At 39.9% G+C, this 109,004-nt stretch overlaps 1 protein-coding gene across 1 annotated transcript; it reads left to right on the top strand.

The window, feature by feature from the left end:
- Window positions 1-18,977: 18,977 nt before the first annotated feature.
- On the top strand, window positions 18,978-100,300 carry LOC144531850 (matrix metalloproteinase-17-like). Its single transcript, XM_078272178.1, has 10 exons — window positions 18,978-19,424; window positions 60,597-60,729; window positions 61,806-61,941; window positions 76,351-76,637; window positions 86,312-86,488; window positions 86,889-86,991; window positions 88,296-88,378; window positions 89,096-89,248; window positions 89,964-90,221; window positions 98,284-100,300. The coding sequence occupies exons 1-10, from the start codon at window positions 19,290-19,292 to the stop codon at window positions 98,607-98,609; spliced, it is 1,791 nt and encodes a 596-aa protein (XP_078128304.1). The 5' UTR covers window positions 18,978-19,289; the 3' UTR covers window positions 98,610-100,300.
- Window positions 100,301-109,004: the final 8,704 nt, after the last annotated feature.

Raw genomic sequence — 109,004 nt, forward strand, 5'->3', positions numbered from 1 at the left:
AGGTCTGGAGAACTTCCGTTGTGTAATCTGGATGCTGCGTTTTTTTGTTGCATTTGTTTTCTGGGTTTGTGTGCTTTTCATTTTGCATCGTTTCATATTTGCAGCGCGTTTATGTATTTGGTTGTGTTGTGTGTATTTGCAGTGCGTTTATGTATTTGGTTGTGTTGTGTGTATTTGCAGCGCGTTTGCTGAATGCTGCGCATGTGTTGTCAAATTAATGAAGTTGTTTTTCTTTTTGCATCGCTTCTTTTTTTCGGGGTTTGCGTGCTTTTCTTTTTGCATCGTTTTTTATTTGCAGCGCGTTTATGTATTTGGTTGTGTTGTGTGTATTTGCAGCGCGTTTGCTGAATGCTGCACATGTGTTGTCAAATTAATGAAGTTGTTTTCTTAATTTGCTTGTGTTTTGTCTATTTGCGTGTGTTTTCTTAAGTTGCAGGGCGTTTGCCCCTGTCGGCCACCGTACACGCTCCACTCATTTGTGCCTCAAAGAAAGCACAGAGGACATTTTATAGATTTTTGAGAGAGAACAACTTCTTTGAGAAGCTGCCTAAAGATTGCCAGTGTATTATGCTTTAATAAATCTAAGAACTGACATTATGAAAGTCTGACCCTTCTGAAGGGTACATTTATTCTTCCCAAAGCATCACATGCTATTGTGGAGCCACTGTGCTCTCTATCTCCAGTCAGGTACAATAATGGAAGGCTCTTGAAAATCAAGCTTTTCTAAATGCTGTCTTTTAAAGTCTTTTCGACAACGAATTGGCCATTCAATTTGATTGCTGTTTATTTATATAGTCACCTCAGAGACTGCTTCTAGACATATCAAATTGAGGAAAAGGTAGAGTCTGAATATTATCTATTTACCATATAGACATAAGAGTGGTATAAATCTGCTCGTTTAACTCTTGGCAAGAAAGGGAAAATGTAAATGTAGCTAACACACTTAGTCAAAAAAGCCTTACTTGCCATCAATCTGCACATAATATCCATCACAAAAAGCTATATAAGTTAATTAAATTTGATTTAGAAAGGCAGAATGTAGCTAAATAAAGTCACAGTTCACAATGCATTTCAGAGCTAAAACATGCCTTGCAGTGCATGGAATTCTTTGTAGACCTCTGACTTGAGGCAGAGATCATCACAAACAAAGGAACTAAAGACTAACAAGCTAAAGTGTAAAAGGTTGTCAGGAGCAGTGTGGACTTCATTATTGTAATGATGAAGTGTTTAAAAAGTGTGGGCTGTCTGGCTCAGACGAGACAAAAAGAGTGTTGACAAGAAGAAACCAAGACCCCAATAGCCCCTTTTACAGGGCATCTGTGCTGGATACTGCACCAATTAAGAAATTGCAACTGGCAAGATATTGAACACTCAATGGCACATGACAGCAGCACAGAGATTTGTAAGGCACTTTAGGACTTTGAGCATGAGGCACATTATTTCTGGCTTGAGTGCTAAGCTCTACATCTGGGGAATGTCCGGGACCATGCTCTATCTCTATGTGGAAGGATGGAGGACCCAGAGTCCCTCGAACAGAAATGAGAACCTACTCTGAAATCGCCTTGTAGAGTGCCTTTTAGTTCTACAAAGTACAAGTCTCTGAATGCCCTAAAGCATGGACTTATAAACCGTAATTATTGCTAACTAAAATGCTAGTTAACATTAGTAATTACACTTAAACAGCTAATGTGAGACGAAACTGCCTGCGCGCTTCTCCTGTACTGTACGGTAATTTCTCTACTGTGCGACAGTAAGTCGCGTGGTTATGACACAATCGTTCACAATCCGCCTGCTACGGAGCCATAACGTGAGATACAAGGTAATGGAGCCTTTTATACATTGTCGTGTTTCTTTAGAAATAAACAATGGACAAATAGTCTTTAAACGCTTCAGATGTAAAGTTATTCGCTGTCAAAATGGCGCCAAACTGAATGGCAGTCAATGGAATGCTAACGGGAGGTGATGGCTTGGTAGCATCAAAATGGCGCCATAGGAGCTACGCGGTCCGAGAAGAAGCTTACCCCCTTGAATAAATCAAGTGAGAAGTGGGTCACTTTCTCTTAGACTTCTACAGAAACCGAACTCTTTTTGCAACCGCACGTGTCGCCCTCTGCTGGAATTCAGATAGAATGCAGGTTTAAAGGCATACTATTTAACTTTTCCCTCTTCGGTCCCCCTACAGGTTGTCTCATTGGAACTACAGCTCGCGCGGCATTTGCAGCACTTCGCCGAAACGGATGCATTGTCCATTAATATTTACAGTCAATGATCTCAACAGAAACCTTTGCATTACTAAATATAGTCTCGCTCCACTCATTTGTGCCTCAAAGAAAGCACAGAGGACATTTTATAGATTTTTGAGAGAGAACAACTTCTTTGAGAAGCTGCCTAAAGATTGCCAGTGTATTATGCTTTAATAAATCTAAGAACTGACATTATGAAAGTCTGACCCTTCTGAAGGGTACATTTATTCTTCCCAAAGCATCACATGCTATTGTGGAGCCACTGTGCTCTCTATCTCCAGTCAGGTACAATAATGGAAGGCTCTTGAAAATCAAGCTTTTCTAAATGCTGTCTTTTAAAGTCTTTTCGACAACGAATTGGCCATTCAATTTGATTGCTGTTTATTTATATAGTCACCTCAGAGACTGCTTCTAGACATATCAAATTGAGGAAAAGGTAGAGTCTGAATATTATCTATTTACCATATAGACATAAGAGTGGTATAAATCTGCTCGTTTAACTCTTGGCAAGAAAGGGAAAATGTAAATGTAGCTAACACACTTAGTCAAAAAAGCCTTACTTGCCATCAATCTGCACATAATATCCATCACAAAAAAGCTATATAAGTTAATTAAATTTGATTTAGAAAGGCAGAATGTAGCTAAATAAAGTCACAGTTCACAATGCATTTCAGAGCTAAAACATGCCTTGCAGTGCATGGAATTCTTTGTAGACCTCTGACTTGAGGCAGAGATCATCACAAACAAAGGAACTAAAGACTAACAAGCTAAAGTGTAAAAGGTTGTCAGGAGCAGTGTGGACTTCATTATTGTAATGATGAAGTGTTTAAAAAGTGTGGGCTGTCTGGCTCAGACGAGACAAAAAGAGTGTTGACAAGAAGAAACCAAGACCCCAATAGCCCCTTTTACAGGGCATCTGTGCTGGATACTGCACCAATTAAGAAATTGCAACTGGCAAGATATTGAACACTCAATGGCACATGACAGCAGCACAGAGATTTGTAAGGCACTTTAGGACTTTGAGCATGAGGCACATTATTTCTGGCTTGAGTGCTAAGCTCTACATCTGGGGAATGTCCGGGACCATGCTCTATCTCTATGTGGAAGGATGGAGGACCCAGAGTCCCTCGAACAGAAATGAGAACCTACTCTGAAATCGCCTTGTAGAGTGCCTTTTAGTTCTACAAAGTACAAGTCTCTGAATGCCCTAAAGCATGGACTTATAAACCGCTATAGCCACTCCAACAATGGCAACAAAATAAAAAGGTAAAAAGATATTAAAAAAATATATTTTCAAAGGAAGCTGTGGATGTGGTTGATGCAATTGAACCACTGAATCCACAAAGCAGTCTTTAAAAAGTAAACTTCTTTTCTCTTCATTTATCCCCATGAGCAGCCTGAAACAAACACAAACACAAACTTATAAACAAGCAGAATTTATAATCTGGACTTGGGGTTGAGGATGGGTTGAAGAATAACTCAATTTATCTAGCCAAATGGAATTTCAAAATGAGAACCTGAGTGGATGGCTGGTCAGTGCTCCCGGTGTCAAAAATCATAAAGACTAGTCAAATGAAGTTGGTTGTTTAAAGCTTACAGTAAAAACACCCTGGTCGCTAAGATGATGGATAAACTGCAGAAAGACCGAGAACAGAGCCGCTTGGACTCAAGCAGCGCAGAGACACTGCACTCTGTTTACTTGATCTCTGATGATCAAGTAATGATTCCATTAATGTTAATTTAAGGGAGAAATCAAAAGAGGAAATGGAATATTTTAGAAAGCCCAGAGCAGGGCACATTTATCTGAACTGTATTCATATGAACAGGTATTCAGGGAAAAGGTTAAGACTGTGTGCATGAGATGAATCTCTAACGCCAGACTGACAGATTTCTGAATTGACAATAGTAATATCATGAGCCACTGTTGTTGGAAGAGTGCCATGTATTGCCAATGACTATGCCTTTTTTATACATGTGCCACATTTTCTTATCAATAAGTAATAGGGACAAGATTAAAACATGATTTTAATTTATTCATGGAGTGGCTCTCTGAGAGCCTAGATTGACAGACTGTATAATGGTTTTTGTACCAATCCTGACAACCTTTGTGGACCCCACTGCTGACAGACGAAAAATATAATTGTGTAGAATGATTTTCAACCTATGTTTGTTTAACAAGTAAGCAGTAATATAATGTTTAAAAATAAAGGAAGTGACTCCAAGTACAACGAACAAGGAATAGACCAACGCATTCTCATTAAGGGGTCCGTATAATATCGTACGAAAATGTATGCACACCAAAACATATGATATCCTACGAAATTAGAGACCTTTCTAGACTGGTCAAGTGACGCCGGCGGGCTACGAGCTCCATGATGCCGAGCGGCAGTTGCTAGTTGTTTAAGCCGCTACAGAGCTTTGTGACGCTGGCTACAGACCTCCGTTGTATCAGCGGTAGTTGGTGGTTCAGTTACCCAAAAATAATTGACTTTGAGCCAGGGACAAAGCACCGCGAGCTGCTGGTCGTTTCGGCGGACATTACGGTTAAATTTAGTCCACAAAATATGACGAAAGTTAAGATTAGGCATCAAAACAACTAGTTAAGATTAGGAAAAAGATCGTGGTTTGGATTAAAATACTCCCAAGGAACACGCATTTCCTGGGTGAAAGGCTTTAGTTTTTCCCAGGAAGCAAACTCCGCTCTTTGACTTGACTTTCCTGTACGTTAACGCTCGCCCATCCACCCCAACGTCCTCCCTCAGCGGCCAGCCACGTTCTTATTCATCGGCTGTCAATGTAGTAAATACTGCAAAAAAAACATGGAATGCTTACGAATTAAAGTGCTTATGTTTTCGTAGCTTTTTGAACGAATGGTTCATGAGAACGGGCTGAATAGACAAATTTTCAGACTCAAATAACAGCAGGCTTTTATTACAGAACAAAGCTCCACAATAATGTGCAATAGAGAATGCATCACACTGTATCATTTGATGTGACAAAACAATACACAATGTGTGATCCAAGCAACTTTAAACATGGGGTGATTCTTGGTGCCAGATGTGACGATTGCAGCATTTCAGAAACTGCTGTGATCCTGAGCTGAAATATACACTGAAACTGCATAGACCAAACTTCAAGTAAACTACTGTACCCTTTGAAATCTGTGCCTTAAAAATAAATGTAGGTTTTTCTAAAGGGAATGGGGCCATACTCAGTTCAGGTGGTAAATATTAATAAATGTCGTATTTCACTGTCATCTTTGTCACGTTCTCTTATACTTTGTTACCGAAGCCAAGAGGTCTTGTCATGCAAATTTGAACTTGTGATTACCACATTGTGAATCACCGGCCGTTTTTCAATTAGTTAGAAATCAGCCGATCTTCAGATGGGAGCAGGTCACAGAAGTTTTAATATTCATGGGCTCTGTTCAAAATTTCATTGTACAATGCTCTTGTTTTCGAGAACTTAAAAGAGATAAACGTGTATTTCCACTGAATGTCTTTAATCTGTATTCAGCCAAATAATATAACATCACTGTATCTCACACATCAGAAAAGCAAAGACAGAAACCAATTGGCCGCGTGTGGGCTGACTAATTGTTTGTATGTTTAATTAATACTCAGTGGTACTGCCTGTAATTAATTAATTAATTATCAAAACAGAGTACTGTGTCACATTGTTGGTGGTTTATTTCTGTGTATATATGTGTATATACCTAAAATAAGCTTTCACAACACCAAGGGGCAATGACTGCAACCCAGAAAAGAGCCTTTCTTGATACATTTTATTATATTTAAGAACAGTATATTATCCTTCAAGGATGTAACTTCTCCAACACTCACAGATTTGGACAATAGCACATACAGTAGCAAGGAGCTGGCAACCAATGTAGTACAGTCAGAACTTCCTGTTGTCTTTCCCCATATCAGCATTTGCTAAACTGCCAGAGGACAAGTCAAGCCTTTAACACAGCCTGCAAAACTGTCAATGCCAAACCATTTGGCATTGTAAACTCCTCCACTTATGTAATGGGCAATGCCTTATGGGCATTCTTAAAAACAGTGTCTGAAGTATATCTCATTCTTTTACTTTCCCACTCTCCATTAATTATTTATATAACTCTCTTCTCACTGTGTCCCATTGTCTCCCCTCCACTCTCAAACACAAAATCGCTTTAAGAAAGTTATTAAACTATTTAGAAAATGTTAATATATGACCAAATCGGCACCTCCTGTACTCTATGCCAGGATATAGAGATAATGGACTTAATAGAATCACAGGTCTTTCCTCGTGCCACTGTGCAAACCTGGGCTCTGCAGGAAGCTGCAGGCTGGTAATTAAGCTAGATAACTAAATAGGTATTAACCCGGCTGTTTTTACTGTTACTTGCTAATATTAGAGCCTTTAATTGGACTCCTCAGGGTGTTTCCATGGCCTAATTCTGTCTGTTCCATAGAAAGAGTGAAAGTACTTTGGTGTGGAAAGCCATGTACCAGCTACCATGCTAAATTATAAGCATGCCTTTTAGGGAAACCTTGTATTTAGTTTTGTGCTGATAATAATAATAATAATAATAATGATAATAATAATAACAATAATAATAATAATAATATATTCTTCATATATGTTTTTCTGTAAAGATTCTTTTAAGTGGTTACTCTTCTACCAATGTCACCTAGAGAATTTCATTTTTCAAGTATTCTTGTCAATCTAAGTACTTGTTGAATAGTGTGACCTTGTAGACCTAGGCACTGCCTCACATACAGAGAGTATGCAAATGTAGCAGGATTGATGTATTCTTTGAACTGCTCTACTTGCTAAACACTAGTTGTCAATGTTTTGTATTGTCTTGCAGACGAGACACAGCAGGCCTTCAAAGGCAAGCGGCGTACACTGACAATTACAAATTATGGGAAAAACATGGCCGATTGAATAGTAGGATGTGTGAAGAGCAGATGAACAGGGAATATTGAGAAGATGAAAGAGGGCAGGGTGACTAGACCAATGCTTCCATGATGCATTGTTTTGCTGCATCCCATTGTGCAGCTATTTGTTATCTGTCAGAGTGCCAGCAACATACTGTAGAACTGAGGGAATGCTAACTAACTAGCCCTCCCAGTGCTGGCATTATTAACATTGAGGAATGGAAGCTTAATAGACCACCCAGCATGTGCATTTTCATGTGATACTAATGAGCATTTGGGGGAAAGAGGGAGCTGAAATCGGCTGCAAAGAATGAAAAAGTGTATCAAAGAATGATGCATTTATGAGAATTGGAAAAAGGAAAGCAGTAGATTGGCAAAAAAAGTCCAAGTCCAAAGTCACTTCATGCTGAGTAGGAGAATCTTCAGTCATATCTGTGAAATGTCCCAGTTTGTAAAGTACATAAGGAGAGCAACAAGTTTTTAAAAGTTTATCAAAAGTATTGGGTTACAGGCCATTCTAAGTTTCTGTAATGGAAAATCAAAGGGCAATCTCCTTAACACACTAGTCTGTTGCTAGATACGATTGGAATGACTTGTAGTATGCTATTTGTTTGTGTGGGGGCTGAAATCACTATCACAGATCCTTTAGGCACAAGCACCCATCGGAACTACACTCTGCTCTGCTATTAGCATGGGAAGATGACAGATGCATATCTGCAGCTTGTAGATCTATACAACCTCCTGACCTCGCTCATTTAAGTACCCCATTCCTGCTGGCGTTCATTCAGACTCGAAGGAAAAGAGAGGAAGGAAATAGTAGATATTAAACTTCAGATGTTCATCTTTTTGTTTTACAGCGGCAGTGTCTGCATGCACCAGCTCTCAGCCAGGATGTCAGATTTCATTACACTGGGCTGCAACTGGGCTGTAGCCACAGATTTAATCAAGCATGTAATCATACTATTGCTACTAACAACAAATGGAAATGCTTTCTGTGATCAATATGCATGTCATGAAAGCAAAATAATGTAGGTGCACACTGTGACATTATGACCACCCTCTTCCAGGCCTCTTAAGGCTGGGCCACTCATCTCTTCATCTCTGCACATGCTCAGCCAATGAGCTTTAAGTGTGATTTATGCTTCTGCGTTAAATCTACACCATGGCTATGTACGTAGGTACGTGGAGGCACAGACCCTACGCCGGACCCTACGTCGTAGCCTGATGTGCACCTCTCGAAAAATCGAACTACACGTCACGGCGAAGCACGTCGCTCGGCCGTGGCTTGGTAGCGTTGCATTTCCCCCGACTCATTTCCTGGTTCTCCTTCTCCATGAACAACATGAAATCAAGAAGAGGGTTAACTTTCCTGCTACAGTTTCCCACCATGGTCAGAAAGCACAGGGGAGACTATGACTCTAGAGTCGGCACTCACTCCGAAGCTAATCACCGTCACTCTCCCACTCGCTCTACCACACACTCACACGCACACACACATGCCGGCTCTGCTATTTTCTTAAAGAGATCGACGCACACACCAACCAACCTGATCTCACAGAATTCCGTGAAATGAACACGGCCCCTTAACTCAAAATCCCCAGGCTGCACCATCGTAAGTATAAACTTCAGGCCACTTACGTAGGCTACGCCGAAAGCTCTGCGTGGAGCCTCCGCAGAACCATAAATAACGCGTTAGCCCACAGGGGTCTTGTAGTAGCGAAACAGCAGGGAAGTTGGTTGACGATGTCTACCTATGTTCAGATAACTAGAGTTGCACTGCATTTAACTAATATAATGCTCTATTCCAAAATGTCAGACTCTCTAATGGAGCTCCTTAGGCTTAAAAGACAAAAACCGACAACTTTGTAGCTAAACTAAATCCCGATGTCTAACAGCTTGGGTCGCCACTCTGGACCAGCAGCTTCTTAGCAAAGGTTGAGAAGGCAACAATCTCCCATTCCAGACACAAACCTGGCCTCACTGTACAGGAAGTCAAGCTGAACCACCACATCCTACTTATCCTGGTTGTTATGCAGGAGCTGGTGAGCTATCTCGCTGACTCAGTGCTGGTGTGCCTTAGGTGTACTTATTGTGCTATTTTGAAATGGAAATAGGAAAGAAAACTTCATTACCTCATAAAAATGTATTGCACAACGTTCACCACCTCTTGTGCTCTCCAAGATATATGGTTCATTTTGTGTGTGCTTATTATTATAATATGCAATCTGGAAACATCCCAAACATTTCTGTGGCTTACACCAAAGCAGTTAAGTGACATTTCAACGTCATTTTTTAATATAAAGCAAGTCGAAGAGCTATATAAATACTGTGAAAGTATTGAAAACGCTCAATCCACAGAGAAATGCAAACAGCCTGTATTACGTTTTTGGAACATTAGAGCATGTACACATGTTCTAGGACAAACTCAAAATACAAGTATGAATCTGAAAATGAGCATAATGTGGGACCTTTAAATAAAAAAAATTAAAAAGAACCTGTTGTCTTACAATGTTTCCAGATAGAATGCAAAGCGAATTTTAAGGGAGGCCCAATTGCATACAAAGTCAATGGAAAGACACGATTAGATGCAAATGTGCACGAGATGGTGCAAATTTACAAAAACGTGTCCGTGTAAGTTCAAAATGTTTCGACTTTAATGATATTCATCATATTTATGAGCATTTATCAATCTACTTTATACACAAAGTTCAGTCAGAAGCCGAGCTGAACACAAACACATAGACCCACCCCCCAGAGACGCAATCAGTGATTCTGCTGCTAGCTAGCTTACAGCTACATTGGCTGTGTGGGGTGAATAAAAATGGTCCAGCAGTGAAATGTGTGTGAATAAGGTGAACATTCACTTCATTTTCTGTCTGAATACAAATCCGAGCAATCTAAGGTGTTAAAACGATGTTACACATTGTTAGGGACGCAGAAAGAGCGAGTGAAGGACTGTTGCTTGTAGTACCATTGTGGCGAACTGGAGGAAAATTGATCATGTTTGGGTGATAAATGAGAGTGTCAGCACACTTTGGATCCTGTTAAGGAGTGAGAAGAGTGCTGTTGATCTTATTCATTAATGGGCCTTACTGATGGCTCACGCTGATGTCCTGCTGATGAGACGTACAGGTTCCTAACACAGAGCACGTTTTCTATTAGAGCAGTCACTGTAACAAGGTGGGAGCAGGTGTGGGGCTCTTCTCGCTGCTCCGACCGCTGTAACACTGACAGTAACAGACACTGTCTTTAGAGTCTTAAGGAGTCTTAAGGAGAGAAACATGTTCTGTGGACTCAAGCGTTGTTTCTCATAGAAACACACCTCACATTTCCTCCTTTCTAATTTTTACATGCTGGATGATTATTTGTCTTACTTCTTTTGTAATGTCACATTTCTTGAAGCTTATATGTCAGTAACCTTTGTAAGGGTTTTTATAGAAGTAGGAGTAATGTGAAATATGCTATATGCTTTCTTGCCAAGAGTTTAAATAGTAAAAAGAAAAGTTTAATACCAGTCTCATATCTATCTGTCCAATATGAAGATGGAGCAAGGAGACACTTAGCTTAGCATAGCATAGCATAGCATAGCATAGCATAGCATAAAACCTGGAAACAGGGACAAAAAGGTTCTGGCCAAAGGTTACAAAATCCACCTAACAGCACTTCTAAAGCTCACAAAGTAACATTTTCCTTTGTTTTATCTGTACAAAAGCGTAAGTGTAAACATTACAAGTTGCAGTATTACGCTGGTTGTGTTCTGATCTTTTTATTGGCTTTCTTTCAATTCAATTCAGTTCAATTTTATTGTCATTGACACAATGTGCTGGCACATTTGTAACTAAATGTAGGTCATTGCTTTCCAACAAACAGTGCACATACACAGTACATAAAAAAAACCACATCATTAACATTATCAACATTATTTACAGGCTCCGAATTATTGTGAATTATATTAGAAACGTGCACATTTTGTAAATGTACTTGTGCAAATGGCATAGTATATATTAAAGTGTAGTAACAGGAGGAGGAAGGGGCAGAGGGGAGGGATCTAAGTAAAGTAACCTTGACAACCTCACAGTGATAACAAGACTCAAGAAAGTCGTAATGTGTAACGTTGCAATTTGTCATTTTTAAATTAAAATGAGTGTTTTTTTGTACAGATTTAAAAAAAAAAAATGGACTTGCGACCTTTGAACCAGGCTAGCTGTTTCCCTCTGTTTCCAGTCTTTATGCAAAGTTAAGTTATCCGTCTTGTTGCTCCAGCTTTATATATTTATAGTGAACAGATATGAGAGTGGTACTGATATTCTTATCTAATCTTTTTGCAAAACAGTGAATAAGAGTAAGTCTGAAGCCTTTAATTTTTTTTTACTTAATTAAGGAAATCCAGAAAAACTAAACTAAAATCTGTATTTTTCCAGACAAATTGCTTCAAACCTTGATTCTGGCTTCAATCTGTTATTAATGAAAGCGTCAATGTTTTAATTTCATGGGAAAACCCAACAGGTTTACCTCTTATAAAATGTAACATGAACATTATTGATTCCCAAAGGGAGGATTTAAAAATGATCCTCATGTAGGACTTTGATGAATACCCTGGTATTTGCAGGGGAAAAGGATATAAATGGAGAGATAAATACTCAAACTAATAGCTTTTATGATGGTGATGATTAATAAGGACAGTGCTTTATTATTATGGTAATAGTTGTACAGCAGCTACAGCAGTTCAATAGCTCAAATCTTATTGTGGGAACTCACACTCACTCTAATCACACACTCTCATCACTGTAACATGTAAAACAATCTTATGGCGGAACGCAGCACTAGAGCGGCTTTTAAAATGAGGCCCTAAGAGGAGTGCAGCACTTCACATACTGAAGTGGCACTTCTCTAGCCCTGCATAATTCTGACTTTTCTGTCTGAATAGAGCCAATTTATCCTGACTACAAAAACAAGTATTGCGTACTGTAAGTCATACAAATACATACATTTTTAGCACATGCAACTATAGTCCTTGGTCATTAAATACTGATTTGGTCTTTTACTTTGTAACCTTTATCATTTATCTGTTCATTGATTCAGTAGCACTTTAACTAAATGTAAAAAGTTAAAACCAACCATTTTTGGACAGTAAAGTTTTCCAAATTCAAACATTCTCAGGGTGACAGATGCTGGATTTGCATTTATCAGAACTGAATTTATCTTAACCCAAGATAGACCATTGACCTCTCCAATTGTTTCTCTGCACTCTGCCCAATGCATGCTGGGATGACCTGATTGATGATTTATTTATTTTCTAATGCCCTGTTCTCCTTCTGTAGAGGACAGAGGAAAACTGCATTTTAACTCAAGAAGACACTTTTTGTATAGCATAGGGTTTTTTTCTGTGCTACTGCACCAGAGTGAATGTGGATAGAGCAGTGGGATGTGCTCAGAAATGTGACAAAACTAGTCTTTTGGAGAGAAGAAATGTATAAAAGAGTTGCCTTGGTCTCTGAGGATAAGTGTGAGAGAAGCCTTTTAATAAATCCTGTATCCACATATATGAATAATAATCAAACAAAATGATTGTTTTTGTATTTGCTTTGAACTGTGTGGCCGTCATATATGACTGAAATGGTCTTTAAAGCCAGGAGATCTGTGGAGCGTCAAACTTGGGGAATGACACAGCCTGAAGGGAGAGATTTTCACAACATGCTCAAGGAACTCTACTAGTGTGTACAGCATGCATGTGCACATACTGTATTGTGCTGTATTCTGAGTATGATTCTCATTTATTGTTTTACAGACATTTGTTCTATTGTCAGTTGTGACAAGAAAATTGTAAGTCAATTGCTAACAAATCATGCACTATGTTATTTATTCTATGTAAGGGTTCTATGTTAATGTTGCACTTTGCAGTTTGGCCCATTTGAAGCTCTTGTACTTCTTCTATGTGATTCTTTCTCTTATTGGAAGTCGCTTTGGATAAAAGCATCACCTAAATGAAATGTAACACAATGTAATCATTAGAAATAGACATTTCTAAAACAATTGTTTTTTTACACAATCTTGAGGCCAATCAGTGCGTCTGTATTAAATGCTGCACAATCACCCATAAAGAGATCCTTCAGAGCTCATGACAGTTACTGTAAGACAGAGTGTTAGTATATTCATATTGTTATGACATAAGGTACATTCAAAAACACTGACAAATGACTAGACAGTCTTAAGGCTGAGATATCTTACAAGAATCTTGACCTATGTGGTCAAATATGTTTTTCCAGTCATGTTGATCCCTATAAATCCCCTAGCTGTGCTTTTGGTAAACTGAAAAAAGTTCTGATACTGACTATAGGCTTATATAAGGTAGTGTTTTTCCAATAACAGCTATCAAACTGCCACATTTAGTATCATAGTAACATGTAGGATCTGCCAATAATGTTTCCTTTATATTCTCAAAAGGATGATAGCACAGTTAGAGCCTATAATCTTTGGAACAGTCTGCATACCTTAAAGCCAAATTTAAGATCTTAAATCCATACCAGTTTTTACTTGTAAATCCTTGTTAAACACTTTCCTTTGGGAGCACAGAGGCCCGGTGATGAATTGGCTCGGTCGTGATCGTGGGCGGGAAGCTGGTGCTGGTTCAGGTCAGAAACGGAATATTCTGTAGCCTATTTTGCCGTCAATACTGCCGACGTTGTCTTTGCTGTAATCAAATCAGTATATATTTATGTTTAACATGAAGTATACTACTGCTTGAGTTCATTTTATCAATGGGAAACATTCATGTGTACAGACAAGGCTAGCAGCAGCAGCAGCGCATCAGACATGTTTCTGGTGTGTAAAGACATAGAAAACACCACGCAGCCGCCACGCAACAGAAACGCCACGCAGCCAGTGTGTAGCCGGCCTTAACTGGCTTTGCATTGTGTGGTTTATGCTTTATTTAGCTAGCTAATGTTGTCAATTTGCCTCTGTAGCAAAACTCTTCAGAAATCTCTCCATACTGTATGTTTCAGGGATTTACCGTAGTTTGGGTTAGTGTGAGTCTCGCACTGGTCTGGGCTTGGTCTGAACCCCTCAAAGTCTTAGTCTTGTCTCGGTCTTGATGCACTCTGGTCTTGGTAATGAATTGGTCTCAATTTAGGGGTCTTTGATGCTCCTTTGATGATAATGATAATTATGATTAATATACAGAAACACAGTTTTCCCAGAGAAAATAAATAAATTCAAGCTACATCACAACTAAAAGTGGAACACACACACACAGAGACACACACAGACACACAGACACACACACACACACACACACACACACACACACACACAAAGTAGATAAGACAAAGAGATTAATTAATGTCATGTTGGTTTTAACACCACAATGTTAACTTGACTGATGGCAAAGCCCATTAAGTAGAGCTGACAGTGTGAATACAAAATACATGAAGTATGAATTGTGTTATTAACAATTGCAAACACTGTCTCAAACATCATCAGCCACACAAAAATGATGATACTACATGACATAATTCGATGGTATAGAAAGATATTTGACAATATTAATTTATTCTCAGCATTTTAACCTCAGCAACAGAAGAGGTCTGAGGCCAACTTGGCAACAAATAGGCCTACTACAATAAATATTAAAATGCATGTGTTACAATGGCAGCCAACAATCTCAATTCAGTCCATGTCCACACTGGGCAATGGGTTTTCCTATAATTATACTGACCAAAGAAAATAAGCTACATTTCTCTGGAAAATACTGTCAGGTAAAATGTGTACAGAAGACTGAGATGAGTAAATGGATATTTTGACTTTTTGTTGAAACAGAATGACTGACGCTTCTTTTTGCCAGCAGACACAATATTCAGATGCTACAATTATCGTAATGTAGTTGCTATAGGACAACTCACTGGGACTGGAGCCCGTAAAGTTGAGAAGTTTTAAAGCAACACCAAAGATTATTTTGTACCTTAAAATAATGTTTCCAAAATCATTTCAGTGGTTCATCAACTCGTAACAGGGTGAACGACACTTCTGCATTCGCTTTGCGGCCCTCTATCGGCTATATTGCACTATGCAAGTTTGCCAGATCAGGTAGCAGATCTGTAGTTCGAATGAGACATACGACAGCGGTAATGGACAATTCCGCTTCCAAACTGTAGGGGGACCGAAGAGGAAAAGTGCTTTGGTGTTGCTTTAAGACTTCACCACTAAGACAGCAAGACTTAATGCTGCTGAGAAGAAAAGATATTTTCCATGTCTTTTTTTTCTACTGAAACCAGTGATGAACGACTACTGTAATGGATCCGAATACAAAATGAAACCAGCAAAGAAAGTATGTATGGCCTTTTGTGGATTGACTGATGGATGGATCCTCAAATATTCTCGAATTAGCCAGTGAATATTGATAATTATTAACAACGTAAATATACAGCCTAAATAAATAAATAAACCAATAAATAAACCTCTACTCAGAGGAGACAAAGAGTGGGAACTGCCAGTGTTTTCCTCATTGTAATGTTTTCCTGCAGCTTATTTCTGCAGTTCATCAAATTGCATGCTTTTCTGTAATGTTTTCTAATATGTGGTGAATATACAGTAGAAGTGTATTGAGGGTTACAAAATCTTTGCATTTCAGAGACATATGCACTTTCTTCACTTCAAGAAGAGAGCCTCTGCTGATAGGTGGATTTAATTGGGTGTTATTCATCCCTCAGTGTTTCCCAACACATATCTGAAAGGCTCCTGGACATTAATAGCACAACATCATGCAGCACCAGTTGTCTAAACATAGCATTGGGAAAACAAATAATAACCATTAAATATGACATAGTATATTTGAAATAGAAATGTGATAATTCCAGCAGTAGATCAACTGGATAAGCTTAATTTGTGCATGTGGGTGCTCGTGCCCATGCATTCATTATTTCTTTGCAGTCGAGTCATGAGGCTGTGGTAAAATAAAGGAGCGCTGTGAATCAGTAGTGATAGTGCACTGAGGTTAAGGAGACTGTCAGTCAAAGCAGACACAGAATAGTTAAGATGCTCGCACGTGGGTGCCTGCATGTGAGTGGGCACCGAGGCGTGTGCGTGCATCTGCATTATGATTCAAGAGTTAAATGGATAATTCACCTTGGTGTTGTGGAGGCAGTTAAGAGTGATTATGGACAGTGCTAACAATAATGTCTTACTGTTTAAAATTCCTACTGGAAAATGTTCTTTTTACGTGCACCCTCCACAGGAAGGTCTGGCGGAGGTGGTGCACGGTCGTCTACAGGTCAGCACTGCTATAACTAATAAGGATTTTAGACTCTGGTTTGAGGACATTTGGTGAGGGTGGATAATTGGCATATTGGGAGCTTGAACTTGGTTCCCCCAGTTGAAGGATCTGGCTTGTCATTAGGCTATGATGTTCTAAAAACTGAGAAAATAAAACGTAATTGCTAGTTGTTCAAGGACTCCCAACTTTAGATGTTTAATTGAAAGCAGGCCTCCTTTGACTTCAATTATTTTAAATGTGGATTTGATGGTGTTTATTTAACCTTGGGCATGGCAACCATCCGTGTAGGTGAATCATATCCAGGGAACAAAACTCCACCACTGAGCAAAACGGTTTGTCTTTGGACTAAATAGAAATTGTAACAGCAGTAACAGCAATAGCAGCAGTTATTAATCATTGATGCATTTCATGCATCACCAGCACCATTGACTGTTTAATCTTTATGATGAATCATGATTAAAGGACAAGGGGATTAAATAAAAGGCACCCCAAGCCGAATTCAAATTCTCTCACAGCTGTTTGAATAAAGTCAGACAAAAACCTCAAAAGTAGCCTACTGGAAGTTTGAGAATCAAACTTCAAAATAAAAGCATAAGAAAACGTGCAGGTGGATCTAAATGGATGGGGCCAATTGGTATAGGCCTATATCGCTTGCACATGGAAATGTGGTTATTATACAGTACACTGTGGTCTTTTCTTTTTTACATTATTACTGTATGTTTGTGGATATGATCAAGAAAATATAGTCTGCATATATTTATGTGTTGGTCATATCTAAAACAGCAGGCTACCTAAAACTGAGTGAAAGGAATTTCTAAATGCAATAGGCTAAATGATTATTTTATTACCTAATTAATCTATCTTTTGTTGATTTAATATATTATTTAAAGTTACTATATGTAACTTTTTAATGCTCCTGAAACTGTAGTTTTTCATCTAATGGTCATAAGTGACCTGTAACAGCAAACGAAACGAACAGTGAAAAGAATGCTATTTTTATATAGTTTTTATTAATGCTTTTTGCCCGGGTCTGATTTTTCCCGCGAAGTCACAAAATGATTTAGGGCAGGTAGACCAGCTCTACAGTAACACATTCTGGCGGGTCACAGATTTCTTTGTAACACCAGAAAAGCATATGCAGACAGCTAAAAGGTAGCAGGAGTTTTCTTTATATAGACCTAATTGTATTTTAATTTTATTTTAGAAGTTATCTGCTGTAGTTATGGCTGATACTGGGGCGGGGCCATCACATAAAAAAGGAAATTAAACGAAGAACAACTAAAAGCTAAAAGAGAGCGTGACAGATGACGGGCAAAAACCTGAGTCAATCTCGGTCGGGCTTTCAACAGATGGAGACAATTACGGGGTTGTAAATGATTCAAAACCGATTTGGCCCTCATGTATATAATATGTCATGTATTTCATTCATAAAATAACTTTACAATGCGTGATGTGGTTGTAGGCCTACGTAAGTAGCCTATATTAAATTACGTCCTGCTTCCATTTAGCGGTTATTATTTTCGTTTCAGTCCATGTTTGTGTTTGCCTACTATTTTCTTTACCTTTGTCCCCCTGTACCTGTGTAAAGCCTCCGTGGGTTTCATGCAATGCGCTATATCAATCTAAGTTATTATTACGTTGGTTGCTACAACAATCTCTTAATGCTTTGGCTCGTGACAGTGATAACGTTACCCGGTTTAGCTCATGAATCACGATACATTAGTTACCGTATGCAACACTTGAAATGCAACGATGCATCTGTAACGTATTTTCTTATTGTAAATAAATAATTTTCTGTCCGAGCAAAACATTCATCGCAAATATGACCTTCCGGTAACGCTAACTCTGTAATACAGTGAGTAATACAGCACCGTAAAGAAAATACCTTACGACAGCAGGTGTGGTAAAAACACTACAGATTTTGTCCAATCTAGAATCAACACAAACTGAAAGTAACAAATAAAACTCTACTAACTGAATTAGACAATTTAATTAACTTAATAATTGAGTTTATAAAGAGTATAGTGCCTATCACAAGTTATTACAGCCCTGGGGTTATGTTATCAAATTGTTTATATTGAGAACCAACAACCCTAATGTAGCCTAGCCTAGGTTTTTAATTTACAGTTATATGAAATGTGAAAAGCAGTAAATAGTCGTAGTTTCAGTCCAGTTCACACAAATTCAACAGCTCTGAAAACTGCAATTATATCTATCAATTATTTCAGCATAAACTTTAAAAACATTGGTCAAAACTTGTATTAGGCTATTTGGGAACCCAAATCATTACTTATGCTGGAAGCTTTATCAGAGATCTATTTTAGATTTAGGGACCCAAAGCCCTAAAAGGTAGTGAAATTACGCTTGTGTCATGTAGGCTATTAACCTTATTTGCTCAAGTCCAGCAATTAGGATTTTATTTTGGGAATTTTCTCCGGAAGTGTAACAGGTTATTGTGGCTGGCTTGAGGTTGATCTCTGCTGCTCGCGACACAACCGCGCGCAGCTGCTTTCATTTCCCAGCGCTCGAGACGCTACGACGAAGAGAGCAGCTCGCGCTTCTTGCTCCGGTGATATTACCTCTGATGGACTTGAGATAAGACAATAATACGCAGTTTATCTCTGTTTATGACCACTTAGGTGTTAGTTACGAGTGTAGTTTTGCTGGACATAAACTGCTCTAATGTTTTTAACAGAACCCGTTTTAATGTGCTTCATGTGTTTGCGCTCAACAGTGAGGTAGACTTATTCGGGGACACTTTACTGGAGTCTCGGCGTGTGATTTATCCCGTGGATGCTGCTGTCGGGGTCGGTGTCTGAGCCCTGCAGGATCAGCCTGTCATAGGGCATCATGGTTCCTCTGGTTCCTCACAAGTGGATGAGGAATACTTCACCGGAGATGCTGCTGTTGGTGCCGATATTGTGGCTTTTACCTCTGACCGGAGCGGCTCCGTCTCAGACTACCGAGCAGCTGGACATGGGGGTGGTAAGTGTTCTATCTTTTCTACCTACTTTTGGAGAACGGGGGATCGAAAGTTGTATAGCTCCAGTGAATGTGGGGTGTTTTTTTTTCTTCTATCATACCCTGACATGAGTGTGGGGCCGTGAAGTGGCAGGTTTTTCTCTCCTTTCCTACTTGGGCTACTCTTGAACGTCAAGGAAAGAGCAAGTGCTGTCTTCTCCGAAATACTTGCTCTGAATTTTAACGCCGCTCTGCAGTCTAATGCACAAGGCAGAGTGGCGGTACACACTGCATGATGAAACATCTATATGTGTATCGGAACTTTATTTACCTGATCAGAAATCATCGCATTCCAAACATATATTGAGAAAATATTAAATAATCAATGTGTGTTAGCCAAATTGCCTGTAATAAATAAATGTAGGATATGACGGGAATAGCCTTGGCGTTATATCGACCTCTTAGTATTCTGACATAGTGTGCTAATAAGATAACTGGAGCTCACTAGGACAGACTAGGACAGACTAGTCTATGAGGCGTTATAGGTTATTTTATCAGGGAATTTCTCGGTCATGCCTATTAGAGACCTGAAGCCAAGTTCAGGCAATTGCTGTGTTTAAAATAGAGGATCTCATACTGTAGTCTGGTGGAGCACTAAACGAAGCCACTGAAACAGGCAGCACCGCTGATAAAGAAGCTATTCGCTTGTAACAGATCACCCCAAAATAGAAGTCAGTGCCAGTGGCTATACATCATCATCACCACAGTCCCACAGCATGTGGCATACAGTCAACACTGAGGATAAGGGAGCAATGCACCTGCATATGGACTGCTGTGTGTAAGTGTATACTGTATGTGTGTGTGTTTATTCATGCCCTTTATCTAGATACACTATGCTCTATGTAAATAGCTGTTGTTAAAAGATGTAGTTCTTGGCTTATGAAGATGATTATCATCTTCATAATTTCATCTTCCTTGAAGTTGCATTTCCCTACATGTTTCACTCCTCAGGGCAACATCAGTTTTTGTTGCTGCTCATCCCAACTTCTGTCACACTTTCTGTCAGCACTCAAACTCCTCTTTCTGAAAACCCACACTTGGGGATTACGTTTTTCTTAACAAAGACTAAAACATGAGCACTAAAATAGATCCTTCTATCATTCATTCATTCTATTTATGTACTTATTTTTTGAGTTTTTTTTCACCCACCTTCAGGCTGTGTACCTTATCTTTTTTGACTCTCTACTTTTACACCCACACCTAACACAACAGAAGCTTTAGTTGTGAGATCGCATTGGCCATCATTTTTTATTCAGACTGTGTGTGTGTGGGTGAGACAGAAAGAATGTCAACTTAGATGAAGTTTGTACAGAAGTTACATTATCTAAAAAAAAAAAGTATATATTTTTGTATAAGAAAAGAGCACACACAATACGCCCAGTAAGCTTACATTAACCACGTTTTCTATCAGTGGGCCTCATTGCTGAGGCGGATGCCAACAAACCTGACATTAGGACATGATGTGTTGCACCTTTCGCTCTGAATCAATTTCTGGTTTTTCCAAAAGGTCACTTTGGCCACACATGGCAGGACTTTCATCACAACCTGTTCACACTTCTTCCTTACTGGGTAGCTTTGGCCACAAACAACCAAAGCCTTGAAACAGGCTATTACTAAACAGAATAGCCCTCCTAACCTCAGACTTCTTGTCTCGTTTTGTTTTCCAGTTGCAACATAATTCCGCTGCTCACTCTGAGCACTAGCCATGTTTTCCAGCTTAATTTGACCATTTGGGGATTGAATGTTGCTGGAATCAATTTTCTATTATTGTTTTCTGTTAGGTTACTTCTAGTGTGCATTGCCAGACCTTCCTCCACAGCGCTGCGGAGGAAGGTCTGGTTAGTCCACACAACATTCTGGGATAAGAGAAAAACATGCTCTGGTTTACTGGCATTTCTTTTAACCAATCACAATCATCTTTGGCAGCGCTAAGCGCTGGACGGAGCAACAGTGCCTCTGCAAAATAGCCTCAGGAAGGAACTTGTTTTGGTGGAACGTGTGCGTAGGGAGGCGAGCTCTGGAATTTCAATGGCTGTTGAGTGTGTGAATTTTACTCAAAAAAAAACATAATTTGATTGTCGGTTCTAGCTTGAAGGATGTATGTCGTATCGACCGGAGTTTAGAAGGCCAACAGAAATAGAGCGAAAGCTGTGGGACATCCGGCCGAAAATAAGGGTCATCCAGCGGAACCGGAACAATTACTTTGCATCTCTGTCACTCTGAGATAATTAGTACAGTAGCAAAGCAGAGGGATAAGTTGAGGATTAATATGTAAGTTGTCGGCTCGGTTAAACGATGCCAATGTCCTCCTGATCAGCCAATAATAATTATTGGCCGCTAATATCTTTCTTCTTTATTTGTAGATTTTACTAAAGATAACAGGTGTTACTGTTGTACAGTAATTCTTGCACAAACCCCTTTTTTCTTTTCTTTTTTGGAAAATATATCTATATATAATATATATATATTGGAAACTATAACACTACAAACCCAGTGGTATCAGCAGATGAAAGGCTGTGGTAACAGCTGCGATTTTCCTCTGTTTGCCATGGCAGAGAAAATAATACCCAAGGTGGAAGCTTCCCTACATTTTTAGATAGAGCTGTATGACAAGCTCATTCCAAAGTGGCACTGCCGTCTCCGTGCTGCCGGCAGTCTGAGGGCCATTACTCTTGTTTTGATGTCTTTGATGCCCTGTCCCACTTCATGTGCCAGGACCTGATAATGTCCACGTTTGTTCTATGGACTTAGAGGCACTAAATATGTCTCTTGTTGGAGGTCACACAGTTAGTTCATGCAATAAAACCAGTTTTCCTTGATGTTGAGCCTCTTTCCCCAGCTTAATTCTGCTGCAGAAACCCTTTCAAACTATAAATTCTCACTTTGGCTGTAACGTTAGCAGGTAAAATTGGATAAAGGAATGTCTTCTGTCTTCTAAAGTCTGAACATTACTTTGACTTTTTAACACAAACATATCTATATGATCTACTAAAAGCCACTATTTGTAGGAGTTGAGAATCTTTGTGCCAATGCGTAGAACATTTTTTGAATTTTTAGTACATCTATATTTTAAAAGATTTCCAGTTTGAAGACTTAAAGTGATACTCAAACCAAAATCTTTGTTAAAAATCTATATAATGTTAATGCTATATAATGTTTTAGGGATGTAACGGTATGGAAATTTAACCTCACGGTTATAGTGACGAAAATGATCACGGTTTTCGGTATTATTGCGGTATTTTTAATTGTGTTCAATATGTTCAGAGAGCCGGGGAAGACCCAGGACTAGGTGGAGGGATTATATCTCCAACCTGGCCTGGGAACGCCTCGGGATCCCCCAGTCGGAGCTGGTTAATATGGCTCGGGAAAGGGAAGTTTGGGGTCCCCTGCTGGAGCTGCTCCCCCCGCGACCCGACACCGGATAAGCGGACAAAGATGGATGGATGGATGGATGGATGTTCAGAAAGCACTGATAGGCCTACACAAGCTGAAAAAGTTTCAAAAAGTGTAACAGTGTTTATTATATTACAAAAAGATAGGCAATAGGCTTGTAAAAACTATTGAAAACTGGCTACTTAAACACTGGCCTGCTGTAGGGTGTCCGGTAAGAACTTGAACCAGAGATGTCTGACTTTGAGATCCAGGAAGATTTATTTACAACTGGAACATTAGTTGTTGAAGTTAACTATGAAGTTGTATTTGACGTTACATGTGAAGTTGGATGTGGTTCTGAAATATAAGCAAATAATAACGCACATTAACAAGCATCTGACTTACTATGAACATTATTCAGCAAAACTAAATGTTATAGCCACCAGCATATAACAAGAAACAATACTAAGAATTACATTCATTTCTCTGTAATAATTAACATAAATGTAACATATTATTGCTCAGTAACACAAACTGAGAATAAGCCACATCTATTACAGCACACATATCGATAACGGAGCAAACTGTTTAATACACCTTTAATAGCTAAGCACGTGGTGCCGCAGCGCTAGTCTGTTTACTGGCGATTGCACGTTGCTAGCAAATAGCCCTAACACAACCTGAATATCAACACGTGGCTGCACAATATAATATAAAACAATCTGCACATCTATCAGCTATGCAATAAGAAACACAGCAACAGCAATATTATCAAGGCGATAATATATCTCTCCAAATAAATGTCACGTCGTAACACGGGCTAAACTTATCCACATCGTAGCAGAACACTTATTGAAATATGAATAAACATAGCTTTAATGTTTACACAGATAACGAGGCAGTAAAACACATGACAGTTTAACAAGCTACAGAATAGTTTAAACTTACGTTCTGGGCTACACACATCACTTCAACAAGTCCGAAAACGGGAAAGGAATGATAAAGAAAAAAGTCTGTTTACAGCTGCTGTTCTGTCCCCTTCTCCTGTCTGAGCGCGAGCGATTGGCAGGAGATCAAAGCGATGACTCTCGTCACTGATAGGTCAATCATCTCAGGAGAGAGAGCAAGTGTTACTATGGCCTTTTTTACAAGGCTGATAAATCTCCTGAGCGCTGTCATCTCCTCCTTCCGCCGTGATTCCAACTTCAAGAAACGCACTGTAGGCTCCGCAGTGCGCCCGCGCGGCAACTTCAGGACACTCGGATGAAGCTGGGAACACGTGTTTCCACACCGTGGTAATCCACCGTAATAATAATGACATTTTAAATGAAAACGGTAATTGTTATCTCAACATTTTTAACCGTGGTTTACCGTTACACCGGTAATCGTTGCATCCCTACTATGTTTGTAGTTTCTTTTTTTTGTAGAAGAAGAGCAGCTTTAGTGACCGGATTATCATTTGTCTATGTAGAAGAAGACATTCTCCAGCACTACAGCATATTTATCACTGTGTCCACACACTTTGAAAAATAGGAGCATCTGTGCTGTACTCTTAAGGTCCACCCTAAAAAGCAAAATGTAGGGACTTCCTGTGCCTAGAAACCACAAAGACATGAAAGTGCCTTTCAAGTTTATCGTTTTGAACCCAGCTTGACCACTGGGTTGACCAGGAGTAAGCAGGTGAATGATCTTCATATTTATTTTTGTTGTTGTTGGGGTGCCTAAGAAACAGCTGGAATACAGACTCTTTCTTCTGTCCTCAAGAGAAGACACAGCAACAGGATATCTTTGTCGAAGCTCAAGGGGAACTGTCCTCCTGCCTGCTGTTTCAGGGGCAGTAGAGAGCAAAAGGTCATAGTCGTAAAGTTATTGCACTATAATATAAGCGATCATACCATACGCTGAAAAGCCCCGTTAGAGGGGAAAGCATGTGTGAAGTTGTGGAAGAGGATAAACTGGATAAAGGGGGGTTAAGAATATTTAGACATACACTGTTCTCAAGTACGTGTGAGATAAAGGAGTTTTCCTGCTTTATTCATTGTAAAAACAGAAATTCTCATGTTTGATCACCAATAGCAAAGACACTTTATCTACACAATATAATCTAACTGCAGCTCCTAGTTCATCATGAAAGACAGAGAGAAAGTATCAGTGTACACAGCTCCGATGATTATTACTTGGCCAATGACGTGTCACTGGGGTGCAACAGGGAGCCACGTGACACAAAGAGAGCATCATTCTGCACCACTGGAAGGGCTGGAAAGTACAGATATGATCAGATGATTGTATTCATCATAACTGCTATTCACTCAGGACCTAAAACACCTAAAACAACCATCTAACTACAAAACAACCTCTGATCTCTGTCTTTGATCCATGGCAGTCCCATTTTCACTTCATTTCAGTGATGCTCCATCATTTGGCATTTAGTTGAGATTGTGAATCTCGGTGTGTGTCTCTTCATCACAACCACGCACTGAGTTCTAAAGTAAGTGAACCGCACACTCAGAGATCAGAGGTATTCATTTTGATAGCATTGCTGCTATCCAGGTTGATATATCACTTTATAGCACCAATTTTTAATTTCAGCACCTGAGGGAACTGAGTCATAGCTAAAACGTAATACACTCAGTTTTCTGCTCATTGTATTATGTTTCTTGTGAGGCATATTTTCTTCACTGAGATGGAACCGCACAGCTTCCCAAAGGAGCTATTCACCTGAACATTCAGGGCTTCCCTTCTGATAAGCGAGAGTGATCTGAACAGATTAGCGGCTGATAAATTGCCTATATTACTTGTATACCCAGCCACCTGTGGAATTTTAGACATTAAAGGCCACTAGTCATTCACAATTTTCAAGACTGTGCAAGGGTGTGTGCGCCCGGAAGTGCAACCACACCTCGCCAGTCCATTTCTCACTCTCGTTTTGTCGTTTAATTTCTTCATTGAGAACACCATCTGGCATTCTGGCGAATTCCTCTGGAGCGGTAGGCTCCTATCTCTGCCACTCACTCTCCTTCCCTGCTAGATATCAAAATGATATAAATTGAATTCTTTAAGAAAAGCAATGTAAAACAAACATTGTTTTCAGGAATGTGTGGTGGGAAGATAAGGTTTAAAAACGTTTTGTGATAATTCCAACCCAATATTCCTCAATTTCTACTGGCTTTTCTGATATAATTCTGATGCAATTTACAATCCTTTTGGGTTATTTTGCATGGTTCCAAATTGCAAGGTTGCTGAAAAAACAATGAAGATAGGGCTCACTAATACCCATAGTATGTTTAGTAATTAGGTCATTGGTGTCTTAAGACAGCCGTAACAATGACTCAAAGAGCATTCAGCACCAAAATAAAGCCCTAGCTTTAAACATGCTCATGGAAGACTATCCTCTCACTCCTCCACCTGACAATGGTTCAGGAATTTTTTGTGTGAAACGCAAGATGGAAAATGTTCATTTTAATCATTCAGTTTTTGTTCTGAAGGGTATAATAGGGAAATCATTTCATTTGCAAGTCCCATTACAACAGTACCACCACCCTCATTAGTACCGTGTTTGCCTGCAATGTGTGTACATTTCTCCAGCATTGTATCCAGTCCCTTTACTCTTCGATTTTACTCCTGCACTTTACAGAGGAGGCTTTCTTTCTACCAGCACATCATGGTTGTTCTGATTACACCCAGGGGCCCAAGGATAGAGGAGACTCCAAAAGAAAACAGGATGCAGTGACAGTCAAGGGAAAGATGATGGAGAGATTTCTGCGCTGAAATAACACAGTGACAAATAAGCAAAATCATGTGCTTAATAAAGAGGAAGAAGATGTTTCAGCCAAAATATGAAATGTTTAGTCTTAGATTTTTGGATATTATAGTGATTGATTGATTAGGTATGCAGGGATGTTAAACCACACCAGAAACACATCCAAACACACTCTAGATGCAGGTGTCCATGTAAATCTCTTATTACACTCTCATTCTGGATCATAAGGACACTTTTAGCACCGCTGTCCCACTTCCATCAAGCTGTGTGACCTTCTGTCTGTAGAAATGCACCGTGGGACTCAAATTGAGGGCAAGGAGATTATTTCAGGAACAATCGCATGTGGGAGATGACTTGCATGTTGTCGAGAGTATATCTCTCCATAAAGATTGACAGAGAGCGACTGTTCAGCAGCATGTAATATATAATGCATTCTCAGGCAACTTCTCAGGCAGAGAACCTGCTCCTATCCAATCTGTTATCTCAGCCTTGTTAGGCGTAAAACTTCTCCAGAGACATGCAAGTTTCTGAGGAGAATGTCAGCATTATGGTACTGAGTTTTTGATTTCCTCAGAAACCAATTCAACATGGGTCTCCAGAGCCCTGACACCGCCACTGTAGCATGGCGGTTTGGGACTGATGCGAGGCAGCTGCAAGACGTCTGCAGGACGTTTTCAGACAATGACAACACATCGATTTCCAGATCAAGTTTGACAGCATGAATTCAGAACTTGATTTACTGTAGGCAGTCCTCAAGTTGACTTAAGAGTAGATCAAAATAGGATTGCAAAATAAGACTTTTGGCCACATACTCTCAACTTCAAATTGAAGTAAAGCAGTTTGAGGCCTGAAGAACCATAAGTAGGTCAACAGAAGCCAGATGTGTAAAGGACACGTACACATACAAACCATGCATACACTACAGTATGTCCACACCTTAACTGGTATTTCAAACATTGCAGTTTCCCCTTGTTTCATCAGTTCTCTGTGTGCATGTGCTTCTTAATCTTTTTTTTCTTTTTTGTAAAGCATTGGACTCTAATGTAGCTCAGCGTAAATTCTGTCAGGGAGACTTCTATTACGTTGTCTCTCTTCTCTTTAACTGATCAGCTGGGCAGTGGGTGTTACGGTTGTGTATACCAATTAGAATCGGGCACTTATGTTCTAACCAATCACAGCATACTACCATGTTTTAAATCTGTTCTCTCTCCTGCATCTGTCAGTTGTATTTTCAGACGAGAGTGCGACCCGCCTCCTCCCTGTCTACCTCCAAGCATTTCCGACGGTGTTCTCGGTCTTCTCCCGGCTGACGTCCCGTTTTTACGTCTTCGGATTTTTGTCACCACCACCAGTGTCTAGATTCTATTGGGGGATGTGTTTGGTTTTCCTAAACATTAGATTTGTATAGATACCCCTTTACAATGGAGTCTAACCTCCAAATAATTATGTTTGTACTTACTTGGTTATATCTTATTAATAAATGTTTGCATATCTGCAACGGAGTCTCTCCTGATTGAATTATAGCCTGACAAGCCAGACCCACATCAAGATGTTGGTCTGGGAGCTCACCATTGACAGGGCTCAATCAGAGGGGCGGGATAAACGGTTGTCTTTCAAATTCCCTCTGCACGCAATAGGATAGCGCTACAACCAACCAGAGCAACGCTAGTTGATAGATTCAACTTTTGCCGTATCCGGTCAGCAAAACTCCGAACACATCTTCCTTTTTTAAGAATGACTTCAGTGCCGTTCTTTGTTCTTTTCTCAAAGAAAAGCTTAACTCCAAGTCTTCCAGAGTCGAGGCCAAAGCCGTTTCGAAAAGACAGCTGTTTGCCGGCAGCAGCCATCTTCTTTGATTTCAAGTAGCAGGGAATTCACGCGGAACCGTCGCAACTCTGCCGTCCTTATGTTAAGCCCGCCCACCGACTCTATACATGACGTGATTGGCCTGACCAGAATTTGGTTTTTCCAGCTTGCAAGCCAACGGAGAGTTGCTAGACGACCCTGGCTGCAAATTACATTTGCTGCCGCTAGGGTGCGTCTAGATTTCTAGGCTAACTCTATTGCTGAGTCTGCTAGAAACAAGATCATTACCTTTCTGACATGTGATGACGTCGACTGACATGCAGTATGATCCAATGATAGTTTGCAGGTGCATGTGTGATGGGTGAATGCGTTAATGACACTATGGGCTCTTTTTTAGTCACACAAGCACAACAACCAGCACAATAGTGGGGGGTCTTGGGCACATGGGACTGTGTGGGCATCTCAAAACGCAGCAACACAAAGTGCAAAAAGGTAAATGATAATAATATTTTTTTTTATTCATTTATTAATTATTAAAAATAATTAATTATATATTTATAATAATTTTTTACATTTTTTTTGATTGTATGTCTACTGCAATCACATGGGAAAAGTAACTACATTTACATACTGTGAATCGTTTTTTTGAATCGAGAATCGTTTTGGAATCGAATTGTGAGCCTAAAAATCAATATTGAATCGTGACATGTTCTGAATCGTGCACCCCTATGATACAGCAGTGTTTGTGCCACAATTGATTTAAAAAATAAAGATTAAAACTCCGCTTTTTGGGGGGAAAAAGCGATGCACAGAATTGATCTAGTGTCTGCTGCATAAACAGGCAGAACACAGAGTTGTAAGAGACGTGTGGTTATTTAGTAGCAGCCGGGTGTTGTTTGCATGTGTTTTGATCAAAGTAAAGGATTGTGCACAATGGCACTGCAACACAATCGGAGGCTGCAGATTTATCACATGTAACTGTCCTGCTGACTTCAGATCACTGCAGGGGATTTAATGAACTGAACAACAAGGTTGTCGAGCACGGTGTAAAGCTGCTGTAAATAATAGATACTGCACGAACCACCTATATTAACTTATAAATGAATGCATACTGATTTACCAACATTGTTGTAGAGACATTCTATTTTCATTTAAATGCATCTAGTTGTTGAAGATTGTTTAATTAAAGTAGCTTAATTACATTTTAAGTATTACTTTGGTTATTTCTGCGCATTTGCTGCAGTGGCGTAGCCCAAAATATTAATTTAGGTAGGCATGTGGATGTAATGTGTTCAAGAACAAAAGTGACCTGTACATCAACCATCACCACTTTTTTATCTCTTATTTTAAGAGTTTGTGCCTACTATACATTGTATCGATCGCAATCTACTGGTTTGTTTTACTGTTGCTTAGCAGTTAGTTTCAAGAAATAAGGTGGCAGAGGCGAGTTGCAACATTATTATTTTTATTTATTTAATGCTGCAATGATTTCCCTAATAACATTATATCACAACTGTTGCATGAAAGCAATGTCAAACCTGGAGTTGTGGCGAGTGCAATGGTCTACTCACTGAACATCTGCAAAATTACATGCAACTACATCACCTCAGATTCTCCAATAGCAAGGGTAACCACACAACCATACGTTTTTAGGCTAAGCCTATAAGCTATTTGTACGATGCAACTACATGGTAAAAACAAACTGACAGCGTGCACAATCAACTAAGTGGAGTTTCATTTATAAACTATCATTACGTTCAAAACCTCAAAAACCCTAAGCTACACCAGCAGGTGCCATAATAAAAAAAGAAACCAAAAAAAGACTGCTACCATCAAAAATCACAATTTATACAGAAAGCACATTAGTATGACTTACATGTGTCAGCAAACTATAGGAGCAGTGTAAGCTACATACAACAGCAACACAGTGCAACACTGCAGGGCTTGGTTTTGAACAATGAAATGATTTAATCATAATCCAAAATGTCTGGCAGCTCCTTTTCAAATGAAAGAATAGATAAACTGTTCAGTCGGCCTGTGAGCATATTCGTTGCTTGTTTTGATCCGGTTAACAGTTGAAAACAAGAACTCAACTGTGCAGCTTGTTATCAGAAAACTAATGGGTGCCCGAAGTAAACTGTTTGTATTTGGAAAAATGTCTTTTGGAAAGGAGTTCCTCGATTAGTGAGTCAGCGACTCAGCGCAGGGCAACTTGGCAAAGAGTTTAAATGAGCGGACACAACTGGCCGGTCTGGCCCGCCCCCAACGCTGGCTCAGAGGGTGCAACATGGCATAGATGGGTCTTATTATACATCCATGGGTGGGATGGATGGCATGGGAAGTCTCTCTGTCCATTAGAGCCTATTTTTCCAATTAATTTCAGTAGTGTGTGAAATAATATTAAGACTTTTTTTTCATTTGGAGCTAACTCAAACATTTTTTTATGAGTGTGTAACCATAATATTTAGATGGAACAGGCACACCCATGGCTAAACGCGGGATTAGCTGCAAGTATGTAGTTTGCTCTTGTTTACAAAGTCCCCTTTTGGTGACCAGATTGACTTATAAGCATCAGAAACGGACGTGGTTCTGAGAAGTGTCATCTCAGTGCAACATGTCACAGGGGTGGTGTGTGACTTTTTAAGATTATTTTTTGGGGCTTTTCCCTTTATTATAGCGACCGTGGATAGATATGAAAGGGGGAGAGAGAGAGATGGGGGGGTGACATGCCCGTGCCGCTGCAGGACTCAGCCAGCATGGGGCGAACGATCTTACTGGGTGAGCTAGAGGCCGCCCCGTGGTGTGTGACTTTTAACAAGAGTTCAATATGTTTCTCTACTGGGGAGTTTTGCCGATCCAAACAACATGCAGACAGAGATTTGCTTTTTAAAACAAACTTTTGCAACAACTCAGCAGTCTTATCTGGCTACTTCAATCCTAAATTTCATCAGGAGTTTTTGGAGGTAAGGTGGAATAATAAATCTATACTACAAACATAGGGATGAGCAAAACAAAATCTTTAAATTAAATCCACTACAAACAAAGCAAACCGCAAAAGGCAAACACAAATAAAAGGCTCTCTCCCATGTATAAAGTTCCTTTAAAGTTTCTCCGATTATTTTGGTGGCAACGGGTAGAAGTAGCGCCGCTTCCCTAACGTGTAGTAACTCGCAGCATATAATAAATCGATAGACTTAACTAAAGGAGGGGTGACGCACCCAATTTCTACTGAAGTGACTCTTTGAGCTGCCTCATTTGAATGAACCACCCACCTGTTGGCTGTTGTGCACCATGCGCTCAGATCTGGGAAAAGACCATTTTAAGGTCAGGACAAGGGCCACCACGATAATCGGGCCCTATGGGTGTTACAACTACAGCCATACTGGTGGTTGAGTTACCCAATGCAATTCTGTGAAATTGTGTTACATTGAGAGACTGGAGGAGCTCGTAGAGGCATTTTATATGCAAACAGCCTGTGTGCACATACGCCCCTTTTCCCAATGATTAAGATTTATTAAAACAACCATGCACATGCATGGGTTTATACTTTTCGACAACAATAATGTGTTAATCTTGTCTACACAGAGTAGAAAGCAAATGTTAGAGTAGGGGAGTGTACAGAAGTAATGGACCGAACTGTGTAAGCAGTTGAGCAGGAATTACTGTTTTCCCCAGCCGCATATGATTCTCCCTCCCGTTGGCTCTTCCTGGTTTCATGACTTACTGTAACTGTGGGTTAGAAGCAAGCTGGCTCTCTCTCAGGCTCCCCATGTAGAAAACCCCAAATCTACTCCATGTGGCAGTCCTATTTTAACTGAAGCATCCCGGCCCCTTCTAGGCATATAACCCGATCAAGGTTTTGATCGAAGCTATTCAAAAGACTGACCAGATCTTGTAATTATGGTGGTTTCTGGAGTTGTACTGCTTGCCTGTTAAAGTTAAAGTGATTCAAAGGGCCCGCCAACTGAACTGGAGGAAACCTCAAAGCAACAACAGAGCTCCTTTTGAAGTTTGTAATTAAGAACTGTAATAAATACAGTATGTATGTATGGGTGTTTGTGTACAAATGCGTGCAAGATGCATACTGATTTCCGCCGACATTGGCACAGGAATGATGGCCATTGCTGGCTTTTAGTTTATTTCATATCAAAGTAAAGGACAGCTGTGTGCAAAACAAGGGGGAAAAACACTTGATAACAAAGCGCTCGATGGGTCCTTCAGAATTCAATTTCAGTACAGTATGATCTCAAGATGAAGGCACGCTTGTCTGTATATCTAACTGAAATGAAGAGTAAGAAAGACAGGCAGAGACACAAATTGCAACATTGTGAGGCGTTGGTTGTTTGGCCAATGTCTGTAAGTAATGTGTTTATTAGAATTATGATAAAATCTTGGATGCAATAAGCATTAAGGCATAAAAATCTGACTTTGCTACCGAGCTCAAAATCACTTTGTCCCAATGCACAATACACAGCCCCATTAATTTGGAGAGTGACTGTTCCATTCAAGATTGTATCTTGAGGTGGCCATTAACTCAGCAACCATTCATTGCCTAATTAGGTATTTGCAGTGCCTTTTCTCTCTCCAGCCCATGGGAGACAAACAAAAAGAGTTGTTTCTCAGTTTGCCTCTCCCTAAGTGACAATTAAACTAATTACATACCCTCCACAAAAGAACAAGTTATTTAGTGATCAGACTGTTTTTCCAAGTACTGTAAACTCTACGAGCAAAGTTAGAAAGAAATGACATCAAAGTTCATGGATCATGGCTTAAGAACAGAAGTTAGCTCGGAGCAGGTCACCCGCATAAACACATTGCATAAACAACATAGATTGCTGTTTGACCTTGATCAATTATCAATAAATTGATTATTACACTAGAATGAAATAGCAAAACTGTGATCTCCAAGTGCTTGCAAAATTTGAATGGAGTTGGCTGAGCTGTGCTTTAGTTTCCCCTATAATTTGGAACCGTCCTCGAAGTTCTCGGACTGGTCTCGGATTTGAGTAACACATCTCTCAGTTGCATATTTCTAAGAGTGGGAAACAATAATAGATTCCATGTTGTGATTCTATTTTGACTGATTGGTGCATCGGTGCAGAAAACAGCTCAATCTGAGCTCAAAGGGCTGCCAAAGCCTCGGCTGTCCGGGTAAACAGCCGACCACTCTCCTCAGTCTGTCCGTTTATTTTAATACACCATGATGTAGTCGTGTTTAACTGATATGATGTAGTGAATGTAATATTAATTAAGGACAACCACTGATCTTGTTTAATTAACTGTTACTGATAAGTGTTTTATGGCTCTTCCGAAGACTTTTTTATTTTTTATTTTTTTTATTATCCTCACTGACAAAAACATCACTCTGTGCATAGGCATTATGGATATGGTTTTAATTCAGCTTATATTATATATAAAAAACTTTTCAAGATAAATGAACACTTCATTGTTATTTATTTTGATGTCGTTTTATTTAGGCCTAGTTGGACTAAACCTATTCAGAGACTCCTACTGCTCCTGTTTCTCAAACTGAGTTTTTTTTTTGACTGAATTTAAGGCTACAGGAAAGAGTTTACAGTAAACAAATTGGACGCATTTTGGATTTTACACATTGATAGGGGGGAAAGGGAGCTGGATAAGAGCCATATGGTATGCAAACTGGGTCATGGAAAGATAAAATATTTTAGCAACACAACTAACATTCACATTACACATTTCCAGCTGGAGCTGGATGCGTTGTTGATGCCTAGCAGAGAACCCTGGAGCAAGTGTCAAAGCAGCACACATTTATTTTGTCTATTTGAGAATTCACACTGTTGGGGAATATACAGACTTCCCCACCCATGCGCCACGAAGTTGGCTTTTGCTGTGTTTTTTAATCACATCATCGTGAATTGAAATCAAATGTTGTGGTATGCTGTCTTTTCACAATAAATCTGAGCATTTAACACAGGCTGTGGCTGCACATTGATTTTATTTTTGATGCTGACATTTATTAAAACTTGTAGATGCAAAACAAACCCTTGGATCTGACAGCCTGTCTGTAATCCATTGTTGCTTTGACACTCACATTCATTATCATGGGCACAGAATTAGAGCTACACTCAGTGAGTACATATTACACAGTGGCCTGTGCAGCTCTGTGTTCAGAGCAGAGAGTCTGCAGCGAGGCAGTAGAAGTGACAAGACCAACAGATGTAAGCATATGGTAGAATATGTAGGAGCATTGTATCCAGAGAGTTTTTTTAAGGATTTGTATGGTTTGCCTTTTTTAGCCGGCTCTGTGAATGCAGGCCCAGGGAGCTACAGGATACAGCAGTTATTTGATTAAACTCATTGATCAAATCAAATTTTGAGACTAACTAGCGCTGCATTCTAATGAATATGTAATACTCAAAATTGATTTTTTTTTTTTATCCAATTAGACTGGCTGTGATGTGTCCAAAAAACAACAGGACTTATGGTCATTGCAACTCCAGGAGCCTAAGGTGTTGTTTTACTTATTTTGTCTGAACGGAAGGATTCAGTTTTTAATGATATAAGATAAAGAGAGGCTGTGCATCGGAGAGGCTGGAACATATAAATGTTGGGCATTTTTAATGATGAAAAATAAGTAAAAAGTTGATTCATTTTCCCTCAGCCAACTAACTGCTCAATCGACCAATCATTTCGAAGACAACTTGCCTTGGATTCCTGTGTATGCTGGAAACTGTTGTCTATATCAAAGTGGGGTTGTTAGAGTGCATTGCAACTTTTAATGGATTTTTTTATTAATGTTAGAATGAAGCCGCAGAACTGCAGAACCTACCAGATAATCTTTATGACTGTTCTTGCTTAAAGCTGCTCTATTGTTTTGAAGTAGTGCTGATGTAATGTAAACTAAAAGTCTGTAGCTCCACGACCTCCACTATGCTTCTTAGACTCATATGTTTCTTCCTGCTCCTATCTAGTGGTCTTACCAGATTTTGTCAGCAGGATACAAATATGTTCATTATATCCCAGGACTGTAGGGCTTTCCCTCTTCTTTATCTGGCTTTCCCCATCTTTGTTCCATGAACACAGACTCAGTCTAAATCATTACTTCTTTTTTCATCCCCTGTGCAATTGTCAAGCAGATTTGACTAGATAAGGAATTTGTGCCTATGGTTGTGATAGGACACTGTTCTGTTAGTTTCTTTCTGTACAGTATAGGTGTATGTACTTGTTTATGCATGTATTGTGGTTGTTGATTGGCAGGTTGGTTGTTTAGTTGGTTTAGTTTGGGCTGTTTTTATGGCCTTTTTTGCCTCGGTTCATGTAGTATTATTTGATTGTTATAGTTTGGCAGTCTTTTACAGGTGTTTTTTGGTTTCTAGTGACAACAATCAGCAGGGATGTTCCTACAAGATAATTGATCATTAAAGTACCAATATGATATGTGTTTTGTGTGATTTTTGCTATTGGACTTTGCAGAATGGTTGAGTTACTGTCAGTGATTTTTGAGCTATAATTACATTTTAAGAAATAGAAAAGTAGAGTGAAAATATTTTTTTGATTTGATTTAACCTGGACAGGTGCTGCATAAAGTTCAATCTCTGTTGGTGTACATACATGTTTAAATGTGTTATTTCAGCTGTGCATTTTCAGTGCTGTTTTACCCTCTACAAACATCATAAAAAACAACAGTTATTGAACTGAAATACTTTTTTTTTCCACAACCACCACACTGTCTTGAGTGTAACATGAGCTCCACTTGGATTTCTTTTCTAGTACTGACTAGAAATATCCTGGTATAGTTCCACACTTAGCAATGCAGCTGGACTGTGCTATGCTCGACAAGCATCTTATTATCATGTAGCATCACAGCTTTTATCCACAGGAGGTGAGTTGAAAACACACACACACACCCACACACAAACCACTACCCCCCCGACATCCAGCATGGAGAAAAAGATGCATCAGGAAGGAACACATAGAAGAGTAACTGATAGGCCATGACATAAATTGGTTCATACTGTACACATGCCTGTGCATACACGCATTGAGAAGCTGTCTGTGTCAGTCTGGAGGTGTGGTTGGTTATGCACCACATTTCATTCCCAGGCCAGAGGTATTGCTGGAGTTTGAACTTTGACCTCATTTTTAGTCTACAGCCGTGTCGGATAGCAAAGCAAGCAAACTCCCTCTGCACCTCATTTTGTCCAATTAAACTTTCCATTCTTCAGCCTTGAAGTTTGACTTTGTTGCGTTCTGAACTCACTACTGGAGGTTTCAGTGTCTGGCTGCGGAGGAATCTACAGCGTGGCTGTCTTTTGCAGCGGTGTTATTAGTATGCAGTAGGTCCAATATAGCTCCTCTCAGCTTCACTTCCTAATAAAACAGCACAAATCCAGACAGCTCATGTCTTGCTGCAGGTGCAGCAACGCACACACACACACACACACACACACACACACACACACACACACACACACACACACACACACACACACACACACACACACACACACACACACACACACACACACACATGCTACCTCTTCTTTTCTTCTGGTACTCCTCTTTTCTCAGATAATGCTTCAGTGTGCAGTCACAATAACTGCCCATCACCAATTTGAGTTGTGTGTGAGTTGTGGGCTCATTTAATTAAAATGCTGATTCCTTGTTGTCATTTGCTTGATGACCTTTTTTGGGGGTGGGTGAGGTGGAGGAAGCTGCACGATAGCAGGTGATGAAGTTTTTGCATGCTGGAGGGTGAAACAGCTTGTGTGTGAAAAAGAACCAATTAAGGTTTGAAGCCTTGTAGGGATGAGAAGTTTGTTTGACAGGTAAGGAGCTGTTTTTGTTTTGTTGTCAGACACGCTGGGGTGCATGAGGTATCACATAGGGAGACAGCATACACGCATATAAAATGTTAGGCTGCATTCAGAGTAGCAATATCTCCAAGTGCAGCCTGAAAGAGAGTCAGAGTTTTAATAAAAATAAATATTATATATATTGCAAGTGCAAATTCCAGGTGGATTAGTTTGGGCCAAAATACAGTGTAGCTAGTTTTTCTGTTTACCAGGCAAGCTTTGAAAAGGATCAGCAAATTGTTGCTGCCATTGTTTAACAATCTAGAATTGGAATCGTATTGCCTCGAGAACCCCGTTTGCACACCAAAGGCCCAAGTCCGACATTACGCAGAGCAAGGTCAATTATTTTAATGGAGATTGAGGCTATGCTCTCCTGAGCAGTGCAGTTATCTGCCCTGACTTTCTGTATCCCTTTGTGGCTAAAGTTAATTGAACTACAGTTCAGTTTGATGGGACCGAAGAAGTACTAATTTAAATTTGGATTCCAAGTATTATGACCTCCATGACATGGCATTCTGGCATTGACGGCAGGCAGATGTAATGATGTCAAGAAGTGATGGCATCAATTTCACTGCAGAGAAAAATTGAGAGGTTTTGTGCACCTGTGAATTCCTGGCGATACGTAACTCGCTGCCAGTGGGACTTCAGAAAGAGGATGGAAACACCAGATACTGCAACTGTTTGCATTCTGACGCAGTCCGTAGCATCCTAGTTGTTTTGCAGAACGGTAATGCTTAAGTTAATTCTAATCACTACACACTCTACCTTGCACAAACTTTATCTTGCACATTTGATGTGGAACCAGCATAAACTTGTGTTTCATGTCTTGGCAGCTGATACAATTCAAAACTGGACTTCCTGGTTGGTATTCTAACTTCTTAATGGTACCCAGAGCAACATGTCCACGCCAACAGAGACATTTTTAGTTTGTATGAATTGTTTGTGGGTTTAAGGGGAAGGACATTCCAGCATGAGAAGAGGTGTGGATAGTGTGTGTGTCTTTGTTTTTAAGACCAGTTGCCACCAGTTCTCAGTGTGTGTTGTCATGTTCTGGCCCCATAGCTAAACCCACCGGCCTATAAAGTACATATAAGATCCATAAATACACTCGTATGTATTCCTGCAGCTTGTTTGAACTTGGGCGCTGACAGTGAAACCATCTCTCATAACTTCACACAAATGCAATACGAGCCAATAATCCAGCCAATAAATAAAAGTATACGGAACAGAAACACATCTGTCTTCATTCACTGGATTTATTTTGACTGTTGTACATACAACTTTGCACATACTGAAATTCACTTACAAATTCACCCTCTCAGACAAACACTTAAAAGTTAAGATTATTCTTGGCAGAGGATTGCGTTTGTGACAGTTGAGCAGATCAGTCATGCATCAAGCGCACGTGTCTTCTTGTGCGTGAATGCATATCTGTATGTGTTTGACTCTGCATCTTTCTTCTTTATTGTGGCATATGGGATAAAGGCCACAGCGGGGATACTGGACAGGCGTTATTCAATCCATGTGTTAGTGGGCTTTGGCTGGGTGCCATGCCACATTACCGCCCACGGAGTGAGGAACTTCAAAGAAGGTTTGGGGGCTTTTTCCCTGAGTGGAGCCACTGAATCTTCTGCGTGTTAAAATAAACTCCAGTTAAAGGGGCATGTCCTAATTGGCTCCAAAAGCCATCAGTTTGTTTATCTTTAAACCTAGGCTGATTTATTTTTACTGCGCGCACTCTGTTTGAATCCCCTCAGGAGCCAAACCTAAAATATGCCATTTGGTGGATAATTTTGTCCAATGTTGTTCAGAAGTCCAAAACACTCTTGACAGTTGTGAAAAGACTGACACCTTAGTAGTGTTGTTGCTTTGCTCTCCACTTTGATAGGACCACAAGCACAATGTATTAACCCACACAGTGCAGCTCAGACATATAGAACAATGGGTTCTACTTTGGTACTTCTATTCTTATTTCTACCTAATGTTGCATTACAAGTGTTTCATTTTGTAAGTTATATAAAAATTTATTCTTTTCACAATGTTAACTACACTCTTTACTTTTAAATAGCTTCACGGGAATGTATAGCCACTGCAGGGCTGTTTCCTACTTGGTCTTCAAAACGAACACAGATGTTAAAGAGGGCAAAGAGGGACATGCAGCAGCATCCTCTTTGGAAGCAGCAGGATTCATGAAAAATGTTGTTTTAGAAATAGAATAGCATTGTGTAATTAAATGTTTATTGTAAAAGAGTTTAAAACAAAAAAGTCCAGACCTCAGGTTTTCCAATAAAAACAAACTACATTTAAACCACTGCCTCATGGAAACATGTTATGACTTTCAGTGGGAAGGACTTTATCACAGTTTATAAAAGGATTGTTTCCAGTACACATTTGTTAGGCATTTGCACCTGGAATCAAAACATTTAATGTAATACACGGTGCTCCATGAGCTGGATTGGTAATGTTTATAGTACTGTGAAAATGTGCAGCCTGGCCGAGCTTTTATTTCACTTTGTTGCTTTCTGGCTCATGTTTTTTTTTTTTTTTCTTAATCTTTTCAAATTTTTGTCGCAACATGGAATGGCTCATGCTTTGACATCACTAATGTCAATGGAAGGTGGTTATAAACTCCTACAGCTGGTTACAGGGGCTGCTGTGGTGCAGGTGGTAGGTCGAAGTGTCCCATAAGCAAGATGCTGAGCACCAAATTGCTCCCTAGCAAGGCTAGCACCTTCCATGGTGGGCTCCGCCACCATCGATGTGTGACTACCTGTGTGCATGGGTAAATGAAAGGCATTGTGAAATGCTGTGTAAGTGCAGTCTGTCATGTAGTGACATGTCACCCCAATAATTACTAGTTTAAAAGTGGTAAAATGATAAACGGGACTAATAGCTGTCAATGTCCATTAGGGGTGTTGAAATAAATCACTGCATCGTGATGCGGACCCAGACGATTCTGCATCAATGCAGTGACAATTATTGCCTTTGGATATTACTTGTTGATTTTCCAGTCGCTGCTTTTTGTGTTTTTGCCTTTTGTCTGTTGTGTTCAGACTTTGCTATATTCATATATATATATATATATATATATATATATATATATATATATATATATATATATATATATATATATATCTTTTGTAAATTGATCTTAATGCCTTAATTACAAAAATGAGGAAAAATCCAATCTTTAAGGACACCAATTTTCTTTGTGAATGAATAATGTATCATGAATAAATAAATGTTCTTCCTTAAAATACAGGGGGCATAAGTTATTTCATGGATCCAGGATACTATGCATCCTGATAAAGTTCCCTTGGCCTTTGGAATTAAAACAGCCCCACATCATCACATACCCTTCACCATACCTAGAGATTGGCATGGGGTACTTTCCATAAAATCATCTCTCAATGCAAATCAAACCAGCTATTAGGCTAACTGAAATAAAACCATGCCAATCTCTAGGTATGGTGAAGGGTATGTGATGATGTGGGGCTGTTTTAATTCCAAAGGCCAAAGGAACTTTATCAGGATGCATAGTATCCTGGATCCATGAAATAACTGATGATTTTTTCAACTTTAGCATGGGTGTCCTAATTTATAATTTAATTTACACATGTATATATGTGTGTGTGTGTGTGTGTATATATATATGTATGTATGACTGCATGAATTTGTTAATGAAACCCATGCGTAGTAATATTAATATTGAGGTGACGCATCGTGATATCGAATCGATTTGAATCGTTGACAGGACAATTGTAATCAAATCGTGAGACCAGTGAAGATTCACACCCCTAATATCCACAGACAAATGCAATGCTGTATGTCTCTTTCAACCCCAGTAACCACAACAGTAGGTCACCCTGCCCTATGTGCACAGCTTGAGAGTCTTTACATGCGTAACATTACATCGGTGTCTTTGTCAGTTACCTCCAACATTGCTGTCTTTCCCTCTATTGCCAACTCTCCATCAATGCCTCCATCCGTACTTCTTTCACTTCTCCATGTTTAACAGGATTGAACAAATGGCAGCTCCCATTAACCAGGCATGTCTAGGTCACGTAGCATCTACGATCTAAGAAAGAGAGGTACCAATTTTAAATCTCTCCCTGCTTCTCTTTCTCTCTTTTTCTCTCCCTCAGTCAGCAGACGGCGGCTTGTGTCTCAACTCTCCGTAGAACCAGCTGTCTCTAAGCCAGGGATTAAATGATTCACTTACCAGCCGTATTTTTAATCCTCGCCGTCACACTCTTGCTCTCAGACGCACATACACACACACTTTGTTGCTTCACGTGAGTCCACTAAATTGAATTATATTTGAATTACATCGGAGAGTTAGATATGTGTAATTAAACATTGACATTCGGCTGTGAATGGAAACTGGGTGTTAAAACATGTACATCCAGCCGAACGTACCCTTACAACAAGTCAGCCATGTGTTCCATTATAAACACATTAGATGGAAGTACTTGTCTAATGAGGTGATTGAGTGCTTTAGATGGTGTGTGCCATCTGCTTGCAGAATAGTGGGTTTGAATCCAACGGATGAATATTATTGTATGTCACTCCCTGGCTGTCTTTAACGCTTCAGTCCACTGCATGGCAAGGTTTTCCATTCAATAACTGGACTGGATTAGGGGTGTAGGGTTTGTGTGGGTGGCCAAGAGTATTAGAACTGAAAACGCCTGTGTATCTGGGGGAAGAAGAGAGAATGTCATTAGATGGAGCAGGACGGCGTTTTTTTGTTCTCTGCTCGTTTTGGTATTGATTTTTTTTACCTACGTTGGAGAAAGGTTTTTATTTAAACAATGTCCATGCTTGGGCTGCCCGTGGACACAGCGGTAGCAATTCATGGCCCAGGCATTCTGCGGGCCAGCCCGGTTAGCCGACACACCCGCTCCTCTACCTGGTCCAGCCAAAATACCCACACACTGCTTTTCACTGTCCGCTCATCTTTGTAGGTCCAGTCTGGGTACATAACAAGGCCATTTATCGAGGAAAAATACCAAACATTCGCTAATTTACTACTTTCATCTTCTATACATCATTGTACATTTTATATCTGTGGCTTTTTGACCATTGGTCCGGGAAAGTGTAATAGTTTACAGAGTAAAAATTGACAGATTAATAATTAAAATAATTTGGCGTTGCAACTCCGATACAGTGTGAAGATAATGGTAAAATCATTTAGACACAACATCTTTATCATGGTCCTCTGACGGAATATTTTCTTGGTGAAGAGGAAGATAACAGTGGTTTTGGTGCCAACCTTGGCTCCCTGTGTTTTGGGGCTTCTGCTTATTTAACGTTTCTCTCTGCGTTTTTTGTTTTTAACTCTGTGCCATGTGCTTTAACTCATTCAATATGAGCCTGTGAATGTGCCAAGTTGCTTTTGATTTGCTGTGCTGACGCAAGGATAATGTATAACTAAACACAGCGTTTGATGAAGGAAGACTATAAAAGAGAAAAGGAGAAGAAAGAATGACGGTCCTCTTCACTGGAGGAAATGGAAATATAGATTCCTTGTGGTCTTTGTTTGCGTCTTTTCAGATGCCAAATAAAGCAGCAGCCAGCTCCGCTGCACCACAGGACTACTCTTGATTATTCCCGTAAACTACTTATTGTACTGTATGGCAAGTCTGGTAAAGTTTGCTGATGACACAACCCTACTGGCGTTACAGATGTGAGGTGACCCACTTGGCAAGTTTTGTGGTGCCTCTGAAAGCTTAGACACTCAAGCTGAGGGTTGCGTTCTGTCATCTTTCCCTGTAAAGCAACAGCACAGCTGTGAATGCGGTGGACTCATTTCCAGCTCTCTGTCATGGGAGGAAACAAAGCCACTATCATGAGTCTGTGGCTTCTCCACCATTGTGAAAGTCCTTGCGTGCGCCACAAGTGTGTGTGTGTCATAACCTGCAGTTGCACCAAGGACAAACTACAGCGTGTACTGTTGTACACAAGGCTAAGTGGTGGTCACCAACTGCTCTCAACTGAGAATCTGCATGAGAGTCAAAGCCAAGAAATCAGTGCTCGGCTGACCCTTTCCACCGAGGAAACCATCTGTTTCTGAAGCCCCGCCACCCCCCCACCCCTCAGGAAAATGATACTGTTCTATCTCAGCCAGCAATATCTACCACATCAACAGCTCCTCATCCAATGTGGTCTCTTAGCTTAGCAGGCCAAGTAAGATTAAATGAAGTCATATCGACTGAAATACTGTTGTCTAATATTAAGATTAGATTCTATTAATTACAACCCGAACAGCAGAAATGAGCACAAAAACTATTGTTTTAAACAAATTGTAAATTATATCTAGTCTCATATCACTGTATTAATAATTAATATGCAGTATGGTAAGTTGTTTTTTCAGTGAGGTAGTAGGTGGTCTGGTCATTATTGTGGCCAGCCCCCCCATTTTCCATTTTACTTATTGGAAGACATAGACAGTGCAGCATCCCGCAGCAGTGTTAGTGAGTATTTGCTTTCTGGTGTCCACTTGTAATGTGTCATAAGAGCTTATATGTATCATCTCTGATGCCCACTTTTTATTATTAGATAATGATTGCAATATATCAGATTCAGTGTGAGAGCACTATGGCTACTGGGAGTGTGTGTGTGTGTGTGTGTGTGTGTGTGTGTGTGTGTGTGTGTTCTGCTTACAATCAGCTCTGTGGCTAAACACACTCCCAAGCTACTTTATGTGTTTGTGTTCCAGCAAACACATTATCAGGGTTTCTTTATGTTAATTCAGAAAGTAATAGGTTCATAGTGTTGCAGTCCGCCTACATGGGAGGTGTTGTTTTATTTATTTATATTACCTTCATTTTTTTATGAAGTTTGGTGTTTAAGCACAATTTTACTGACAAGGACAGCAGCGCAATAGCAGGCAGAACAGTGGTGAAAAAAAAGAACAATTTCGCATTAGCTTCAGTACGGTGTTTGGTGTTTTAAGCCCCCAATGTCGTCTTCCAGGCAGCGCTGCATGGAAGGCACTAGGGTTAGGCAAGGGTTAGGGTTAGGTTTGGGGTTAGGGTTAGGTGCCTTGAAGTCGACGGTCGCAGCGCTGCCTTGAAGTCGACGGTGGGGGTTAAAACACCATCGAGCCTTCAGTAAGTACACACTGGTAAGCCCGAATAATTGCAGCACAGGTCATTTGCATGTAGACAGCAACAAACCTGGCCACTGAATTTTGCAGCAAGCCTCAACAACTAGACCCCGCTGTTAATACTGCATCAGCTGGAAACTACACAGACATGAACTAATGTATAAAGAAATAGTATGATTTAAAACTTTATAAGTCTCGCAGCCAAGGGAGGAAAAGAGAACGTTAACACACAGTAGAAATGGATGAGAGATGGTGCACATTTGAAGTGGTTGCATTGATGGGTGTGAACTCCAGTTACCCCCTGGATTGAACGTATCGTTTACACTACAACTACAAAATGCTCAAAAGGTTATGAGGAACTTAAAATGATTGCAAGATGCAATCCAAACTATGAAGAAGAAAAAAAATGTGTTGTTGACATAATGCTTGAAAGAAACCCCAAAAAAATGGCTTTAAAACATTGCAACATGATTTGTACTTTCTGAAGTCTTCAGGATTTAAAAATGTCGTTCTTACCTATGAACAAATGGAAAGATAATGTTGTAGAATGTTGCTTGAACACTTACTGTAGCATGAATCTTGGGCCTCAGCTGAAATTTATGTTAAAATAAAAACTCAAAATGTATGAAGTCCAGTCTGTATTAAAACTTGCAAGTGCTTTGATAAGTGTGATTATTATCATGCACATTATGAATGGATGTGATTTCCAATCCTCTCTGTAATGGCTGCCTGACATTGCAGTCCATTACTCATAATTCCTCAATTATGTTCTACACCGGGTCTATGCACAAAATTGAAGGTCCACACAAAAGTCTTGAATCCTACGCAGGTTTTATGGTGAAACTTTCCTCAAAAACAATAGTACGAAGAAAAAGATTGGTGAATTAGAATCAGTGTGCTCATGTCAAATGCAAATGCGTCGGGTGTTTATGGCTTTAAACAAAAGGGCTTTTGCACAGCTGGCTGTTCTTACTGACAAAGATGGAGGAGTGAAATACTTTAGTTCAAAATGGAAAAATACAGCTTTCTAGTGCAGCTTTCTAAGCATCTTAAAACATACTTTTTAAAACCGTTTGAAAAGTTTTTGAAAGCTATTCAGTTTGCAAAGAAACGGAAGGACCACTTCATTGTCATCAGCCTCCAAAGTGTGCTTTCAAAAGTGTATCTATTTTAATCTAACATCAGTCTAAATCATCCTCCTAAAATGGGCCGGTGAGACATCAAGAGAGATCAGAAGAATGATGGAAAGGTGCAAAAAGACAGATAACGTCTAGACAGACATTAACACTTCGTGTTGCCTGCTTCGATTTTATTTGTGAGTCTTCAAGGCAGCCCTCGCCGCGTCACCTTTTCAGACGTCGGAAACTGACACTTTTCCGTGTATCTCAGTAAGATTTATATGTTGATGGGTGACATGGATTGACAGAGCGCAGTGCACTCTTGTTTAAATGTTTAAAAGCAGCTCTCAAGTGATCAAATGATGAATCACATATATGCTTCTTTTTTTAAATCCTTATTTTTTTAGTCATTATTCTTTATATTATACCAATTTATGTAATTAGTGTGAGATTTCTAACTATCTTTGTGAGCAATTAAAGGTGCCCTGTGATGTTTTCTTGTGAACTATCCATCCCTGACATCGCTCTTACAAACATGTCTCCTTCCTCATTAAAACATTTAGAAAGCCAATTGGTAGGCATGAAGTGTATTTCTTAAGAAAAATACATTATAACTACCTTTTATTCTTATGATTTCTAAGTTTATTTTTTTTTATTTTATTTGAGTTAAAAAAAAGTAGATGTTTAATAAATACATACAGGCCCAAAACTAAATACTGTATGTGATATGGTCTTATTCAAAAATGCCACACATAAGATATGTGTATATCCAAACAAATACCCACAGTGTGACACAAAAGATAGACTGTTGTGTTTAAAAAACATCTCCGAGTGCACCAAAAGTCTATAAAGAACCCTTCCCCTTCTGTGGCACATCAATCAACACACAATCTCTGCTATCAGCCGAGGAGTTTTCTCCAAAACGTTTCCCTCCATAACACCCAGGGAGCGTATGCAATAGCTGCAGCGATGCTATCGTTTTCAGCAGCTGAAGCAGCTTTCCATTTTATATCACCGGCTTATTCTGAGAAATCGTTTACTGAAAGCATTACACTGGGATGATAGAACAGGCTGGCAAAGACAGCTCGAGTGTTTTGACTGAGGAGCTCATATTAACTGAAACCAACAGAAAACTTTTAAAGAAAACACCATTTCCTGAAGCAATGAAGGATTTTCTCTCACCTGTGCAAAAAGAGAAGGTGAAAGAAACAGGATATAAGAAGTAGCGGGAGAGAGAAATTGCAGGTGATATACAGGGACGGTTGCATAGCCCTAGAAACACTTTTTTTGTGACACAAAAGAAATTGCTGCCACATTACCAGGCAGTAAAAGTTGAGAATTAAACTGAGCCTAGCTATCAACTGTTTTCTTCGATGCATTTCCACCTGCTGTCTCACTTCTCACAACCAAACCGTCTTTTTGAGCCACACTCTCCAGTCAAAGAAAGACGAACTAGACTTTCCGCCAACTAGACCACATCCACATCTGTAAATGTAACACCCTGCACATGACTGGTCTGATCTACAACATGGATGCTTAAAGGCTGAAGTGAAGGACTAATAGTGTCTCAGTGGTGTATCAATAATCTCTTTCTCAGTGCCGACAAAACGATAAACAAGATCATCATTGACGGAAAGTCACCCATGATCCAGTAAATCAATGTGCGGTGGAAATTACCACTCTACCTACCTAGTCTGCATTCAAGAAAAGGCTGAATAAATAACTGTCATCAGAAATGCAACTCTAAATGTATAATTAAAAGCAAATTGAGTTTCTGGCCTCAATCCATACCTGTTTGATCAGGAGACAAGGGAGGACAAGGACGAGGGGAGAAATTAATACACTACACCACCAATTAGGAGAAGTAGAACGGAGACGAAAGACACCCATCAAAACACAGACACACAAAATGTGAAAAATATATATATATATATTGTATTTCTTTTTAATCTGTGCGTAGTTTTTGTGCAAAACACCTTCTTGAATCATATGAATGTTGTCCTTGAGAGAAGTCAAGGCACATGCTTTTCACTGAGTTGAAGTGCACTGCAATAATTGTAATCCAGATGATAATAAATGGCCTTAACCTGAATTTAAACTCCCTCTTCTCCTTTTTTCTCTCACTCCCATTCGTCTGCTCAGCATGGAGGTTTTTGTTCTTTGTTGCCTGGAAAAGCAAAGGTCAACAACTCACTAAGGCCCTAATGTCTAGTCTAAGTGTGCAGCAGTTCCATAAACTGCTTTTTCATTTACATTCTTGCTTTTCCTGTTATGATCATCCTAAGGTAAATTTTCACATAAGAATGTCTTTAATCTCTAGAAAACAAATATATGGCTAAACTCTAAATGGATGTATTAGAGCCAGAAGGCTCGTGGATGACTCGTGTGTAGCTGGTTAGAGCGCGTTGAGTGAGAAACTCAAACAGTGGTGACTAACAGCATATGTTGACCCCCTGGTCACGCTTAATCCGAGACGTTCCTACAGTATGCGTCTGTGTGTGTGTGTGTGTGTGTGTGTGTGTGTGTGTGTGTGTGTGTGTGTGTGTGTGTCATTCACACTTTCAGTAAGGACAAGTTGAATGGAAACTTGGAGAGAGAAACATTTCTCTCTTCATCTAATGTGTGCTTTAGAGGACAGAGATGCTGCACAAAGAGAATCACTGAGGATGGTTGGAGGGACTGTACTGTACAGACAGTTCACATCTTTGAACACTGGACTAGCAGCGGCTGTAGACCCTTAGTTGCTGCAGGTTACATATACACAACTGCCCTTACAGTAATCTCAAGTCAGTCAACAATCAAATTAAACTTTATTATCTCACCAATGGAAATTTGGTGCTAACTCTATGCTAACGCTTCTTCACTCTCTCACAGCTTCTCTGTTTGTGGGAACAGTGCTTAAACTGTTTGAACAATACAATGAATAGAACTTGCTATTTCAATCCAAAGAATTTTAAGTGGAAAAAAAAAACTACAATAGTTACAGTTACAGTTCAATACTGTTACAGATACAATGCCGGCTGTTGTCAGGTATTAAAGGAGCAGAGGGTGCCAATGGCTGTTTGCAATGAAAAACTACTCATGCACACAAGACACAAATAGGCATAATTCAATGTTTAAAAATGGGTATGAAATATTTATCTGTGTGAATCTATTAAATCAAATATGAGCTGAAAAATGTAAAGTTGATGAGTTGGTATCAAGCCTACTACTCTGAAGACAACAGAATACCCCGATCAGCTCGGTACACATACAGTACAGTGTACTTTACAGTGGAGTGCCATTACTGTACATAAAGTGCATTTGTTGAATAACTTTAGGTGGTGTTCATATAGAACATTTTTGGATCGTTTGTGGGCAAAACTTAAAACCATCCGTCTTTAAAGACGTCCGTACAAATGTCATTGACACGTGAATTCTTTAAAGAATAACTTCTGCTTGAATTCTATGAAAAAAGTTTATGAATTTTAAAGGTTAGCCCTTTACTGTGCTGTAAGGAATAAGTCCTTTGATACTTTTCCGAAAACATGTTTTACTCAGCTTAAACTGTAGTTGGATTGGAGTTTCCTAAATTATGTTGTGTGTGTTAGTATAAAAAAACCATGAAAACAAATGCTGGATGAGGACTGCATTAGTCCAGCACAACTTCAAGTCTTTACTGTAAAGCGTGACTCCATATGAACCCTAGTCTGTCTGCTTTGTAGCACTTTACTGCTTGATAACATTTCAACAGACAGGAAAGTAAAGGTCTGCCTTTGTTTCTGAGGCATTAAAGAACAATGTAAACACGAAGCGGCCACTGCTACTTTATGAGACTTAGAGAGACAGGGAGGTCGTAGGGTTAAACGACTCTCTGTGACTCATTTCTTGTCAATAAGGCTGAGGTTGATGGGACTCAGCAGCTGGTCATCGGAGAAAAACAGAGGAAGGTTTTGTCAGACAAGCAGGGAGTATGAAGCAATTTGAGCTTTATATAGAGACTGAAGGAATGGCAGAGTGAACTTTGACCTTTTGGGGAAGAGAGTTTGTCCCATCTGACAGGATGTGTCACATGATGTTGGAATAACTTTAATCAGTTACAGGAGGATGAGGGAATGTAGTTGAGTTAAATACAGAATGCTCTGTTCAAGGGCTGTTTGTAGGCTGTTGTTGTCTACTTCTCTGGCTTCTGTGTCGCTCTGTCTGTATCCACACTCGTTTTCTATTCTCTCATCTTTATGATGAGTGTCACTCTCATTTGTCAGCAAAAGAGGCCAGAATATTTGAAGCTTTGTGCAAACAGGCAGGGAAAAAGGCTGTGAGTTCATGGAGCAAAAGGCAAAAACATAAAGCGAGAAAACTGGTATAAAAATAATAAAGGGAGTTCAGGAAGACACGAGCAAACAACAACAAACAAAACAAGAAATATGTAGCCATTTACCTGCTTTAGTCCTCACTCTATAACAGGATTACAGTGACCAGAGCTCAGATACTGTAGCACAAAATAGAACAAACAAAACCTCGGATTTAATACCCACTTGAGTACCCATTGACAATTTGTTTGAGAGGCTGAGAATGTGTGCATGAACATCATGTGAGGACTATTAAATTATAGCAGGACTAAAATGACATAATTGTACGGATTGATTTTCAATTCCTATTATAAAGAAGTGTGGATGAAATACAAACTGGATTCATTGTTTACTGGAGCGGAGTGCTTTTGGAGCTTTAGCAAAGACTTCAGAATTGTGTTGTACACTCTGGTGACCCACTTGTTGCTTCGCTTTTTTCTGGGATGCTTAAACGGGTGGGACCTGGACAGACACTGCATTTATTCCAGTAATGTTCCTGGGTAGATAACTTAAGTGGCAGTATCCTTTTATGCAGTGATTCCTAACCTTTTTGGCTTTCCACTTTTAAGCAAAACGATGTCTACTCACAGCCCCCTGTCACAGGCTGCATAATGTCATAGTGATGTTCCAGACTCAAATTGTACTCAGGTTTTGAGGCTAGAAGAGGTGAAACTGTTCAGTATTTTAGAATAAAAGTGATAACTTTTTTTTTTTTACTATTTCCATCTGCATCTTGATCATTTTCTTGGGACCCATTCATTTTACTCTTGCAACCTAAAAAGACTATTTCAAGGTACTCTGAGTCCTGAGTATGATAAAAAAAAAGCCTTTAAAAGTGCATGGCTGGCTCCAGGCTGTTCTCATGGACCATTCGTACGTAGTAGTTACTAAAAGTAATGCACTGTGAGTCGTATGTATTCCACGTATTTATTACTGTATGCCCTTCATTGACTGCTGCTGTATAAGACCGCGAAGTTTCGCATAGGGAGGAGGTCGGGGTGGGTAGGTCGGGGTGGGTAGGTGGATCCTGAAACACAGGGCTTTCAAGCAGGGGAGTGGAGTTTGTGTCCTGGAAGAAGTTAAAGATGCAGTAGGTAAGACTTATGAAACTAACTTTCTGTCATATTTGCTGAAACTGACCCTATGTTCAAGTAGAACTACATAAAGCAGCTCCTCTAGCACCACCTACAGCCTGTAGTGCGATTTGCAAAAATCCACAGCTCCCTGTTCAGATGCACCAATCATGGCCAGGGGGGGTGTCTAACTGCGTGTCAATCACTGCTCATACACACGCATTCATTCTCCCTTGTGGGGGGAGGGGCTTAGGAGACCGTTTTGGGCTTTAGCAGAAAGGGGGGCGGGACTGAGAAGTTGTCGATGTTCAAATTCTTTGACTAAGTCCTGGATCTTCGCAATCCTACCTACAGCACCTTTAAGGGGGGAACACAACATTTTCAGTCCAGGAAATGGACGGGAGTACTACTTATGTTATGTTGTTAGTGTATGCTGTGTCTCATTCTGTGCTGTGTCTCATTCTCTCATTCATCATGCCTAAGGCATGATGAATCAAGGCTTGTGAAAAGCAGTGTATACTTAAACGTTTGCCATCTTAGTAAACAGTACGCAGCCTGATGGGAAATATAATGATGTTATATAAGCACTATCACTGTCAGTGAACACTTAGCTGTATTTTTTTCCGTGACATACATGAGTTAACCTCTGCATTCTCATCTTACACATCACACTCCTCTGTTATGGTGTGGTGGCCATTTCAGTAGATTTACTCACTAACATTGTTGTGAAAACACAATAAGCATGGAAACTAAATACACACTTCCTGCATTACTGCATTACTTCAAATACTAAGTTACTCCTCTAGTAAATTAGTATTCATATGAAATAAAACAATAACACATTGAGACAATAACCAAATAACCAATTCAACACTGGTTGCTATGGACTCGTCACTAGGCTTCCTCAGTCATTGTATATTTTAGCACATAGGTAAAGCTGCCGAAGCTGAACATTATATTCCAAAACATATATGTTTATTTTTAAAGCAGATTTTAAATTACATTGTAACAATTTAACAATTCGCCCTTATGAAATCCAATCGCGGCACGGCTGTCTTGGAACGCAATAGACAGACGGTGGCGGAATGCACGACACTTAAATTCAACTAAAATGTAACAGTGAACAATCAGTGTTGGACCTACAGTCTGTTGAGATGCCTCTCCAAACGCTGAAACGAACACACCATAAAATGTTAAGACACGTTGAGAAAAAAGATCCGTATTTTGCCGTAATCCAATGACACGGAAAAAAAGTAATCCACAGCGATCAGTAGATCCACAAAAAGGTAAATGACACGGTGTACCCAGCAAGGCCTATACGAGTGTCACATTCACCAGCCAGCTCCAACCAGGTGAACGAGGCCTCTCCACTTCGCCGTTTAAACAAAATGGAATAAACGTATAAAAGTCCAAATCTACACAAAACCCGCAATCAATTAGTAAGCTGACATCACATTTATATACATGACATTTAGGAAACCGTTAATGCAATGTTGGCACAGCAAGATGTCCAGACTAGTGCAACAGTAATTTTCGTTTTTTGCGTCCTGCTGCTCCCATCGTCAGCCAGGTAATATTTTTTTTACTAAAGCAGTATATGAAATCAGATGTGTTACCTACCACCATTTAGTTGTTTTGTGTTATTTAAGATATTTATAAGTGCCCCCCCCCAGACTAAAAAACATTGGGTGACCCTCCCCTCAACAAAGAATAAAAAGACATGACCCTCCCCTATTTCCCATAAATACCGAACGGTCCCTTAGGGATAATAATTGTATAAAGAGACATAAAGGTTACACCAGTAAAAATAAATTATATTTTGTTTACTGTTTCTATATTAAAAAATAATCTTGCAATATCTTTTTTTTTTAATGTAAAATGTTGATTCTGTATTATGTATTCCACATTCATTCTCTCATAATTTATAATAATAATTTATACTTTATTAATCCCGCAAGGGGAAATTACAATGTTTACACACAGGCCTGAATTACACACACACATGCTCAGTACCTATACATGCACTAATGGAGAGATGTCAGAGTGAGGGAGCTGCCCATGGAAAGGCGCCGCAAGCAGTTGGGGGTTCGGTGCCTTGCTCAAGAGCACCTTGGCAGTGCTCAGGAGGTGAACTGGCACCTCTCCAGCTACCAGTCCACCACCATACTTTGGTCCGTATGGGGACTTGAACCTAGCATAATGACCTAGCATCATTCTGGTTATTTTTTCAATACAGGCCTATTACTGTTAACACACCTAATTGTGATCTCAATTCAACCCATTTCCACATATCTCTCACTGTGCAGGTATACAGACAGACAGACATCTATACTTCATCTGTCTCTGTCTGACACTCGCTCTCCATCTTTCTTTGTACTTGTCTAAGCTCTACTCTCTCCTTTGTCCATCTGACTCCTTGACCTGCGAGCGATAAGGACGACCAGATGAAAAGATCTGCTTCATGTTACGTCTCTCAACCGACTCTTCAATCAACGTCTTTTCCCACTCTGTTACTTTTCTCTTTCCCCCATGCCTCTGTTTTAAAGGAGCCTACGTCAAATCATGTTCACCGACTAACCTCATGTTGAGATGTGCAGGATCAACACTGAGTCAGTTATGAGGCAGGGAGATATGGGGCGAGGGAAGGAGCTGAGGGTGAAATAGAAAGATGAATCATTGTCTTTGTAATTCAACATTTTATCATATTTGAGCGATACAGCCAGCAGAAAGACATCATTTTGATGTAGAAAAATGACCCAGTCAATGTGTGCAGGAGATCAAACCAGTGATAAATTAAATAGATAATGACATTACATTGAACATGCTTCAATTATGTCTAACACCAAAGAACACTGCTGATTTTGTTCTCTGTAAAATCTACTTTTCTGTGCACAGCCTTTTCTGTGTGGTTACTGGTCCACAAGTATTGGTTTGTGCAAAATATATCAAGAAATGCGGTGACTGCAAAATCTACCTTTTTCTCTTTGATTACCCCTTCTATATGCTTCTGTCAAGGAATCCATCCATCACTTGATTAAAATATCCTGTTAGGATGATTGGTCCCTCCATGCTACCCAAGACTCTTTCCATTCCTTGTAAAGAAGCCAGTCCACATTGGTGTGTGCACAATAAATTATAAAGCTTTAACGTTATTATCAATACCCATTATTCTGCCAGGACTTTCATTAATAAACTCTCTAAAGAATAGACCCAAATGACCCTGAGTGAACTATAAAACCACCTTCTTATAAATTGAAACTCTTTCTCACTTTTTAATTATCCCTCCTTAATGAATACCACATTACTATTTATATTTAAGATATGGTGAATCTATTTTAGTAGTCTTTTCAGTACAAATACTCTCCCTTTGTTGGCTTTAAAAGTGGCTGTTAAAAAGTTGTTTTTTTGTCCTTCATATAAAACAGTAGCGGTGCTCAGCTTGAATTAGGAAACATGTTTTACGCTGGAAAAAAGTAGCAAAGTGCTCGCTGGAACTTATAAAACAAGTCTGACTCTACCCCGCAACACTCCCCTTTTATCGATTCAAGTCTCCGTAAAAGTTGTTATTAAAACACACCAGGAGATGCAGCTACCTGTCACACACTGACCCGCTGTCCTACCTCGTTCTAAAAGACTATACATCCATTTTTAGGAAGGTCAGATGGAATAAGGCCGGTAGGAATCAAAGGATGCCTTGATGTGTGTGTATGCGCATCTGTGTGTTTTTTCTTCTTCTTCTTCCTTTTTGGTCAATGTTATTCATGCAGCTCATGCATGAATAACATTTACACACTCCCTCCCTCTCTCTCTCTCTCTCTCTCTTGTGGTGTGTGAAATCATAGTCAGTGGTTTTGTTTGATGTTTACAAGGCTGTACAACAGAAGGCTCCCTTGAGGATGAGCAGATCTTTAGACACAAGAAGCCTTTCTCATCAGAGGTATCCTTCCATCTCCTTCAGTGTCTTTCACCATCTTTTCCATTTTTTTTTTCTCCCCCCCCCCACGTCTTCTCTCACCTTTTTTCTCTGGTGTGTGTCTCCTCTGAGTGAGGTGTTTTGCGGGGTTAAGTTCTGACTTTATTTTGCTTTCACACACTCTCACACACACATGCATGCTGACACTCACGCTCACTGTACAGTCACCTTTCTGAGCAGCAGGCAGCCCTGACAGTGAGATAGATGACAGAGTTTGGGATTCTTGACAGCGCATAGAACAACAACCTTGCTGTGTTCAACAAACACACACCACAATGGCATACTACTTTCTGATAAACAACCCTATCTCCAGACGGAAAGTTGATGTTGGACGGCTCTCAAAAACTCCAGATTATGTTCAATGACAAAGTTTTTAACATTCAGTTGCCAGCCTTATCTGTTTGGACCTTCACACTCTTAATTTGCGCTTTGTTCAATAAAGGTCAAACTGGTTCCTACATCAGACGTTGCCGTTGGCGGTGAAAGATGCACTGCAGAAATGTTAAATAGAAAGATAGTTTCTAGGGTTACTAGACTGCTAAGACCTTCCTGCCAGAGGACCTGAGGATGAATTGTGTATTGTTTTAGGTGAACTCCTGAGCAGGGTTTCCCGCAACACTTTGCAGTTTAGGCAGCCCGCCTTAACAACACGCGCATGCTGCCTTAACTGAGTCTTAAAGAAAAAAAATATTTAACTGCTGTGTTACTCTGTACTGTTTGAGTGGCTGTAATGTACTGTCACTTATTCACATTTAAAGGGATAAATCGCCATTTCAACATCGCGTGTGCATCAGAGTTTGTCAACAAATGTGTGGCAGCTGGGGCATGCCTGGGCAGAGACGGGGTGAGTGGACTTACCGGAGCGTTGGCATACGGTGGACAGAGAGCATTTATATATGTTTCTCTGTCCTGTTCTTCACATCAGTGAGGCTTTCTTCTCTTGTTTCAACGAAGTGAATACATGACGAAGTGACTAGGAGTGAACTATCCATCACCTCTCGCGCGTGGATTCTCAACGTCGGTCTTTGAGACACAGCAGTTGCTAAAGTTTTTTTTTTTTTTTTTTAATCACTACATGCGGTTCACAATACATGGTTAGTTAGCGTAGTTAACAGTGAAGCTATGGGCTGAGCTCTGTTATCTCAGCGCATTTGTTTTGGAGAAGAGTTGTCAGGCAAAGTGGAAGAGAGCGTGTCACGGAGGATAATGGGAATAATGCGAGTGAAATTGTTCACACTCAAACACTTCTTTTGAAAATAGTTTAATGAGCTTAAAATTGCACATTGCAACTGTTATTTCGAAAAGCTGGTTATTTATTAATTATTTATTATTATTTAAATTTAATATTTAGTGTAGTGTTTAGTATAGAGTCTGCACTATAGAGATGTATTAATTATATATTTAAATTAGGGCTGTCAAAATAACGCGTTCATTTCGATTAATTAATCTGAGAAAAAATAACGCGTTAAAAAAAATAACGCAGATTAATCCATTCCATATTGACGTTTGACCTGGAGCCGTTCTAGCCACCATTGGACTGTAAAATGAAGGAGGGAGACGAGAATGTGCTGCCTGGATCATTAATTGGAACATTTACTTGTAAAAATCTTCTTCCTGCCAACCCTGGCTACTGAAATCTGGTGCCACTGATATGTCTGCGCTTCTCTCTGATGCTCTGTAACAGATGATACCGGCAACACAAACACCGCTGCACGTGACGCTAGTTAACACTATACTCGACAGCAGCTAACGTTAGCCTACCGCTAGCTAGTAGCTGGATTAAACACGGTTAAAATGCTGACAGCTAACGCTAAACGGTGTAAAGTTTGACTGTTTTACTGTAGAGGATTCAACACCGGGATGTAACAATCTGCAGTTGCCGTCGGAGAAACAACACAGACGGTGCGTGCAATGAAACTGGTAAACTACAGCCTCGTGGTGCATTTGAAGTTATTGTAAATGTCCTTTTCCCATCTGGTGGCTGTTTTTGTCCATTAACTAGTGAAATAAGTTATTGTTATTGTTATACATTATTAAATCATTTAATTTTGACCATATGGCCTTAGCAATAAACAAGCCGTTCTTTAATGTCACCGACTGTTGTTTAGTACCCTTTTTTTCTTTTCTTTTTTTACTTTATTAAAAAGTATCGGTTCAGGCACCATTAATTATGTATGCGATTAATTTCGATTAATTAATCACAGAGTATGTAATTAATGAGATTACATTTTTTAATCGATTGACAGCCCTAATTTAAATTTGATATTTAGTGTGGTGTGTAGTACAGAGTCTGTACTACAGACCGAATTGGCATATGACAACCACAGTAAAACATCATACTTACTGAGTGCGGAGCACTCAGACTGCAGCTGCGTGAGTCATCCTAACTGAAACTGATCGCCATCATTAAGAATGAAAGGATGGCTGTCATGTCATCTTATCAATTGTTTTAAATCACGATGTTGGGCTCAGTGGTCAATGACTGTCAGCCATTGGCTATGGACGATGCCATCGCCCATCGGCCCAACCCTACCCTTTACTGTCTGGAAAAGGGCAGCAGGGCATTGGGACCAAAGCACATTTACTGATTACAACTTAGGACCCACAATGAGGCACATATTCTATATACCCAGAGACAGGTTAACATAAACATAGTACAATGTGTTTCCCTAAATTAGCTTTTCTCTGCTTATTTTAGCAACAAATAAATAAAAACAAGAAGTTTAGACGTATAAGAATGGGCAGTGTTCATACAGTGCTTGTACCAAGTGATAATGTGTCAAGGACAATTAATCTCTTGTTTAACGCTACATTTCTCTCATATAGCCACTGGAATAAGTGTGACACTAGACAAGTTCCCGAGCCAGTCGTTTACTTGTTTAAAACTTGAAAGACATTGAAAGAAACTTTTATGCCGACCACAGCAGAGCAACTGAAACACGACAGCTTACAACTGTACAAAGAAGAGATTTGATTGTTCACAAAAGGAGCTCACTAAAGAGGCAGCAGGCTTGGCAGAGCATGTTTTCTGAGTACACGCTTCTCATTAGAGGTACAAGAATGGGGAATACTGGAGGGTTAGACGTTATTCTGTGCCATCGCTTCCTATGTCTGCTTGTCTTAATAATGCATGATTAAAGAAGACTGGAGTCTCAGCCATCTGCGTCAGCCCCCTCGTGTTGCAGTTAATCACAGATTTAGAGAGAATAAACTTACACGGGGCAGCTTTAGCTCTTTCATCATATAGGGCCGTTTCTCCTTTGCATGAGAGCGAGATGTTTTCTTTTAGAACGTAGTGATTATCTTTAGTTTAAGTGCAGGTACTGCACTTACACTGTATTCTTTGCCCATCATTTTTTCCGTTTTGCATTTTAATTCTTACTTGAAATGATTATTTTCCATTCAGTATGTCTATAAATATTCTATTGCATTTTCATGCCTCATGTAAAGTCCCATGAATTGCCTCTGGGTTTGAAAGGGACAACACATACTGCTAGGCTGCTTTAAATCTCTGCTTTAAGACAGTACTTATGATAGAGGCTCTCTTAGTTGTTTCAACACCGTGTGTGCAGAAATTACTAAGTTGTTGTCCAAAGGTCCACTAAAAGGCATATATGCCTTATGTAGTTTTATATATAGTACCGGTATATCTATTATTTTGCATTTGGGTGAAGTAAAGAGTCAGATTTATGGATACGCTGATGTCACATCGATGTTGTTCTTTTCTGTATCACATGCGGTACAAAATATATACTTTTTATTTAGCAGTAGCAGGTTGGTGAAATAAAATCATCCTTCTACTAAAGGGGCTGGGTTCAAGTATTAGGAAGCTGAATATGATATGCTCTATAGCAGCCGCAGGGCTTTTATTCTGTAGCTAACCCTGCTGCGACAGCCCTGTGGACGGGATCAATATTGCCTGATATCATTATATTTTTCTCAACATTCTGCCAATATGTTCAGTATGCTGACATACCATTCAGTTACTGAAAAGTGGGTTGGGTGGCTTTTGAATCTTAAAGTGCTTAGCTTGAATCTTCAGCTCAGCATAACCTGCCCCAGAATCCCAATGCCTTTGACCCAGACCACATACATACAACATTTCAACAGTATCAGGCTGAGCCTTTCAGGCAGTTCAGACTTCAGAATCAACTGTTTCTTTTTTTTAATCTTTTCCAGTTTTCCTACAACTACCACATTTTGTTCCATCATTATTTGTTCTCCTCTTTCTAACCTTTTAATGGCTGGATATGTGATAATATACTCACAGTATGTCCAACCATAAATCTGCCCTCATCCGCCAGGTTTCAACCACCTGGCATGAGCGCAGATGCTAAAAGCACATCATGACATAGACAGTTACTTCAGTTTTATTAGTAAATGAAAAGAGGCTTGTCTTGCTGACATTTATCAGGACATTACAATAAAAGATGGTGTGTATAAACACAAGGACTAGTTATTTTGTAGACAGATAGATAAAATAATTTAGTGCTCATACATTGTGCTTACAGTAAACGAGAAGTTAACTCTGGTAACAGAAAGTTTATTCTCTAAGTTGTTACATTATTCAGGTACACGTTCTTTGCCCTCTGCTTGCTATAGAATTGTTTTTCTTTCTCATAATCCTTGATATTGGTTCATCTGTATTCTATAAATGTCCCTCTTTCTGTTAAGGAAAGCCATTGATGAGGAGGCAAATATCAACTGTCAACAGGCCGCTCAAGTTAATTATTAAGTTAATGGAATTTTCCCAGTGTTGTCAATCGATAGCAGTTGCCTTGTTATCGATCTGTGTCACTCATCTTTGATGAGTGCTGATCAAAATCCAATTAGAAAGCTGTGTGTCAGACGGGCTATCAGATCATGGAGGGGTAGAGCTCAGATAGATGGAGGACAGAGAGAACAAGAGACAGCAAGAGAGACTGTGTTTAAAAAAATGGAATTAATGAAAATGAATCTTTCAGGAAAGTAATAGTTTTCACAATCATTACTTACTTTCAAATATTCCAAATGGTCTTGGCAACTTAAGGGGAGACTCTTCAATTACAAAACACTTTTGACCAAAACGTAATATGTGTCATATACATGGAACATTCCAGGGCAAAGTTTGCAAGTTACAAAACCAAGCAAAAGCAATCCAACAGTAATCAGAATATGGGGAGGCAACTGAATAATAGGGCCTTTCTTTACAGAAAGCACATGTGCAAATAATGAAATTAACGATCTTACTGGGACACTTGAATACAACAGAGCCTTCGTTAATGTTATTAGTAACACCTGTTCTCTAATTACTGTGACTAAACAAAATGTCTGCTGTGAAAAAGACCTACGGAGATCAATGACAGACCCAGATCTTCTTTATTTAAATGTCCCAGTAAGACATGAGCAGTGAGCCAAAATGAACAATACCAGGGTCCTGGATGTAGAACACCTAAATGGAATGCAGCCATTATGAATCATCATTATTCAGTTGCACCTGTGCTTTGCCTTTTCTTCCTATGACATGTTGAAATATCTGCTGTGAAAAAGATATTTTTTAATGTTTCATTTTGTGTTAAGAGTGATGGGGTTTTAGATAGTGCTCACAGTGTCAGATTAGGAAATATGTACAAACATTGCATTCATATGCACATAGACACACAGTATCCACAGACAGTAAACATGAACAGGTGTCAGACCTTTTCAGCAGCTTTGGGATACTTGGAGTCCTTGAAATGCCTGGGATGACTCCTGAACTCTGTGTCTGTGGTTTCCCTTCCAGGACTGGCTGAGTAAGTTTGGCTACCTCCCGCCCCCTGACCCAGTTACTGGTCAGCTTCAGACCAAGGAGGCCCTGACCAAGGCCATCAAAGCCATGCAGAAGTACGGAGGGCTGAAGGAGACTGGAGTCTTAGGTATGTGGCTGTGGGTGATCGCGATGAAAGGGGAGGATTATATTGGCACTTTGGATGGATGAAAGCACTATGTGTGCGTTTACTTCCTGATTACAGTATGTGTGAGTGAGAGAGGGACTAAAGTGTACCTGGGGGAAAAAATACAACCTAAAATTTTACCCTATAATATTGAATACAATCCAAGCAACACAAACACAAGATTTGACTTTAGAAACTGCTACTAGGTTGAGTCAATCATTGGGACAAAACAACCATTGAACATCAGAAAGGTAAAATACATTTCAGGTCCTGTGTATTGGATTTCATTAGATTGCTTACACGCCTTGAGACACCTTGTAAACATAAATCATCCTTCTCTGTCACCCATAACCGCAGTAGAATGACAATACTGCATACTATGTGATTGATAATAGTGGTATGTGTAAAACAGAATAACAGTATATTGATTAGTATACCTTCTGCTATTGTCTTGTACAAATAATTTTTCGCACATACAGAACATACTGTCAGCCTCACATGAACATGCACGCCACGTGCAAACACACACACACACACACACACACACACACACACACACACACAAATTCTAGTCTACAAACAACATCATTCTTTAGCATACACGCCACTAGTCCACCTCAGCTCACATACACAACTGTAGAGGGTATAAAGCATGATACTGTTAAATGGTTCTGTGACAGTGGTGTGTGTTTGTGTGAACAAGTCTAATTTATGGACAATAGTGTGTGAGAGAGAGTGTGACTGTGCATGTGATAGTGTATTGTACAGAGCAAGTATGATTTATGGTCAAAGCGGCCACTCATAACCTCCTGTACATTCACATATAAATGCATATGAGCACATGCAGTATAGTATGAGTTACAGCTACTTAAACAGTCATTTGCAAACATATGTTGAACCGTAGTGGTGGATGTCTTCCACTGTGTTTATGTTAAACAGAATATGTGTTAAGTAGCTTACGTTTTCCAGCTGTCATAAAACTATGTTATAATAATATTAGGTTTATTTAATGTCCCTTCATTAGTCTGTATCACAATTACATCTCCTCTCCCCTTTAGATCACGCCACACTGGGTCTAATGAAAACACCCAGATGTTCTCTGCCAGATGTTTCTGAGGCGGAGGTCACATCGGGCCGCAGGAAACGAGGCTTGAACCCTCAGAACAAATGGAGTAAGAGGCATCTATCCTGGAGGTAGGGATACATGAAATGCACACTATGATTAGGTGACTCTTCCTCAAGAAATCTTTTGGTTTCTGGATCTATTTTGGCTCAGAGGCAGAGCATGAAATGCATGGAATGGTTTTTGCGCACCGACAATAATTGCATCTCCACATCTATGCAGTTCTACTCCAAACTCATTTGTATGACTCCTAAAGATAAAAGGCTGCGTCACAGAGTCATTCTGCAGTTTATACTGTACATGATAAAATAAGATGCTTTAAGTGCAGCTGGACCATCTGTCAGGGATACAGCTTAGTGTTAGACAGCAGAGGAAGAGGCAGTGAAACATGGTTGGCCTGAGCTGATTTACACACACTATCAGGAGTGATTCAACAAGGAGATGATCTAATCGGGTGTGTCGCTGGTTTGTGTAATGTGTAATCTACACATTATTGCAGTAGATGCAAACAAACACGCACACACAAGCACATGCAGAAAATGCAATACAAATACATCCACACTGTCCACTTCCACGCGATGTTGGATTTCCCATTCTCTCTCCCTGTCAGCCGTCAGTCACAAGTCATGATAGTCTCACCACAACTTCTGATAAAATCTCCCCACTGCTCTCTTTGGCCATTCGTGGGCAGTAACCTCTCCCAGATTTCAGCCAACACTGTTGTTGTGGGAACAACAACACGGAAAGTCTGCAAAGTTTTTGCCTACGCAACATATTACGCAGTAACATGGCGGACGAAAGTAAATATTAGGTTAATAGTAAGAAACATTTTATCCAGTCACGTATTGCATATACATTTTTTGCATTTGTAATATGGTATTAGGTTAGACCGTGACCTAGATTAGTAAGGAACGGTTTTTATGAGCATTACATATAATGATGATAACTGATAACAAGCCAGGTAAAGCAATATTTTAGTGGTTTTAGGGAATGTACTAGTGCAGCAACCAGTCTTAGACAAAATCACTAATATAAGACTTTAAACTGGATATAAATACTGGAAACAGCTGAACAATAAAATACAACACATCTTCTTTGTAGCGTCCATGTGTTTTCCCACATTACGACTTAAAGCTCATGAACATACCGAAGTCGGAACAACGACTTCCAAAATGGGGAAATGGACTGAGGAGCACATGAATGCAGCATAAGTCTTGAATTAGTCTCGCTTTGCCAGACCCTCCTCCAGTGAACGCTGGAGGAGGGTCTGGCTACTCCACATAGCATTCAGGGATGGGAGGAAAGCGTGCTCTGGTTTATTGGCATTTCTTTAAACCAATCACAATCGTCTTGAACGGTGCTAAGCACCAGGGAAAGCCGCGGTGCCGCTGCAAAATAGGCTCAGAAGGAACTTGTTTTGGTGGAACGTGTACGTTTAAAAGTTGTTTTAGTCATGCAACAGAAAACTCAGATTGGACAGATAGTCTAGCTAGCTGTCTGGATTTACCCTGCAGAGATCTGAGAACAGGTTAATTATAGTCCTCATAAATCGACCAGAGTTTACAATGCCAACACAAAGGAAGCCCAAGGCAACGGATATCCGGCCTAAATGAGTGAAATCCAGCGGATTTTCTGTTGGCAACGGAGCTGTCCCAGAAGCGGAACGTCAAGGATATAGACTAGTCTTGAACCAACTTGTTTGATGATGTGACAGACCAATTATCAGCTGATTACCAATTGAAACCATGCATTGTACAGCCACTGCTATTATGTGGCTTACTGCACATGCAGACAATTAGAGGTTAAGCACTTTGCGTTTAGTGCTAATTAGAAAATTGTAGCATGCTAACATGCTGAACTTAGATGGTGAATCTGATACACAACAGCATAGCGTTTTCACTGCCCACTGCTCCTAATTAGTTAGGATGGGTTAAATGCAGAGGATACATTCCTCGTACAGTATATGTACTTGGCAAATAAAAAACATCTTATTATTATCATTACATTTAGTCATGCTAATGAGACATTTTGGCAAACAAAAATAACCTGGCAAGTAGTAACCACAGCTACATTCAATGCCGCTCTTCTTTTCTACATTTTATTCTTCTCCTCTCATTAATTGCTAGTGTTTTGCTTAGCCATTTTTCACGAGTGTAAGTTGTTAAATTGCTTAAGTTTAGATGAGGAGCAGGTTGTTTACTGCTGACAGGTCAGTATGGCATCTCTGCTCAGTGGCGTGTTGTTTTGCCAGGAGCTGTGTGTACTTGACAGTAGGAACACACTGAAAAGACAGGCAGGCTGTGAAAGACCTGGCTATGCTTTCAGAATATGTGATGCTGAGATATTATTTATCAAGAAAGTAAATTTGGTTTTGCAAGTGTATACACAAGCAGTAGGGCTGCAGCTATCGATTATTTTAGTAATCGAGTATTCTACCGATTATTCCATCGATTAATCGAGTAATCGGATAAGAAATACATAGTTTGGTTACATTTTCGGAAAAAGCAACATTTTTATTGCCTACATTGCTTACAATATCATATCTCAAACATATTAAGTGCATTCAAGTGCCATGTTACATTGTTTTTTAAAGAAAACGTTTTTTTCAAATGATATCAACCTCAAACTAAGGCATACATTAAACATACATAAACATTACCTTAAGTTGTACAACTTAACTTTCAGAACTACAAGTTTCAACCTGAGACTGATCTGTATATAGGCCTATATGTAAATATTAGTTCTACTCAACCTATTTTCATTTATATATTTGATTACAATGCTACACAGCTCTGTTACACTTATGCTAGTAGATCGTTGATCAGCTGTTTCTCCGTGGAGAGAGAGTGAGAGAGAGTGGTGCGCAACAATCAGCTGTTTTTCCGAAGGGATAGTCAATGCGTCAGCTCTTTAGATCAGATTGTGGTCACTGCTACGTATTTTCTTGTCTTTGTTTTTGGTAGTGTTTGTGTTTGGTGTAGTTTCATCGTCCATACGACTCTGTGATTTACTTTTGTCGGGTCCGCTTCGTGGAATGGATCATTAAGTTAGACTCAATGTTTTGTGTTGAGATGCTGAAGCCTTGACGTCGTGCTATTATTGTGGTAAGCTAGTTTGATTTTGCAGTAGACATACTGTACAGAGTTTTCCTTTTAATTACGTTTGAACTGATTCCAAACTTTGGACACTTTCTGTCGTTTTCTCCAGCCTGTCTCTTCTCTTAGCTATCTCACTGTTTACGCTCTGGCATGTGTCGCCAGCAGCAGACTGAGCCTGAGCAGCGTCTGGTGTGCAACAGTAATAATGATCCGTGCGGAAACACCGTCCGTCAGCGATACAACGTTGGTAACATTGATTTAACGAAGCTTCGAGGCAAGTCATTTTGCATCGAGGATTTTTTGTAATCAAATTATTTGAGTTATTCGAGGAATCGTTTCAGCCCTACACAGCACTGAGAATGCACGTGAGTGAAAAAAAGGTAGCAGTGATCTGTTTGGTGGACAAGGGCTGGGCAATATATTGATATTATATCGATATCATGAGACTAGATATCATCTTAAATTTTGGACTTTGTTCTTTCACAAATATGTGTTCATTCATGTGTAATTATTTCCACCAACTAATCAAAGTATTCTCGTAAGCGTAGAATCTGCCATTTAGAATCGTTCAGAATACATACGAGCGAGTCGCTCGAATGGCGGCAGCCATGTTGCGCCTCCATCTTTAAAATACATTAGCCAAAGAGGGACGTACCTCCGCCTTTCGCGCCTTTACAATCAGTGGCACCAGACGGGAGACTACTCGCGACTGCCGGCAGATTTGAAAGCCTGTTGAAGATGGAGGATCACACCTAAGATGACCTCCTCATCATTTTTGATTTACGCTGTAAACATTGCCTTACACTATTCATCTCGTAAAATATACAGAATAACGATAGCACTGATACTTGTACTGGAAGCCATGTTAATCTTGGCATACGGCCACCGTAGGAGTTAAAACGCGCTCGGAATGGGAGGGGCTAGAAAGTAATATTCAGTTGATTGTCATATACAGTTTCATCGCTAGATGGGAGAAATTCTTACACAGTGCAGCTTTAAGTTTTGTCTTTTCCTGGTTTTAAGGGGTTACAGTAAAGTGATGTTATTTTCTGAACTTACCAGACTGTTCTAGCTGTTCTATTATTTGCCTTTAACCATTTGGCTAATTGTGGAGATATTTAGTTAAAGCACCAATAGTCAACCCTATAATGTGGTTGCAATATCAACATATTATTTGGTATTTGGTCAAGAATATCGTGATATCTGATTTTCTCCATATGACCCAGCCCTATAGCAGACAAGTACCAGTTAAACAAATGTTTATGTACCTGAGGAAAGCCTTTATTTCAGCCATTGCAGCCCAAGTTAAGGAGAGTAAGTACACAGGCCATATGGGCCAAGGCAACTTGCAGAGGAACGATGACCTGAGGAGGCTAATAGATCTACGGTAGGAAACAAGAACAGCAAAATGAAGCGAGATGCGGAGGGAAAGCAGGACATCAGGGCACTGGAGGATTGAAGAAACAGGTCGATAAGCAAGAACGATGGGAAGGCTGTGGGAGCATGAGGGAGTGAGGGGGCTGCTGTAGTTACTGCAAAAGCAGGACACAACATAAAGTACAGCTCGGCTGAGAGAAGATGGTGAAGATGATGAGGCAGCAGGATGAGTTGCATAATATTGTGTTGAGCTCATTTCAAAGACACAAAGACCTAAAAAAATATCGGTCTGCTTATTTACTGAGTTCCCTGCCAAACACTGTTTTGCAGCGGCAGGAGCAACAGATCAGACTGCGAGAGGGATGAGTTCAGAGGGATGAATCACTTGTCACCGGGGGCAGGATGGCTACGGCTTATTGATAATACCAAATTACCTGGTGACTTTATCCCTGTGGCATTGCCTTGTTGAAATAATCCCCCACATCCACCTAGGGGAGGATTTCTGTCAGCGATACAGACATTTCTTTGGGGTCAAGATATGATTGCATGGGGGCTCTCGTGAGGTCTCAGCTGACCTGGAAAACTGAGTGGCAGCAGTCCAGCATCTCATTGCAGCGAAGCTGTTGCACAGAGTCTGCTTCGGGGGGGAACCAGCATGCACACTGCTGTGAAGACCTGCAGTTTTATGACTGGAACATTTAGCTTTTTCTCATCACTGGCTCTCTCTTTTTACTCTCTTCTTCTCTCCATCCTACTGCTGTCCATCACACGCCTCGCGATGCTCTTCTGGCTCCACACATCTTTGTGAAATAAGGCAGCACAAAGCCACCTTTCGACTCACAGCTCTTATATTTGCCTGTAAAGAAGCCAAGTTTTACTGGAAATTGAGACATATAGTACGGAGCTTGTGTCTTTTGTAGATTTCTTTTCAGCCTGGAGCTCCTGCCAAGAAACAGATGGTACATTTATAGTGCTTTTATTATAAACACTTGTGGATTACTTGTTGGTTTCAGATTTAGTCACATTTTGAGAGGTGGCCATATGGTGTGGTTTATCAACAGAGCAACATAGGAAAGCATAGATATTCTATACGGAATCTCAGCCCCCCTCGGGTGTGTTTGGATGTAATTTAATGAAAGCATTTCTTTTTATCCAGGTATTTTGTTTATTGTGGAAGATGTATCGTTCCTTGCATGCTTCTTTATTAGATAAATATTTACTGTAATGTTCTGGTGCTGAACTAATTTGTGAGTTGCAAAATCATCAGTTACACATTCAACCACTCAAAAGCATACACCTTTTACCTTCTATTGTATCCTGTGCCTTTATTCAGCTCCAAGGTCCGTGTATTGTTGATGCCACGCAGAGAACATTTATCTGCAATAGATGAAGTACTGAGGTACTGAATTGTGCTGAAATACTTCAGTTTGGGAAAACACCTACCTAGACTATTGAATAGGTATTCACTTAGGACTGTATGTTTGGCTTGAATAGTAGTGATGTTAACTTTAGAGTGGCGGTCAGAACACACAGAACTCTTTTTACTGACTTTATCTTAACACAACAGCACATCATTTGCAAGCAATGATGCTTGCAGGTGTTGAGTTGAAGAAATATGAACAAATAAAAATGCCAAATATAATGACAATTCACATAAGCAGATGACTTAAATGGGCTATTACTAGAAGTATTAATGATTTTGTGCAATCAAGCTACCAGTGCACATATGCTTCATAAGCTTAAGCAACAAATAAACAGTGAAGTTATATTTATCCAGTTTCAAATACACACAAGAAATACATTATACTTACTGCTCCATTAGGTTGCAATGCAAAAAGACTTCCATTTCATTTACATACCAGAATGCCAACATTGTCCAAATCAGCTTAACTAGCACTGGCATAAGCAAGCCGCACGATAAGTAGATTAGCTCGGCTTCTGTAAAACAGCCTTCATAAAAATCAATCAGTGTGCGGAGAAAGACTCAATAAAAGTCGCGTTCAGTCAGAAAAAAAACTGGTTTTACTCGTGGTTAGTCAGAGACACACACAACTCACACCACTTGGATGCAGTAAAGTGCACTTTGAGCTCTGTTCTGCCGACGTGCCTCTTGCTATGTCGTTTTACTGTATTACTGACTGCACAGCTCCATGTGCTCAATAGCACAATGTGCAGTTTGCCACAAGAGGACACTTGGTCAACATTCAACAGCCTTTTGTATATATTCTACAGGTGTGTTAAAGCAGTACCTCAATATAAAAACCAACATATTGTAAATGGACTCCTGAGATAATATTTCGTAATAGAGTCTGTAATGGCAAAACTAATTATAACTATTAATTATAACATAGTTTGGCTAAAGACCTTGCAAGGATGGTTTCATAGACATTCATCTGTCAGATAAGATGTAAAACCTCTATAAGCACATACTGTAGTCACTTTACAACTGTAAAAAAGAACTTAACACAGCCATTTTATTTACCTGCTATCTAGAAGGTTTATTAGGTTTACTTGCAATAACTTATTATTGTTATATTTGCTCATATTCATGTCATTACATGCATTATCTTGACCGTTGGGAAATTAATCTCTCTGTTTGAGTGCAACAGAAATCCAGCCTATTAAAAGGATATATTGTATTGTGGATTATTATATATTTACATATTCATTTTATATGTATTATTTATTTATTTCTTCCTGCCCCGCCATGGTTTCTATAGCATCATTACTTTTGTAAGGGGGGATAGGAGTGGGCTGTGTTTTGGTGGACAGATATTCATTTGTCGTGTAATGCATTATTTACACGTAAATTACATTGTAAAACATTGCCCTCTTCTTATTGATTTAAAGGTAAAAGGATTTGTCTCCGAAACCTGTTAAGATCTATGTAATGGCTTTCCTTTTCTTACAATTCGATAAATGGGAGATTTCCTTTTCAGACAAGGGACATTAAGTGAGACTAACACATTCACAAATTCAATTTCTCAGAAACAAGCATACCCTGCTTCAAAATAAGTCAAGTAGTGTATTACTTTCAAATTAAAAGCATGTTATTATCCACATTCTGATTACCTTTTTTGGCATGGTATTTGCAAAAACACTGATTTCAGTATCACAAAAAAAAAGTATTTTTTATGCGTATCAAGTCTCTACTGTGCTGTTTTTTTAAAATTACAGACTAGGGCTGCACAATATATCGTTTTTTTTATCATCATCGCGATATCAACTGGCGCAATATACATATCGCGAAAAGTTGCGACATATCGCAATAGACACTATGAGATTTTTTATGTTAGTTGAAAGAAAATATCAGTAGACGACAGCACTTTAAAGTGTAACTGTCACTTTTTTAGTGGTGCCTGTTATTGTCAATTCAATGTTCAATTTGTTCAATAAAAGAATGTTAGAAATGATTTCCTTTATTTGTTTTAAATTCAACAAGCAATTTTTTTGTATTTTAGAAGAATACTGAAAGCAACAGAAAGGCAGAACTGAGTAGATTTTAATATCTGTTCATTTATCGCAAGTAATATCGTCATCGTGATATTCAACAACGTTATCGCGGATCGCATATTTTCCTCATATTGTGCAGCCCTATTACAGACCTCATTATACTTCTACCTTTTTTTATACATTTCTTTGATTTCCCAGTAAAGTAAGTAAACAAGTATTTCTTTGTTTAAAACAAATGACAAAAAATAAACCAGTCAGCAAGATTCCAAATATTAATTTCCGTTTCTTTTGTCAATCAAGGATGTAGTTAATAGTCAGGTTTAGATAGATATTGTCATTAAAAGCATGAATAAGTGGTGAATCATCATGAACACTGCATATTGCATCTTTTAGCTTGCTTACTCTCATCCCTCCTTCATTCCCATCCACCTATACCAATGCCCTTTTCTCTTCTCCTTCCTCGTGCTATTTCCTCCTCTTCCATCCTCTGTTTGTCAGCTAAGCACCATAGCGAAAGATTCACAGTCCGTCCAGGACTGCCTGCTCGGTAGTGTCAGGGTGTGCTTTGATGTAAGCAGTTCTTTATGGAGGTATTATATTTGATTGATGTGGAAACGTCGGACGGTAGACTCTGTTCTCAGATATTTATTTGTGAGTCAATGATGCACACTCAGATGCTCTGCTGCTGCTAGCCCTCAGCCACTGAGCCAATGATGACTCCTGCTCTATGCTGCAGCTAAAAACTCTGACATCTGCACTTTCTTTTTCCTTTAAACTTTGCTGGCTCATGTGCTCATCACTTCCTAACTGCTCATCAGTCACGGCCATGAAATCTGAAGAAAATAAACATTCACGCCATGATCACACAGCCATCAGCTTTGACCAGCCACAAGTTTATTCTTTTAGGGCTGAGCTGAGAAATCCATGCAATGAAATGACTTGATCACAACTTTTGCCTATTATCAACAATTTTTTGGTCTGACTTGTTTTAACCTGGCGATAATTACAATTTAGAGCTACTGTGATAACCTGGTTACGAGAGCAAATTCAAACATTGTGTGTTGCCGTGTGACCACATCAAAGGAATGCCTCCCCTTATAATAGCAGAATAAAACAACTGAAATGTCCACTTGACTGTCCACAAGATTTGACCAACAGCTTCAAAATATCTTCCTTATTGAAAACACTTAATCCAACAAAAAGAATGTCCTCCCCTCCCAAAACAAAACTCCAAAAGTAATCAAACTCGTCAGCCTTGGCTTGATTCGCTGCTCAGTCTTTAGGGACCTCAGTACACACTCGTTTCCCTGTTGTCTTTAGTTGCACAAGGCACCACCATAAGAGGGAGCTAAATGTGTTTGTTTTTTATAGCGGGAGGCTGCCCGGCTCCAACCTTTCTCCTCTGCCACTCCTCACAAACAAAAATAAAAGATTCCAACAGTTCCGTAAATAAAACCATTTCAGTCAAGGCCTGAAAGAACAAGATCCATAGTACAAGCGGCTGAAATGGGTTTCCTCAGGAGGATGGCTGGCGTCTCCCTTAAGGCCCTGACACACCAACGCGATAATCGGCTGTTGGACAGTCTGGCGAGGTCATCGACTCAAGTCTGTTCACTGTGTTCCGTGCCATCGTCCATCGGAGGGGCCATCTGCCTTCATTTTGGCCGATTTGACATGTTGAATCGGAGGGCGGGCAGTCGGACTCATTGACCAATCTGATTGGTGTAGTGCTAACACGGAAATGATGAGCGGGACGAACGCCTCTCAAAATCTGACGAAAATCTTTTAAACTGACCTTTGTCGATCTGAAATGAAGACAGATTCAGCAACTGCATGGCCTATTTCTCGCTTAAAATGTTTTCAGAAACACTTTGCAGTTAACTATTTTCGTAAAATACGAGATCGTATTTCCGAACGAGCCGCCATTATGGCCGGCTGGAGAAGCCAGACCCACGTGATGCGTTTGTCATTTCCGGTTTTCATTTTAGCGCCGCCTGCTGTTATAGAGACGTATTACGTCTCGCGCACACGCAGAACGTACACTCAAGTCGGCGTCGCTTTGGTGTGTTCCGAGGCACTTTTTTTGACCAACTCGGGGAGACTGATCAGTCCGACAATTCTGCCAACGGTCGGCCGTCGGGTTGGTGTGTAAGAGCCATTAGAGATAGGGTGAGAAGCTCAGTCATCCGTGAGGAACTCGGAGTAGAGCCGCTGCTCCTTTGCGTCGAAAGGAGCACAAAGCTGTGGTTTTATGAAGAGTTACATGCAAGTACTTCTTGGCCAGATGCAGTGACCTCCTGGAGTGTTGTCATCACAGTAAGGTTGCCAGGCAAATAGAGGAGTCAGAAAGCAAATTTATTTATTTGTATTTTTTCACATGTCAATTCCTTTAAGTACACTGCCATCATCAAACGGGTGCATTGGATAGATGCTGCAGTGAGACTTTTAAAAAGTTTAAAAGTTTTGACTTGGGTCACACAGAAAATGACAGTAAAAGATATGTCATTACTGGAAGGATCATTTCATCTGGTTTATTTGTTAGAGCATTTTTATGTCATCATAGTCTCAGTCTTGACTTGTCATTGTCAAATATATCCTTGAGGAACAATGTTGTCATAGTTTGGTCATGACATATTAATTCAACATATTCAATTACTCACTGAAAAAAATAGCTCATCATGTCAAGTAAAATAAGACTATATAATTAAGGTTGATATAAGGTAAATATATCTGCTCAGTTCACCTGTAGTTCAATTGTAGTTATTGTTATTAGGAGGAACACATAAACACAAAACTAAATACTGGGCAAACTGTTTATTTAAACATCAGATCTGACTGCAGGTCGGTCGCTTAATTAAAACATAATCAATAAGGTTGTTAAAATCAAGGTGTATTATTGACAAACTGACAAGATCCCAGCCATGCTTCGTGAGGTTAACCAAATTTAAAGGAGGCACCACAGGGATATGACACCTGGTTTATTTACTATGCACCTATAGACACAAGCAGTTCCCGGGGCTCCTCACTTCATCTGAGATGCAGAGCAGGAATGTTCTCACCTTGGCTGACCTACCGTCAATTACACACACACACACACACACACACACACAGACTCACTATCTGACACGCATAATGGATGCACATACATACTCGCACAGTGACAAACCCATGCACTCTGCCTCTCCATCTTTCTCTCTCATCAACAGTCTCCCGAACACACACAAACACACAGACGTACACAATTGCCCACCCTCGTCCGTCTGAATTAGGACTAATAAGCAGCTGAGCTGTCCGTGGAGGTTGAGCCATTTGCACTGACCTTGGCTAGCTGTGGTTTGCAGTGAGGGTCAGACACTCAGGCAGTATGAATAAGTGAATGTTGTGTGAACAAATCAACCCCAAGAACAAAATCATACTCACCGCACACCACAGTTCTCCCCACAGAATAGGCGATCTAATTAGATGACTAGCTGCATACATCTTCATCTTAATGAGGTAGAAACTCCTCTTCAAACTACTACCACCTCATTGCTTCAAGCTGAAGTTGCTAATGCCGCCCATGTGTTTTGTGACATCATGTTGACATAGACATATTTGCTAATTAATACATTAATTAGCCGCATTAATGAAACTCATTCGCATCACTGGGTGTGTTAAAGTGTAACGGCAGAACGGGCAGCTCAAGTGTTGACTGCAGTGGGAAGCAGGAGAAAATATCAGCTTATGTAGGCAGAAACTATGGAGAGAGGTGACAGTTTCTGTTTTCATAATAAAAGGCTGATTATACCCATACCCTATCCTTTACTGTTTTTTTACATGCATATACTGAATCATAAAAGAGTGTTCATAAAACTCCTCTTTAATGCTTTCTTATTTATAGAGACGTAGTCATGGGTGTGACTAAGTATAGTCTGATAAACCTAAACCTGCAATAACTATATACACAACACTGACATATTATCACCTATTTACACATCCAGCAGACACATTGTACAATTAGCATTCATTTGGAGTTATTTTTCTGTCCACCTGGAGAATGTAAGTCCAATATCCTTTGATTATAGCCGCTAACACAGAAAAAGGAAGAGAACAGGAAAGCTTTAAAAAAGCAAAATGTGTTCAAACACTTATAGGGCTTGGAGCTCTAAAAGAAAATCAACGATATGCTGTATACACACACATCATATGGCATCACAAAGTGAAATAGGTATTGACTTCATTCCAAAAAGGAGGAAATTGAGAATGGTGATGGAGAGAATAACTGTCTGTGATGAATGAGAACAAAACTGAAAGAAAGATAATACAGAACGAGCTGACTTTTATGAGTGTGCCTTGAGAAGTGATTTGAGACATTAAAGAGACCTCGCTGGTGTGAGCTCCTCTGGCAGGTGTTCAGAAGTTTGACTTTGACAGTAAAGGTCCGGTCACCCTCAGCTACAAGCGGAGTCGTTGAAACAGCTGCTGCTCTGGCTCATGTGTGGATGAAAGGTCTGAAATGTAGCTGGTGGCCAAAGTTGTTTCGACTCAGAAGTTATCAGTAAAATATTACAGGAACAGGAATATCTACAGGAACAATTTATTCCACTCAAAACCTGAGTCGGTGAGCCTAATACGGTGTTTGAGGCAAATTGTTGTCATCAATGGAAAGAGTCACCTTTATTTAAATCTATCCCTTTGAATACATTTCTACAAAGGGCACCAAAGTCTTAACAAAATAACCCAAATATTCTGCTATAAACCAGGGTTCTTCAACAGGGTTCTTCAACCTGTTGAAGGCCTCCAAATTGTTGTTAACTTTTGAAAGTAAAAAAAAAAAAAAAAATTGAACAGTCTTAACATGGGTCCAACATATTATTAGTAAATATAACTCCCCACTGATGATAGGCTTACCTGCCTATAGGTAAGGTAGTCACTAAGGCCATCCAGAGATACAGTTCATCCTAAGGATTCACTGTGCGTCTGTATGTTTAACATTAAAACATGATTTATAAAATCATATAAACAATGATTAGGCTTTTTTTAATGGTTTAGGATTAGGGCTGCAGCTATCGATTATTTTAGTAATCGAGTATTCTACCGATTATTCCGTCGATTAATCGAGTAATCGGATAAGAAATACTTTTGTTTTATTGAAGAGCAATAATAAACAATAGTTTGGTTAAATTTTTGGAAAAAGCAACATTTTTATTGCCTACATTGCTTACAATATCATATCTCAAAAAACTAAACATATTAAGTGCATTTAAGTGTCATATTACATTGTTTTTTCAAATGATATCAACCTCAAACTAAGGCATACATTAAACATACATAAAATTACATTAAGTTGTGCAACTTAACTTTCAGAACTACAAGTTTCAACCTGAGACTGATCTGTATATAGGCCTATATGTAAATATTAGTTCTACTCAACCTATTTTCATTTATATATTTGATTACAATGCTACACAGCTCTGTTACACTTATGCTAGTAGATCGTTGATCAGCTGTTTCTCCGTGGAGAGAGAGTGAGAGAGAGTGGTGCGCAACAATCAGCTGTTTTTCCGAAGGGATAGTCAATGCGTCAGCTCTTTAGATCAGATTGTGGTCACTGCTACGTATTTTCTTGTCTTTGTTTTTGGTAGTGTTTGTGTTTGGTGTAGTTTCATCGTCCATACGACTCTGTGATTTACTTCCGCTTCGTGGAATGGATCATTAAGTTAGACTCAATGTTTTGTGTTGAGATGCTGAAGCATTGACGTCGTGCTATTATTGTGGTAAGCTAGTTTGATTTTGCAGTAGACATACTGTACAGAGTTTTCCTTTTAATTACGTTTGAACTGATTCCAAACTTTGGACACTTTCTGTCGTTTTCTCCAGCCTGTCTCTTCTCTTAGCTATCTCACTATTTACGCTCTGGCATGTGTCGCCAGCAGCAGACTGAGCCTGAGCAGCGTCTGGTGTGCAACAGTAATAATGATCCGTGCGGAAACACCGTCCGTCAGCGATACAACGTTGGTAACATTGATTTAACGAAGCTTCGAGGCAAATCATTTTGCATCGAGGATTTTTTGTAATCGAATTATTCGAGTTATTCGAGGAATCGTTTCAGCCCTACTTAGGATTCTATGCAAAAAAGGTATGTATAAAGGCTCTAGGCCGCCCTATGCGTTATTGTAGGTTCAGTTTAATATGCAACTTCATTTTATACAATATGTAGAAGGGGGCCCTGTTCTGTCTCTCTTTCAGTTAAGGGGTCCTTGGCTGAAAACGTTGAAGACCCCTGCTATAAACTATTTTAGGATTTTTTTGGTAGTTTGGCTGAAAATGGCAGTTTAAAGATTGAGTTTGAGGTTGGTCAAGATAGGTATATTACTTTAAATATTTGGTATGTACAGAGAACATTTTCTGTAAGTTTTGCTCCGGTGTAAAGATAGTGTCTATTTAGAAAGATGACTTTGCAGAAAACTGCTAAAACAGGCCTGAGAGAGAAATTTGGCTCCTAATAATCCCCGCATCTTGCCTTTTTTTCCTCTCTCATGTAACATATCTGCCTCCTTCCTTTCTTCTCAGAGTGAGGACCTTCCCTAAGGACTCGGCCTTACTGGGCAGGGACACGGTTCGAGCCCTGATGTACTACGCCCTGAAGGTCTGGAGTGACATCGCACCACTAAACTTCCATGAGGTGGCCGGCAGTGATGCAGACATTCAAATCGACTTCATTAAGGCCGACCACAATGATGGATATCCCTTTGATGGGCCAGGGGGCACCGTGGCGCACGCATTTTTCCCCGGAGAGAGGTTCACAGCTGGGGATACACATTTTGATGATGATGAGGCCTGGACCTTCAGATCTCCAGGTGAGGAACTGTTGTTAAGTGTCAAAGTGTGTATGCATGCATGTGAATATGCATATTAATTTGGGAAAGTCGGTGTGTGTTTGTATCAACCATTGATTTTGCCATTGAGAACGAGCTAGCATGCTAGCGCTAGCATGCTAGCGGTTAGCCCCCTAGGCCCCTCGTCTCAGCTAGTGACGTAGAAAGCCGTGCAGATTTTGAACAGCTCACCCGGAGACTGAAGACAGGACACATTCAGAAACCGTATCTCACTCAAAACAGCATGGATGTTTTTTTTCCAAAGTTTGTATGCATGAGGAAGCACCAGAGACACAAAATAATACCCCAAATCCCAGAAAAAGTGATTTTTTTCTTAATATGGGCACTTTAAAGAAAAGGAAAAAGAGCCTGGAAACCGTTTTTAACTTTCATGCTCACTAAAACTTCTATATACAAAACTAGAACACTGAATGCATTTTGGAGCCATGTTGTGCTTCTACTCTTTGTTCAGGCTCCAGATTCTATAATTAATATTTGATTTGTTAGTATGAATCAGAGATGGGGACTCGAGTCTGAGACCGGGATGCACGGATCCATCTCCCCAGGAAAAAACGCTATGTCGGGTGGGCAAACTCATGCGTAATTGATTTATAAGCTATTAAGTGAACAAGGTCTACCCGGTCCACCAAACACTGGGTAGTCTTAATTCTGCACATATTTCTGTTACTGTAGTCCTATTTACTATTTCATTATTTCATCCATGCGTGGCGCAGCGGATCCTGTCGTGGAGACGCTGGCCTCACTAACTTCTCCTCCTCTGAGTCGGATCTCCCTCGCGCTGGACTCAGTTTCGCTGAGCGTACTAACACTTAGAAAATAAATGGCATTTCATCAGTGAGTTCAAACTGTTTATTGTGCATAATTTGGACTAACACTGAGATGCATGTTATTCTGTAACTGGTGTGGCGCTGTCACTATTCTCTTGATTTCCACTTTGACATGTTTTTTTGAGTAAAAGAGATGTTACATTTAGCATATATCATCACAGGTAACAAGCTAACCATTGTAAAGTGTTGTGCTAATGCTGGGAACAGGCTAATTGTATCTTTATAGCTGTATCCATATGATGTGACAGACTTAGGTTAATATTTCACCAGGTCCGAGGGCTAGAGGGATGTGTTAAGTAGACCCCATAAAGTTCTCCTACAACTGATGTTGATACTGTACTGTATGGATGGTAGCTACAGGACATGCTTTGAATTCATAAGATTTAACAATACAGTGTTAGGGACAGATCAGATGGAAGAGACTTGAGACTTGACTTGAACTTGCCCCTCAAAGACTTGAGAGTGGACTTGGACTCAAGCTCAAAGACTTGAGACTCGAATTGGACTTCCAAAAAATGACTTTTGAACATCTCAGGTATGAATATAACATAGAATGGCTTCAGACACGGGACTCAGAGTAGTAATTAAAGCAGTGGTTGTTATCACAAGCTTATTAGGAGGCATAGAAGGTGTCCTTTAATTTCCTTCAACTGTCATAAACAAACAATCTACTCTAATACGCCTCTAATAGCCATGAACTCTTTTTTTTAGCAATACTTACTTATATGGATCCCACTTGATTGTTCAAGTAAGCCATGGGGTTTTCACAAGAATTGAGTACTTCGCATTTCTTAACAGAAGTTTGGGGAGAAAGAAAAGGGACAAAAGCAGCATGTTTTGAGTGATCATAAAAAATTCCTTTGATTTATGGCAATAAAAAGCTAAAAGGCACATGTCTCTACTAGACCTCGAAGTATCACTATTATTTGTCATGTCAACTAACGGCTGCTCCAATGACAATCGATAAAAGAGTGATTTGGACACAATGACACAGTGATGAGATTTCCAGGGCTGTGCACACACTCTTCTGTTCTGTAAGAATTAAAGTGCATGTGTATTTATTGCACATTGCTCTATTGCACTAAGATTTAGCATTAGAGTTCAGCAGCTCAATGGAGGCTGGAACAAACGATAGCTTCAAGCGGTTTGATTTGCACACAGATACTTCTTCCGGATGGCAGAGGTTCATATTCACAGATGAGGGTATGTTGAGACTCTGTAATGATTTTTGTTGCTTGTTTCATGACCGCCTGCCCGTACAGGCTCTGTATGGGCTCATATTCCTTCTTCCCTAGTACCTTTATAGCTGTTTTGTGCATGCTGGCAAGTCAGAATTTTGTTAGGTTGCCAAACCATGCTGTAACTCTGCATCTAATGATGCTGAATAGGATTGCCTGGTAAAACATCAGCATGATTTGGCTGCTCGCTCCATACAGCCTCAATCAATCGCCTTTGAAAGTAAAGTCTCTGCTGCAGTCTATTGCACAGGTTATCAATGTGTGTATTCTATGTGACATTTAGAATGGGATAGTTAGTGTCACACCACTATCAGGATCCGTTTACTTCTTCCACAGCTGGTGAAGTTATCACTTATATAGCCCATGCAGATCAGGCACTTATTTCTTCAGTTTCCAAGAAGAATTATGCTTATGTGTGCAATACCATGATGATCACTTGCCTTTAGACAGATAACACATAATTCTTCATGACACATGCTCCTCTCATGACTGTGTATAAAACCTCAGGCTGAAAAAGAATAAGCTCCTCGGGTGTTACAGGCTCACTATCCTCTCCTACTCCCCTGAGATGGAGCTTAAAGCTCGTAGCGGGGGTGTAGATGACACTAGCTGCACCAGCTGCCGAGTCTATGATGCAGCCAGGACCTGTGTTTATTTCCATTCTTTTGCTTTTGCCCTCGTAAAGCTGGGAACCATATGTTACAGCAGCTCTATCTGCTCCAATTAGACCTCACTGCAGGCCGCAGCAGGGGCAGGACATGATGGCATGATGCTGTAGTAGTTCACAGAATCATCTGCACACATAGGGGGTTAATGGGAGCAGGGCACCGAAGGAGGGATGGGTCAGAGGTGGGTTCTTGTCCTGACCCCAATCTATTTCTCTATTCAAAATGTTCAACATAATGATCAACAATGATTTAAACTGAGAGATTAAACAAAGAAAATGATCTGTGCGAAGAATTATGTTTCCAGTCATAAATGGAATTGTCAGATGGAAGACAGCCATGGTGTTGAAAACGGCGTAACACATCCTTCATTGGGAGCGAGAGTGACCAGGTGCTGGCTGTGAATCATCTTACCTTGTTAGATGTTCCTGCTTTCAAGCACGATGAAGGGTAAAGTGTGCATCAAATAAAACACATCAGACTTTTTCATTTGTAAATCATGCATCTGCCTCTTTCCATTTGGCTGCAGTCTGTAATAGCACTTAAGCCCTCTGTTTCTTATGGCCAATCCATGCTAATAAAAAACAACCCTGCCACTGCATATTGCTGCCTTTGATTTTGTAACATTATTTTAGAACATAATTAGAGTTTATGTGATTTTAGATAAAGATACCATACCAGGGACAACATTATTTTTACGCTATAAAAACAAGATATTGATCCCCTCCTTTCCTTTTGCCCTTGCGATCTTTGTTATAGTCTTTCCTTTAAGACTGTCTACTCAAACGCCTTTAGCCATTTAAGACTTACAGTTGTGTTCAAAATAATAGCAGTCCAACATCACTAACCTCATAAATCAAATGTTTTGGTAGAAGTGATATTTCTACATGGCAAATAATTTACTAGTAAGTGTTGTAGAGTCATAGAAAACCAACAGACCCAACAGTCATGACATGCATGCTGCTCATTCTGTGTAATTGAATCTGTAATTGAAAGGGGCATGTTCAAAATAATAGCAGTGTTGTGTTCAATTAGTGAGGTGATTGATTCTGTGAAGAAACAGGTGTCAGTTATGGCCCATATTTAAGGAAGGAAGGAAGCAAATGTTGTGCATGCTGGTTATAGTGCATTTCACACTGAAATACTCAGCAAAATGGGTCGTTCCAGACATTGCTCTGAGGAACAGCGGACCTTGATTAAAAAGTTGATTGTAGAGGGGAAAACATATAAAGAAGTGCAGAAAATTATAGGCTGCTCAGCCAAAATGATTTCAAATGCCTTGAAATGGCATCCAAAGCCTGAACGACGTGGGACAAAACGGTCAACTACCATTCGAATGGATCGAAGAATAGCCAAAATGGCAAAGGCTCACCCAATGATCAGCTCCAGGAAAATCAAAGAAGACTTAAAGTTACCTGTGAGTACTGTTACGATCAGAAGAAGGCTATGTGAAGCAAAGCTATCAGCGAGAAGCCCCCGCAAAGTCCCATTGCTGAAAAAAAGACATGTACTGAATAGGTTGAAATTTGCCAACGGACACATTGACTGGCCAAAGGAGAAATGGCGCAACATTCTGTGGACTGATGAGAGCAAAATTGTTCTTTTTGGGTCTAGGGGCCGCACACAGTTTATCCGACGACCCCCATGCACTGAATTCAAGCCACAGTACACAGTGAAGACAGTAAAGCATGGTGGTGCAAAAATCATGTTATGGGGATGTTTCTCATACTGTGGTGTTGGGCCTATTTATCGCATACCAGGGATCATGGATCAGTTTCAATACATGAAAATACTTGAAGAGGTCATGTTGCCTTATACTGAAGAGGAAATGCCTTTGAAATGGGTCTTTCAACAAGACAATGACCCAAAATACACCAGTAAGCGAGCAAAGTCTTGGTTCCAGATGAACAAGATTGATGTTATGGAGTGGCCAGCCCAATCCCCAGACCTCAATCCCATAGAAAACTTGTGGGGTGACATCAAAAATGCTGTTTCTGAGGCAAAACCCAGTAATGCAGAGGAATTGTGGAATGTAGTTCAATCATCCTGGGCTGGAATACCTGTTCACAGGTGCCAGAAGTTGGTCGACTCTATGCAACACAGATGTGAAGCAGTTCTTAGAAATGGTTATGCAACTAAATATTAGTGCAGTGATTCAAAGTAAAGTGTTACAAAACTGTAAAGTTGTGGCCCGCAAAACCGAAACAATGCACATTCCTACTAATGGAGTCATACTATTTTCCTGATTTACATGTGGTGGTAATGCGCCATGGTATGTAGAAATACCCCAACAAATGCAGAGAAGAAGAACACTGCTAGCTAGTAAACAGGGATGTTAAAAAAACAGGAAGGAAGGAAATGCATTCAACACTTGTGATAGACCTTGAGGATCCACTCACTGTGGTTTTATTGAGAATCACTCAATGTAAACATAACTTTTGTTGGTTTATAACCACAGGGTGCCTTAAATATTAAAATATTATAGCCGTTTTAAAGAGATGGTTTTCAACATGTTACAATTGTTATTTCATACTGAGACAGTTTTGGTGAATTATGGTTACTTTTATAATACTAGACCATGATAAATAGTTGATTGATACTAAATCCTAAAAAAAGAGTCTGTGCGTCAGGAAAAGCAGCAGGTTGCATCCTCTCTTCTTCCTCAGTGTTTACCCATTGATGGTTTTGAGCCAGATGCGCCTGCATGTTGATTGTTGCTCATTGTTGCAAACTGAAAATGTATTAATTCAATTTGGACCCTTGATGTGACAGTCCCACATCTCCTGTTTTGTATAGCTGCCATCCAGTCGGTTCAGGAGCGTAAAGGATCGTTACTCTAGAGCTGCCAACTTGCCTAATTTAACACACTAAGTATTCACAAAAGAAGTCGATGAAGACTTACATTCCTCTCAATTAATTTTTGACATGACATAATAGCTTGTTGTATCCACTTTGCCTGGGAAGGCCAAAATCACAGAGAGGGGAAGTGTCTCCAACCACATAGGCTACAAACCAGCTGAAAAGTCAATAACAGAGTCTGACCAAAACACTGGCATGTGGGATATTATCAGCCAATTATCTGCCTATTTCCCTGCAGATAAGTAACAACTTATTGCAGTATAAGGATGCCAAATATATGATTGAGATAATTTGGAAACAGGGCTGCCATTATACAGTTTGTCCACCAGAGAGCACTGAGAAGTACATTTTTCAACTATAAAATGTCACTTAGTACATGTTGTGGGCAGCATTCTCTGATTTCCAAATTTATCAGAGAATTGTTATTTAACATAAATGAGAGTTCAAGAATCTCGCTTTAATTTTAGTTTCACTTCTTGGGGCCTAGATTGAGTTCAATAAACTTTGCTAAAACTATGATTAATATTTCAAATTGCAGAAGTGTAATTTTCATTTTGTCTGGACACCTTTTTCATATATTTCCAGGATTGAAGTCCGTTCCACCACAGAATTATTAATATCACGATCAGCCTCCCATATGAGTTTTAGCGACTTAAGGGTTCGAGGAAGGAAGGCTTAAAGCTGTACTCGAGCATAGAATACAAATAAGCCTAAACTGTACTTTCCAATAATCTAGAATATAGTATGGGTAATGGCATCCTCACTTTCAGGGTGAAAAAAGTAGGAAGGAAATATGTGGGCCAACTGGGGCTGCAGATATTACTAGAATTGATTTTTAGGGAGCTCATGAAATAATTTCAGTCTCACAAAACAAGATCAACCGCTACAGCAGTTCTTCTGCTTGAGAATTGATACCGCTTAATGTTTATCCTCGGCCATTTGCACTATGTTAGACTCATAGAACCGACGTTGTCTATCAATGACATCATCTCATCTCGTGTCACTGCAAAATCGGGAGTGCACGAAACTTGACTTTTCCATGACTGTGTTTGCATGCAACTTTACTCATATTAAGCTTTGTTTAATCTTTTAAAAAATTAAAGCCAACTTATTTTCAGACCTGTGATTTAAACTGCACGGGTAGGGGGCTGCTGGAATTGCTGTATCATCATCCTCTGTTAATTTCACCGACATGAACAAATTACATGAACACTAAATTCTCCCATCGCCTTTAGCATGTTCTTTTTCCTGCTTTGACCATCTAAAAAGCTATTATATACCTCAAATGTCCTGATAAAGATATTGACTCTCGAGTGGCACAAGGTAATGCAAGGCACAAGGATTCACATCAAATGAAATGAATAGCCCTTGGCTATTTGTGCTCTCACTTCTTTCCATCTACCATATGGTATACTGTCCTTATTAAACTTTAAGTTATATGCTGCAGGCTGTTTGTAGCATTCTGGATATATTATGCTGTGTCCAAAGTAGAGGTACTCCATTGTCTTTACTGTGCGTCAAAGTATTACCATGTGTAATACAATATTGTACAACAGTTGGTTGGATATATGTTACTGATTATGCAGTAATGTAATTTTGCTTCTGTGTGTTCTGTACTCTGAACCGCTCTCTCTTTCCTGCTCTCTGTCTTTCTACCACGGATGTCTAACTAAGTCAATGAGTCCTGTCATCCACCCAAATCTCTCCGCTCTGACTTTGTCCGCAGGCATTAGGATTTCTTTCTGTCAACCTCAGATGGACTGTAAATACGATGACATGGTACCTACTTTGTTCTGAATCCCTGTTCTCTCCCCCTCGATCCCTCCTTTTATCCACCTTTCCTCTCAGCGCCATGTGCTCCTGTAGATTAGAGTTGGCATTTGGCTTCAGAATACCCCAGGTTTTGTAAACACAAGTGCATGTCTCCAATTGTCCTTTGTCTTTTGACAGAGCACAGCACTGAGATGTTCCCAAGTCAAGGCCAACATAAGGTTAACGGAATGCAGACTTCAGCGTAGACACCAAGGAATTCTAAGCTAGCTTGGCTCGACACGCTAGCACTCACATTTTTGCAAATCTTAATCTCTAAACCCCAGGTTTTGTCTTGCTTAGCAGAGCCAGACAAGGAGTTTTTGGAGGCTTTGCCTTTTCTTTTTTAGTTGAACATCGAGGGAAATGTGCTTTAATAGCCTGCAGCGTCTTTAGGTGTCTTTCCGCACTCAGGTTTTGATTGGCAGCCCAGGGGCTCAGGAAGTATTACCATAGTTATCTCACTACACCACATGCCTAACAGCACTCACAGCCACCAGAACTGTCTGTCATGCCTCTTAACTTGCAACCTATGGAGTTCACTCATAAAAAGGGATAAACATGCAAACAGGGGTTGTATTGGTTCGACAAAAGTCACAAACTCTAAGCCCGAAGGTGATCTCTGTAAAAGCTGAAGCTGAGATTATAGTGGTTAAAATAAAAGTAATTGATGATGTTGTTTACTCTCACTGCCTGACAAGGCTGCTGATTCATTTTGAAGTCTTGAGAGCGACAAAAGAGAAGCTGTGTCTAAATAATTTTGTGTGCAATTTTCTTGTTAAGTAATTTACTACTAGGCTGGACAACAACGATTGTAGGGAAGAAAAATAAGCTGTGTGCAGCAATCTGTAGCTGCTTCTTTGATTGAATTGACTGCTCACCTAAATAACTCCAGTGTAAAAGATGAGGGGGGGGAATTCAAAATTGGAGGGTGTGTGGATATCTCTTTTATTTCTGGTCCAAGTTCAAATATGCATTGTTACAAAATACAAGTTCATGACACAAACATAATGTTTATTTTTGGAACAAATTGACTAATGCTGCATAGCATAGCATTTACATTTACATCTAACAATAAAGCAAGGAATCTGTCTGTCATTCGCATAATTTGAGAACTGTTGATCAGATCTACTGCACACTGGTGCATTGTTTGGTGTATTGTTTGGTATTGCTGGGGACCCAAAGACATGCAGTGTTGAATGTGGTGCAAACTTTAAACTTTAGACTTTACGTGTTGGCCTGTTTCTTTTGAATCGTAAGTCTCAGAAACCTTTTTTTTTTTTCCTGGATTCTGTGGTTCCAGAAGAATCTATCCATTAAAGCCACGCCCATTTGCACCATTTTGAAATGTGTCCAAATCTTTTCGCTTTAATTTTTTTTGCTACTCCTACAAATTTCATTTGGTACAGAACATCTCCAACTAAAACTACAAAGTTTATTTTTCAGATTTTTTGCTATTCCATACAGTTTTGCTACAGGGCAGTGTTGAGTTAGCCTGACAAGCCAGACCCACTTCAAGATGTTGGGTCTGGGAACCATTGGCAGGGCTCAATCCGAGGGGCGGGATAAACAGTCTTTCAAATTCCCTTTGCACTCATAGCCAACTAGAGCAACGCTAGTTGATAGATTAAACCTTTGCCATATGCCTTCGGCAAAACTCCAAACACATCTTCCTTTTTTAAGAATGACTTCAGTGCTTAACTCCAAGTCTTCCAGAGTCGCGGCCAAAGCCGATTCGAAAGACCGCTGTTCGCCAGCAGCAGCAGCCATCTTCTTCGTTTTCAAGTAGCAGGGAATTCACGCGGAACCATTGCAACTCTGCCGTCCTTATGTTAAGCCCGCCCACCGACTCTATACATGACGTGATTGGCCTGACCAGAATTTGGTTTTTCCAGCTCGCAAGCCAACGGAGAGTTGCTAGACGACCCTGGCTGCAAATTACATTTGCTGCCGCTAGGGTGCGTCTAGATTTCTAGGCTAGTGTTGAGTGTGAAGTCGGAAAAAAGGCACTGCACTAGTATAACTGAACAGGAAAACACAACTAAAACAACACAAACAATATTAAATAAAGTTACCGTATCACCTTTTTGACAGTTTGAACTTGGGTTTAAAATTGTTCGATTCATGCTCCATTTTTAGCGGGTAAGGAATTCAATATTTCAGTATTAGATGTTTAAAAACAAATTGTAATGGGGATGATTTCAGTGTATCTCTCTCTCTTGCTGTGTCTCCTTCAGACTCTCATGGGATGGATCTGTTTGCAGTTGCAGTCCATGAGTTTGGTCACGCCATCGGCCTGGTCCACACCTCAGCCATAGAGTCCATCATGAGACCGTACTACCAGGGACCTGTAGGAGACCCTCTGAAATACGACCTACCTTATGAAGACAAGGTCCGCGTCTGGCAGCTCTACGGTACAGCAGCTCTACATGACCTTATCACACCATTGACTGAAATAGAGAGTAGCAGTGTGCGGGGGAAGAGACTAATGATCATGAAGACTAGAATGACATGCAGGAAAGAATGCTGAAGGCCAGGACTGTGAAGGAGGGAGATACATAAAATAAAAATGTAAACATAGATACTTAGACAAAACTAAGAGTAAGCATTTTATACTGTATATTTCATGTCATACCGTGGTGCAATGAAATAAATGCATAATAAAAAAGAGGAGGAACTGAGCCAACAAATCAAAATCAGCAGAATGTCTATTGGTTAGTTTTTTTTATTAATAGATGAATTGTTCGCAGACCTATCAACTAATGCCTTGTCTTTTGAGGGTTCATTTCATCTTTAATCACATATCCTCCATAGGTGTGAGAGACTCAGTGTCCCACACAATCCGACCAGGCAACCCCTCCCAGACGGCTGAACCTCCTGTCCTGTTGGACCTTCCTGAAAACAGATCCACTCTCATGTAAGTAGAAGATCTGTTGTCCATTTAATGCAACACAATGAACTCAACTATTCTGGTTGTCAAACATCCACCAATGCATCCATTTATCCATTCATTAATGAGAGACATAATGTAATAGTCAAAACTATCAGAAATAGTTAGTGGAGGATATATATGATTAGTGTAATGGACAGGTGCTATCTTGGCTGAAGAGTGGTGTCTTATCAAATCACCACAGGGGTCATTGGAAAGGGTAAAACATGGTCCAGTTGACAACTTGACGTGAAGGTGGCACTATAGAAAAGGTGATGGGGACATCAAAAGCATTAGGAATCATCAGCTAAGGACCATTAACATCAACTGCAATCTGTTCAGTAGTTTTAAAGAAATCTCACTTTGACAGACCAACAGACCCACCATAAATGCCCAGCTGTGCAGCCTATCAGTGAGACTGCACAGCACATGTAGCACATGCTGTTAATTATTATCAAGTATAAACGGAGGCTGGTTGCTTCGTAAGTGAGTTAACTGGTCTCTTGAATTAATAGGATCAAGAGAGGGCAGCTCTTTTCGGGAGTGATCAAACTGTGTTTCAAACTACACTGACAACTACACCCATTGCTTGGTGATGTCCATGCATACACATACAAAGACTATGCAGAAGTTCTAAACTAAACAGGCATACAGTATAAAGCCCTCTTTCTCTCAATGGTGCCGGCCTTCCACTGCCCTCATTACTCATTTTGCAGCACCTCCATCTGGTCGTAATACGTGGAAAAGCTGGATTATGCTCGACAAGGGTCACAAACGCTGACCACTAGGCAGCGATTTCTTGTTAATAGACCTCTGAATGGAGATCTTTGTTGATAATGCGAGGGCTGGCAGCCTCCCACTCACAGTGGCAGCCCTGTGATCCTAATGGCTTCATCTTTGGCAGGCTGGCCACGTCAGTGTTTTAAATCACTTATTAGCCCAGAGGATAAATGAACTGGGGGACCTCATCGTGTCAGCGTGATAGCATTTCACCTAATGTTTAGCCTATTTAATTGAAGGAAACGCATGCACATTCATGCACACAGTCAGACTTTCTCAGTAGGTGGGTGCAATTATCCCACATTTGTTTTTTATGCAAATGGTTTAATTGGTTTGGGTGTTTTTTTATTGAACTGCATACCTTACAATAAGTGAGGTTGTTTTATGTGAAGATTATGTAGGTATGCATTTAGCCGCAAGCACTCTATGTTCAGAATATAAATTTGAATGTAATTTCTTCCTTTTTTTCCAAACAAACAAAACTTTTCTTTCCTCCAACTTTCCTCTCTCAGGCTGGCACAAGATGCCCCAGACAGATGCACCAGTCACTTTGACGCCGTGGCCCAAATACGAGGGGAGGCCTTCTTTTTCAAAGGTATTCAGGCCTAAATGGAGAAAGTGAACAAGAGAGACTGACGGACAGGCAGATAAGTAGAGAGTGGCAGTGAGAGAGAAGAGGGAGAAAAAGGGGGTGAATGGAGAGGAGATGAAGTGAAAGAGTAAGAGATGGGCTGGGCAGAGTGGTGTCTCTAGCGATCAATAGAAAGCCAAGTCATGTGTGACTCCCAGGGCTCGTATCACAGGCTTATACACCGTCACATATTCTGCTGTCTAAACAAAATGGTCCTTTAGGGCCCAGACTGTTGCTGTATACTTGTTATCTGCTCAGTTTGAAAGCTTTTTTGGTTTATTGGCCAGCGTGGTAGGAGAGCTTTTGTTAGCCAAAACATATTAAATATAGTCATATTGAAAAAAGATTTCTTAAAACATAACAGTATAGAGGTGTATTGGCTATTGTTTCTCCCCTCCTCCTAAGCACAAGCCCAACTGTCTAATTTTCCAACAGTGTTTTTCACAGGTAGATAAAAGTATCCAAACAAAGGTAACACAATTATAATTTAAAGAGTTTAAATAGACATTTAAATTCACTTTAATGGTAATTGGTGGAGCTTTAGTTCGACCATTAGCCATGTGGATGTGACCTGCAATATACAGCGCACTGTGTCGGACAGCTTGACTTGTCATAGACTCGTTATTAGGCTAGGATATTCTAAAGACATTCCAAGCTCTAACCTGTTCCTGTCTGTCATAGGGAAGTACTTTTGGCGACTAACTCGAGAGAAGCACCTGGTGTCTCTGCGTCCTGCTCAGATCCATCGCTTCTGGAGGGGCCTCCCACCCAATCTGGACAGAGTGGATGCTGTGTATGAGAGGCCCGGGGACCACAAAATAGTCTTTTTCAAAGGTAGATATCTCTATCGGATTTCAACTTTCTCTTGTATCTGTCTGTGTGGTTTCAGTTGACTGACTAGACATATCATCTTTTACTGTGTATTATGTTGAAAGTTTCTAATGTATTAAATAATTGCTTAAAGCATTTAAACAAAGTTTTGTGTTGGATTTTGTAACGTTCCAAAATCTTAATTTTGACTTAAAGGACAATTCTGGCGAAAAATGAACCTAGGGGTTAATAACACGTGTCAGCAGAGTCAACCGTTCTCTGGGATGTTTTTTGATGGTAATCGAACCGCTGATTAGCTTAACGCTAGGCTTTCGGGGCACTGGTAGAGTAAAAATAATTCGCTATTTTATACCACTAACAAGGCTCAAAATAGCATCACACTTCCACGGTAGCATAATGAGGGTCCCTATATGTAAACCGAAGCATTGAGAAAAGACGTACAGTGTACAGTTTATTAAAAAGATAGTTTATAAAGACATTACCTTCGGTAATACAGGCAGGCGCCATCTTGGGAAAACAGTCATGACCAGTCAAACCACGAATGCCGTGCAACCAGTAATCAGTAACATAGCTCTAGCAGGGCGTGCTGTATATGTATATCGGTTCCAAATATTGGTTTATTATTTAGTATCGGTTTAATTAACTACCAATAATTGGTATTGGTCGATCCTTAGTTATTTCTCTCTTTAATTATGATCTCTGTGTCCATCCTCTTCAGATCTGAAGTACTGGGTATTTAAAGACAATAACGTGGAGGAGGGCTACCCTCGACCAATCAGTGACTTCGGCCTACCCTTGGAAGGAGTGGATGCAGCCTTTGTTTGGCTACACAACGACAAAACCTACTTCTTCAAGGACAACCACTACTGGCGCTACGATGACCACCTGAGACGTATGGACCTGGGCTACCCCAAAGACAGCTCGCTTTGGAAGGGGCTGCCGCCACAACTGGACGACGCCATGAGGTGGTCTGATGGTGAGTAGCCATAAAAATCAACACTTTGTTTTTTTGACTTATTATTTTACTTCAGTTAAATTACTTAGTTGGTTATCTTCTGGGTGTAATTGCATAAGAAGATTCAGTAACTGAATGCCACAGAGAGTTTTGAAAAACCTTTTTATCTAAATATCTATCTAAATAGTTACGTTAGTTTTAAAATTAACCAACATTTAAACACAACCACAAACATGAACTTGCCTGTCAGTGGAAAATCACTCAAAATGGGAACCCAGTCTTATGTGGCTCCAAAGGGAACTGTAAACATTTAGGGAAAAATGTTGTCACTCAGGTAATCTTGACTTGGACTTGGAAACAACACATTTTATATGAAAAAATACGCTTAATAAAACTGTTGGTGTGAAATTTGGCAGACGTTACAGTATTTAGGCCTGCAGCAGTAGCTGGCACCACCACTTCTAAAGGCTACAAGCAATTAGCTTAGCTTATCTGAGCATAGATATTTATATCATAGCTGTAGCAAGGTATTGGTTGGAAGCGAATGATCATTTTTAGCAGTCTTAACAAATACCTGCACCTGTGAAGTATTTTATCATGCAAGTAAACACTATACACAAACTGCACACTCACACAAACATACACGTACGTCCACACAAAAACTCATATAGATATATACTTTAGACTCTTGGTTATATGATGTGTACATACACAATAACAAATAACCGGTGACCCATAAATAGTGAACTGTGGTTAGGGAGAATGTAGAGCTGTACGTTTGCCTTTAGGGTCCAAGTTTTCAGACAACAATTTTTTTAGATTACAGACACTGAGTCAGTCTACCAGAAAGAGGTTGTAAAACTAACACAGCCCTGACCTGCAAACACAGTGGAGAGCTGTGTTGGGTGTTGTGTTGTGAATCCACAAGCCAGTCTCCCCTTATTAAACCATGCTGCCACTGTGAGCTCAGTGGACTCAGTCAGATTCATGGGGAGCACGCTTTTGAAAAACACTATGGCTACGCTCACACTGCAGGCAAAACTGACCCAAATCAGATTTTTGATGAGATTATGTGTTTTTGTTTTCATAACAGTGTGAACGGCACAAATCATATTGAATCAGATTGTTTCATTTCTGATTTGGGCCACTTTTACCCTAAATCCGATACCTGATTTTTTTGCAATGCGACCTCAGTCTGAACTGTCATATCAGAATTCATTAGACTTTTACGTTACACTACATCGACATTCGTCAGAATTCTGCACTGGCGGGAGTCTCTGAGGTCTTGATTCCACCACTCCTGGCTCCAACTCCGCATCCACACAGACACCTCAGTACAGAAGTAGCAGCCATTGCTCAATAAAAAAAGCCATAATTAAAAAGGTGGCCGTCTATCTCATCATCCTTGTCCTTGGTATCATTTGTTCACAAATTCGCTGGCTTCCACTGCACAACAACTTATAAATGAAACTGTAAACGCTGACTTTAGTGGCCTCCATGTTCACGTCCGTACGACAGAGTGCTGCATGTGACGTCTTTGTTCATTTATTATATATCAGGGAAGTCATGCTTCCAGTTTGGCTTTGAACCTCCACGTGTAGAAACGTCAATGTTAAAAATTGATAAATGTTGAAAATACAGTCAATAAATGACTTTACAAACAAATAATTTCAGCTTGGTACAGTAGTGTGCGTTTGCGTCTTTGTGTGTTTGTGTGTTAGTGTCTGTCTCTGTGTTTGGTTGAACCACATTATTTCTCTCACGTATTGCCGTTGACTGAAATGCACAAAAGAAGAAGCTAATATGTTCATTTTAAAAACCGTTGACTCATAATCAAAAATAGGTGCAGACTAGAAAGATGCATTCACAGATACAATCATGTGATCTATTGTTTTAAGTGGAACACAAAAATGGTTAATACAAAGTATGCAATATCTATATGTTCTAAGCATTATGACATAAGTTCAAATAACTGTTTTAGTAGTTTAGTTGAACACTTTTCTCCTCTCCATGCTGCCCCCGCTTTGGCATGCACTCCTTTGTAGCTACGCTGGGAAACACAGGTATTTTATCAAGCTCCCAACTTATCTCCACTTTCAGGCGGAACTTTTAAAGTTAAATGTGTGAGTATCATCCTCACTCATACTGCAGCATTTGAGCTGATTGTGGCTCTCAGGGACCACAGCCAAGACTTCATTCTTTCTGAGTGTCCTACTCATCTGTTGTTGCTGAGTGATTGCACATGAGAAATGTTTCACTGTTGCAGCATGGTCACTGCCTTCTGTTGGTAATTAAACTGGTTCCAGAATATGGTCGAGACATTTCTGAAACGCATCAGGGAGGAAGTGGCAGTGGCAGATGGACGACACAAGTATTATTCTCTGCTAACTTAAATTTCTTGCTCTTAAATTGGCTCATGGCTTTTATGACAAATGGCTAACCACTGACCCGGCAAGGAACTATACCTTGAAAAAGTCAACACTGATAACCTTTCAAACAAAAATCAACCAATTAGGATCTTTGATTAATCAGTATAGCCTCAGTGTTCACTACAAGTCAAAATTGTTCCAAAACACGTATGCAGAGTTGGCACAAACACTCTATACTGTAACAAACAAAAGCATTGAAAATAGTTTTTGGGTTTTGTGAGACACTATATGTAACATACTGGAAGCAATACATTTGCAGTCATGTTACTGATTTAGATGGATGTCTAATCTGTGTCACACACAGAGTACATCAGCAGGATATTAATATTAGGTCTCAGAGCTATGGCACGTACGTATGACATGTTTTACCTGCCTTTGTTGAATGTTTCTAATTAACAAGATGCGGTGGCTGGAAGGAAGTAGTTTAATCTAGGACAAGAAACATGCTTAGAATATTCCTGCATGTCCATATAATGATAATAGACAAAGTAGCTCATAAAAAAAAAAATGGTTACCTTACATTTAAGATGTCTTTTTTTTAATGTCCTCCATGTACAAATAATGTCCAACTCGTCAAAACAGATTGGATCATTAAAGAAAGCCCAAGGTGATACTCACATGCAGCAATTTAAATTAACAGCTGATACACCAATTAAATGCGTTAGCTTAAATGCATATTTAATTTATATTATTCAATTACTGTGTGTGTTGATGCGTGTGTGTTCCTCTCTTCCTATCTCTCTCCTTCACCTCCCTTTTACACCTTCTCCTAACCTCCCCTCCCTCCCCTTTTACTCTTCTTCATTCTCTGGCTATAGCTTTATACATGTAGGAGGAGGTGGGGTAATGTGATCATGATTGGAGCATGTCACACCTGAATCTGCCATGTCGGTAATCTTGGCAGACTGGGTGCATCTGGGCCTGTAAAACATTCTGGTCTTTCACCTTCTATAAAATGTCCATAGTGCCTTCTATAAAATTCGAGCATATAAATCTGTAATCTGTAGTGTGTGTGTGTGTGTGGTCACAGCTAGCGCTGTGTAATAATGTGTGGCATTAGCATGACATTACCCATTATGTGGATGGATTACAAGTGTATGCTGAATCAAAATTGCAATAAAAGAGAGGACAATGAATGATCTTGTTAAGTGTAGCAGAGATTTGTGGACCCAAATGCAGAGATGAGGCAGGAAGGCAGGAGAAGGTTTGAGCTTCGGGGGTTTATTATACCAAAAAAACAAGGACAATGCCAAAACGAGAGAGTCCCAACAGCCAATGGCAAAAACAGCTGTCCGAAAATACAAAGCACAAGGACAGGAAAACCAAAAACAAAACCAGAAGTAGCTCAAAAACCAGGAAAACAAATAAAAGGAAATCCAAGGAGTACAGACCTTGACGTGACTGACACAGGGAGACAATACACACAGACACGCTGACAGCAACAAACAAACTGACGGGAAAAAACGCACGCTGACACAGGGACATACTACAAACACAAAAATGATCTGACACCGGACAGGGGGAAGACAAAGACTAAATACACCGGGTAACGAGAAAACGCAAGACAGGTGACACAAGGCTGGGAAACAGGTAAAACACATTAGGGCAATCACAAGGGTGGGAAAACACAGGAAGTAAAACAAGACAAGACAAGACAGAAAACAAGACCATCAAAATAAAACAGGAAACAGGGCAAAAATGCAAAACAGAAAAAACAGATTACCAAAATAAGACAAAACACACCAAACCCATAACAGATCTATCTAAAAGAAAAATAATCTTCAATATGTACCACTCAGGTGGCCGGGTTGGTTCAGTGGGTAGAGCAGACACACATATACTGAGAGGCTTATGTGTTGATGCAGAGGTCCAGGGTTCGAGTCCGACCTGAGACAATTTCCTGCATGTCTTCCTCCTCTCTCTCCCCTTTAACACCTAGCTGTCAATTAAAGGCAGAAAAGCCCAAACACATTAATTATAATAGTGTACATAACATGCACAATTTCTGTCTGTAGCCAGAATTTTATTTTAACGTTTCTCTCACAGTTAGAACCTAAAACATTGATTAATCAAACTCCCTGGCTAAATATGTAGAAACGTAGAGCCTGTTTCTTTAATCACTGTGCAGCATAGTGGAGGATAATAGCATAAGTTAATCAATATGGCAGCTGTTATACTGTCAATGAAAGTATTTATTAAAGAAGTATATTAACACTAATGCACACTACTGCCGTTTTCACACCAAAAGATATTTTTTTTCATTGCTTTGAGATTTTTTTAGTTTTTTTTAAATAAATCCATTCAGCTTTATCATACGGAGATACATTACATATGTTCTGTATAAACCAGTTTAGCCTGTCAGTCCCAATACAGTCAGGTCCATAAATATTGGGACATCGACACAATTCTAATCTTTTTGGCGCTATACACCACCACAATGGAGTTGAAATGAAACGAACAAGATGTGCTTTAATTGCAGACTTTCAGCTTTAATTTGAGGGTATTTACATCCAAATCAGGTGAACGGTGTAGGAATTACAACAGTTTGTATATGTGCCTCCCACTTTTTAAGGGACCAAAAGTAATGGGACAGATTAACAATCATAAATCAAACTTTCACTTTTTAATACTTGGTTGCAAATCCTTTGCATTCAATTACAGCCTGAAGTCTGGAACACACAGACATCACCAGACGCTGGGTTTCATCCCTGGTGATGCTCTGCCAGGCCTCTACTGCAACTGTCTTCGGTTCCTGCTTGTTCTTGGGGCATTTTCCCTTCAGTTTTGTCTTCAGCAAGTGAAATGCATGCTCAATCGGATTCAGGTCAGGTGATTGACTTGGCCATTGCATAACATTCCACTTCTTTCCCTTAATAAACTCTTTGGTTGCTATTGCAGTATGCTTCGGGTCATTGTCCATCTGCACTGTGAAGCGCCGTCCAATGAGTTCTGAAGCATTTGGCTGAATATGAGCAGATAATATTGCCCGAAACACTTCAGAATTCATCCTGCTGCTTTTGTCAGCAGTCACATCATCAATACATACAAGAGAACCAGTTCCATTGGCAGCCATACATGCCCACGCCATGACACTACCACCACCATACTTCACTGATGAGGTGGTATGCTTTGGATCATGAGCAGTTCCTTTCCTTCTCCATACTCTTCTCTTCCCATCACTCTGGTACAAGTTGATCTTTGTCTCATCTGTCCATAGGATGTTGTTCCAGAAATGTGAAGGCTTTTTTAGATGTTGTTTGGCAAACTCTAATCTGGCCTTCCTGTTTTTGAGGCTCACCAATGGTTTACATCTTGTAGTGAACCCTCTGTATTCACTCTGGTGAAGTCTTCTCTTGATTGTTGACTTTGACACACATACACCTACCTCCTGGAGAGTGTTCTTGATCTGGCCAACTGTTGTGAAGGGTGTTTTCTTCACCAGGGAAAGTATTCTTCGGTCATCCACCACAGTTGTTTTCCGTGGTCTTCCAGGTCTTTTGGTGTTGCTGAGCTCACCGGTGCGTTCTTTCTTTTTAAGAATGTTCCAAACAGTTGATTTGGCCACACCTAATGTTTTTTGCTATCTCTCTGATGGGTTTGTTTAGATTTTTCAGCCTAATGATGGCTTGCTTCACTGATAGTGACAGCTCTTTGGATCTCATATTGAGAGTTGACAGCAACAGATTCCAAATGCAAATAGCACACTTGAAATGAACTCTGGACCTTTTATCTGCTCCTTGTAAATGGGATAATGAGGGAATAACACACACCTGGCCATGGAACAGCTGAGCAGCCAATTGTCCCATTACTTTTGGTCCCTTAGAAAGTGGGAGGCACATATACAAACTGTTGTAATTCCTACACCGTTCACCTGATTTGGATGTAAATACCCTCAAATTAAAGCTGAAAGTCTGCAGTTAAAGCACATCTTGTTCGTTTCATTTCAACTCCATTGTGGTGGTGTATAGAGCCAAAAAGATTAGAATTGTGTCGATGTCCCAATATTTATGGACCTGACTGTATGCCAGTGTTCGGTGCACTGTTGCACATGAACCAATTGGTATTGGTGTTGATCTTTCTGTCAATCAACATATTATAGTTCTGGTCCTTAAGAGTTAAATGAGCCTATCACATGCTTGGTTGTATCCGCATGTCGTCATGGCAATCCAAGTAACATCTGCCCATTTGGTTGTTTCCCATTTTCCCTAATAAGGGGAGAGGAATTTACCAAGTTATTAGACTGATTATGGTAATAAGAGACTTTTTTTTTTTATAGGCACATAGATAGGAAAATGACAGAAATACAGTTTTTGGTCTAAAAACTGAAAGGGTTAAAAAGAGAGATTGTGTGATATAAATATAAGTTTAAGAGGTCATGTATTATTTCAATGTTATGACTAAACAATGTCAGAGATAATCTCATATATTTTGATAATTCTGGCTAAGAAAATGACCCTTTAAAATGATGATATGATAGTGGCTTGGTCCTGGCATTTCCTTTGACTAGACAAGGGCCTTAGATCTGGAGTCGGTCCCCTAACGCTGGAGAAAGGTTTCCTGCTGTTCCTCGCAATTGCAATAGGCCAGATGCTGAGGACATATTGCCTGCCCATGGGGATTAATACTGTTTACTTTAACTTGCACTGTTTTTGGAAGCCTTTACCAAGCAAATCCTATTTAAGCAATGTCTCCACCAATTGGCTGTACAGATTAGGCTTTGATAAAGCACTTGTAGATGTTCAAATCTGGCACAAAAACAACTAATTAGCAGCAGGCACTCAGTCCTTATTTCAGGCTACTCTCAAAAGGAGCAAGCAACATCACCTCTTTCCCCTGCAGCAACTCCCAGCTGAATGTGTGAAAGCTCTTTTTCCTGTCAGGTGTTTATAGGTATGTGTTGTGTCTGAGCTTTTGCCAGCTTCAGAGATCCTGCTCTTAAGATCTTCGATGTGTGTGCGTGTGTGCAGGTTTGTGTGTGTGCTGGTCTAGCGCTGCCTCGATCAGTTAGTTAGTTAGTGTTATTTTGTGACTTTGGTGAATCTGAACTAACCTTGTAAAACACCCAGTCACAATTAAACAAACAAATTAACCAATCAATATAGCGTACACCTAAAACAATATAGATTTTTTTTAGGTGGGCTTTTTTTAGGTGGCTAGTATACATTTTGGTGCTGCCCCCGTCAACAGCAGTACAATGCTTAGCTTCCATGTCAGCACTTCTGCCTGATTCTCCAAACTGGGGCACCAACCGCTATGTACTGTAGGTATACACTGACTATGGATAGGTACCTCATACAACCCCAATTCAAAATATGTGAACTATCCCTTTAAAAGATGGATAAGAAATATGCAGGAGGGAGGAGAGGAATGTTATGATGAGAACAATGCTGGAGAGCGAGCAAAAATAAGTTATAGGAAGCAGCAAAAGAACATCCATATTGTTAGTTTTACATTTGTCTGTCTCAATAATCCTGCTAATATATTTGTTTTCTGTATTTTAATACTTCATTTGCATCCTTGCACTTTCATCTGCCTTAAGGGCAAAGACAATGTAAAGTTAGTAATTTATTCTGTTCTGTGTTGTTCTTTTTGTAGTATTTCACTGTATTTTAAAACTTACACTAATACCAACCCTTTGCTCTTTCTGTCCAAAGGCTCGTCCTATTTCTTCAAGGGAAAGGAGTACTGGCGAGTGCCGAGCAGCGACATGGAGGTGGAGGCAGGATACCCCCGCCTCATCGCTAAAGACTGGCTGCTGTGCACCGAGATGCAGTCGGACTCTCCGGACACAGAGCCCAAAAGCACGGAGACTAGAGTCAACGTGCACCATCACCCAGACCACGCAGAGAATGGATACGAGGTGTGCTCCTGCACCTCTGACACCGCCTCGCCTTTGGGCGCCCGCCCCTCCCCGTCTCCCCTGTGGCTGCTGCCACCTCTCTGGACGCTCTCGCTGGCCCTCCGCTCTGAACTGCTATGATGTCAAAGCATGGGACAAAGATCTCCAGCTAGGTGCGAGAAAGAAACTCTTTGGTGGAGGGCCAGTCGACACTCAGTCTAAATACAAACTGGAACATTTGGTTTATATAAATATCAATTGATATGTTTTTGCTATTTTTTTGCGGTTATTTATTTCACGTGCCATTGGATGGGGTCATCTGAAGCGCCTTGCAGTATGAGTAGTACATACAGTTATCATTGATCATACTAAGGTATATCTAGTGGGCATCAATTCACTGACATTGATAATGCTCGTACCGTGCAACACAGAACCATAAGTTCTATCTCTTAGTTTCCTCTTAAATGGCTAAACTATCTCATCTTTGCAAGGAATTGAGTGGGACTGTTCAGAAATATCTTCACATGAAATACAACAGTATTCCAACAGCACCCATAAAACAAATGTAAAACAAGTTTACAGCGATAATGAATGGCATCCTGGGATGTAGGCATGTCAGTTTCCCCCTGTTTTCAGTGTTTATGCTAAGCTAAGCTAACCAAGCCCAAGCTGTAGCCTCATATTTTTCATACAGATATATCAATGACATCAATCTTCTCATCTAACTCTCGGCAAAAAAAACAACAACGTATTTCCCAAAATGTGTGAACTATTGCTTTAAATAGTGCCTGGCAAGTACAACTTCCTGCCAGGCTGATTACTGCCTCGCAGCACTCTCCATCAATCAAATGGTTTTGTTTAAGTTTAGGTTGTTCACAGTTAAGGTTACGGCTGTGACCATGGCTGGAGTCCACCAATCCCTAGAGAAAGAGACAGTATTTTAATTCAACAGGAAAAGGTGCCTGCTAGAATTGAACGAAGGTGTAAAAGAAATAACTGTGAAAAATCCCAGATGTCTGAAAAAATAGACATCTGGGATATACGTAGATACTGTAGTTAGACAGGTGACTGACACCCCGGTATGTATCTAGGCAGACAGGTGAAAAGTACCCTGAAATGTAGTGCAGCTAGATAGTTAGATTTACAGATGAATGGCCCCATGGGATGTTGACAAGAATCCAAATGAATGGCATGCTGGGATGTCGACAAGTAGATGGATGGCATCCAGGGCTGTAAGCAGATACAGGTGAATACCATCAAGTACAGCTACACGAAGAAAAGGGCAACCTGTGCTGTGGGAAGTAGGACAAAAGAAAACTTCCTTTAAGACAGAAAGTTCAAATCTTAAGAGTTTCTCAGTGTCGCTTAACACCATTATCCTAGCTTAACTCACTTACCTGTACTCCTTCGCTCTTTGAGGAACTGCTGCTCATGGATCTCCATGAAACTAATCATTTTCAACCCCGGTACAGAAGCATTCCCTGCCTTTTATAAGAGGTATATTGGTTTTGTTGTATTGTTTTGGTAATAAATATGGATAGATTGTGATTCCATATGGCTTTGATCAGATTATAGTTTACGGAGCCTTTTTTTCCTCACAGCTGGACGATTTCCTCCGTCAATCCAAGCTCCTTCTGGTGACGCCGTTAGCAGACCTCACAAGATAGCAACCGGATTTATTCTTGCCGATATATTTACGTACAGTTTAAATATAGACAGAGATATATTTGAGTTGAGATGTTCCATGGTTACTTCTAAACCAAGTGGACTGTGTATATATCAAGGTGTGTTTTCTAATGTAAAATATTTTTGTAGAAAAATAAAAGAATATGAATGTCTTTATTGGCTAACTGACATGCATTTGTTTGGAGACAGAATATGTTAGTAGTCAGCGTTGGGGCTGTTTGGGCATGAGTGGGTAATTGTTTAGAGTCATTAAAAAGGAGCCCAGCCTTGAAGACAGATGAAGGTAACATGACAGCTTGCAGACACCAGCTGGGAGCTGCTCTCCTCGTGTAATGGTCAATGCTGTTCATCAGGAATGCAAACCACATCATGTCCATCACACCACACACCGACTCTGAGTGGCTTCATGAACAGATTTGCTGGCATGGGATTATATATTGGCACTTTTTTCAGGGAAGTACATCAGAGGAGTAATGCCACCTGATCCAAAAGATATTCAGCAGCTCAGACACTGCTTAGTTGGAGATCAAAGTGAGCTGAATTGGGGGTAAGCAACTAAGAAAGTGCTTAGTTAAATTGCGTACCACAAGAACCCCATGTCAGTCACAGACTTTTAAAATGAAAGCAACTAAATTAACCAAGAGGCTATAGAGATAACCGCCACCAAACTGCACCATAAATGCTGCTGTAATGACCCTCCGGCTCGATTGTATTATTATTATTATTCCGTTTGCAATTGTGTTTTCTATTCTGCATCCCGAGGTTAAATGCACACACACAATTGTGTTTCATTGTAATAGGTTGTACTCCTGTTGTGCTTTTCATAGGGCTGTCAAAATAACACGTTAATTTCGATTAATTAATCTGAGAAAAAATAACGCGTTAAAAAAAATAACGCAGATTAATCCATTCCATATTGACGTTTGACCCGGAGCCGTTCTAGCCACCATTGGACTGTAAAATGAAGGAGGGAGACGAGAATGTTCTGCCTGGATCATTAATTGGAACATTTACTTGTAAAAATCTTCTGAAATCTGGTGCCACTGATATGTCTGCACTTCTCTCTGATGCTCTGAAGACGATACAGGCAACACGCACGTGACGCTAGTTAACACTATACTCGACAGCAGCTAACGTTAGCCTACCGCTAGCTAGTAGCTGGATTAAACACGGTTAAAATGCTGACAGCTAACGCTAAACGGTGTAAAGTTTGACTGTGTTTTACTGTAGAGGATTCAACACCGGGATGTAACAATCTGCAGCTGCCGTCGGAGAAACAACACAGCTGGTGCGTTTAATGAAACTGGTAAACTACAGCCTCGTGGTGCATTTGAAGTTATTGTAAATGTCCTTTTCCCATCTGGTGGTTGTTTCTGTCGTTCAACAGCAATTTACTAGTGAAATAAGTTATTATGATACATTATTATTAAATCATTTAATTTTGACCATATGGCCTTAGCAATAAACAAGCCGTTCTTTAATGTCACCAACTGTTGTTTAGTACCCTTTTTTTTCTTTTCTTTTTTTACTTTCTTAAAAAGTCGGTTCAAAATCGGTTCAGGCACCTTTAATTATGTATGCGATTAATTTTGATTAATTAATCACAGAGTATGTAATTAATTAGATTAAATGTTTTAATCGATTGACAGCCCTAGCTTTTCAATATCTTTTTTTTCAAATTTGTGTAATTTATTATCATGGTAGTTTAAAATGAATCCATTGTTATTCCCCCTGCATCTCCCTTTTGTCACGCCTCGCAGGCCGGGGTGTGACACCACCAAGAGCAGCAATTTTTCTTCCCTCCTCTTGACACACTCGAGTGGTGTTAATTAACTGGTGTGGCTCGGCGGCCACCGGGACAGCCCCTGCTCCCTGGGGGCGAATGCAGCACGGAGGGGTCACTTTTCAGCAGTTTGTCTAACTGATCCTTTTGGAGCTGCTACTTTAACAGAACTTAATTGCTAAAAATGGAAATATCTGTTAACCGGTATTTGATCAGGGAAGAGTACTGAGCATTATATCAACTTTCTTTTTTTTTTTTAATGGAACTGTTCAATTTAAAGTGATTGCTTTTTCAGAAAGCCTTTTTATTTTAATCAGCAGTTCCACATTCACTGAATTTAATTAATACATCAGAACCTGACTTGGTCTTGATTGGCACTGCAGTCTAACAACTGTGTTAAATATGTCCAGCCAGGCAGGTTTGCATCATTAAAATTAAGACTAATCTGTCTCCTGAGGCCGTGAACTGTGATTGTTTTGTGTTTTAGGGTCTACAGCATAATCCAAACTGATTCCAAATATTACAAATACACACACAGAATATACAAATACAATATTAGGTGTTTTACTTGTATCCTGGTACAGTAAATTGATTTAAAAAATAAACCGTAATCATCATGTTATGCAATGAACACATGGGTGGAACCCTCATTCAAACCACTGATACAGCTCTGATAATGAGGTTTGTGTTTTTGCTTAAAATACAGAAGAAAAAAAATACTGCGGTGAATTATTATTTTTTTGTAATGTAATTACAAAAGAATTGAAGACCGCAAACAGAGGAAAAGTTTCTACAACAACAACAACAATTTCCATCTGATGTCTATGGTCCCTTGGCAGAAAGATGTCAAATTCACAAACTTACCAGTGCCACAGTGAACTAGATGAAATGCAATACTAATAGCCTGTACAGAAGAACTAACCCGTGGAGCCCGTTAATCAGCGTTTATATGTCCATGCACCAAAGTGTGCTACAACTGTTCCCACAGTCACTGCACTGTGGAGAAATGATGCTGTCAAGAGCCCGCTCCCAAATTGATGCATGGCAGTGAGGTTGAGAGTAGGGTCCACAGAAGGAGCCGGTTTGAGCTTGCATGGCGAGAGAATCATTTGGCAGACTTGTCAGACTGGACTCTGGCAGCCCTCTGCCGTCACAGTCCTCACAAGGTGATGTTGAATTCAACTCTTGCCCACAGAGACGAAGGGTCCAAAGTTTAAGCAGAAGCATCGCCTCCACTCTTGACGTCTGGTGTGACAAATTGACAGTGTTGGACACAGGAAGGCTCACCTTGATGGAAGATGTATGCACTAATGTTGCAAAAAAACAGACACAGGGTACAGCTACCATGTAATGTGGGTAGTCGAAGCACAAATACAACATGTAAGTATGTGTATCAGCTAGACTGCCAAAATATACAGTATATAGCTAACATCTAAATTCATCATTATTCTGCTACGGCCACGCTGAAGAGTAGAGTGGTTGATGTTATTATCACACAGGCAGAGTGAGCAACAGAATTTCAAAAAAAGCAACACACAGCACAGTTGACTCTTCTGATCCTGCTGGACTGTCAGTCTGGCCTTATCTGGTGAATAAACTGACACATTTTATCAGGTGATAACTGAAATGCCCCCGAGGCTCCTAATCCGGTTGAGATAAAACGGCAACAAGTGACTCTCTAAAGCCTTCTGTTCTCATTTAATATCCACAAGGTAACAAGTCGAACGCAACTCTTTAATGCATTCAAATCAAACAAGGGGTGCTGCTTTGCATGTAAACAATTTCTAGATATGCAAGCATGTAGATACGTGTTGCTTCAGTTCGAGATTATAATAATTTGCAGCTCTTAAGGAGTGTACTACTGCATGTGTAAAACCAAAAGTTGTATACAGCCTAGTTAGGCTCCAGAGGGAGCTGCTCAAAATCTGATAAATTGCCTTAAGTGATGTCACTTGAGTCAGCATCGGTTGGGGCTGAAGACTACAGGTTTGAAAATGAAAACAATCTGGGGGTTTGATAGAAGAGATCATACTAGAGTTTACTACTTGATGCTAGCGGATTTAGGCTACATTAGCCGTTAGGCTACTAGAATAACACACCCGAATCTCCAACCAAACAGTCGGCGGTTGAGTTGCATTATGGGTAATGTATGTAGGTGCCTGATGTTTTGAAAAGGAATAAAATGTGTGGAAAAGAAAAAAGATATTTTTGATTCAGCTTCAATGATTTTGATCTTTTTGTTTTTAAACTGTCCATCTTGAGTTTGTCAATGTTACAGGAGTGCAAAATCTTTGGAGTGCTCTTTTACTTTCTTTGTAGGGCCATTAAAATGAGCATTCAAACTGAATTAATGTTGGTGTTATTGAGAATATTTAACACAGGTCCTTAAAGGGGTGATAGAATGGTTATATACAGTATTTCACGCTGTTCCTTAAGGTCTCCTAATAGGGTATGTAACATTGGTTGGGCTGAAAATGTCTCTTTTGCTGTTTTTTTGGCCCTAATGTTAAATGGGACTGGACTGAAACGAGAGCTTTTCTGCCTTATATGATCTGCTCGTGAATATTTAGATGAGCTGCACGCTGATTGGTTGAGCTTAGCATATGCACACACACACACACACACACACACACACACACAAACACACACACACATAAACATACACGTTCCCCTCTGTGCCCATGTCCCCGCCCTCTCCCGCCGCCACCATACACAAACACACACACACAATCCCTTTTTTCCTCAGCAGCAGCTTTCTTTACACTGTCTGTTAACGTTCCAAAGACAACGTTACAGACATGTCCAGGCATGCCCGCTATGCTGCTAGCTTCAAACTTGATTTCTGCCCGGCTGACACACAAACTCATCAACTAATCTTACTGTACAAAGCACCAGATACAGAGTTTCGTTACAGTCTATTCATCCTCCTGTGTGTTGCGCACACACACACACCAATGCTTTTGACACCGTTCTCTGAGGATCCATTTTGGAAAACAAAGTTAACGTACCGTGAACCGCCGCCGGCAGGCAGCTCCTGCACACCGCCCATTGCGAGTCCACTGCGCCACTGATTTAAATCCACATGTCCCGCTCAATTGTCCGCTTTTCTCTGGGCCAGTATTCCGTATCTCCTGAGAGAGCTCCAGCCAGCGTGCAGCGGGGTCTGACAGTCCAGGCAGAAAGCCAGCGATCCGGGCAAGCACTGCGCCGCTGTCACAGCATACTGTGGAGCTGCTGAACTCCTAAACACTCGTACTAAATTTGCAATTAGCCATACATTTTTGTAAAACGGCCCATATTTGAGCTTTATATAGGCGATTTCTCACATAAAAAAGGATCAGAATTGAATTTTGTAATGCAAGAGCAGGCGAACAATGTAAAAAGTGTCTGAGATTTGCGCGACCTAGATTTAGAAGACTAACTGACCTCAGATCAGTTGGTGGCCTATGTAAATTCTGAGGCGTTACAAAGATAGAAGGTGGAGCCAAATGAGGAGGAATTGAGAAGTTGACGTCAACTTCTAGCTTTGTTCAGATTCGCCCGTTTTCAGCAGCAGTTTAAAATTGTGAGATTTGCAGAGGAAAGAGGTGTCAATGGGATTTTGAGGTTCTATATATGTCCTATTTACCCACCAAACTGTCGTTTTTCAACTATGACAAGGTAAAATCGGTTTTGCATTCTATCACCCCTTTAATACTGTTGAACATGACCGCATAAGAAAAGCGCTAGCTGCTTTCATCCTCCAGTAGCAGAATACTGGTTAGAAATTAAGCCATCTTTATAGTCATTGAAAATACAGTAGGTTAAGAGTTGACGAGAATGATCAGAAGTTTTAGATTTTTAAGAATGTTCCTCTTCATTCAGCTACAATAATATGCTGTAATATACGGTATATGTACTGGTCTGTAATGTGACATCATTACTTGTGTTTCCAGCGGGAGTTAGAGATACTTGATGCTTTAGAAAAGCTTTATATCTAGACTCTGAATACCAAAGTCTCCCCTGAGTCCAAGGCTCCCTCAGTTGTAATAGAGCGTAGGCCTATTGAATTTCCCTCAGCTTAGCAGTTTAATTATCTGGCATGACCTATTGGCGAGGATCACACGCTTGAGCATTGCAATGCAGTATGCAGACGAAACTATTATGCTGATAAAGTCTTAAAAGGTCAATTCAGTGTGGAGATGGGTTTGGAAAACCAGTGACCTTCATCACAAGATTTGTAGCTATCCATCTACATGAAAAAGTTGGCCACCATTCAGCTGTGCAACTTTTTCACCAAGTGGGTAGTGAAAGGCTTATGTAGGCCGAACAGATGAGCAAGGCACAATGCCACGACACTTGATATTAGCTAAGTGGAAAGTAGTGACGTTGGAGGAGACAACTGCCCTCGAGTCTTCGGTCAAGGAGATAATGTTCTTCGTATTAATGTGATTTAAAGTATGCAAGGTATGTAAGCAGACATAATTTGATCAGATGGCTTAAAATTAAAGCCACATGAAAAGACAAGATAGTCTTTACTAAAATGCAAACGCACACAAACACAATCACATTCATTCATTGTTTCTCACAATTGTGAGGAATTGTGTTGACAGGCTTATCCTTACTCTACCGTACCCTTGCCTCACTGAAACATGTAATCATATCCTATTCTAAACTTAAAAACAAATCTTAACTCGTAATGGTTGACCTCACCTTGTGGGGACCGTGTTTTGAGATAAGTTCTCGTAGAGTAAAATAAAAAGTCAAAGAATGTTGGTTGGGCTTTTGTAAGGGAAAATATAATTAAAATGTCTAATAAAGCAAACATTATAACATTACTTTGTATGCCTAAGTAAGCAATGTGCTTTCCATGGTTGTCCTTAAGTGATCATTAGTATGGTTAAACATTGCTAAAATGCATCACACAGTGGGGCCTGAAAAAAACGGGCATTATGCCCTTGCATGGACATGATAAGTTGTGATACTTCTGTGTGTGTGTGTGTGTGTGTGTGTGTGTGTGTGTGTGTGTGTGTGTGTGTGTGTGTGTGTGTGTGTGTGTGTGTGTGTGTGAGTAGTACAGTAAGTGTGACTACATGTGTGTTACAGTAGTGTTCATGGATGTCTAATTACGGATACAGAAGTTGTAGGTAATATTTTATATATTGTGTGTTATGATATGCCATTTAAACTGTAATTCAACAGACAACTTACATAGAATTTACAAGAATATTTGTGTATTGTTTATTTATTTGTTTAACACACATAAATTACAAATCACATGACATAATTATAAAGTGCATGTGAGGGTCTGGTAGAAAACTAATGGCTTTATAAAAAAAATATAAATGAATAAAAAAACACTTAAGGACATACAAAAGGTGAAATGTACACATACAAATACATTACATAGCATTGTACAAATTAGTGTTAAAACATTTCACATAAAGTAAGTGTAAAAGTACAAACATGGCAGTATTGAAATTGGATGATAGTTTGTAAATAGATAGTGGAATAACTTTAGGAATGTTTAGGTCAGAAGGTATAATGCCAGTTGCCTGACAAGCCAGACCCACATCAAGATGTTGGTCTGGGAACTCACCATTGACAGGGCTCAATCCGAGGGGCGGGATAAACGGTTGTCTTTCAAATTCTCTCTGCACGCAATAGGATAGCGCTACAACCAACCAGAGCAACGCTAATTGATAGATTAAACTTTTGCCGTATCCGGTCAGCAAAACTCCGAACACATCTTCCTTTTTTAAGAATGACTTCAGTGCCATTCTTTGTTCTTTTCTCAAAGAAAAGCTTAACTCCAAGTCTTCCAGAGTCGAGGCCAAAGCCGATTCGAAAGACCGCTGTTCCCAGCAGCAGCAGCAGCTATAAGCCCGCCCACCAACTCTATACACAATGTGATTGGCCCGGCCAGAGTTTGGTCAAAGCCCGTCTACGGAAAGCCTTTCCACTCCCTATTCAGCCCCATTGTACCGTATTTGGTAGCAGTTCCACCAGAGTTCCACTGGGGGTGATCGCGGTCCAGTGCTAAATGAATGGGACTCTATGGAGCTAGACGGCTAAATACGTCTCTTTCGCCTGATTGTCATTAAGAAATCTCAGATTTGATTGTAGTTTTTGCAAGTTCAACATGGATTATAGGTCGAAAGTTGAATGAACGAGTACTTGTGTCCTTTCGATTTCTTACAGGTTGAGTCGTTGTTACCCATAACACGCTAGCATTCTGCTAATGAATGCTGATTGGTCAGTGAAGGACTGATTACGATTGGAGATCCCGCTTGACGGCATCCAAAGCAGAACCAGAATGTCAGAGTGAATATTTCGGCGTGGTCTTTAAAACATTAGCAAACCTCTTTCTAGCACGTGTATTAACAGGGAGAGCCTAACCTGTCAGCTGTGTTGTCGATGCTTCGAGAGAACAAAGGAAGCGACTCAGAGCTTGCCGTAAAGCAGTATCTCTGGCCGTATATGTGTATGATGTCATTGACATTTTAAAAGGCTTTTTTGTTCTAAAACCCAGCAGTGTGTATTTTCTTAGCCTCCCCTTTCGAATGCAACATTCAAATTACTAGACAAAAAATGATATCCTGAGAAAAGTGGATTTTGAGGGGTATAGCTCCATAGAGTCCCATTCATTCTGCACTGGCCTGTGAGCGCCCCCTATATGGAACTCTTGTGGAACTGCATCCAGTTCAGAAGCCGGAAGTAACGAGAGAGTGGAACTTCTTCCCTTATTAGAAATTCTTTGGTTTGGTTTTTCCAACAGAGAGTTGCTAGACCCCCTGGCTGCAAATTACATTTGCTGCCGCTAAGGTGCGTCTAGATTCCTAGGCTACCAGTTTCCATGGATATTGCAAAAATGAATGTTAAAGGCTCAATAACAGGAGTTATGATCTCTTTGATGAGGGAGGTGCCAATTCCATCCTGACCAGAGCAGATTCTTTTTTTATTCAAATTCAATATCATTCATCTCCTTAATGCCAGGCCGATCAAAAATAACAAAAGATGGAAAAGAACCCATTAGACCTTTTCACAGATGTAAACATAAACAAAGTGTATGTGAACGGCATCAACTG

Source organism: Sander vitreus, chromosome 16 (genome assembly GCF_031162955.1).
Source record: "Sander vitreus isolate 19-12246 chromosome 16, sanVit1, whole genome shotgun sequence".
Lineage (NCBI taxonomy): Eukaryota > Metazoa > Chordata > Actinopteri > Perciformes > Percidae > Sander > Sander vitreus.

Excerpts from the sequence above, each read along its gene's own strand:
- LOC144531850 (XM_078272178.1), top strand. The coding sequence starts at position 19,290 with ATGGTTCCTCTGGTTCCTCACAAGTGGATGAGGAATACTTCACCGGAG. Across the intron at positions 19,425-60,596 it reads AGCAGCTGGACATGGGGGTG|GACTGGCTGAGTAAGTTTGG; the intron begins GTAAGTGTTCTA and ends TTTCCCTTCCAG. Across the intron at positions 60,730-61,805 it reads GAAGGAGACTGGAGTCTTAG|ATCACGCCACACTGGGTCTA; the intron begins GTATGTGGCTGT and ends TCTCCCCTTTAG.